The sequence below is a fragment of the Carassius carassius genome, chromosome 1 (assembly GCF_963082965.1).
Source record: "Carassius carassius chromosome 1, fCarCar2.1, whole genome shotgun sequence".
Taxonomy (NCBI): Eukaryota; Metazoa; Chordata; class Actinopteri; order Cypriniformes; family Cyprinidae; genus Carassius; species Carassius carassius.
This window is the reverse complement of record NC_081755.1, coordinates 34,517,074-34,661,252: the sequence shown is the minus strand read 5'-3', so window position 1 is coordinate 34,661,252 and position 144,179 is coordinate 34,517,074. Positions and strand designations below refer to the sequence as shown.

At 37.8% G+C, this 144,179-nt stretch overlaps 4 protein-coding genes across 9 annotated transcripts; 1 reads left to right on the top strand and 3 right to left on the bottom strand.

The window, feature by feature from the left end:
* Positions 1 to 54,989: 54,989 nt before the first annotated feature.
* On the top strand, positions 54,990 to 117,904 carry LOC132147446 (trinucleotide repeat-containing gene 6C protein-like). 4 transcript variants are annotated; one of them, XM_059557075.1, is made up of 23 exons: positions 54,990 to 55,569; positions 66,031 to 66,133; positions 66,588 to 66,609; positions 83,805 to 84,113; positions 97,593 to 99,968; positions 100,701 to 100,886; positions 101,208 to 101,371; positions 101,452 to 101,529; positions 101,734 to 101,791; positions 101,866 to 102,014; positions 102,129 to 102,260; positions 102,429 to 102,572; positions 102,707 to 102,826; positions 102,952 to 103,035; positions 103,186 to 103,441; positions 103,866 to 104,030; positions 104,127 to 104,315; positions 105,965 to 106,114; positions 106,424 to 106,525; positions 109,545 to 109,760; positions 110,832 to 110,902; positions 110,996 to 111,135; positions 111,227 to 117,904. In XM_059557075.1, the coding sequence occupies exons 2-23, from the start codon at positions 66,071 to 66,073 to the stop codon at positions 111,603 to 111,605; spliced, it is 5,553 nt and encodes a 1,850-aa protein (XP_059413058.1). In that variant the 5' UTR covers positions 54,990 to 55,569; positions 66,031 to 66,070; the 3' UTR covers positions 111,606 to 117,904. The 4 variants fall into 4 exon arrangements, with proteins under 4 accessions (XP_059413058.1, XP_059413061.1, XP_059413060.1 ...); XM_059557078.1 differs by lacking the exon at positions 106,424 to 106,525; XM_059557077.1 differs by lacking the exon at positions 106,424 to 106,525 and having other exon boundaries at positions 110,829 to 110,902.
* A 279-nt stretch (positions 117,905 to 118,183) lies between these two features.
* Positions 118,184 to 120,280, bottom strand: LOC132119642 (uncharacterized). The gene is made up of 4 exons (XM_059529827.1): positions 120,193 to 120,280; positions 119,380 to 119,700; positions 118,701 to 118,804; positions 118,184 to 118,612 (listed from the first exon to the last, which is right to left on the bottom strand). Exons 1-4 carry the CDS (start codon positions 120,266 to 120,268, stop codon positions 118,415 to 118,417), a joined length of 699 nt encoding a protein of 232 aa, XP_059385810.1. The 5' UTR covers positions 120,269 to 120,280; the 3' UTR covers positions 118,184 to 118,414.
* Positions 120,281 to 126,207: 5,927 nt separating this feature from the next.
* znf207a (zinc finger protein 207, a) lies at positions 126,208 to 133,543 on the bottom strand. Of its 3 annotated transcripts, XM_059557073.1 has the most exons (12): positions 133,392 to 133,543; positions 132,648 to 132,774; positions 131,845 to 131,983; positions 131,484 to 131,660; positions 131,324 to 131,399; positions 131,150 to 131,220; positions 130,904 to 131,049; positions 129,527 to 129,607; positions 128,543 to 128,764; positions 128,087 to 128,243; positions 126,721 to 126,905; positions 126,208 to 126,533 (listed from the first exon to the last, which is right to left on the bottom strand). In XM_059557073.1, exons 1-11 carry the CDS (start codon positions 133,430 to 133,432, stop codon positions 126,745 to 126,747), a joined length of 1,398 nt encoding a protein of 465 aa, XP_059413056.1. In that variant the 5' UTR covers positions 133,433 to 133,543; the 3' UTR covers positions 126,208 to 126,533; positions 126,721 to 126,744. The 3 variants fall into 3 exon arrangements, with proteins under 3 accessions (XP_059413056.1, XP_059413055.1, XP_059413057.1); XM_059557072.1 differs by having other exon boundaries at positions 126,208 to 126,905; XM_059557074.1 differs by lacking the exon at positions 129,527 to 129,607 and having other exon boundaries at positions 126,208 to 126,905.
* A 1,611-nt stretch (positions 133,544 to 135,154) lies between these two features.
* Positions 135,155 to 143,936, bottom strand: LOC132147393 (mitochondrial adenyl nucleotide antiporter SLC25A23-like). The gene is made up of 10 exons (XM_059557071.1): positions 143,397 to 143,936; positions 140,867 to 140,990; positions 140,077 to 140,164; positions 139,764 to 139,875; positions 139,498 to 139,656; positions 139,214 to 139,360; positions 139,004 to 139,117; positions 137,451 to 137,618; positions 136,268 to 136,418; positions 135,155 to 136,127 (listed from the first exon to the last, which is right to left on the bottom strand). The coding sequence occupies exons 1-10, from the start codon at positions 143,595 to 143,597 to the stop codon at positions 135,946 to 135,948; spliced, it is 1,446 nt and encodes a 481-aa protein (XP_059413054.1). The 5' UTR covers positions 143,598 to 143,936; the 3' UTR covers positions 135,155 to 135,945.
* Between the last annotated feature and the right edge of the window lie 243 nt (positions 143,937 to 144,179).

The window sequence follows — 144,179 nt, the reverse complement described above, 5'->3', positions numbered from 1 at the left end:
CAATTCATTTAGAAAATAATATTTTACCCAACAGCTAATTTTATCCTGTCTGAACCTATGTATTAAAATTGAATCAAAGTTCACAGTGCTTAAGCAGTGCCCCTAAACCACTCCGTATTACTTAATACAGTTTTACCTAAAAAAACAACAACAACTTCAAAAACAAGTTTTAAAAGTATGACACAAATTTTGAAGTACAGATGAATGTGACAGTTTTTTTAAGTAATGTTAACCAAAGATCTAAATGGGCTTATAGTTCAAAAAGCGTAATTCTAAAAACCAATAGCAATACCTCAGATTCTTTAGTTGTTAAGTTAAGTCACAATTATACACTGCATGAGGATAAGAAGTAATCCACAAATGTACATGTTTGGGCATCCCTGCCTTGTCGGGGACTTTTGCATCTGACTGCATTCCACATTTACAGCTTTGTCCTCTAGATGGCTCTCCAATCTCCATCTATGGACAAGACCCAGTGAGTGAAGCTCAGTGTGATGTAGTGTGAGCACTTCCTTCTATAATCAGACTGACTGTTTGCACTCAGGTGTAAATAGCACTCGCTGCACAGCAGATTTATTAGCTCTTCAGTAGTTTCACTAAATGAGAAAAAAAACTTCACTTCAACAAAATGCAAGTTTGATATCAGATGCACAGTAGTCAAAATGAATCATTGATAAGCATGTTGTTGAGTTATTAACAGAGCTCTCTCAGACCCCAAACAAACTTCAAGATGATGCAGTTAAATTTTGTAAGTGTTTTGTCTGAAAATCAATTAGGTATCACGGGAGAATATTTGCTTTTTGCATCAGCGGAGTCAGTGGCCTGTTTCCTTCTCGGCCAGGATGTTGTTGTCTGTGCTGTGCGCGTGCCCGCTGCTGCTCCGCCGGAGTTAATTATCTGCATTAATGAGAGCAGCTCACTCATTTATCATTGTCTCATTCACTCTGCAAGTGCCTGACTAGAGCTGCACTGCCCCCTATCAGTACCCTGAGATCTGTGTGTGTGTGTGTGGGGGGGGGGATGCCTCTGAATGATTTTGGTGTGCATTGCACTCATGCAGTGTTGATTTCCATGTAATTCTCAATTCAGCATTCATATTCTGGATAAATTGAAAATGTTAAATATACATGCGTTCATGCACACTTTTATGTATTCATGGTCTCCATGCACCACCTTGTTTTATTTATTTTGGACGTGTTATTTTCATCCGTCCAGGGCTAGATGAAGGCCTCTTTGACTCTCGGTTGAATCAGATTTCTCATATATCATCTGCTGTCCGGTCCGCCAGTGGCTATATATCTTTACATTTAAGAGGCAGCTGGCCAATCCTGGCCTCACAAGAGCTACTCCACATCAGGACCCATAAAAGCAGTGATTCGTCTTCTCGCTGGGGAGCGAGTGTATATTCCATCTGGGTGGCAAGTGGACGTTTGGGGTGTTAACACAATCAGGGCACCTCTTTAACCTCCACATTCCCTCTGTGGATCTTCATATTCCTCGTTTTTCCTTCAATCTGCTCCTTCTGTGTAAAATATGGAGGGACTGTAGAGATTGCTTGATGCATTCAATCAGATGCATTCAATGTGGGACAGGTGATGCGTGACCGCAGGATAGCTGGAGAATGAGTTTTGGGTGAAAAAAAAGAGTGGAGGCCGTAACGGAGGCGATGATGAGTGGTCTTACGGTTGTAAAGAAGCAGTAGAAGTAAAGTAGAAGTAAATCGCCCTTTACTAGCATATTGCAGAAGCCAGTCTTTATTTCATGCGGTCGGGGAGTCACGTCTGCAGCCATTACTGTCTCTGTGTCGTCCCGGATGGTGAAAGTGCTGATATGGGACATTGGATGGACACGTCGGAGCTAAGGCTAATATTATAATCAGGTACTAAGGAATTCATTTTCTCCTTGGCTGCACTCTGTGTGCGGTTGGGATGCAAAGAGGAGTCGAGAGAGATTCGCGGGTTAACCTGTGCTCCGTTAGCCCACGGTAACTCCCCCACTCAGCATTAAACTATAACCTCTACAACTCCCACAGCCCTCTGCCAAAGGTCAAAGGTCAAGAGCCAACCATTCATTTAATGCTCATGCCACTCATAGGGATGAGGAAGCTTTCTTTAGCTACTGTAAATAGCACCAAAAGACATATATTAATTGTGTAACAAACGATCAAGGAAAAGATCCTTGAATGCCGTTCCTGTTTATACACACAGATGCTGAGTGTGTTTTGCATAATGTGATATTTTAAGTCAGGTTTTTATTCTGCAGAATAATATATATATATATACACACTGTGTGTGTGTGTGTGTGTGTGTGTGTGTGTGTGTGTGTGTGTAAGGTATAATCAGTGGTTTGCCATGCATTAAAGGATTTTAAATGTGTTTGTGTGTGTGTGTGTGTGTGTGTGTGTGTGTGTGTGTGCATCAGTTAAAGCAGCACATTAATATGGAACGGTGATTAAACAGACTTGAAACTATCTGTGCATTAAACGGTTTTAATGCATACCTGCCTGCTAATCAGAATCCAGTATTCCAGGCAGAAAAAAATATGAAATAAATTTTGTTTGTTTTTATAAAGAAAACTAAACCTATTTTTGGCTTAGTGTAACCATATTTTCATGACAAACATTATTTCAAAAAGGTCATGCTTTTCTAATGCATATTATGTATGCATGTGTTCGATTATATATGTATTTGCTTATTTGTCATATACATTTCAAATAGAAAAAACTGAAAGGTCCTAAAATATGATACTTTTAGTTTTCTTTCTATCTTTTATTTATTTTTAATTAATGACATGTTTTGTGAGATGTTCTCATTGGTTAATGAATGGCATATTGCTCTTGTGTGTTGTGCCAGGGTGCGACCCCACAAACTGATCCTAAAGCAGCTTATTCTGTCAGCACAGGCCACTCATGTCTGTGCCGCCAGCCTTCTCCCACCCCCTCCAGTGTTATCTTCCTCTCCTGTTTACCACTGGCTCACTAATGGAAAAAAATTTGCAGCAATATGCAAAAAAGCCGCTAAGGCAAATGCAGGTTGCCCAGGCAACAAGGAGGTTATATTCCTGGGCGCTGATGGAAATCAGTGTAGCGCGCCTAGCTCTCGCATCCTGCTGAAAATTAGATAGGAGAGGAGCGAATACAAAGAAAGAGACGTGGAAGGAGCGAGAGTAGGAAGGGTCCCAGGGGCCAATTCTACTTCAAGCCATATTTAGTTTTCATCAGCGGCCCTGGCAGACATGCTGGCTCTCAGTACTTTATATGTGTTTCTGTGGAAATAGAAGAAGAAACACAGCAACAAATATAACTTCACTCTCAGACATAAAGCAATGCTGTTATATTGCATATTTTATATATATATATATTTAAAGTGTCCACATTCGGATGTAGCTACTTTACTTTTTCAGTATTAATATTACATTTGGGAAAACTGCTAAATGTACTAACAGCCATTTGTGGGTTTAACCTGCTCAGCTTTGAATGTAATATAAAAAAATCCAGTCTCCATATCTTGTTTCATTAGCAGGATATGGAATATGTCACCATGCATCTGCGGAGGCACGGTGGACCACGAGTATTTCATTGAAATATCTAGTCAAGTGAAGTCGTGGAAGCTAGTGAATGAGGAAGAGAGATAAATTCAAATGAGAAATGTCAAGAAGTCCATTTCTTCAACATTAAGAGATAAGGATTTCGCCTCCAGATATTCTTGAAATTTCCTTCCATGTGTATTTATTTGTATTTATTTTTAGCTATGTTCTCCTGGCACAGCTCCAGAAAGGTTCATATTTAACAAGCTTTTTGATTTAAAAATATAAAAATTATGTTCTTCAGTCTAGTTTTAAATTCCACTATTGAAACTGAATATTACAACCTTTAGCTATATGTCAGCTCCAGTGTAATAATATCTCCAAAATAATATCAATGTGTCTTATTATTTGCACATACTTAGAGAAATGTGCAACTACACCCACTGAAACGCAGTTCAAGGCGAAAGCATCTAGTGAAAGAAAATTATAATTACAATAATTCTTCTCATCTATGGCAGACAGCTTTCATTTACCTTCATTTATTACTCTTTGAGCAATTCAATATTTCATTACTTTTACTGTATGTCTGAGCCTTTAGCTTTCTTATGTAGTTATATTTACATTTTCATACAATCTAAAGTATTTAATTTTTTATATTCATTGTCCGTATTCATGTGCTCTTGTGGCGTTAATAATATCCTTAATATCTTTGAGAGCAGCCACTTCAACCAATGTCACTCTGCTCTTTATATCAAAAGATTTTTTGGATTAACTCTTAATATTTGATTTTCCTTTTTCTTATAGCTTAATCAAACCTAAAATAAAAAATTTCCAACAGCTCAGCTCTTTTTCTCAGCTGGAGTTTTCCTGCAGGAAAGGATGAGATTGCTAACCTTCAGTCTGCTTGGCTCTTGATATTGAACAGTAAAGAGAAACACTGCCTCTAGAAGTGAGGGGAATGAAGGCATATGGGCATCTGAACTGTGAATATGTTGCTTTATTTTCGTCTCGACTCCTTCCATTTATTTGTTGTTTTACCTTCTTTCCCTTCATAGTGCACTGTTTTGTGTTGGATTTCTGTTAACATGTTAAGGTAGTGACATTTTCTCTTTCTGAAATATAATGCTTTAATTAGCGGCTGATGTGTGCTGAGCTGCATGACTGAAATCTATTCATTAAGTGAATATTTATATTTCTGTTGACCACAGGAAAGATAGAAGCAGGCAGACACTGTAAACAAAGACATATGGGGGAAGTGTATTGCGAGCAGAGAGGAATCTAAACAGGTGATCTTAGAAACGGTGGGAGGTATAACTATCACTCTTCCACACCTTTGACATTTCTAATTATGTTTTTTGTATTCCTGGGCTGTTGTTCTTATACTTTCACCCCTCTCCCACTCATGACTTCTTTTTCCCTCTCGGTTTGCCATTTCCACAGTACTGTTTTAGATGTTTGCGAAGTACTGAATAAATCTGAATTGTCACAAATGGCAGTCTATAAAAATACTGGCAGATGCAAAGAGAGACTTCATAATTTTTTTTAGAATATCAGTTTTTCATTCTCGTCTATCTTCATTGCCCTCTTCCTGATCTTGTTGTTCCCTTTCCTCATCTCTTTCCTGTTTGTCTCCTGATGACTGTATTGTGATCATGATAGCAGTGATGATGCTTGACCAAGCACATCAATCTAACACACACTGTAATTGGATTTATTTTCCTTGAATGGCCAAATCTTTCCTTTCTGACATGGATTTAGAGCTCTTTCTTAGGCTTTTTCCAAACATAAACACACTGTTCATGCTCATGTAAATGTGTATATGTCTCTATATTAGAGCTGTATATATATATATATATATATATATATATATAATATTTATTTCTAAAGCTGCAGTTTGTAATGTCTACCTGATACTTTCTCATTTAACACAAAAATAGCTTTAAATCTTTTGTGGTTATTTTCACTGTCAAATTTATTTTGCGATAAATTAATCAAAATATTGTATAATTAATTAGATATTAAAATATAATACACACACACACATACTCAAATTGGGGTCTTAATTCTGAGTCTCTTCAGCTCACCAAGGCTGCATTACATTTATTTGATCATTAAAACTGTAATATAGTGAACTAATTTAAAATCACTGTTTTCTATTTTAATATATTTTAAAATGTACTGTATTCCTGTAATGGCAAAGCTAAATTTTTAGCAGTCATTACTCTAGTCTTCAGTGTCACATGATCCAGAAATCATTCTAATGCACTGATTTAAACATTTCTTATTATTATACATGTTGAAAGCCTTGATTATTATTATTATTTGTTTTATCAATCCTTGCTGAGTAATTTTTTTTTAAGAAATACTGATCCAACACTGACTGAAAATGACTGATAAAACTGTAGACCTGATGTGTGAGGCTTTAAAAATGTATCATAAGTAGTATTTGTTATAAAATGTGTAATTGCGAGGTAGAACAGCTCTTTGTCTCAATTAAGCTCTATTCAACCTTTTTGACACTGTGTCTCTTTATAATGTCTGAAGAAATCTTAAAATCAACCCAATGAAAGAGCTAAAATCATTCAGGATATGAAATAATCGTATTCTCCTTCAAATTAAAACTTTTAACTCCCTAAATGATGTCCTAAATGATCTGTGAAGTGGACGCAGCAGATAGGGGCAGACATTTTAATCAGAGTTGGACTTGACTACACTGAAACTGAATCATAGTGTCAGATAAGATTATTATCTTGAGGTATGATACGATCTCTGTCTTTATCTGATAGGCCTCATCAGTGTCAGGAGCGGAAATGTAAATGAAGGAGGGATGATAAATGGATAAGTGTAAAATCTTTGCTCTGTCCTTTGACTGCTCTGACAGCCCGTGTTCCTCTGTCTTGTGCCACACTCACTCCATTAGAGGAAATGAAAGCCCTTGGCTGGACTGAGCCACAATTACAGGCACAATTACTTCCTCTACAAATCGCCCCAGATCCCTATGCCTGATTATCAAATTAGAGCTATTAATAAGCTTCCCGCTGTGTGCGTGTGCGATGCCCTCTCTGCCACCGATACACGTCAGCATACATCCTATGGTCTTATAATTCTTATAATTCAGTTTCTCTTAATTCAAACCATAGCTAAACGTTGTTTTGGTCTTCATCAATGTGGTGTTACATATTTCTCTGTTCAAGCGGCACATGGAGAGCGCGCCTGAGCCAACCGCCCATCTCTTCCTCTGTAGTTATTGAATAAAAAAATCATTAAAAAAACAAGAATGAATGTCTGATGGTGTTGATAGATTTAGTACAGCTTACAGAACTGCATCATGTCTAGTTTAATCTCCCAATCGGTGTTTTATTCAAGAAAAATAGCAAATAAAACCGCTTTTGAATGCCTTTTCATATTGCCCATAATGCTTAAATTTGTGAATGTATTAATAAATACATGTATATGTATATGCACAATATTATGCAATCATTATATTTTACTTAACCTCTTATTGTTTTAATAGGCCTATAGCCTCCTGTTTGAATAAATGTCTAAATATATATATATATATATACATATATTTATTTATATTGTGCTTGTCTTTTTTTTTCTCTCTCATTTTTATTGAATCACGGTGTGTTATTAACATACTAAATGTGTCTCTCTTCATCTAAAACAGAAAGAGTAAGCCTAAAAGAATTTACCTCAGAGAAAATGGGAATAGATGTGGCAGAGGAGGGTGAGGGCCAAAACCTCTGAATTAAATCTGATATTAGGCAATGCTGGCTCGATTCAGGCCTCAAAGCAGGGAGAACTATCCATATCTCTAAATCAGTCTGTATATTGAAAGTGTCACCTAACTGAAAGTGATTTAGGGCCCTGCGTTGGCTGGCAGTGCATATATAAATTCACCCCTGACAGCCACTCGAAAGTCTCCCGTATCAACATTATGAGGTATTTGCATGGCAGCGCCTTGGAGATTACGCACCATGCAAATGATGTAGCTCGCTGGATGAGGTGATTTCAGTCCTCCCCACATCCGTCCTCACACTCACACCCCAGGGGATCAGAGCTCCGCCTTTGTTCGCATATTCATTTTTCCCCCCTTGCTTTGCATGTCCCTGGTTTTATATGCTCGCCTGCTTGGGCATCTAAAGGCATCAGCGCTCACCGGCTCCTGGGACACAGAAAGCCATTTTTCATTTAAGACGCGTGGCAGCCCAGCACTCAGACCAACCCCCCATTGTACCTTTTAATAATGCCCTCTTGGATATTTCGAATTTCTTTTTCTGGTTTTGTAGAAGATGCTGTAACAATGGCTGAATAGATCAACCATGGGATCATTCTAAAAAACAGCATCTTTATCTTGTGCTATTGTCCTACATTTCAACAGTCTGAAAACTATAATGAAAATGATGCATTTCCTAATATTGTCTATTTTACATACAGTGTCCCATAATTTGTAAAGATGTTCAATATGTCCAACTCAATATTGATGTCCTAGCAAAGTGATCATGACTTGAACATATTTCACTTACATTAGGCAATCAGAATGTGTTCAAATATGTTTCAGATTGTTTGCCTTAATTTTGAACAATATATCTGTTGTTTTCTCATTTGAAGCCTATTAAACCTTTTGCTAAAGCTTTTATATTTACACTTATGCTTGTGGCAGGAGCTTTCCTCCAAAGCCACATACAGTAGCTTCAGTATATACTTCATGAATCGACCGTTTGAACGACAGGGGCGCTTTTAAAAAATGCAGCGTGTGCTATTTTCTTTAAAAGAAATGCCACTTGGTTAGATATTTTGTTAAATAATGCAGAGATATTCTAAACGTGGAGTAAGCATCATACTATTTGCAGCTGCTATATTATGTTATACATTATATACACACTATATTATATACATTACTGTATGCTACACTTACAGAAAAAGGTACAGAAGCTGTCACTTGGGCAGTACCCCACATCTGTACCTAATTTAACCCTTTTTTCCCCATCTTTGTTTTTTCACAGAACATTATTTTTTATAATGCTCTAGGAGCTTTTATGGTCTTATGTGTCATGAACTTTGGCTGTGGGCTCAGTGAGTGACCGTTTCCTGGCCTGCCCCACGAGATGGTTCCTGACACCTGTGTATTTGTCTACAAGTGGCAGCGCTTCATTCACGGTGCATTAGTCTGTCGATAATCTATCTACTGCTGAAACAAGTGGATTAAGACTTATCATCCAGACAGGCAATAGCATCTGATGGATGACACCCTTCACTCGGCCCTGACAAGGGTTTCTCTCATCGCAACAGAAAATACAATCGGAAACAGCTCTCTTACTGTAATGACATTTTTCTCTCTGTGTAATAGGATTTTCAGCACAGTTCACAGCTATTCTTGTGTTGCGTGTTGTTTGCGTGTATTACTGATCTTGGTAGTTGCTCTCACCTTTGTAAGTTCAAGATTCATACCTGTCTAGACCTGAATATACTGGTTTGTTAGCATTGATCGAAGCATCTAATGGAGAACAGAAAACGACAGGATTTGACATTAACTTCAGGATAAAAAGATGAAAAAATACAGAACTATATACATCAGTGTTCAAAGCTTCGTATATGTTTTATACAATTTAATTCTACTACAATGTAAAATATTTGAATTGTATTGTACATAATAACTAAACTACTAATATTTATTCATATTAATAAAATACTAAAAACACCTCACATTCACTTTTTCAGAAATAATAACAACATCAACACGATCAGCTCATATTATTTTGAGTCAGCTCTTTCATTGCTTGTTTTGACCAGAGGGCTAGCTACAAGAAGCTATAGACAGATGCTTCTTTTTCCACTTTGTGTAAGCAAAGCTAATGGAGCTCAAAGTGTTCTTTAAGAGCAGATTCGCTGGTTACGCTTCGGGGTCATTACGAGCCAGGCCTGCTGTGTGTTTGATTAAACGGCTTGAGTTCACACAGAAACACCAGGATGCTAATCGCGGGAAAGAGATGGGAGATCGCCTCCATTTCCCTCAGCACCAGGACTTTGATGATAGACGGAGAGAGCAGAACATGGAGAGGAAAGAGAAAGTTGAAGGAAAAGAGATGAATCACAGAGAGCAAGATTAATTAAGCCTCCTACACTCATCAGGCTCCTCACATGGGTGAGTGCTTGTCCTGATCAGACGTGAATACCTCAGGTAGCTCAGACAGAGCAAGCTGGATTGAAAAGGATGAATATTAATGCTTGCCTAACACCCAGTTTACTCACAAATGGGCCATGTGTTTGTTCAGGCCAAACAGGACTGTTGACAAGACAGAAAATATGTACCTCGCTAATGCTAATCAAAATTCTGCATGCCGAATGCGCTGTGGATTCAGTGCAGCGGGGCATGCAATGACAGTCTTGGAGGAACAGAAGTGTTCACATGCTCTCGTAACACTCAGCTAATTATTTTGCATTTATTAATTTAGACAGCTTGATGAAAAATGGCAACTTGATGTACAGAGAAACAGTGAAGATAATTTCTATGCATTTAAGTGCATGCATTCCTTACTAAAATTATAATGTTATAGAGGGAATGCAGTGATTTTTTTTATGATAGGTGTTTTTTCAAAGACAGTTTCAATGCTATTGCCCCCCCCCCCCAAAAAAAAAAGAGATGGATCATTTATCACATCTCTGCTTTGTGACAAAAATGCCACAACAAATACATGCTGTCACACTGCATTAAGCTAAAAGCACTCTATGCACAATGTGAGTACCTGTTGATATGAATACAGAAATAATTATGCTGGAAACCAGTAATAGTGTAGGAAAATCAACAGGCAAAAGAAATGTGTTGTTTAAAAGAAGCATTTTAATGTAAATTGTGCATGTTAGAATTTAAATAAATAAATATATCATATTATAGTCTAAAATAAATACATATAGCATTTGATTTTTTCAGACTCTGCAGACTTTTAGATCTGACATCCACAGATAAGCTACGAGACAAGACCATGAAGGACTAATCAAATCTGTGAAAACAATAAATACTTCATGTTTGCCCAGGATCCTCAGTTAAAGGATAACCCCATCAAACTCCAAATTAGTGGCAGCCATAACTTTATTGCGGCCATAAATAATTGACTTGGGCCATCTGTAAAAGTGGCTGATTTAATTTCAGTGAATGCAGAGCCAGGCCAATGAGTCTGTGTGGTGTGGAGGGGAATCCAAGAAAGAGCCTGTTTAGACACTCATCACCGGTGAATATTCACTGCATAAAGCCCATCAGAGTACGCACAGGATCAGAGAGCTGCTGTTGAATCTTTCACAATTCATATTCTCACTAGCACTTTTGGATTCCTTGGAGAAATCATTTGAAATGCTTGGTCTGGTTCAAAATGAACAACAAACAAGCAAAATAAAATGTTATATACTCTGAAATGTACACTGCTGGTCTAAAGTTTGGGATTAGTAAGATTTTCAATGTTAATTTTTGAAAAATAAGTTTCTTGTGCTCATCATATCTGCTTTAATTTTATAAAAAAACCTAAAAAAATTACTTTGTGAACAATTATTACAATTTAAAATAATGGTTTTCTATTTACTTTAAAATATAATTTATTTCTAAAGCTGAATTTTCATGAACTATTCCTATTCTTCTAATCACTCTAATATGCTGATTTCTCATCAGTGCTAGAAAGAGTTGTGCTGCTGTTATACTGTCAATCTGTGACACTTTGATGAATCAAAAATGTAAAAAGAAAAGCATTTATTTAAAATGTATTTGAAATATTTTGTATTTACTATTACTACTATTTACTATTTACTTCGTAATTTATCATTTTATATTTGACCATTTATAACTTAATTCAAATTTGCATCAAGTTTATGAGGTTTTATTATTATTATTATTATTTCAAAAAGTATTTTAATAAAACAGAAACAATATATTGTTATATTAAGCTTCATTTCAATTATTGATATCTAACCCTAACAATTTGGTTAACCTTTAATTTAACCGAACTGAGTTTGCACTAAACCTCCCTCACATATCATTTCATTTTAATTTCAAGATGACTTTGGTTTGGACGTGACTGCACCAGCTTGACTCATTCACATGGATTTGCAGATTGTGGACTTGCATTGACACATTAATCAGCCAGTCACAGTAATCATATTTGTATCTTTGTGTTAATACAATAACCATTCTGAGTCCATAACGACCACGGACACTTATTTCAGTGTTATAAGCTTCAAAACCATCAGATGCTAGTCAGCTTGCTTTTTTCCACATCTTGCAATTCAGCAGCACTGTGCCTGTAGTGAGAGAAAGAATAATATCACTGCTTGTGATTTTGTGTCATAAACAATCAGGTTGTGTTAGTCTGGCTTTGAATATACATGCAGCAACAGCAGGAGATCTGTTGTTAGGCAGAACGGTGCTCCAGGGAGCGGCAGATCTGTTATTACACCTGAAGCCCTGCAGCTCCAATTATTTGCCCCCCTTCTCTGCCCTTACTCGCACTTTTCCAGCTCAAGTGGCCCTGAAGTGACAGGCCAATATAACCTGGCTTCAAATGAGATCAGTCCTCTGTCAGCACACACTGAATTCATTCTGGACACACAGAGCAGGTGCTCAGATGAGGCACACTGATAAATAGACTGGCTGAGAGAGAATGAGTCTGGATTGGATGTTATGGAAGATTATATACTTCTGTCTTGTGTTTAAATTGTACTCTATAAAGACACAGATAACGTGAGAAGAGGAGATATGCAAAGAAAACCAATAAAATCATCATGTTTTTGTCTGATAAATGGACAGGGACATGTTTTTTTTCCCAAAATTTTAAGTAAAAATTTATATACTGGCCAATAGGAAAGGAAAAGGCTTTAGATGCTATAATTGGCCATTTTTAAAGTTTATCACCTCTATTAATCAACTGTCAGATTTCATCTGCTTCACTTGCTTTCACAGTGTGACACGATTTTTGTTAAAGTAAAAAGATCAATAATTAGGGATGTAATGAAACACTCAACTCATGATATACTGATTTCAGTATACAATTTTCTATTATATCTTTTTTCTTTTTTTACAAAATGAGATTTAAGACAAATTATAAATGAAAATGTCTCCTTTCATGATTTCTCAGACAAAATGCTGCACAGTTCTATGTGAAATTGAAATATGTCAAATAACAAAACAAATGGCAAATCAAATATATAAATAATACAGATAAAACAAATCTATGCCTGTGCTCTTTCCTTTTAAAATGAGAGGTTACCACCTCATTTTATTTAAAATCCAAACAAAGATGCTGCACACATGTACCACGAATAGCTAGCTTTTATTTAAATTAGATTGTGTAGTTTTGAAATTTGAAGAATTTCAAAACATTAGCTTTGTGAAACTATAGGCCTATATTACCTAAAACATCTGTATTAATCAAAAACAGCAGACGGGCTGAATGAGATGCAAATTCACTCTCTGACAGCAGGTGGCGCTTATGGAACAGCAATGTTATCTTATAGTGTTTCCTTGGTTACCGCTGTAAACAAAGCATCTTTGAACACTGCACTGCATCCCAGTGTTCGTACTATCCATCCTAAATAGCATGTGAGATTAGAGTAAATGTGTCCCAAAGTACAGTTAAAAAGAGTATGTCAAAATCCCTGGATGGTCTGCTATTTCAGGTTGATTATTGGAGAAGGGATCGGTGCCAAAGCTACTAAAAGGCAACCCTTAGCCAAAAAAGCATTCAAAATTTACTTTATTTATTTAGCTAGTTTTGGTGTGAACAATTAATCTGTGCTGAACAAGTTAATCCACTGAAAAAAAATAGTTTGTCTTCTTGGTAATCTTTAGTCAAAATCTGATCATTTGCGTCCGCTCTGGAATGGCATTCGTTCTCTGATGACGTGAGTTTGACGGCTTGGACAGAATATCTTTAAACACACCTTTCCAACCGTTAGATTGCTATGAGTGAGAGACAGAGAGGAGGAGCGCAAACATAAAACCATGCCCTCTATTCAATATTCAGTTTCAGCTGGAAATACCTCACTACACTGAAATAAAGTCGGCAATAGCTTCCGGTTGACGCAGACTTTAACGGCAAATGCTAACGGAAAGGAGACCAGAGGCCATTTTTCTTTTCTTTTTAAATGGATATCTATGTAGAAGAGGCTTCACTACGCTGAATAAACAGCTTTTTAGAGGAAACAGCTCATCATTTAATTAATCGACAGCGTATCTGCTCATCTTCAACATGTTTTTCATTAAACAATACTTTTGGATTGAACTATTTTTAGAGTTTACACCTTTAAAAAAAATGATTTTTTTTTTTAAATAAGAAAAGTCACTGACGTTTTGCGAAAGGTGGGATCCAGCTCACGGCACTTCTCATTCATTCTTATGGCATCCATAAATGCCGAGTATCATACAACTCAAGGCTGTAATGTGATTGGTTATTAAGGCACATGTGATTCAAGTAATACAGACCCTGGCTGCATCTGAAAACTTAGGCAGGAGGTGACTTGCTGCCTCGCTGCTGTATCAGGCAATGACTTTGGAGGCAGCGTTTTTGCATGAAGGCACCTCACGAAACTGATTTTGGACAGGCTTCTCAGGCAGAGTAATGGTTTAATGATCTACAGCAAAACACAGAGAGCTTTGGTAATAGCTAAGTGGATATTCCATTACTGCAATATTAATTTCTCACTAGAAATGACATAAAAAGTGGAAAACGTTGTTCAGAACATACATTTACACAAACTGACCACCGACTGCAACTTTCAGACACCATCTTTATATTTTTTGGCTTAACTGTCACAGAATGGAACACACAGGATTGTGGGATATCAAAGGCAGCGAAGGTTACATCTATGCTGCCTTCAAAAATCGGCCAGATGAAGGCATCTCAGGAGACAGGAACTGAAGCTAACATGGAATCTGTCCTCCGAAAGCAGCATTTTTCAGTTTTCAGGTGCAGCCCCTCTCATCCCCCTATATTCAGCAATCTTGTGTCCTTGTGTTTTTGTTCTGTCATCATTAACCGTCGAAGTTTAATTGCAGATTTCTTAAGAACGCAAGTACATAGGACCCATGAAAGGTCTCGGATGTGTTTTTGATATCGAGGATGCATCGAGTGTCTATATATCTCTGTCTGTGCTCTGTCTGTGCACACTCTAATGGCTAATATTGCCCACAATCCATTGCGCTTTGGCAAAGGATTTGGTCCAGAACTACAAACTAAAATAAAAGGTGTTAAAACCGACAAACGTGGCAGATGTGCACAACCCAGAGAAGTTTAGATAAAGGGGTTTGAGTTGCTAATAATAAACATTTAACCTGGTAAAAAATATGTATTTAGTGCTATTTGTGTTATAGTTCATCCGCAACACTGATGTGAACTTTTGTAAATATCTGTTTGGAACATAATAGAAGAGTCTTTTAAAGACAATAGATACTTTTTTTTTTCTATTTACAAAAATACATTTCTCTCAAAATTTCATGATTGAATTGAACAATGCTAAAAACTGCAAATAAAAAATACAAATCTTTATCGTAACAGATAAACTAGCATTTTTAAATATTTTATTTTTGTGTTTTTGTCAGTAAAAACATGATATAAGAAATATCAGAACCTCTTGCTCAGTCGGAGGTAGAACGAAACTGTTGAACACATTTTTGCATGGTATGATGCTTTAATTAGCCTTCTACATTTCTTACGGGTTATCTTCATTTTGGAAATTACTCAAATGAGAAATACACATTTTAAGATTTTAATACTCTTAGATTTTCATGTGAAACCATGAATATATGCAAAATTACAGTGTGGTAGCGCTCTTTACACACGCACACTCATCAGCAGAGAACTCAGTGACTTAATTAGCAAAACCTCATTGGTATAATTAGTGATTAAATAGCACAGCCTCCCACACACTTTACTGTGTTTTGTTTAGAGCTGTGAGTTTTGCATGCGTTAACTTACTTTACTGTCCCTGAGCAAGCTGATTACAAGATGAGCAGAGAAAAATAAAAGAGAGGTCAAATTAGGCTGCTGGGGAATAAAGTATTAAAATATATATAGTGGTTCAGTTTGCAGCAGCTCTTAAAGAGTGGCCTTTTTTCACCCAGCATGCATTAGTGTGATGAGGCTAACATCTTAACCTCCAGCTGAAGATTATGTTTATTTTGTCTGAACAGTGCAGGGCTGGTCAATTAGAAAATAACTCAGCCCTGGAGCCTGTATGATGGAGACCCCTTTTCCTAGCAGAATCGGGCCATTAGGCCATAGAGGATAGAGTATAAGGTTAGGAGAGCATAATTCTCTCTTAAATGAATATTATTTGCACAGTTAAACCCACAGAAACCCCCTGCTGCTTCTGTAATGAAGCTGCTTGGTGCAGCTGAATCCACACACACACACACACACACACACACATTCTATTAGCTTCATCATCACATTCAGCAGTGCATCTGTCCATCCAAGAATATCATTTTATAATCAACTTATTACAGGTGCTGGTCATACAATTAGAATATCATCAAAAAATTTGATTTATTTAACTAATTCCATCCAAAAAGTGAAACTTGTATATTATATTCATTCATTACACACAGACTGATATATTTTGAGTTAATTAGCTGATTAGAGTGTGGCACCAGGTGTCTTCAATATTGAACCTTTTCACAATATTCTAATTTTCTGAGATAATGAATTTGGGATTTTCCTTAGTTGTCAGTTATAATCAACAAAATTAAAAGAAATAAACATTTGAACTATATCAGTCCGTGTGTAATGAATGAATATAATATAAAAGTTTCACTTTTTGAATGGAATTAGTGAAATGAATCAACTTTTTGATGATATTCTAATTATATGACCAGCACCTGTATGTTATCTTTCTCTCTCTATATATATAAATGTGTGTGTGTGTGTGTGTGTGTGTGTGTTTGCGTGCGTGTGTGCGTGTGTGTGTGTGTGTGTGTGTGAAGCAAATAATTAATGAATTAGTTAAATAAAAGTTAGTAAAATTCAAACTATTTTACTAAATTCAAACTGTAATAGTATAGCCTATAAATTACACTAAAATAACGCTTTTATATAGTTTTTTAAATGAACCAATTATTGGCACTTATTTTTCGATTTTTTTATTAATTATTTTTGGAAACATGTTGAGACTGTGCACTACGCTTCATCTCCTAAAGATATTTTTCATTTTATATTTTTAGTATTCCTCTGCAAACTAACCACACAGTCTAGTCGTCACACTAAATGTTTCTCTTAGCCAACAGTTGTTTAGTTCTAAAAAATAATCAGCATCAGGCTTTTCTGAGCCCTTGCCAATGACCCACTTATTATAAAGCGAGAGTGAGAGTGAGAGGGAGAGATAGGGAGCTAATTAAGCTGAATAAACATGAATTGTGGCACTGGGACTGAACACAAGTGAGATTTACAGATGACACGTCTGTCTTAGCAGCTGCTTTGACATCACAGGGAAATAGACGATCTGGAGGATAAACATCTCATTTTGGTATTTTTTTGTATTTCTCCAAGGAGGTCCATAAAAAAGCTAGCCATTAGCATTTCCATTCATCTCAATGGTAGTTTCTTAACTGCTGCAGGAACCTTCCTGTATGTGCACCTATGAATAGCACCTACCAAACTGCTCTGTTTTGTTAGATCCATTGATTTCATCTGGTTCTGCAACTGATTATTTTATTTTTCATTTAATTTAAAATGAAATAAAATATTTCCTTGTATAATTTTTTTCTAAATAAATAATTAAATGTGTATATTTTGTATTATTTTAAGTCATTATCAAAGACATTTGCATGCACATGGCACTAAACTAAAGTAGGCTACAATAAATTATATATAAATCCAATGGGGGCTAACACAGCCATATAAGGAATAGTTTAAAAAAAAAAAAAAGTGAAGTGACATTCAGCCAAGTATGGTGACCCATACTCAGAATTTGTGCTCTGCATTTAACCCATCCGAAATGCACACACACAGAGCAGTGAACACACACACACACTGTGAGCACACACCCGGAGCAGTGGGCAGCCATTTGTGCTGCGGCACCCGGGGAGCAGTTGGGGATTCAGTGCCTTGCTCAAGGGCACCTAAGTCGTGGTATTGAAGGTGGAGAGAGAACTGTACATGCACTCCCCCCACCCACAATTCCTGCCAGCCCGAGACTCGAACTCACAACCTTTCGATTGGGAGTCCGACTCTCTAACCATTAGGCCACGACTTCCCACTTTACCCCAAAAATAATAACTGCTCACCCTCAGACCATCCAATATGAAGACGACTTTGTTTCTTTGAAACAGATTTGGAGAAATCTATCATTACTTCACTTGAATGAATCCTCTGCAGTGAATGGGTGCCATCAGAATAAGAGTTTAAACATCTGATACAAACATCACAATAATCCAGTATATCAATGAATGTCTAGTGATGTGAAAAGCTGTGTGTTTGTAATAAACAAATCCATCATTAAGATGCTTTTTAACATTAAACGGTTACTTCTGGCTAAAATCAGGAAAGAAATGTGCTCAGATTAAGCAATGTTTACAAGTGAAAACAGTTTTTAACAAATATGTCGGTGGATTTGGATGTGAGAGGAAGACAGGGGATGGACTTTTTTACTGGAGGAAGTGGGGACTGTTTTGGCCAGAGGAAAAATGTCATAGTAATGAATATGTTAAATATAATCACGCATTTTTCACGTCACAAAATGATGGCCTAGAGTTGTGTGGATTGCATGTGGATAATTGTATCCAGGCTCTAAAACATTACACTTGGTGAACACCCATTGATTTTGACCTGACCATGACAGTGTTGAGGATCAGTGTCTGTTTACAATACTGTAAGCTCAATTTTTCATCCGAGCACTATGCCAAACCCCAGGGGCTACAGGACTGTGACACTCACCTAAATGCATCCAATAGACTTCAGTTCATCAAGTGACCCATCACTGTGCTGCACTGGTCAGCTGCTCGCCAGCCAGCATCTGCGGTGACTTTATTGTCCCCTGTGGAGGACTGGATCAGATGCAGTGTGTCTGATGAAGCGGTGCCCTGCGGTGAGCCCGTGTGTCATCCTGAGATCAGCACTGATGAGCAGCGTGCATGTGTGATAACAGTGGATCTTGCAGGAGCGGCTCCAGCACTTGTGTTAGGATTTATCCTTGTCAGTTGCTGGAGAGAGAGAAACTGAGATGCGGAAGAAGGAAATAACAATGAAGCTTGTGCTTGATGGTTGGGTTTTCATTATTTTGTGAAGCTAGAGTCAATTCAATTGGAGAAAAGTATAAGAAATGCATTTAACAAATGTTGCATTTTAATTGATTTATTTATCTGTAAGATACTTGTTTTTTTTATTAATGAGAATGAAACTTGCATTAGTACCTTTTTCTTATTTAGGCTGTCAGAGGTTGTCATGTGACTCTTTTTGCAGGTTACATCGATGCGCCAATAGGTGGAGACAGTTGAATCTTTCACACAATCGATTCGTTCAAACACACTGAATCATTCCAGAATGAATGTCAATGAACGAGTCATTGAATCGTTAGGCAATTGTTTCATTTAAAACATTAAAGGGTTAGTTCACCGAAAAATTTAAATTATGTCATTAATAACTCACCCTCATGTCGTTCCAATCCAAACCCATGAGACTCTGTGAGATCTTCGGAACACAGTTTAAGATATTTTAGATTTAGTCCGAGAGGTCTCAGTCCCTCCATTGAAGCTGTGTGTACGGTATACTGTCCATGTCCAGAAAGGTAAGAAAAACATCATTAAAGTAGTCCATGTTACATCAGAGGTTCAGTTAGAATTTTTATAGCATCGAAAATACATTTTGGTCCAAAAATAGCTAAAACTACGACTTTATTCAACATTGTCTTCTCTTCCGTGTCTGTTGTAAGACAGTTCAAAACAAAGCAGTTTGTCATATCCGGTTCGCAAACGAATCATTCGATGTAACCGGATCTTTTTGAACAAGTTCACCAAATCAAACTGAATCGTTTTAAACGGTTCCTGTTTCAATACGCATTAATCCACAAATGACTTAAAGGAGCTATGTGGAGGTTTTTACTTAAAAAAAATCTTTAAGATAGAGTTTTCATTTGTACATGTATGAGCCAACAATGATGTAAAAAAAAGAATGACACCTCGACTGTCCACCACGGTTGCCTCTATCAGCCTGTAGGCTCAATTGTGTGTGGAGGAGTCGGCCCGAATTGGCGCGAAAATTCACAAAATGTGACGTCATGCGCGTTCTCGTCTACTTGGGCTTACAACCGTACGACACGCCAGCCATTATAGTAAGCAGCGGCAATAGTGTTTTCAAATGGACTCTGCGGATGGAAAGAAGCGACCAGCCTCAATTCAGACACCCACGGGCACTCCTCGTAAGTTAAAAAAAAAAAAAAGAGCGTGCGCACTGAGAACGAGCATGAGACTGGCTGCAGTTCCTCTAACGGCCACTGGTGTCAGTAACGGTTAGAAATTTCAGAACCTATGCAATGCTCCTTTAAACTGTGCTTATACAAATGATAATCAATATGCAAAAAAATAAATAAAAACGGCTTCTACAATAAAACCATAGTAAATTTTATAAGTGATAATGCAGCCAAAGATGTATGAGGAACATAAATGATTAACCTTCCGATTCTGCTTTGGCGATTGGAGATGCAAAAATACACAAAATAACTGCCAACATCATGCCTAAAATGTAAGTTACTATATGAACGTACTGTTTATTGAAAAATATCTTAATTGTAATCGTATTGTTGTTCTGTGATTACCTGCGGCCTTATGACTACAGAAGAATTGGAGTAACGTTAGTATCCTCCTGTTGCTATCTATCTATCTATCTATCTATCTATCTATCTATCTATCTATCTATCTATCTCTCTATCTCTCTATCTATCTATCTATCTATCTATCTATCTATCTATCTATCTATCTATCTATCTATCTATCTATCTATCTATCTATCTATCTATCTATATGTTGATGTAGTGCTTTGTTGTCAGGCATAAGTAAAGTATATGTAAGCTAGTGCACAGTTGTTGAGTTTGTCACAGTAAGCAGAGACTTGCCCCGTGAATGATGTAGGTTGCCAAGGAAACAGCCTCATTTTTAGGTAAATTACTCTACTTGGCACTCGACAAAAGTGCAATTAGCTCACCAGTGGCCTGAGCTGAAGCACAATTAAAACCCAGAGGAGATTTGAAGGAGCAAAGAGGATCATGGGTATCTGACAGCTTGCTTGTTGCTAATCTCCTTGTTGCAGGGGGGTCCCTCTTTGTGTAGTTCCCTGCGAACACACGCAGCGAGGAGGAGATGGCTTTAATTATGAGGTTTGATCCAGAATATTCTGCTAAGAACCATTTGGGACTTACTTTTTTAAATAATGGCCCTTTTCTCTAATCCTGCCGCTTTTCAGCATGTTTGCAATTATCTTGTCATCCTCTCTTCCTTTCTCTTTAGTGTGCCCTTTTTCACGTCCCATCACTGCTTTCGGTTTTCTGTTCTTGCAACTTTATGATGTAAAGCTATGTGTTGATTTTTATTTTTTTTTTGGCTGTGTTGCATTAATTGTTTTTTTTTTCACACTTTAAACAAGATTTTGATAGCAACATTGGCTAGTGGGACTGAGGATCATATAGCATAATGGATCAGTATTGATGTGTTTATATATTATTGCCTATTCATAGATGATATTTTAGTGTTTCTAGCATGTATTAAGGAGAGAATGTACAGTAAACCCAAATGTGATGAAGAGTGATGGTGTAGTATTTAATCATTCGGGTGTCAAAAGCAGCAGTAAACAGACGGAGGGAGATTCATCCTGCATGGAATTGCCATCTCAGCAAGATTGCACTGGTGTCGGTTTTCTCAGTGTTTTTTTTTTTTTTCATGTGGTTTTTTTTTTCTGTGAAGGCAAAGAAAACAAAGCCAGAAAAAAATACCTGTAAGAAATCTCTGGAGTTCTGATTATAAAGAGCTCGCAGACAATCCTGTTACCACTGAAGACACGTCTGCTAACTCACATATGCTACAAAACCAGTTCTTATATTAATACACCTCTAAATGTTTGTAATACACAGCTTTTTTTTTATTATTATTATAATTGTCTGATGTTTTTCAGACCCTACTGTGAAGTAATCAGTTATTGCTCCAGGTTTTGTGGGGTCTCTTGAGAACGGAAGCATAATACTGTACAATGTCATTTTCATGGAGGACATTCGAATCATATTATTAAGGTCATATTTTCCTAATATACAGTTCCTATAAAATTATGTGATTTTTCAAGCAAAAAATAAAATGCCACTCCTCTTATATCAATGGCTCACAAATGAAAACCAAAATATCAAAAGCAAACTATAATTTGACAGTATTTGAAAAAAAATAATAATCTTTGATTCAATTTTTCGGTTTTAGGAAGGTTAATATTTGCGGATTCAAAAACTGACAGGGTCCGTATGTGAATAATGTCAAGTTCCAGTATTTTGGATCATAGCCCGAACAGTGTTGTTTTGTTAGTTGAAATAGCTGAAATAAAATGTAAATATTAGATAAAAACTTTAAAATTGCCTGTAAAAAATGACTGAACTAAAATAAGTTAAAGTACTAAAATGACTAAAAACAAAGATAAATAGATTAGATTACATAAACTTTATTGTCAGACTGTTAGTACAACATTTCACAATAGACTCTGCTGGAAGGTAAATGCAGCTATAGGATTGAAATAAGTTGGACAATAATTAGTTTACAGCCGAAGTGTTGCATTCAGATGCCAGTGACATTATACAGCTATTTCAATAGGAAAAAAGTGCAAATTCCATCCAGAAAGTGTATTCAGTCACAGTGTTGTACTGTATGATTAACACTGTCAACTGTAGAGATGAAAATGTCTATGAAAGTTAGTTAAGCAGTGACTGCTGGGCTAGTGGCATGGATTCTGTAGTGACACACATTCTGTGAGGGCTTATCTGTAGTTCAACATGGCTATTTACCATTTGAGAAACCTTAATGTATGTTTTCTGACTCTTTCAGTGAGTTTTCAGTGAATAACAGCTTAAATTTTGTTCTGCTCCTCACACAAATCTATCTTACGACTTCAGAAGCCTTTGATTGTAGTGCATGAGCTTAGTTTTAGTTCATTTAGTTCTTAGTTCATGAGCAATGTTTAAGAGAGCATAGCATATTCCTTTGCCTACTGCATCTGTATATTGGTAACTGCAATGCAGTCTAAAGAAAGTTCTTTCTCTGCCTAAGTTTTCTTACGGATGTGGGTTTGTGTCTTTGCACCCGGTTCATGCTTGTGTGTATGTGAGAAAAAGCCTCTACTCATTTGAAAGGCTGAAGTAGGTTTGTGTGTCTGTGTGCTAGAGCAGTGAGATCTCATTAACGGAGAGAGTAAGGCAGACTGGTCGAGGCAGTCATCCAAACAGTCTCAGAGCAATCATCCTCCCACGGCTGCCTGCAGAAGCTCACAGCAAATTAAAACTCTAATGGATATCGATCTAGATCCCTTCTAATAAACCCACTGCTATCATCCTATCGCAGCCTTCTTTTGCCTTTCTCACACATGCAAGTGTTTTTGTGGCTTCCAGACGTACAGTACAGTGTTGCTTTACCGTAAATGTTTTGGAGAAAAAGAACAGCAAAAGCAGAAATCTCTGCTGTCAGCTCAAATAACAGTTGTATCGTTTCCTTTCCCGTCTGCAGGCTTGATGTCAGTTTGAGTGACTGTTTTGTTTTGTTTCTTCGTTTTTTATCTCGTCTACCATTGTATCGACCATTATATGCAGAGATTTAACAACAATCTTCGAGAAAAATAGAGAGAGAAAATGCTGGGAGAGAAAAAGGTATAAAGAGCTATTTTTTTCTGAACAAAGGTGGAGCGGTTTTTATAAAAGTCTGGTAAGTTTCTAAAGGTCTCCATCAGGTATTCACAATAGGAGTTTCAGTTTGAATGGGGGATTCAGGTTTCCTCATTTTCCATTCAATCAGCCGAGCGTACAGCCGCTAATGATTTTTAGAAGCGAGATGAGTCATGAATTTTCTGTCTGCGCTCATTATTCCTCTGAGAGCTTTGAAGGGCGCTTTGATCAGATAACGATCGGAGAGCCGTTAACCGGGTAAGAGGGCTGCGTTGGGTCAACTTGGTCAGCCAGCCTTGACGTTTGACCTCTGGCTTATAGGAGTTCCCTGAGGAGTCTGGAGTACCAGCCGAGCATGAATCCCACACATCAGTGTGTCTAGCCAGAGAGATCAGTAGGTCAGGATGCTTTGACCTGTTCTGTCCCATCAGGACACGCAGATGACATGCAGCTGTGTACACCGAAAGGTCATTATTGAGAGATTAGAAGAGATTTTGTGATGTATAAATCAGGTAGAAGTCAGTGAACTTAAGGGAGGCTGTGATATAATCCAAAGGTCAGGAGAAAGAAACAGACAGACGGGTGAAGTTCACTGTTCCTTGCAACGTAATGAGTATGTGCATTCACTGTTGGTGGATACTTGTCATTCTTACATTACTTTGTGTGCAATTGCTCAAAAAGACGTGAAGGGGCTTTCAAATGGAGCAGCATTTACTACACAGGGTCGTTGTTCACTGACAAGCTGCACAAAAACACAATCATGGTTAGCTGGGCCAGTGTGTGCTGTGATTGGTTATCTGGGCCAGTGTGTGCTGTGATTGGTTATCTGGGTCAGTGTGTGCTGTGATTGGTTAGCTGGGCCAGTGTGTGCTGTGATTGGTTATCTGGGCCAGTGTGTGCTGTGATTGGTTATCTGGGTCAGTGTGTGCTGTGATTGGTTAGCTGGGTCAGTGTGTGCTGTGATTGGTTAGCTGGGCCAGTGTGTGCTGTGATTGGTTAGCTGGGTCAGTGTGTGCTGTGATTGGTTAGCTGGGCCAGTGTGTGCTGTGATTAGTTATCTGGGTCAGTGTGTGCTGTGATTGGTTATCTGGGTCAGTGTGTGCTGTGATTGGTTATCTGGGTCAGTGTGTGCTGTGATTGGTTAGCTGGGCCAGTGTGTGCTGTGATTGGTTATCTGGGCCAGTGTGTGCTGTGATTGGTTGTCTGGGTCAGTGTGTGCTGTGATTGGTTAGCTGGGCCAGTGTGTGCTGTGATTGGTTATCTGGGCCAGTGTGTGCTGTGATTGGTTATCTGGGTCAGTGTGTGCTGTGATTGGTTAGCTGGGTCAGTGTGTGCTGTGATTGGTTAGCTGGGCCAGTGTGTGCTGTGATTGGTTAGCTGGGCCAGTGTGTGCTGTGATTGGTTAGTTGGGCCAGTGTGTGCTGTGATTGGTTAGCTGGGCCAGTGTGTGCTGTGATTGGTTAGCTGGGCCAGTGTGTGCTGTGATTGGTTATCTGGGTCAGTGTGTGCTGTGATTGGTTAGCTGGGCCAGTGTGTGCTGTGATTGGTTATCTGGGTCAGTGTGTGCTGTGATTGGTTAGCTGGGCCAGTGTGTGCTGTGATTGGTTATCTGGGTCAGTGTGTGCTGTGATTAGTTATCTGGGTCAGTGTGTGCTGTGATTGGTTATTTGGGTCAGTGTGTGCTGTGATTGGTTAGCTGGGCCAGTGTGTGCTGTGATTGGTTAGCTGGGTCAGTGTCAAATCAATCTGAGTGTGATTTGGCATCACCGGATGATTGTAATCACTCTAAGTTCGTCTGCCTTGGGAAAGCTAGCAGGTCTTCCACATAGTAATAACACTCGTTGTCTTCTCTAGTGCAGCTCAACCAGGTCTCATCCCATTGGTCGATATTAATGATGTCACAAATCCTGGAAAATATGCATTGTAGTTCAACCGAGTAGTTCATTGTAGTTTTTGAAAAGTGATTTCTGTTAAATAAAACAGAATAAAACAAAATAAACAAAATAAAACTTCCTTTTGAAGTAGACTTTGAGAGTATTTGAGACTTTGCAGATCTTTTTTAATGCTCAAACAGCAACAGTACAGACTAACTAATAAAGTTGAAAAAGTGAAAATAATAGCACCCCTATAAAATGGTTACGTTAATCATAATGTAAATGGTTACATTCACATAATCATGTTTGTTGTATGTTTTTTTAATCAGTTGACTAAATAATGTAAATGTAACTGACTGCTTCACTTCCACTTTTGGCATCCAAAGTGTAACCACTTTATTTTTTGTCTTGAGTACAAATAAAAAAGTGAGTATGTGTGTAACAAATATTGGCAATATTATCGTATCATGACCCAGATATTGATATTATATTTTATCACCAGGTCCCTGTTGATTTTTTACTACCTGGTGTTTTCAAATCCAAGTGGCTCATGTATATGGTTAACACAAAGTGAAAATGTTGCTCAGCACAAGCCTGTGTTGGAGAATAAAATTGTTTAGTGAGAGGCCAATAAACAATCAGATTTAGTGTTGCAATCAGTCAAAACCTCATAAAAACTGACATGTTTTGAGATGGAGATTTCTAATCGGCTCTGCCCATGTGTTCTAAATAAAACCTACGGGGATGATTACTGTAGTAAGTGTTCACTGATATTAAATAGAAACCTTAATGGGTTTATTTTTCAGCTGTATGGGGATTGAAATAATGAGAGATTAGCATGTCTGCCGGTGCCGCTGCCTGCCATCTCTTCAGCTTTAAAGAAGACTTCCTGCCAGGCTGGAATAAGGCTCTTTGATTGGCATCTCTGAAAATACAGCTACATCTGACTTGATTTGATGGCTGCAAGTTTGTTCAGGCATCAATTGCCAATCAGGGCTTTGATGCTTGATGTGCTGCAACCAGAGAGTTGTGCTCCTTACCCTCACGGGTCACACTCGAGACGGATAGAGAGAGAAATTACAAGTGTTCCCCTTTGCCTCTCCCTCCTTTAGAAGCTCTTTAAAGCTATGTGTTGATGATGGATAGTCACTTCAGATGTGGACGACAGCCAATTCACAAATGTGTTATTGTTTAAGCTCCAGCTAATGAGCCCTGGCAAGCGTTCTTAGTTAAAGGGGTCCGTAAAAGTGCAATTTAGATTGTCTTTAAACGAACAGTTAGTAGGCCATGAAAATGTTAGCCCGCTTGAAAATTGCTCTGCATTTGCACCTAACATTTTTGCAAGTCGTGGCTCATTATTCAGATTGACATAGCTTTCAGAGGAATCATTTATCATCAGTGTTTTAGTTTGTTGTGGTTCCCTAGCCACTAAAATGGTGCAGCACTTAGATTCTAATGTCACAGCTACACAAGGCTTTTGTGGGGCAAAAATGGCAAAATAATAAAAGAACTATTCATACTGTAGGTAACTCCAATTTCATCCAAAATCCTGCTTCAAAAATGTAGTTTTAGGATTACAACTGCATGAAATGAAGGGATATTACATTTCTGTTGATGAAATGCACATGCTTTCTGTGTACAAAAGTAGGCCTATAACTGCATTTTGTGATCAAATACTCAATTTCATGTCACATATTTCATTCAGTCCATAAATTTAGTTTGGTTACACCTGAGATATGCTCACAGCTTCTCAGTGGTCTTGACTCTGTAGCAGACTGCTTTTGGTTCAGAGTATCTCCTGGAGGCCTGTCGCTGTTTTGTGTTAATTGGATTATCTGAGACAGGTGCCCTGTGCCAGGGTTTACATGGAGCAGCTAATAAAACTGTGTGCAGGAATTAGGCATATCATTTGGGAAGGGAAGATATTATGTCATGTCTTAATGAAGTAAGCACTGCCCCAAGAGCACTAATAAAGGTATTTTCTGTGCCTCATATCAGTTATGTCAGCTGCCCCACACTTAAGCAGTGGCTTATGTGCGAAACTCCAATGTTTTCCACACCAAATACTGAAATATATGGGTTTTAACCACTATTGGGGAGTACCTAGCTAAAAGCAATGTTGCTACTTATCTACTTTTTCAGTAGCTGACTACAGTAGTGGTTCAGTTGTGTTTAAAATTCTGTAGCTTTTCCAGAAGCAAATAACTTTTTCTACTATATAAGTATGTGGCATAACACCGTTTTTATAACAACTTTTTTATAGTGATGCAAGCCACTGTTATTATCTTTTATCATTTTATTAGCTATTATAATTTTGCTTATTTGCACCACCATGCAAATGTTTGGGGTCAGTAACATTTTTCTATGATTTTGACCATTTTAAATAACTGTTTTCAGTTGTAATACATTTTCAGATGTAATTTATTTACATGATGTCAAAACTGAATTTTCAGCATCATAACTCCAGTCTTCAGTGTCACATGATCCTTCAGAAATCATTTTAAGATGCTGATTTGCTGATTAAGAAACATTTTTTTTATTTATTGTTATCATGTATAATATTTGCTTAATTTTCTTTGATAAATAGAATTTCGGAAGAGTAGCATCTATTTGAAATATTATAAAAGTTTAGCTGTCACCTTTGATCAATTTACTTCATTCTTTGCCTAATTAAGGAATTCAGTTTTTTTTTTCAAAACTTACTGACCTCTAACCATTTAATGTCGTTTATGCAAATTATGTTAACTTATTTATATAGGCCTAAATTATACATTTACTAATGCATTTGTTTATTTTGAATAGTTTCACCCCAATTAATATTTTTGATTAACTTTTGTGCCAGAAAAACATGGCTCTCATTAAATTATATCATAAATATATTAAATAAAAACATATTTAAAAACATATTTTAAATATTTTTTTCCCCCATATATAGTTAGTATGTTTTAATTAGTATCTTTTAATGGATTGTAACTAAATACATTTTTTCAAATGTTTGTAGCTTGTAGTTAAAAACAAATGTAACAGGAGGCACAATTTGTACCTTAGTAGTGACATTTTACCACTGAAAATGGTCTGAAAATGAAAATAAAGTGAGAATTATGGATTAATTTTCAGATCAGCCAATCACAATACTCTGATGCATGTTGACTACTTGCACTTTAACTGTTACTCAACAAAAAATCTTAAGCATCCTGATTTTTGATGCTGGTTTTAGTCACCCTAAAGCCTTGGCAGTCATTCTGTGGCCAACTGTGTGCATTTGAGGTATGAAACACTAGCTGCGTGAAGCATTTATTTTTTTATGCCAGGAGGGCATTTTGCATAATAGCAGTCAGCAGTAGGTCATCAGTTGCAGAAATGCCTTGCTGCAGATACGTTAAATCACCCCCACTGTTCTGTGTGCGGTGTGATAGAGCTTTAATTATACACTCACACTGCCTGAAGGGGGTGGATGTCACTCCTGGAAAACACACCCTGATGCCTGGAGAGGCAGGTGTCACGAGCATAAGAACACACAAACCCAAACACAGTCACATAAGCTAGGGTGCTCCTCTAGTTTACACCGCACTGGTGAACGTGTCTTCCACACATTCCTTGCCGTTCTCCTTGACCTTTTCTTTTTGTCTTTGGCAGAGCTGCAGTTGGACTGGGCGCCACGGCTGCGGCACACTCTCGCTATCGTTCAATGATTTATTCACCAGCCTGCCTCTGTCTGCACAGCCCCCAACCTCACACACACTCTAGTGCATGCTGTCCCCAAGGGCCTCACGTACACACAAACACAAATGGACAAACACCGCGCAACATCTCTCCCCTCCTCTTCTCTCAGCAGCAGAGCATAGATCACGTCACTGCTGCTCTCAAGCTTGGGTTGTTTGCATTTCATTAGCTCTGCCGAGGAGCAAGCGCCACATACACCATATTCAATCACACACGCACAGGTTAAATCTATGCAAACCACCGAGAGTAAACACAGGCATATGCGAGGAGGACACATGATTTAACATTCAAAGCAATACTGTTACTGTGTTTGTCTTATTTGACATGCTTTAAAGAGATATTGTTATCATTTTCTCACCTTTATGTCATTACAAACCTTAATGATTTTCTTTAGAAACACTAAAGATATTTTGATACGGTGAAAGTCAGCGGGATTCACTGTGTTGGTGTGAACAGCATTGGCTTTAATTACATAGGTAAAAAAATGTTTTAAAACTAACAAACAAACAGATACCTCTTTTAAAATATCTTAAACAACTGTACATTTTAAAAGGATCGTGTCATATGGCGTTATCCGTCATTTGGTCTTGAAAAAAAAAAAGATCAAAATTTTGCCAGTGAATTTATGCTTAAAACAAGGAAAGAAAAATCTGTCAATGGGGTAAGAAATAAATATTTATAAAAAAAATTGTAGTTTTAAGCATGAACAAAAAGTTATATATTTTTCTTAAAACTTATAATTTTGCTTTTTAAATTAATGTATCTCAATCTAAGAATGTTTAGAAATGTGTACTTTAAAACAAGACAAAAATACACAGGGAAAAAAAATCTAAGAACATGTTTTTGCTTCTAGAAATGTGATAAGCAGGGCAATGACATGGAAAAAAGCAAGGAAACGCAAAAATTTAACAAACAATTAAAATTAAAAATAAATAAAAAATTAGTTTGAACCATCCCTACCCTTGTGAAGGATTAATATACTAAAATGCATTGGAAATACATTTATTTCATGCTCAGTATACTACAAATACACCATTTACATATAAAATACCCTGAAACTGTACTTTCAGCATACTAAACTGGTGTACTTAAAGTCTGCTAAATTGGAACAACTAATTGTGTACTTAATGCACTTTAATTGTGTGGAAGTAGTGCTGACTAAAGATATACTGAAGTATATTTGATAGTTTCATTGTGAAATGTGGAACTATTACAAGTATACTTCAGGTACACTTTAAATGTCTTTCATTAAAGACTGATATCATTCAAAGATCATACAATCCTCATTAATAGTGACATTAAAACACATTTTAAGCTTAATATTAAGAAATGCGCATTGTGCACAAGTAGTACTTCAAATAAAGTTTAACTCTAATTTTTGTATCAGTAAGTCTCGAATATGTCAGTAAATATGTTTGGTTTTTTTTTTCCAAAAAGATTTGAACTTTATGAAATAAATCTATTTTAAATATACTGCTTTTTTACTAAGGTAAGATGAACACTTTTGTAATATTTGCATCATGCACCTGGTTGTATGAGTTCAGTTTCTGGACCCAAACAATCCTGTCAGCTCCCATGAAGCTTTGGTTTGTCTACGGCATCATCACAGCCATCAGCTGTGTGACCTTACCACACAACCTGCAGTCATAATGAAAAACCCTGAGTCTTACTGGATAAGACAGAAGGCAGTGAGCCAGCAGGATCTTACTGTTATGCTTCTGAGAAATGTATTTGCTGATGGTCAAACATTAATTAATTAACTGTAGAGGGCAATACCTCTTTTGTAACATCACTGTGTGCTTTGTGACTTTAGTCTCTCCGTTGGGCTGATCCTCTCCTCATCAGGTCATTTAAATCAATCACCCAAAACTCTGTTTCAAAGAATTTCACTGGCTATTAAGATTTTATTAAGCAAAATACAAGTTAATAGAACTATCGTGGCTACAGAAATACAGTCATATACTGTATTACAAACATACAAAGTCAAATGTTACTCCTTATAATGGTTGAGATGATTGAGGTGCTTGAGGTTAGACTGGGTCTTATGAAGACATCTAGCTGAGTAGATGGCCTGGATATTTTGTAGTTCAAAGCCAATAATGAGCTTCTCTAAATTCGACAGCCTCTGTGGTGAATCATCTCATCACATTGAGCTCCGGGGAAGAGCGGCTCCTTTACCAGTCTGTGATAGCGTTCATGTGGAAGTTGGCCAGGTTGTGTGATTGCAGTCAGGATCTGTGGCTATCCATTCTGATGGCAGTGCTGGTGTGATGTTAACTGCTTGACGACCTCCTCAGTTTAAGTCCCATTGATGTTTGTGACACTTCCTGTAGTCTTGATCTCTTCTTATAATATAAAAAAATAGCAACTGTGCAAATGTATAACCCACCCAAACCCTGGTAGATTTAAAATAACAACAATAATAATATTAACAACAACAACCAAATATTTTAATAAAAACATTTGAGAAAAGCTGAGAAAAGCTGAATGCCATAAATTTACAGAATAGAAATAGATTTCTATAGAAAATGTGAGCAGTCGCCAGTGTCAAGGTGTTGTTATTGTTCACCAAGGTGCTCCTATGTAGCTATTAGCTGTTGAAGGGATAGTTCACCCAAAAATGAAAATTATGTCATTTACTCAACCGCAAATTGTTCCAAACCTCTCAGTTTCTTTATTCTGTTGAACACAAAAGAAGATATTTTGAAGAATGTTGGTAACCAAACATTTCTTTGGTAGCCATTGATTTTCATAACATAAAAAATAACTATGAAAGCCAATGGCAACCAGCAACATTTTTGGATCAATTTTCCCTTCAAAGGATTAGTTCACTTCCGAAATAAAATAATAAACTTTTCCTAATCATTTACTCACCCCTATGTCATCCAAGAAGTTTATGTCTTTCTTTCTTCAGTCAAAAATAAATTAAGGGTTTTAAGGAAAACTTACCAGGACTTTCCTCCATATAGCCTATTAAACCCTTTACAAAAAAAAAAAAAAAAGGTGGAACGATGATGTTGGATTATTTTGAAGTTTAAAAAAAAAATTATTAAAAAAAAGACCCTCATACCTCAGCTGGGATCGTGTTGATCCCTTTGAAGATGTATTGAAACTGCAATTTGGACCTTTAACCCATTGGCTCCAATTGAAGTTCACTATATGGAGAAAAATCCTGTAATGTTTTCTCCAAAAACCATGATAACTTTTTGACTGACTAAAAAGACATGAACATCTTGAATGATATGGGGGTAAATAAACCACCACTTTTGACCATCCAGGTGAGAAGTTCTAATAAAAGCGTTAAATGCTTTATCATTTAAAAAATTTATAGCATATCCCTACATTATCATCAATAATGTCTGTAAAGGGTACAGTCTAACAAATATAGTACAGGATATGGTGTGGCACATTGATGCAGTTACTTTAGTGACATTTAGGTGAAATTTAGCCGGCAAAGATGCTTTGATTGTTGTGGGAAATCTTTACCCTGCTACAGAAATCCCAATTGCATGGATTCATATTGACTGGATTTCAGCTGTGGAAATTCTCGAAACAATAGTAAATGTGACCATACTGTATTCGTGTTAGATGTTTGTTCAGATTCATTAGCATTGGCAAGCACAACTAATGATGCAAAAAAAATTAGAGCCTGCTAAACAGTTGTCTTCCTTGAAGGCTCTCTTTTTCAGAAAGGAAGGATTCTGTAAAGATTTTACATGTCTGTAAACAGTCCCTTCCACCAGCACAAACACTCTGAGACTTCAGTGTCTTACAGGAAACACCCTGTCAATCTAACGTCTGCTGCTGACACTGATGTTTCCCAGAGCTCAGTGTGTTCAGATAGATGAGAGTAATGAACAGAGACGCCTATCTCTGTCACTGCAGGCTACAGAAGGCCTGATGAAAGGTGAACGCATTTAAACACAAATTACACTTCACTGCTCCACATATTATTCCTTTGAGAATGTCAGTCAGGGCGAGCCAAGCGACTCCACTGATTGGAATTATGATATACTGAGCCAATGATTGAAATGTTTGAGATATACCTTCAAAGATGCTGTAACATATGTGAAATCACATCTCTAAATTAAAGAGCTGTGACACTGTTTGAATTCTAATATTGATTTTGTTGCTCAACGGTGTGCGTGCTTATGTCACAAGCTTCAAATTAGATTTAATCTTTTGAAATGCACACACTGCATAAATATACAGAGTTTTCTGCTGTTTTTGCATACGGATCATCCATCTTTTCTTTGTTTTAAAAAAGCAAACTTAATATTTATCTATTTAGGGGCCTAAATTAGCAGACGACAAGCACGTGAATCTTTGTGCAATGATGCTTATACTTGTAATGTTATCCTAGTAATGTTTTTCTGCACCACTTCACAAATGATGACTGGAAAGAGAATTTAAGCCCTACACAATCATTTATTATATACAACAACAACATCAGCTCGTTCTGTGCGTCATGCGTCATTACGCCATTTCTATCCCATTGCATATTGTAAAACAGTTTCAGTTTACAATCTGATCAAGTATTAACATGTCCTATTGAAAGTATTAGAAATGCTATATCCCACATCTCAACCAGATTCAGATGGAAATTTTAATCACTTTGGGCATTTTTATTATGACTGAGTTGTTTTTTATTTATTTTTAATTTCGATTGAGACCCACGAATATGTGAATGCCCACATCACCTCTGTAAACAAATAAAGATTTATCAAGTTCATCTCAACTACTTTTTAGTTTTTTGAAGAAGACGCTGTGTGAGAAATAAGCCTTGATTTTCCCTCAGAAGAAGAATGCTTAATCCTCATTCGGAGGATCTCATTCTGATGAGTCATTTATTTTGACCTAAATTAGTGTTACTGTGACATAAGCTTTTACACTTTCACTTATGTCTAAAATATGTGAAATTGAGTGCAACATTTTGAAATATGATGCAAACTTTTATTGCATCTAAATTTTGTAGGACTCATCTGCATTTTAGTTTGCAATTTCCATTTATTAAAGGGCATAAAGATGAGCAAAACATGCTTTTTACTTCCTATTTTTAACAATGCATTATAATATTGTTAATTATAATTAACATTATAAGTTATACATAATAACTTAAGTACTGTAACATAATAATTAGTAACTGTAATCAAATTATATGAATGTAAACTGTAACGCATTAGATTACTGCGTTACCTGGAAAAGTAATTAGAATAACAACTCTGATAACGACTTTATTCAACCATTTCTTCTCTTACTGGTCAGAATTTTCATTTTTGGGTGAACTATATGTTGTCATTTACATCTTCTTTCAGTTTGGGGAAACAGATAAGAAGAACCTACTGTTGTTATATAGCTATAAAAAAGCCTTTGATGATGATCTTCACCATGTGTTTCACCACAGATCGTTGCCTGTGAGACAGAGAAGCCCAATCGTCTGGTTTTGGTGATGAATGTTAAGGTTTCCAGACAGCCATTGATGTGCAAAATGTGGGGATGTGCAGTGAAGCCCTCAGCTCTGTATCCCCTCTTGGGCAATTAAACATGTGTCTGTGAGTGCGTGGTATCTGGTGCTGCTCTATATTTGTGTAATGTCTCCTTTGAGATCATATCCAGGCCGTAAACACTCTGCTGCGTCCCTCAGAGTCCCATTCAAGTCCCTAGATGGTTTGTAGGAGAGGGCCGGGTATATTGTACATCATCTCTCCTCTCAAGTCTCCCGAGAGGTTAAAGCCTGTATCTCATTGTCTGCATTGATTTACGGACTGCACAAGGATGATGATCAATATCTGGATTAGTGGAGGCAGGTGTATCTTTGTGTGTCTCTTCTTGGCTTCAGCTTTATTGCCAAAACGCCAATCCGGTCACAAGCTGCAGAGGAGAGGACTGAATGCATACTGATGTCTCGCTGGGAGACAAGGCAAGCAGTCCTTCGCTCTGTCTGTCACTGCTGAATGCTATATTCACTTGTTTGCTCTCGTCTACTGCCGGGACATTAACAGAACCTACTTCAATGTGTCTCTGCTCACAGCCACTACACTTTATCTACATGTCTGTGTTAACTGACGTCCGCCAGGTTCTGGAGCTCCTACCTGCCGTTGCCATGGCAGCAGTCACAGGGCCTCAGCTGGCGAGTTAGTGCTGCCCCGTAGGCTGTCTGTCTCTGCGCACGCTTCTTCAGACTTGACAGACGCCTTTTAAGAGCTATTTAATAAAGCATATAGTAATCCTACATGTGTTACTGAAACGTTCTTAATTGTAAACATTAATAAACATTAAAAAGGACTAATCATTCCCTAAAAATCATAAATTTATTGTGTTTTATTTTTTATTTTGGGAATGTTCCAACATTAATGATTTTCTTTTGGCATTTTGGGCATAATGATTTTTTTTATATATATTTTATTCATATTATATTTATTTTAATAATTCGTTTTTTATTTAATTTAAATTGAAGTATTTTAGGCATTTCTTTATTTTATTTTATTTATTTTATCTTATTTTGTTTTAATTTACTTTTTTTAAAATAATTATTTATTTAATTTAAATTGAAGCATTTTAGGCATTCTCTTATTTTATTTTATTATTTAAATTGAACAATTTTAGTTATTCCCTTAATTCATTTATTTTATTTTTTATTTTATTCCATTTTATTTTTAAATAGTTTCTTGTTTAATTTAAATGTAAGCATTTTCAGGCATTTCCTTTTTCCTTTTTTTCACATTTTATTTCATTTTACTTTTAAATAGTTTTTATTTGATTTAAATCAAAGCATTTTAGGCATTCCCTTATTTTATTTTATTTTGAGGGATGTTAAAGTCTTGTCTTCATGAAGTCTTTATTTATTTTAAGCAATGAGGGCTTCCAGGTTGCTCTCTTTGACAGGGGAACAACACAGTACTGCTACTATCACTAAACCTAGCCATGCTTTCCTCTCTGTTAAGCATCTACTTCTTTCTCTCTCTCTCTCTCTCTCTCTCTCTCTCTCTCTCTCTCTCAGAGACTAATGTACTGTCACCTTCCTAGCTGATGGGTTCAGGGTGCAATCACACAAGGTGACAACCATTAATACCATATTCGGGTAATAGGTGTTTTTGTGAAGAGGTTGTGAAAATGTGATATGTGAAGGTCAAATCATTGTTCATTTATGAAAGATGAAGTTGCATACTTCAGATGAAAATGTGCAAGGAATTTTTCGTATCATGCTATAAAAAAGAAAGTTTGCTGTGACTCTTTGCAGCTGTCATATGTATGAGTTTTGAATGGACATTAGATTAACTGAAAATACTGTAGCATACAGTTTGGTTAGTGTTTACAAATACAAAGATATTCTAGGTATTAAAGTTTGTTTAAAGATTTTACTGTGTTTAGGTGGTTATAAACACACACACACACACACACAGTCACACACAATGCCCATAAGCCTCATTTGCCATCTGATTCTCCAGTAGGGAGATCTGTTCAAGCGGGGTCCCACACAGAGAGAGCCTGAGGCGTGGGAGGGGCAGAGGCGGCCTCATCTCTCTCAGCATATGGCCGGCTAAACGCTCCTGTGACCTGAACTGACCTCGGATTAGAAACACAGACTCAAACCTCCAGCCTCCAGCCTCCTGACTGCTAATGCAATAATTACCACAGCCTCTCTGCATCTAATGAAGGAGACCGGTAACAGACTGATAATGTAGAACAATGTCATCATCATGTACACAGACATTTCTGAAAGTGGTATTTGCTACAATTTTTTGTATATTTCACTTTTATCCCCCCTCAAAACTGACTCAAAAATTTCTGTATTTCTGTACACATTTTTCTTCTAATGTGTGTGTTTTATTTTATTGCAGCTTTATTTAAATGAAAATTACTGTAACTTATTTTTGTAATAGTTTTAGTTTAGCAACCGTCGCCCGCATCTACTATATGAATACAGAAATAGATCATTTTGTCATTGCAAATGATACAGTTCTTTTACTACAGAAATGTACTTGGTAAACATAACGAGTAACATTTGAAGCTTGATGGGAAGAGGAGAGACAAGCAAATTGAAATGCTTTACAGGCGACTTGTGGCGAAAGAGACTCCTTATTAGCCCAGTGCTTTCTTGGAGTTTGAGCTTGCCTTTTCTTTCTCTGTCTCTGTGTAGAAAACACTCAGAGGGAGGCCCTCGTCCTCCTCTGTGCTGATGTGCAATAACGAGCAGGAGCGCTTGTCAAACACACACACACACACATCCGCTGACGTGAATGTTTTGGGCCGAGCAGTCTAGCTTAAGGGAGAGGGTTCCCGTGAGTACTTAAAGAGATAGTTCACCCAAAAAATCTCAGCTTTGATTGGATAAACCAAAAACAGTTTAAATAATCTATCTTTTTTGGTGCTTTGCAGAAGAAAGAAATTCATACAGGTTTGAAACAATATGAGGTTGAGTAATTTTCTTTCTCATTTTTTTGAGTGAACTATCCCTTTAAGTTCATTCTCTTCTCCCATGTTAAAATGGGTGCTTGGATGTTTGGGATCACTTTATCTTCAACTTTAGTAGAGAACTCTGTCCAGTAACCACCAGTTAAAGGATTCACCAAATCATATTGGAAGTCTGTGGTTTGTTGTTGATGTTTGTTTGCTTTCAAATGATTTTGTGATATCTTTAATCAATAATCAGAATCAATAATTAGATTTTGCAACTTAGTTCCCACAAGAGTAGATAAATACTGAAGAGACATTACCTTTTTAAACCTTTGCTCTGCTTGTTTGTTGGGCTGCAGAATTTTATATAATAATAATTCATGTTGTTGTGATTATTATTACTACTAAGTACAAATATTAAAGGAAATAAGTAATATAACTAATTAACTATAACTATTACTAATATTTCACTTTAAAAGAAAAAAAGACTATAATAATTTGGTAATGCTTTAAATGAAGTAATACACATTCCCATCCCCATGTTGTTCCCAAAGAGTTAACCCTCAATAAACTCCTAATTTGCTGCTTATTGATAGTTAGTAAGCTAGTTGTTTGTAGGTGGTAAGTTTAGGTATGTTGTAGAGTTAAGAAATATAGAATATGGTTATTCATAGCAAGGCATTGATATGTGCTTTATAAGTAATAATAAACCACCAATATGCTAGTAAACTGCATGCTAATACACAACTAGTTAATAGTGAATATGTGTTCCCTAATCTAAAGCATTACCAATAATTGTATATTATTAGATTACAACAGCTGTAAAATATTTATGGCTGTCTTAGAAATTCTTTTTTTTTCAAACATTAAACCATAAAGCTTTTATTTTGACAGAAAACCGCATGGAGCATGGAAGATGATTGTTGTGTTCTCAAATACACATTATAAGTGGCCCAAACTCAGAGCAGAAGCATAGATTGAGATTGTTTGGAGCAGCAGTTACTGTGAATCGAGCTGCGATGAGACACAAAAAGCATCACAACAGAAGCTGCTTGCATGTAAATGAACACAGTGCCTCGCTTCCCTCAAAAACAAGCGAGCATATATTTTATTCTGACTGCTCATGCAGCCCTATGCATATTTTGCCCTTCATTTATAGTCATAGTGATTTCTGCATATTACCCCTGTATGTAAAAGAGCGCAGAGGAAGACAATGGCTCCACAATCTCTGGACCTCCGCCCCCTGTAAACTCCCATGCTAATTAGACGCACATTAAATCAAAGCAGCATGCCACTGAAGTTAATTGATTTTTATCCAGTGCTTCTGTAATTACATTGTTGTTTTTAAGTGGTTAAACCTCCCTTGTGTCACTGCGCAGTGTACAGACCCCAGTATCACAGAGCCAGACCAGAATCCTGTGCTTCAAGAGTGTTATTAACTGAACGGGGGTTAGGGGGAGACTGTGTCGCCACGCCACTGTAATCAAACTCGTAGATGCCTTCATTAAAGAATAACTGCTTTGTCAAAGGGCTGCTATTCATATTGTGTTTTTCATAACAAACCAATGAAATTGAAAGATATGAATCATTTGAGCAGAGGAACTGCACTCACGCACGCTCTCCTCCTGCCCATCCACCTTTCCACATCCAGCAAGAACTCACGGGTTTGTTAAAGCACCACTCAATGTCATATATTCACCTGCAATTATAACACACTCACATCGTTTATGCTCAGAGGTGAAGTATGAAATTTCCTACCACTAACAGTACCAAGCACAAAAGCAGAAGTATTTGTATGCAGTAATAATTGATGAATTAAAATTATTAAAGAATATATATATATATATATATATATATATATATATATATATATATATATATATATATTAGTGGTGGGCATAGATTAATTTTTAATCTAGATTAATCTCACTGTGATCTTGAAATTAATCTTGATTAATCTTGATTAATCTAGATTAAAATGGCTCATTCGAATTCTGCTGAAGGCATTCAGAATATATGTGTTACCCAAATAAAATTGACAAACAGTAAGTCTTTGAGAAGGGGTTTATCAAGCTAGGTGGTGCATTAGAAAAGGGGCTCATCTCCTGTTTCCAAAATGCATCACAAAGTGCTTGAAAAAGCTGTAAACTAATTCCCCATTGCACAAGGTGCAAATAACCTTACGCCTGTTTCACACATACTCTGTCTGCAGTGCGTATGCATTGCATATTTTTTTACGCACCCATGTTAATGGATTCCAGTTGCATTCCAGGAGCGTTGCGTCTGCAGCAGTGCAGCGATCGTTTACGTACCGAGTAGCGAACTGCAAACGTGTCCTGTGTGAAAGCACATCGAGAAAGCACACGGACTGCATACGCACTGCAGACAGAGTATGTGTGAAACAGGCGTGAGCAGGGCCGTAGCTGGGGTCAGCGGGGACCTGGTGAAGGTTGTACCAGTGGGCCCTGTTTGAAATTGTTTAATTTGTATGTTCGTTTATTTTTATTTATTTGTGCTATTTACACAATGTTTAAGTTTTTTTCAAGTTTGTAGGTGTCAAGGTACAGAAACCAAATAATTAAATGTAAAATAGCACTGGACAGTCTTCAATGTAAAAATTAAATATACAATCAAACCTACATTTATTAAGACACCTTCAACATTTCTCACATTATTACAGTTTTGCTATATATATCAAAAATTATATCTGGTGTCTGAATAATTTTTGGTTTGACTGTTAAAACTTCAAAGTAATTCAGTCAAGAGCAGTGAGTGATTTTCATTTTCATTTTCTTGGATTAACATTACAGCAGCCAGTAGCTAAATTAGGCGCGGTCACTTTAAGAGACGATGAACGCATCCAATACAATACACATCCCATTTTTTTCCTCAACTGTTTACTTTCACTTAAGAAATAACTGACAGTTTTTCCGAGCATAATTTCCAAGGTGGATATTTTGACATATTTTGTATGTATTTGTCGGCACAAGAGCAAAAATAAGCAGGTTCGGTGTTCAAGTGTTTCTGTCTGCTTGAGCAACTGGTTAAAAGGAGAGTTGACGTATGATTGATTGACATAAGGAATGTAGCACAGATTCACACTGTTTGAAGTGAATCTTTAACCAATAATATAGAGACTGTTCACTATGTCTCTTAAGACATTGTTCCATTTCCAAAATAGGCCTGCTTTTTGTTGCAGTCATTTGAGGTGATGTTACCATCCAGACATTTTACAATAAAGCAATTTGTCACTACGTGTAGACATGACATTGTAACAGTTGCCTGCTAAATATGTCTGTAGTTCATATGGATGCTTCAACAAATTGTTATTAAACATTTGTTCTATAAACATTTGTTCTATAAATGTTAATTTTTGATCAAACCAAAACTGAAGAATCGGTTTCCTTAAACCAGATTGCCATGGATGCTTCAACAAATTTTATTGAACATTTGTTCTGTAAATGTGAATGTTTGATAACAATAAAGAATCTGTTTCCTTAAACCAGATTGCCATGCATATTTCAACACTGCATGTTTACAAGTCATTTTGCGATTAATCATGATTAATCACAGGCTATGATTGTGATTAACTTGATTAATTTTTTTAATCGATTGACAGCACTAATATATATATATATATATATATATATATATATATATATATGATGTGAGTGTGTTATAATTGCAGGTGAATATATGACATTGAGTGGTGCTTTAACAAACCCGTGAGTTCTTGCTGGATGTGGAGAGGTGGATGGGGAGGAGGAGAGCGTGCGTGAGTGCAGTTCCTCTGCTCAAATGATTCATATCTACAGGCACTGTGAAGGTGGAGGACAAGAGCAATGGCCAGCACTCCAGCCCAGTAATTGTGAGGAGTGGCCGCTTTTTCCTTCTCTCTCTCTCTCTTTCTGACATACACCTTTTTTTCCTCTCTACCAACACACACACACTTTTCTTCTTGATCATACACTGACTGCAGCTATACTGTTCTCACTTTATGCACATTTTATTTTTCTCATAGGGAGTATGATATAGAGTATCAGTATATAGAGTACAGTGGAGGAATTGGTTACCTGACACCCTACAATTGATTTGAATTTAATGTTGTAAAGGGAAAGGTAGAGGAATTAAGTGAGGGAAGACAGTAGACATTAAAATGAATAACTATCAGACTGTAGTCCAAATACAGGAAAGTATTAAAGTGAGTGAGAGAGAGGGGGGAATATAAAGGGGAAGGGGAAGTAAATTCTGATAAAATGACTAATCCTTCCACTTGCAATGTATTATTAGCTCAGATAAAGGCCAACGGGGAGCTCAGAGATTAAGATTCATCTGCCGCTGATCTCTGAACTATGCCACTTCACCGTTTCAGTCTCCTCCTTCCCTACCTTCACCTCCATCACCTCGTTGCTAGAAAACTGGACTCTTTAGGAAAAGCAGGAACAGCTACTATTACTGAAACTGGTTTTATTTTAAACCTTACAAACACACATCAAACATAAATTTACCAAAAATGTAGTGTCGCCTTTGTCTATTACATAAACGCCACAGTCCGAAAGCCATCACACATTAACATTCTGTCCTGTTCCTGCAATGCAATTTGAATTTTGTAGTCATTGAATGCTCATTAGAGGAAATGCACAGCTCCATGCTTGACATTTTCATCTGAACTGCATTTAATATGGAAAAATGAATATAAGCGAAGATGTAATCGTGTTTGCTAATTGTTAGACTTAAAGTGTCCCCTTTTAATGGCAGAACAGCACATACACACAAAGAGTCGTGACCTGGCATTTTGTCACATAATTCCTCTCTCACCAAATAAAAAAGCTCAAAGTTTAGGTCTATTGGACATGTCTGGTTAAACATAACAAATTTGTGTTTTATTATATCAAGACACCAATGACATGTAACAGTTCAGCCGCAGGGAATGGAGTGGAAAGTACCTGACTCACAAAGGGTGTATTTCATTACGCAAAGACAACAAAGGACAGGACAATGCTGCAGAATTTACCGAAAATTCACATTATACCTCAGACTGCTTACTTATAGATATTGGCTCTGTTGCTAAATCTGGACACAAAACTACATTTGAACTTTTTTACTCACCCTCATGTTGTTCCCAAACTGTATGACTTATTTCTTATGTAGAAAATATATATATAAAAAACTGTTTGTGTGCATGCAATGACAGTCTCACAAAATTTGATCCCATTGACTTCTATTGTATGGAAACACACACACACACACACACACACACACAAACACCAGTGTCTGAAAACACTTACTGTCTAGTAGGTACTAATTTTGAAACTAACTTCATGACTATTACAAAAGTATGTACTATATTATGAAAATGGGTAGTATGTACTATATCTGCCATTTTGTAACAATTTGTAAAAGTTGCCAGGAATTTACAAAATTAAAGAGTATTATTTTACAATATATTACTGTAGTCAGAAATGTACTACAGCATGCATTGAAATCAATGTATGCTGGGTCATTTTCTTACTGTGAATGAACAGCAGAATTATGCTAGTATCACAATAATTACCTGCTCTTCCTTTAATGTGAATTCATTATGAAGTTGTTTATAACTGTGCCAGTGTGAGAAATGTAGTTGTCACCATAATGGTGGTTAGCTCTTTGACCTTGCATTTTCATATTAAATTCTGATCTAGTTATGTCAGAAGTGTGACAAATGAAAAAATGTCAAATATATTCTGTATACAAAATATTCTGAACATTGATATTTTATTTAAGCAGTATTTAAGCAAGAAAATGTATCTATTAAATAAACTTATTTCATATTCATAACTGTCTGTGAATGGATCGATCACAATAGTGAAGCAATTGCTATATCTTTGAAATATGTTGCATCAATATTCAACATGAACCAATATTACAAAATAAACCAACAACACAAACTGCTAAAAGATAACTAAAAATAAGTTCAATAGCACAAAAAAAAAAAAACCTCTACAGCATGATCTATTAATGCTGCATTGCATGCTGGGTGCCTAGACATACAGTATGATGCAGTTTGTTCACAAGCGTTTCTGAGAGTGCAGTTAGATACAAGTGAAGTCCCACTGTGAAATTACTGTGAAAATAATGCAATTATTAACCTGGCTGGAATATACAGTAATTTCACACTCAAAACATAAACAGTCTAGCTGTGTCACTTCACTGCCATTTATAAATCCCCTCCGGTGGCCTAATGGGACAGTAAAGAGTCCATCGAATGTGCTCTTCAGAATCTTGGCAAAAGTAGTAGGTCATTCTCTGTACCTTTCTCCTACTTTTGAAATGTGGAAGCAGGCACATTCGGACGCAATCTTCTTTTGTGTTCCACAGGAAAAATTTCAGTCAAACAGGTTTGGAAATGATATGAGGGTGAGTAAATGGTGACACATATTAGATTTTTGAATGAACTATCTTTATTAACCAGAACCGATTTAGATTCACTGGAAGTCCATGTTGGGTGCCAAAACCACGGATCACCTCATGTTAGGTCACCACAGCTGGAAGTCATTTGTTTTTGTTCTGTCGACAACATCTTCTCAAATGCAGGCTGTGCTATGACTTGAAACCGATCTACAAAATGACAGTTCTCAAACTCCACGAGACGTTCGTTAATTAGAAGGAAGGAAATGATGCGGCTGGTGTGAGAATGAGTCTGTAGCAGTAATGGTTAGTAGAAGAGTTGCTGCAGTGGTGTTTCTGCATGTGTGTGTGTGCAACTGGAGGTTGGTAGTCAGTTTTGTGAGGAAGACTGCAGCCGTGAGCTGTTATGCCTCATGTTTGACTAACTCTATGTAACAGCTCATTTGGAGGAGGCTGAAAAACAAGAGAGTTTGTCAGAGGCGGCAGAACTCTGCAGAACTTGGCAGAACTCTGCAGGTCAACACAGCAAGCACACACACACACACAAAGACACACAGGATATTGATTCGTTTAGGGTCTCTGTCTCATGTAATTCATGGAAAATCTCTTTTCAATATTTGGTAACTGGCAATAGCAACCCTTGTCATTAGTGGTGTTCACTAAGGTGCTAATGACAGTGCTAAATGGTTCACTACCCCACAACTGATGTCTCAAATCACTGGGTTTCTTAAGGAAAAGTGTGCTGTTACTTTAGTAAAGCATTAGACTTTAGATTTTTTGTTGTTGTTTCCTGGCAGTCAATAAAACAAGTGAAAATCTCAGACTTGTATTTTAAAAAAGGAGTCATTTATAGAAAAAACCAGGTAGGACCTTTCATTCTTGCCAGAAAGCTAATCCACCAAACAAACACATAGAAATGCCGAACACCCTAGCATAAGGGCAGTGAGCTCTGCACTGGCAATTTCTTGCTGATGACTACTGAGACTAGATAAGGCACTTGGGCAGTGTTTTGGAGGATAAATACAGTTTGACTGAACACATTTTAATGATCAAAATGTGCCACGGGTTACAAATGTTTAAATAAATATAGCATTTAATCTGTTGCTTTATACCATTACTGCAAAGCCCAAAAGTCTGAGACCCCATTAGAAAACTGTAATTCAATTCAATTCAATTCAATTAAAGTCATTAAGTTAAGATAGGAAAAAGTAGGATTTGGGAATTTTGAAATGTATATTTCAAGGTTTATGTGAATTTGTGACATTAATCATGTGGCTTAATACTATAATTATTTATAGTAAATACTATAGTTCTTTTGAACCATACTATAGTAAAGTGTATTATACTGTATATATTAAAGTATTTACAAAACTTATTTTAATGAATGCTACAGCATACTGTAGTATTAACTATAGTGAACTGATAAACTGTAATAAATACTGTAGTATACTTCAGTTTTTATTTCAGTGTATTGTATATAATATACCCTATGGTTGTAGTTGTAGAAAACTTAGTACAGTATTGGGTAATGTAATTTGTTTACTATAGTTGTTATATTACCACAGCAACAAATTAATTCAAGTACTTTAGTATAGTTCAAAAACACCATAGCCTAGTATTTCCCGTACAATAAATTAGCCTAGTATTTATTACTTATTTAATTACTATATTATTTTTTCATGTGGTTTTTATACAGACACTTAGATTTTCTTATTTTCAGTGAAGCACACGATGCTCTGGATCTCAAATCATGCACAGTAATGCCAAAATGCTTCAGCATTGTATTTATTTTAATTTGTCTGTTGGTCTTTTTTTTTTACCTACAATTTATTTTCTCTATATTCAATCACCCTTACTTTTTTATTGTCTGTCTTTGTTTCTACAGCCTCAGGACCATCTGAATGTTGGTTCTCTCTCTATATGTGGTTTAAGGTGGCAGAGGTCTGGTGATTATCTGGACCACATTAAATTATTCATTGCTCTCTGTAGAATGTATGTCCTGACTAGAAAAGGGGAGAAGGGTAAGAATCAGTGATAGCAAGTGAAAAATAAAGACCTGTACACTATAAATACATTGTGTACTCTGTAGAGGTGAACTCAATAAACAGGTCTGTCACTTTGGTGTGGTGGTGGCGGCAAAAACCTTATTTATTAAGCACCAACGATCCTGTTTAAGCAGGCACTGGTTTAGCACTGCACCAGGCACATTTAAATTAAGTCACTTTCACGCCTGTCATTGCAAAAATGCCTACTTTATATCCTAATTAGGCTCATTATACTGCATATACAGCTTCCTCATAGAACTCACCTCTAAGTTCAACTTTCTCTTACGGATGTAAACCTATCTGCAAACAGTTCCATCTGCTCATGAGCTCCTTTTTCTTCACAGTTCTGTAGTCTCATGTTCACCTTCTTATTACTGTCTACACTTTAAATGCAGACCGTTTAAAATGGCCTGAAGACATAAATGATGACATGATTGTCCCCAGCTGAACTGAGCAAAAAATAAAAACTGCTCATGTGAGTCTGAATGTTAATCTGAACTCTTATATCCCTGCTGAATCAGTGTCCATCAAAGTATAAACTTTTGCCTGTGACTCTAGGCAGCTGACCAAAGATACATGGTTATTATTTTCACACAATTATGAGGTAGCTGGATATATTGCAATTCACTAGGAACAATAGCATTTACTGATAGCATTGTGGAGGATGCAGCAGACTACCACAATCTGGCAGACTTCACTGGGCCTTCTACTGCGATTTAGACAACTGATTTAGCACTTTAATACCCAGAAAGCAGCAGATACATTAATATTATGATATATAATGTTTAAATTGTTTACTTTTTCATATATTTTAAAATGCCATTAATTACTGTCATGGCAAAGCTGAATTTTCAGCATCATTACTCTAGTGTTCAGTGTCATAAGATTCTTCAGAAATCACATTATGCTGATTTGGTGCTAAAGAAATATTTCTGATTATTATCCATGTTGAAAACGGTTGCATCATATTTTTTTTGAAGCCTCGATACATTTTCTCTCAGAATTCTTTGATCAAAATAAAGAGAAATATAACAGCATTTACTTGAATCTTTTTTAACATGTTTGCTGTCACTTCAGTCAATTTAATGAGTCCTTAATTTATTTATTTTCTTTTAATCTTACTGACCTAAAAATTTTTTACAATAGTGTAAATACAACATTATTTCACCACATTTGGTGCCTGTTAAACTGAATTTCATGACAGATAAGTAATAAAACTGATTTTCACTCTGAAATACTGCACATTAAGTGCTACAACTGTTTGAAACCTCTTCTTTTGTAATTTATGAAGTTCTCAAGTCCATGTTCTCAGTAATACTAGGCTCCTACAACTGTGCTTTCTTCAGTTTCTGTATCAGACAGCTAATTATGGAACTGATGATGAACAGGATGTAACATCAGTCAGAAGCATTTAGGAAAAGGATACAGCAGGACAAAGAAAAATGACTTTGATAGAGCTGCTACCGACAGGATTGTTGTTTGTGACAATCACGCATCGTCAGGTTTATGACAAGCATCTACAATCCTCCAGAGCAGATCCACTCAAATTGCAATGTTGCAGTTCACGCTGCTGAGAATGAATGTGAATTCTTGCGAACACGGTTGTGGGAGCATATAGGACCAGAGTAGCATCAACCATTGTTTCCTGCCTGGCCTATTTTCTTCCCATCATGGTCAGTCATGCTATTGTGCTCCTGTTGTCAGCTCATTAATACACGCTCCTGTTCTCCTGCCAGCCTTCCCCTTTCTCCCCCTATCCCTCCCTCCCTCCTCCACTTCCATAAGTCAAGTTCAGACAATTTAACCTCTGATTTTTCAAAATCGAAAACAAATTCAAATCACCCTTCCTCCCAATTCCATTTCCCCGGCCATTGGTACTGAGTTTGCGTGTGTGTCGTCTTGAGTGCCCAGTGGAGAAGTTTAATAAATGTGGTGTCACTCTGCAGTGTGACATGTGAGATTGCTTGGCCTGCAGTCTGAACACACGGGAATGCCTTTGAATGGCAGACCTCTGTGATACAGCTGCAGATGGTCTGAGAACAATACAGCATGACATATGCAAACTGCTAATGACATTGCCTGAAAAGCTTGTTTCATTTAAATTGCTGTCAGATTGCATTAGTGAGATATTTTTTCCACTGCTCTCATTTATGATCAAATTTGTTCTTTTTTTTCACATTTTCACTAATGTGTTCATGTGTCTTTGAGTGTGTTTTGAGTAATTGAAATCTTCAATGGCCAATGCAGTTGTGGTAACATGCAATTGTTACCTTTATGAGCTCACCCCTTAAATTTAATTATGTTTCATTATGTAGGTGTAACCTAACGTATTTATGTTGATTCAGTAATGGAATAGGCTAATATTTTGTAACTTAAAATAAATCATGTTACCACATGAAACACATTTTTAAAGTTATCATTTTAATGTGACATTGGCGCTACATGCATGATACAAATGAATGATGATAAAAAAGTTTATATAATTGTATTATTGTATTGTATAATTTTTTTGTTGCCAAATATGACTTATATTTAATAATTCTTTTGTACAAATCAGATTATCAGTGTGGCGAGTGGGGTGGGGCCGAGAGCCGTGGGAACGGAGCGAGGCCGGTGGAGTGATTGGAAATGAGCGACACCTGCTCGACCCACCGGTCTCGAGTCCCACGAAGGAGATGGAAGGATATAAAACAGGAGCGATGACAGTGACGGACGAGAGAGGACCAGGCCTGGACTTTATTTTGTGTTTTGGTTTTGTTTGTGTGCGACAGTCGTCCGCGAGGGGCTGCCGCGCTGTTTTGTGTTTATTTTGTTATTAAAGTCATTGTGATTGTCTGCCGGTTCCCGCCTCCTTCTTCCCGATGATTATGAAGTTTGTACTGCGTTACAATCAGATTCACTAAACTTATTTCACTAAGGTCGAAATAAAAAATATCCCAGATATTCAATGTAATTTCAGATATTTCAGTCTACTCTATATGTGAACTGTAAATGTCCTTCGGTCTTCAAAACACACTCCAGCTTGAGAACACTGCATTAAAGCCAGTTTGATTACATTTGAGATTAGAGCAAGGTGGGAGGTGTGAGCCTGATGTCTGGCTGTAAGAATGAGTTATGCTGCTGTTACCTGAGTGGGTTGGGAACTTGTCGAATGGTACAGAGGCTGTACTCTACTCTGTTCCTGTGACCTTGAGGGTCATTGAGCAGAGGGATGCATTCATCACTGTGATGCTGAGGATGGGGGAAGGGGAAAAGGGGAGCTGTAGGCATGCAACTGTGGCATGCTCATTACTAGTCTCAGCCTCAGACGTCACGCCTACCGACCGTTGGCTAAACGTCTGATGCATATGGTACACAAAAGTGGATACAGTTCAGCAGTGTCGAAGTCGTCATCAGATTGGTTGAATTCTACAGGATTTCCAGGAGACGTGTGTGTCAAGCACTTTAACATTACACCTGAAAACAAAGATGACGTGCTGCCAAAAGACCCTCACAAAAGAAAAAAGCCATTTACAACTGTAACGACGAGCGCTTATCAGGATCAACTAAACTCTAGGTTTTCAAAAGTATGTGAAATATTTAAATTTGGTGGCATATAATCTTTAAAATACTTCAGAGAGTTTTACACATCGGTCTGTTATTGTGGCGACATTTGCACATCCCGAAATGTGTTGCTGAATGAAACAAACTGTGATTGGTTGTTTGACGTGTCAGTCAAACGGCCTCATGGGTGGGTCTTGGCCAAAGAAAACTGCCATGAATTCCAGACCTTCAGTCTGAAGGTCTGGCTACGCAAGACTAGCTCATTACTAACCTACACCCAGCCCTCTGCTTCTTTCTGTTAGAAACTATGTAATAATGTGTGTTTCCATTTGAATGGGGTGAGTTGTTTGAGTGTATCCTTTGTTACTGGTTATAGTGTTTTAATGGATTAATTTATTTATTAACCACAATAATTACACAAGTTTACTTTGCCCCCACAAACAAGATCAATTTACAATATTTTAGGTCACTTTAGATCAGTTAAAGTGGGGTTCATGAAATGCATGAAAATGTATCATATGCTTAATAAAGGTTACTTGAAAACAGCAAAGGTCCTAAAACAAAACCCTGTGGGTCTCCTCTATAAATTGTATTTATTTTACTTTTCACATAAATGAAAACACTGTTCTTTATCAGAAACACAAATTTTGCTGTTCTAAATTAAAATGTAACTATTATAAACATATATGGTCGAAAAGTTGAAAATCTTTAAGTGATCTAAACATGAACATTTTAAATAAAAATAATAGACCTTAAAATAAACCGTTCATTTTAACATTTGACAATGATTATGTGGCTCTAGATTACTGTGACTTGAAATTATGTTTTTGATCCCATTGAAGCACAAAATGTTTTGTGGGTCATTCTCAAATCTCAATTGAAAACAATATTATCATCAGTTAGTAAATCAAAAGAGGGACAGACCAAATACTAAGGCATTATGAAATTCATGAAAACATTTAAGTTAAGCTTCTTACTCTAATTGTTAGGCTAAATATTGTATCATTTGTAATGGCATGTTGCATGTAATTAGAAAAAATTGGGCCCCCACTGTATATCCCAGGATGTCTGTCTATGCATCACGTTACAATATACACACTATCCTATCCATCTCCATCAATAAAGTGTAATGAATACGAAATGGCGAAAAGGATGCCCCCCTCCACTTTTACTATGTGAGAGTATTGAACAGAAAGAGCTAAGGTCATGCTCTTTCTCTGTGTATCATCTGCCTTTCGAGCTCAAAGAACTCATCTTCTGTTGTGCATAAAAACAACTGAATAATGAGATAATGGTGAAAAAAGGCTGAGGAATTATGCGGTCAAAATAACAAATTGTTCCCATTGCTGAACAAAGGCTCCATCAACATTTCAAGTATGACAGTGCATACTTCAGCAACTGAATTCAAAGATTTAATTTCGACTCTGATTCTTGGTATGTTTGAAAAGCTGTTGTGATTAGTCTCTGCTCTCTTTGTACACTGTTTCCATGCTGAAAGCCTGAAAGCTTGTGCTGATTTCAGACAACTTGCTCTTATGGCAGACTCCAGTCTCATGGAAACATAGCATCAAGCTACATGTATCTGAATGAAGCTTCCCTTGACACATGTATGTTTTATAAACACAGCATGACAGCTGTCACTGCAGCTCATGTCAATGCAAGACTGAGGTGTTTTCTCTATCATGTGCTATTGGCAGGGCTCTTCATCATTATATTGATGAATGTGACTGGAGGGTTTGCTTCTGTCGTTTATGAACTAGGACCAAATTAGATTTGGTTAATATGAACAGATTTGTTTTGAGTGCTGATGGTTCTACCTTTTAAAGAAACTAAATGCATCCTAGAATCTGATTTTAAAGCCTATATTGATCTGCTTTGCCACTTCACTGCAGAGAAAGATTAAAAATTCACAGTGTATGAGTATAAATAGTCTAATAGCATATTCTTTGTTTTAAGGAATAGTATAGTCAGTCAGGCATTAATGCAAAATAAAATGATCTTAAACATTTTAACATTTTACATTATTCAAAACAATCAGCCGAGAAATAAAATGAACACTTTTGCAATATTACAGTAATATTAATGCTGAAGTCCTCTGAGGTCATTGTTATTACAGCTAATAACTAAAGTGATGTATAAAATGAGACCAGATTGAGGTTTTTTACTAGAGACATGAAAGTAGGGCCAGTTTCAGTTACTACAATGACTGGTCTAATATAGCACTGCTATTGTCATGAATCCATGGTGAATTAAAAAAATATCTGAGATTGCTGAATGCCACAATGGACCAATCAGAATTAAGTATTCTAAAGATCTGTAGGTAAGTCTGTTCAGAGGTTTTAGAGGAAGCTCTGAATGCCTCTATGGTCTTCTCAAAACTATTCCAGCAGCACATTCATAGGTTTTCAAAGAAAGTGCAACACAGACTGCTTTTAGTTAATTGCTCATTTGAATTTATAAAGGCAGCCAATTATGGTTATGTGTGCTGTAAATCTGATTAACCTCTCTACACTGCTCCCCTAATGCCATGGAGACCACAGAGGTCTAATGCTTGTTCAACAAGCGTGTGTGATTATAACACAAGTAAAGCCCAACCAGTGCGGTGGGCCTAAAATAAACATTCACATATAAGCTGAAGAACTGAGATGGATAATTTGTTAGCTGAACTGTTTAGGACAGGTACAAATGGAATTTGTGGAGTTTTTTTAATTTTATTTTTTTACCCTTTCTATGGTGATTTAGGAGAACAGCCTGTATTTTTTTATATATAATAATTAGTATTTTATCTGTGTAATAACACAAAATGAATGTAAACATGGTAAAATATGCTAAACGGAGCTGAAAGTACTAAACGTTTACTGTATAGCATATTTAAATTATAAAAAAATATAATCAACAAACACACAAGGTTTAGGGAATGTGCAGAACTTAATCTCTAAAACTATAAAAAATAATTTTCATTAATTGAAATATGAGATCAAATCAAATAAACCTTAATGAAAATTAGAAATGTTGCATTCATTGGCAACTAATTGAAATACACATTGAAAATACTAAAATTACTAAAACTGAAATGAAAAAGAAAACAAAAAATATAAAAAGGCTGTGAACATTAATTATTATAGCTAAAATTAAATATAGAAGATCATTCAAAATAAATGCCAAAACACTATAAATGGTACTAAAATAACACAAATTCCATGCATATTGCATGTTGACTTGATTATGGTTAATAAATTTATAAATGACTTGTCACCATTGTTTTGTATCGTTTATGTGGCTTCTTTGGACATGATTTACCAATATTACTCTTGAATGTGACCGTTATGTCAGAGAATGTACTAATTTCTACATTTCACTTTGACATTGTGATTTGTGATGCTGCCTAAGATGCCTGGTCCGGCTCCATCTCCTGGCCTTATCCATTACAAAGGTCTCAAGGGAAATTAATCCAGTCTAGAGTTGTCTTGCCCATAATTTTGGCACCCATGTCATCGGACTGTAAATCAACACACATTCCCAATACATGCACACACTAAAGTTTATTATATTATTGTCTTAACTTGCTCACGAAGACGAGACTCGATACACTTTTCATTGTCTGGGTGAGTCTGGGTTGCCCATTTTGCAACTCTGTGATGCTGCTTCTACACTGAAAAGGTGACGTGGAGAATAATGGATCTAAATTATTACGACAAGCAAGATTAATTGCCATGAGCTGTGATTAGCTCTCCCTGCCAAGCTGAGCTTTTATGCCCTTTATACATACTTCATCATTAAATGCACTCAGTAATCACGTTTCTCTACTGCCTCTGCATTACATATCTCAGCAGTAATCCATATGCTGATGACATTAGGGTGGATTGTTATTTAATTGGCCGCTTGAAGGCCTGTCAGCATGTCTTTATCGGCAAGCCCTTGTCTTTTAACTACCTAAAGTGATGCAGCCATCCCCCCATATTCATCTGGCCAACAGAAGCGCTCTGGCTGTCACTGGGTGGATGAATGCTAATGAGAGCGAGAGAGATGAGTCTTTAGTGAGGTCGGATTTTGGCTTATTGCTCAGTGAAATGTTTGGCCAGCTCTCTGATCATATTTGTCTTCCTCGATACATGCTGTGATGAAGCTATAAGGAGCGGGACAAAGGGAGACCAGCATTGCATTGTTAAAAATGCACTCATAAATTTGGGTGGAGACCATACTTGCATAGCAAAAAAATTTAAATGAATATTGCGGCATAAAATAGACTGAAAAGTTACACTATAAAAGTCATACTTGATAACACTTTGTGATGTGTCCCAAATTGTGGAATCATACAGCTCTATGAACAGCTTCTTTAAAGGGATAGTTCACCCAAAAATTTAAATTACCCCATGATTCACACTCAAATCAACCAAGATGTATATGACTTTCTTTAAATGTACATTTGGAGTTCTATTAAAATGTCTTGGCTCTTCCAAGCTTTAAAATGGCTCTACCCAGAATATTTTAAAGCTCAAAAAAGTGCATCCATCCATCATAAAAAGTTCTCCACACAGCTCCAGGTTAATGAAGGTCTTCTGAAGTGAATTGATGCATTTGTGTAAGAAACGTATCCTCATTTAAAACTTTATAAAAGAAAGGATAAATTAGTAGAGAAGACCAGTGTTGGGGTAAGTTAACACATTTGTGTAAAAACATAAGGATTTATGAAAAAAAAAAAAACTATAACCAATTGTGTGTACACAATGGTTATGGTTACAACAGCTTTTTGGGAAAATAAAAAATTCTAAACCATTAATTTTCAGCAGACAATATATCAGTCTTTCCGAGATGTAAAGACAGCTGGGTTGCAGATAAACTGTTAAAATAGTCCATGTTTTCACTTACTTATTTATGATAATATATATATATATATATATATATATATATATATATATATATATATATATATATATATATATATATATATTTATATATACATAAAGTGGTGTTTAAATACACATTCTCATACAGAGAATTACATATAAAATAGTGTAAGTACATAGTAAAAAGCTTTTTAAATACTAAAATCTGTGAGTGCCTGGATGTGAAATTATGTGATATGATCCATCTACAATCGTTTGCACAATATTTTGTGCAATATATGTAACAATGATCAAACTCTGCAAATAACTATGTTTAAAGCAGCAATTGATTTTTGATCTGTAAGAGAAAAAATGTGCTTGCAATGCAAATAAACGCTTGTTTGCTTCTAGCTGTGCCTTTAACATGGAGCTGGTGAGCCATGGAGAATATAACTCAAGTCAAGATGTGTCTAGCAGCCCAATAAACCAAGAACAAGAGAACAAAGCTGTAAGTCTCTGCCACTTTCCATGTCTGCGAGGGGTAAATAAATTGGGAATGCAATAAATGATTGTCTATTCATTTGCTTTTACGCGTAGGCTACGTCAGAGTGCGTCGTCGCGGGGAGGGAGGGGGGTTTCTCGACCCTCGTTGTCATAGCAACAACAAAGGTGGAGCGATATTTTAACAGAGGGGTTGCATTGTTTGTTAGTTGAAGTCACGTGGCGTGCCGCTGGGGAATGAGGGAACTTCCTGTTTTACTCCACTTGAGGCTTGAGACGCTGTTGTCAGTTTCAACAAAATGGCTGCGCGAGCGCCACAAACGAGAACCCAGTGACCGCTTCACGTCAGTGCAGAATCACTTTAAATGGATGGTTCCTTACTGAGCGTCGGGACATTTACTCGTGTGGACTCGTTTACATACGTATTAACGAACTAAAGGCATGCTGAAATACTCCCTTTACGCACTTTATGTACACCCAAAAGCATCCAGAAGCTCAAACTGCCAGTGCGCGCGCGTCTGTGTGGGTGTCTATGCGCGTGTGTAGCGTCTCCTAAGGATCGCCGAGATGTTACAGCAGCTGATCAACCTTAGGCTTGCTTGCTGACGTGCACAACTGTGGTTTAATGTCCCTTTCACTATTTGCATTGGAGTTTTAGACCCCCCCCCTCTCTGGATAAATTCCGCTGCAGATTGAGAGGCGAATTCCTCAACTGGAAAGTCGGGCTCGCCATTGCAGCTCAGTGTCTGACTGCGACTGAGTAATATCTGCTCTGTATCAGGACGGGGATCGACTACATCCTCCGTCACCGTGCAGCCTATGCGTCGCATCTGAACAGCAGACCGCGGGTGCTACGTGTGCGAAATAAAGGTAAGAGGATGCATTTTTAAGAACAGTTATAATGTTTCAGAGGGCAGGGTGTGATCATTTTAGTATAGGGTGACAATGCGTCATTTTAGTATTTTCTTTTGTGCTATTTTGTTTGTGACGACCAGCGACATTGCGAAGGATTATTTCAGTCACCAGGCATAAACTGTTTAAACGCTCGCAGGTTGATTTAATAACATGTGCTTTCTGTTTTGTTTTGATGGCTTGGAATAGCTTACGTGTGCAAATGTTTACTCCCCCAAACATAAACATTGGCCCATTTTCTAAACAGACGAGAGATAAGCTTTCTTATCGGAGTCCAGTCGTATTTAAGAGTCATACAGTGTGAGAAAATAGTGATTTGAAGCGTTTAGTTAACGCCGGAGTTTGTCGCCCGAATGGTGTGTTGTGTACATAAATCCTGTGTGTTTGTTGGGAGTCCCGTCACGTCGTTTTAATGCTCAAAAATGTGGTCTCCCATTGAGACACCTCACCTGTTTTTGAAATATTGTTATGTTACAGCTTCGACTCTAACCCTGGGCGATGAACCATACAGAAACAACCTCTGTGGTTGTTTATATTTGATTATCTGTGTTTATATTTCCATGGGGGTTGAATTAGAGATATTGCGCCATGGTTTGCTTTTATTTTTGGTTACTTTCATGCACTGTGTGCTCTATGCTCTGTTATTTACCCTTGAATAAGACATTCAGATCCCTCAAAACAATTTTACTTTAGTTTTGACAAAATACTGTTTACATGATTTCTCATATATATATATTTGTTTATAGCAATTGAGAGTAACTGTATGTTGACTAAAATTGGTAATAGTTTTCAGATCAGATGTCAGTTATTATCTTTGTATTACTGTGAAATTGTAGTTAATTCATAAAAAGTATGATTCCAACCACGTAAGCTGTCAGAATGATTCTGTCAGTGTTTATTTTCTTATGAACAGTGTTTGGCAATGCCAAATTACTACAGTTTTGTTGTAGTAACGGTAACTGATATTTAGATGCACACCATTGTTACCGTTGCACATTTTCGTAAGGGCGTTGAATAGGTCTTCTTGGTAGTGCAGGATAATGCTTACATGCTTGGTGTCTGAGGACAGCACCGATGTCAAACGTCCCCTTGGCTGTTCATGCGGTGCAGTTGCTAATTTGGCAGGGAGAGTTTGGGCTCCCCTCACAGGGTCAGGGGCCCTCCTGTCAGAGCCAGACCTTTGAAAAGAGCTGTGTGTTCTCCAAGAGTGAAAAGGGTCAGACAAAACGAGGCCACTTAATGCTCAGATTACCATAAAGCTTAGGTCACACTGCCCCTCTCAGCTTGTTCTTATGAAGCCTAACCAGCATTACTGTGGCTTGGTATTTGCACCATGTGGCTTCATGTTTGGTCGTGTGTGTAGCTGTTGGTTATTGAAGTGGAATCATTGTTGCTGTGTCTGGTTTGTGATTCCCTTATGAAACTCGTTTCCTGTATAGTAACTGTGGCATTTTGAGCAAGACCATAGTTGCCACAGATAAACCCATGGATTGCTTCTCATTTCAATGGTTAGACCTGTTAACTGGTTTCTGTAAAAAAAAAAAATAATAATTTGAATTAACGTACTGTCGTAAATGTTATAAACAATTTCACCATCAAGTTAGGCACATCAACCATAACTCCTTCAAAAACAGCTAGAAGCCTTGGAGTTATGATTGATGATCAGCTGACTTTCTCAGACCACATTGCTAAAACTGTCCAATCCTGCAGATTTGCTTTATTCAACATCAAGAAGATCAAGCCCTTTCTTTCGGAACGTGCTGCACAACTCCTTGTTCAAGCTCTTGTTCTGTCCAAGCTCAAGCTGGACTATTGCAATGCCCTCTTGGCAGGTCTTCCAGCCAATTCTATCAAACCTTTACAATTAATTCAGAACGCGGCAGCAAGATTAATTTTTAATGAGCCAAAAAGAATACACGTCACACCTCTGTTTATCAATTTGCACTGGCTTCCAATAGCTGCTCGTATAAATTCAAGGCATTGATGTTTGCCTACAAAACTACCACTGGCTCTGCACCTATTTACCTAAATTTGTTACTTCAGACTTATGTGCCCTCTAGAAGCTTGCGTTCTGCAAGTGAACGTCGCTTGATTGTGCCATCCCAAAGAAGCACAAAGTCACTTTTACGGACTTTTAAATTTAATGTTCCCTCCTGGTGGAATGACCTCCCCAACTCAATCCGAGCAGCTGAGTCCTTAGCCATCTTCAAGAATCGGCTTAAAACCCATCTCTTCCATCTTTATTTTACCCTCTAACTTTAACACTCACTATTCTAAATCTCTTCTTTAAAAAAATCTAACTACCTTTCTAATCTTTTTATATTCTATTTTCTTTTCATTAATTATGCAGTTGTATGTGTGTGTCTGTATGTGTAAAGACCTCTAACACTAGCTTGCTCTATTCTTTTTTTATTCTATCTGTTTTCTTTATTTTATATTATTTAAAATCCCATGCTAGGTGCACTGTGTTAACCTGACTGAGACTTGTTATAGCACTTATATATCATTGCTCTTTTTTTTGTTTTTGATTGCTTCCACTGTCCTCATCTGTAAGTCGCTTTGGATAAAAGCGTCTGCTAAATGAATAAATGTAATGTAAATGTAAATGTTTTGCTAAAATAAAAACATGGCAAGTTCTTCAAACAAATAAACTCAAGATTCTGTGAAAATTCTGCGAGCAGCTGTCGTTTTCTTCTTCTCTTTCTTCAATCACTGTGTGTGCTACATTTCCCAGTGTACACATATTACATTTCCAAGTTTGTTGCTATTTGCTATTGCTATTTTCTACACTTGGTGGTGATATGCCACATTTCTCTGTTGGCACATGTTTCCCGTTTAGCATTTCTCTTCAAATTCAGAATAAAGACTCCCATCTGAGCTACTCACAGTCACTGGTATGAAACTAGTAATGCTTAAGGAATCACTGCAGTTTATGGCTGAATGATTATGTCCTGTTAATTCCCACATTTCCTTCTGAGCCATCTTGAAACTATTTTTAAGCATTATTGAACCTGAGGTCTTTTGTCTGTTATGCTAAGTACTTTTTGGTTTTTACTGTCTTTGAGACATCTTGGTGTCTTGTCAAGCTTTGACTTTAAAGTGGTCCTATTATGCTTTTTTACCAAAGTTTTTGTTTTGAGGGTGTACTAGAACATGCTCTCATGCTTGGTGGTTCGAAAAACGCATTATTTTTCCACGTAATTTACATTATTACAATACCTTTCTCCCCAGCCTGGCACAAACAGCTCGATCAGTTCCAGGTTTGATGAAAGCTCGCCTTCTGAAAAACTAAATGTGATGTGATTGGTTAGCTGTCCCAGTGCGCTATGATTGGCTAACAGTTTAGGCAGTGTTTCAGTACTGCCCTGCCCCTTGCCGAACCAGGAAGTTCTGTCTGCTCTGGTAAAGTTAAGGATGTCATATCAATTCAGACAACGTGAATATTGAACAAGGAGATTGCGCAGAACCTGTTTTAGAAGTAGTAGGGAGATTGTGACTGGATCTGTGTCCCGCTGACCTTCATTGGACTTGCTCATAGATACCCTAACACTGATGCAAATATCTGCCTTTGATACCTTTATCACATAAGCCTGTAGAATTCAGATTACTAAGTCTCTTGAGGCTTTATTTACACATGAAAAGCAATAGGATTTTTAAAATAGTGTTTTGTGTGCTTTTTCTCTATTTATGCAGGTCTGATTTAAGGAGGTTGAGTTTTTGAACCTTCAGGATGTGTTTTTGGCATGAGTTTCACTGATTGGTTGAAAACTGCAGGCCAAAAGGCCGTTCAGATGAGTCTTTCAAAGGCGAGTTTGCCTCTCTGGGACTGACTGTAGCAGTTCTCTGAATTCATTAACCTTTTAGAGTGGCATGTTTTATACGTAGATTACCACTTTTCACCTGCTTTGTTACATGCAAAATGGCAGCCCTCAGTTACTGTAAAGGTGTATAGCCCTTCCTGCCCATCAAGCCTTTCAGTAGGTCTTAAAGAGATATGAAAATTCAGTCATTTACTCACCCTCATGTTATTCTAAGCCCAAAATGACGTTGATTAATTTTGAATGTTTATACCAAATTCTAAAATTTAAATAAAACCTGAGAGGTTTTAGTCCCTCCAGAAACTCCAGGAAAGTCCACATTCATCTGTATTCAGTTTTTCAGTATTTGTGGCTTATTCAGATCAAGAAACGCCTACTTAGACAGGAAGAGACCCTCTGACCGACATGAAAAGCGACCCACAGTTTGTGGTGTCTTGGGGTGGGTAATTCTGAAAGGGATGGAAACCACAATAATAGCTCAGCTCAGATAAATCTTATTCAGAATAAGTCATGATAAAAGTCTCCCTGAACTGTTCAAATGTCTTTAGACTTGGCGATAAGTGCCCCCCCCCCCCCCCAAAAAAAGTGGTTAATATTGATTATTTCACAGGCAGAAAATAAAGCTAGATATGGTTGCTTGCCTTAAAATATATTGTGCTTACAAAAACTTACCAAGGTTGCAATTATTTGATTAGAAATACAGTAAAAACAGTAATATTGTGAAATATTTTTTATAATTTTAAAATAACTGTTTTGTATGTTCATATATTTAAAATTGTAATTTATTCTTGTGATTAGGCCTAATTTTCAGCAGCAATTACTCCAGTTTGAGTGTCATTTCATTCTAAGCTGATTTGATGCTCAAGAAATAGTTCTTAATTATCAAGGCTGAAAACAGTTGTGCTGCTTAATATATTTGTGCAAACTGTTTTTTTTTTTGTGCAAAATAATTTTTTTTTTCTTATTTGAAATAAAAATTAAACAATGCAAAAGCCTTTACTGCTGATATAAAAATTATAATTAAACTTTATTTGTAGTACTATTTGTGCACAATGCATATTTCTTAATATTAAGCCTAAAATGTGTTTTAATGTCACTATTGAAGATTGTATGATCTTTGAATAATATCAGTTTTTAAATGCAATGGTTAAAGTGTACCGAAGTATACTTGCAATTTAACACAATCAAATATACTTCAGTAGCCATATCTTTAGTTGGACTTCAGCTCAGCTTCTGCTCAATTAAAGTGTTTTAAGCACAACATTATTTGTTCCAATTTAGCAGACTTTAGCTACAGTTGCAGGGATTTTTTATTTAGTACATATATATGTACATGTATTTGTAGTATAGCGTGACATTTGTTTTAATATATTTATTTTCTACTAGGAGATGCTTTTTTGATGAATGAAATTTTTGTGTGCAGTATGCATCATATGGTCAGTGAATGTATTGTGGGCGGTCAGTTGGCAAGTCTGAGGCTGAGACTATTTCTGAGTGGTAGTTAACATTTTGTTTAGGTATTTTGTAGAAAGTCGCATTGATTTTCATTGAATACTTTTTTTTTGTCTTCCAAAAACCTTAAAAAAAAAAAAAGTCATACAGGTTTGGAAGGACATGAGGGGTGAGTAATTTTGGGTGAGCTGTAATGTTTCAAGCTCAAGCTCTCCGGAGACTGAAAGAATGAAGGATATATATATATATATATATATAATATTTTTGTAAATTTTACATGACAATTTTCCCCCCTTAAAATTCACTTGAAATCCCCCCACCCCCCCATGCATCACTAATAACTTCAGAACTGATCACTCTGAATTTAGCCTCCATTAAATGAGTTGCCTCTTATGCTAAGTCCATATGCGTGCTGAACTGTTGGAAGTTTTGCATTTTATTGAGACAAATGTGCAATCGCTTTAAAGACCTACGTGATTTGAGTATAATGACAAGGGTCTTTATGGCAGGCATTTGTGTGATCTATTAGGGCAATAAATTGTCAGCAGAGCTTGTGAAAGTGTTTTCACTAGTGACTTTGCAGGAAGATGAAAGTCATCGGACTGCTATGACGGCGAGTCAGTCCAGCGAAAAGCTATTTTTAGCGGCTGTTTGCCCGCCAGGAACTGAACATATGAAAAATCACCTTTCGCTGTTTTTCATTGGCATGCAGGCTGGTAAGTTTTCTTCTCCTGAATTAAAACGGTGCCGGCCTATGGTCTGGAATTTATAAAACAGGATTTCACGCCACATTTTCACCGCTGTTTAGTCGCCTGCGGAAATAAAATCAGACTCTAAAGGTTCTATCACCTCATCTTTTGTCTGTTATTTGTTGAGTGTGGCTGGGTGACTAAAGGAGATTTTCGTGTTATCCAGAGGTTTACGGGCATGTCAAGTCTGGTCTTCTCAAATGGCTTGGAAGTTATGGGTTTCTAATGCGTGATTGTGTCGGATGGAGGGACTGAAGATTTCTGCCTCTGTAGGCTGCTGTTGCTAGCCAGTGGGTTCCCGAGGGCTCACGGCTCTCTTGTTTGTCTTGCAGCGTTGACATTTTTTGGCTCTGTGCCCAGAGAGCGTCTAGTACCCCCACCCCCTACCACCGCATCTCCACTGTCTCTTCAACTCGCTCATCCCCCTCCCTTCCTCCACCCACCGCTCTTTCCTACAGTACGTCACACTGACTGTGACTTGGACTGCATTACTTATAAATACATATTTGGCCAACAACGAAGACAGTTATGTTGTGGGATGTGTACTTAACGCATTTATTATTCCCCTGGTCATCAACGGTTATTCACACAAAGGTAAAGCAAAGGTCAGTATAGACTGAGACATGATAATTATGTACTGATAATGAGAATAATTTTATATACATGTTCAAAAAATGGCCAGTAATAAATTTTGTACTATTGTGTTTGAATAAACATTAATGAAATTGTCACATAGTTTAATCGTTATTAATGATACAAGTAAATTTATGCGTCACAAAATCGTATGACAAAATCGGTATGTAAATCATATTTCTTTTACAGTGTTGCGCGTTATAACCAATCACACACGATTCTGTTGAGTTAATGAATGCAATGGCCAATCAGAGGCGCTCAGACGAGTCATCGCTAAAGTTCTGTCATTCGGTGCATGCTCGCTGACTGACAATTGTTTCTATAAAATTGTTAATGTTAAATGCAAATTCTGTCATATTAAAAATATTAGGCTTATTTTAGCCTTAAGCTGGAGTTGGTTCACTTTCCAGCCATGAACTATGTAAATAAATACTAGTATGAAAAAGTATGAAAAATTTATATGTGACCCTGGAACACAAACCCAGTCTCAAGTGTCAGTTTTTCTTAAAAGAAAAAAAAAATTCAAATTTCTTCAAAATGTATATGTATACGTCATCTGAAAAATTTATAAATACGCTTTCCATTGATGTAAGGTTTATTTGGATCAGACAATATGTGGCCGAGATACAACAATTTGAAAATTTGGAATCTGAGGGTGCAAAAAAATCTAAATACTAAGAAAATCAGCTTTGAAGTCGTCCAAATGAATTATTGGCAATGCATATTCCTAATGATTTTTGGCATAAAAGAAAAATTGCTGACAAAAATTTTGACTAGAGATTGACCGATATGGGTTTTTCTATAGCAGATGCCGGTGTTTAGAGGTCAGGTCAGCCGATGGCCAATATGTGCTGCCAATTTTTAGGGCCAATATCTTGAAGTTTTCCCCATCATTTGCATGCTAAAATGTCACACTAATAATAAGTGGATGCATAACATTTCTAAACATATCATCATTTATTGAGCACTGACTTGAACCATCTCTTGAATCTTAATTTTGTGCACTGCACGGTATTAAAATACAAAATTTATCCAAAGTTAACCAAACAAATCAATAAACTGACCAAGTATTAAATATATAAAACAGGTAATATATATATATATATATATATATCAAGTCAATCATTTACATAAAAGTTTTAGAGCTTTTTTTTCAGAGCATTCAAGTTTGTTGGAACATAAATGTAAACTTAAATATACATTTAAATGAAATAAATAAAATTGTATAAATAAAAATCAATTAAACTGAAAAATATAAAAAATAAAATATATAAAAAATAAATAACAGTAGTGCTGCAAACACACTAGCAACCAGCAACATTTGTGTTTGGTATAAATGACACAGAAAATCTAAAGTGCATTCTGATTTCAAACTTCCATCACAGTCTGTTCATTATTAAAATAAAGTACAGTCAACCAAACATATAAAAGGTTATACTGGTCAGTTTAAATAGACCGTAGTATACCGGTCAACTCTGCTGTTATGCCATGGACGTTTTTGCTCATGTGAAGAGGATGATGTTTTCCATCTAGTTTACATTAAAAAAAAAAAAAAAAAAAATATATATATATATATATATATATATATATATATTATAGTTTAACATTCAGATACATTGCGAATATGGAAACATTTGGATATGTGCAGAACGAGACGTGAGCAATAACCTACAAAAATGGCAATTTATAATGGCAATGGCAAAAAAAAAAAATGGCAATTTTTTAATGGCAATAAATACAAAAAAATCCCTTTTATATAAATGCAATTTTTAAAAACTTTGTTCATCAAGGAATCCTAATCAGTGCAAATCACCACGCTCTCACAGTGAATTAGGTGCCAAGACCCTCTACAATGCAACTAAATGATGTCTAATATTAGCTTCTTCAAACATTACAAAGGTTTGTCTGCACTCATTAAGTCTTTTATTAATAACAAAGCAGGAGATAAAATTTACAAACATTTTGGTTATCTGCCTTCATGTCATCAAGGAATCCTGAAAAAAGTATTAGCACACACACATTAAGCAGCACAACAGTTAAAAAAATTGATATTAATAATAAGAAATGTTTCTTGAGCACTAAATCAACACATTAGAATGATTTCTTAAGGATCATGTGACACTGAAGACTGGATAAATGTTCTTAAAACTAATAATATTATTATTTTTACTGAATTCTGATCAAATAAATGCAGCTTTTGTGAGTGTAAGAGGCTTTTTTCAAAAACATGACAACGCTTTAATGTCCCTGAATGTTTGAGTGTTAGTTTATCGGCCTGACCATTGGTATTGCACTGACATAATGTGCATCACTAGTTTAAAATGTTTATTAATGATTATCCGGGTAGAAGAGGTGGTCTCTGTACATAGGTTTCCATCAGTCTTGCCTTGGTGCATCTGGTTCATGTCATGTTTGTTTATCTCTGATTCATCCACTCAGAGTTTACTGAAAACAGGTGGTATACAATAAACAAAGTTCTTGTTCCTAAAATGAGGGTTCCTCTGAATCCCAAGCACATCCCTTTTTTCCTGTGAATTTCTTGTTAAGACTCTGGATATTGTTAACAGTTTCAGACCAGCTCTTATACAGTTTATCTCTGTTCACAAATGGATTTTGTTTTAAATAGAACTTTTAACTCAATGCTTTTTTCATTTATATTGCAAGCCTAGTGATTGGATTCTGCTTTTTTCATTATTATCTTAAAGCAGGTTGGTTTGTATTATCAAATGAATAGGGAGAGAATGTTTTCTATTTTGAGCTGTTAGGTGTTTCTCCACAATATTAGAAAACCTTGAAGAAGAAGAAGCTTGTCTTTTGTGGTTTTATTGGTAGTAAACCAGACTTTGTTGATCACATTTTTAGTTTCCCTTTCTACATGAGCAAGCTTGTTTTTTCAGCCAGTTTTATTTTTCTTTCAGCTACGCCAGTGTTTCCCACAGGATTTTGCGAGACTGTGGTGGGTGGACCCCGGTCCCTCTCTGGGGGTCCGGGGGCATACCATCCCCCCTCCTCCCCGTTTGACACTTTAAATTCATCTATCTGGTGTACTTTGAGAGTTTCAAATTAAGAGCTCCAACCCATGATCAGTGTGCAAACTAAAAGAAAAAAGCTGGTAAATTGACTTGAAAATTTTAAAGGGGACTCGACTCTTTAGGTTTTGATATAGTGTCTCACCATAGAGCCGCCACAGTCTGGTTAATAAATGGGAAACACTGTACGGTATTAAGCAAATATGTATACTTGCACTACTGTTTAAAAGTTTGGCTTCAGTAAGTTTTTATTTCTTCTGTTTGTTTTTTCTTAAATTTTATTAAATTTTTGAATACTTTTTTTTTATTTGGCATTAAACTGGTCAAAAGTGACATTTTTAGTGTAACAAAAGATTTCTATAATAAATAAAGGTTGTTTTTAACATGTTTATAATAAGACATGTTATTAGAATGATCATGTGACACTGAATACGTTTCATTTGAGGAATCTGACATGTTATCAGGTTTATGGTTACTAGATCCGTTTGTTATAATTAATTATCTCTCTACGTTTATGTTTTGTTACATTAATGAGAATTTAGTTCCCTGTTACCTTGAATTGTCCTTGGCTGTGAAAGACATGAATCAGCAATTTTTTTGCTAAACATTTTTGTCCTGAAATCATTTTTCAAGAGTAGAGCATGCGTTTATAATGTGTTTAAGAATTACTTTGTCAGTTGTCTGTATTTATTTTAAAGACTGGGACTAAATAACTCAGAGCTGATCTATTTTCCACAGCCTTGGCACAAAACACGTCACACAAGAGGAGAACCATTTGATGGAAGAAAAGAAAAAGAAAAAGCAAGAGGAAAAGAAAAAGAAGGAAGCTGCTCAGAAAAAGGTCAGTTTCTTTCGCGTGACCCACAAGCTTTCACGTAGAATCTTTTGCTTGCATCCTTCTTATAAAAGCCAATGTAAACCACAGGTACCAAACTGGACACATAGAGCTCACAAGCTCTGTTCAGACACAGATACTTAATATGGTGCTCACTTCTTAGACATTGTCGTGAAGTTATCTTGGTTTTTACTAATGCGACATTCACTGAGGTTACACAGGCCACATCCTGCTGCTCTTTGTATTGATTAAGCACCAGATATTCAGCTAGATCTCTATTTAGCATAATACTTCTAAAGAGAAAATCAATCGGTTACGATCAGTCTGTTTTCCAAGATTTATGTTCCACTAGTCACTTTTACTCGGTTCTGTTCTTCCAGAAGAGAGGCTTTCTTTGTTACAAAGCTTTTGTATGTTGGAAAGTGTTCATCTCTGTCTACCTTTTGTGTTTCTTTTACAGGCTGCTGAACAGAAAACCAAAGGTCAGTTATGATTCTCTTTGCAATGCTGCTCTAAGCATTAAGTTTTCAAATCTTTTTAAGGATCTTCTCCATACATGTGTTCGTACCACGTGCATCTCAAAAACTCCTGGAATGGCAAAACAAAATTTCTAAATGCTAACTGGCTATTGTGTCTTCATCCCTTGAGAGTAGAGAAGAGGTGAAGAGTAGGTTCTGTGCAGTTATTTAGTGTATGTGGGCGAACTGAATGACTGGCACAAGACAGCGCAACAGTTGGTAGAGACAAATCGGCCATGTTTGGTAACTGCTAAAGGATTTTGTGCATTTTAAACATTTAAAAGCAGTTGTATTGAGCAGTTGTAACTGGCCATGCAGTAAATCAGGATTATATTCCTTAGGGATAGGTATAGCTCACCCAAAAATGAAAATTCTGTTATTAATTACTCATTCTCTTGTTGTTCCACACTCTTAAGACCCTCGTTCATCTTCTGAACACAAATTAATATTTTTTTGATGAAATCTGAGAGTTCTCTGACCCTGCATAGACAGCAACACAACTGACACAATCAAGGCCCAGAAAGACAGTAAGGACATTGTTAAAAAAGTCCATGTTGTGAATGCAGAAAAGAAGAAATTTTTGAATAAAGTAATCACCTTATAACTATCCCTTAGCTAACTACTTTGTCTTACAAAGACTGGTTTCACAGCTCGTGTTTTATTCATCATGAATGCATAACTTTTTTTTTGTTTGTTTTGTTTTTAAACTTTTTATTTATCATTAATATTTTTTTAATGGACATAACATTTCCTAACATTACATTTTATATATATATTTTTATATTTGTATTGCTCCTTTAGTAGATTATCATAGTTTTAAACAGGTAATAAAGTTATGAAGTTTTAGAATAAAATCTGTGTTTGGGAAAAGTGCAAAACTATCAAATCTATGACACGAGAGCAAGAGAGGAAAGTATGTGCTGAGCTGACGTATTTGGTTGAGGACTCCTCGCCCCATTGGACAGGTCACGCCCCCTTCATTGAGAGGGGTGCGGTATGAGGCAGTCAGTTTTAGACACCAGAAAGGGCTTTTTGAGGGCTGTCGTGGGGCAGATGGGAGAGGGGCTTATGTCATGTTAAAGACAGACAGTCATAAATCTCATTAGAGCATTTGCTAATGCTGGAACTCTCAAACATCAGACTTGACGCAGGAAGAAGTGCTGGTTAATGCTCACAGGGACCTTCTATTGCAAAATACTCGGGAGAGCTGAGTCGTCTTTGTCCCTCTTTCACACGTTCATCCTCCGAATCTCTGTATCACCGCATGAGTCAACGCTAATAATCTCTCTTTTCTTTAATCGGGCTGCACTAGGGGCATTCGCAGAGTTCTGCTAATTAGATGTAATCTAGTTTTGCTTTGTTTCACATCTTTCTTTATCCCCTCTTGGGCCACGGTTCTTAAGGACACACATTATCTTCAGTTGATAAGGATATGTCTCTTTCCTTCCGCCTGTTAGATCTTGAATTTGGTAGAGAAGTAGCTGGGTGGCTCGACGTGTGTTAGATTTCTTGTGCGTTAAGAAAAGTAGGATAGACCAAAGCACTTGTTTGTTGAGAAGGATTTGTCGAAGGTGATAGTATAGCATAACCCTCCTGGATCGATGTTGACCTTTCTATGTCTAAGCCTTCTAAATCCTTTACTCAGGATACCGTCTGTGTGCCGGTTCTCTTATAATCTGACAAATGTCCTACAAACAATTAGATAAAATGATGCTAGAACTGCGCCAAATGGGTTTCCTTGTTAATATAGGTTTTGCTGATTAAAGTTTTAAAGTTAGTGGGCTGTTTGAACAATTAGTTGGTCTTAAAGGGATAGTGCACACACAAAATTTATATTGTGTCGTCATTATGGAGTTTTTTTCTTCTTCTGTAGACATTAAAGATTGTTTTTTTTTTCTATCCATACAGTGGAAATAAATAATTTGGCATCCAACATTCTTCAAAATATCAGTTCAAAATAATGACAATTTTGGGTTAACTATCCCTTTAAGGAAGCTCTGTATATCTAGACTGGTTGAGGGCATGTCTATCAGATGCCAGATGTGTTTTCAAAGATGTATAAATGCTAATCTCAGTTGTTCAGTGGGGTAACTGACAGGTATTCACCAAACAAAAATGACTGAATTATGCAACCTTTTAGCAAACAAAATCATCAGTCATTATAAATACAGAGACCTACGCGTTAATAACAGCAAGTGATTTGAAGACTGACAATCACTGTCGTGAAATGTGTTCAAGTTTGAAGGCTCGAGACTCAACTTCTTTTAGTCTTTCAGAATGTACAAACACTCTCTGTGAAGTTGTGTTCCCCTTAAAGCACTGCCACTAAAAATATTAAAGCCACGTAAAAAGAAAATATAGTAGTTGACCTCACTTTTCGCCTACTAGTAGACCATTTTGACTGCACTTCCTTCTCGTCACAAGTATACATGTGATGTTATATTCAGCTTGGTGTCACCTAAGGAGCGTTTGTGTCATTAGAGAAAGTTGAAGGTGAGCTCTTGAAGCGTGAAGCTCTGGAGAGGCTTTGGTACAGAATGAGCAGTAGATGACTGCCAAACCATCTTTTTCTTTTCAAGAGAGGCCCAGGAGGCCCCACACAGGGGCACATGCACACACACAGAACCTGGAGAAATTCACAGGGAAGTGCTCTTGCCAAGCCGACCGAGTATTCTTGTGGAATGAAGACAGAGAGGGAGGGAAAGAAAAGAAAAGAAGAAAAAGGCTGACTGAAAGCTGCTGTAGGTGTCTGTGTCAGTGGAGGAAGAGAGCGATGGAACTGTGTGAAAGAAAGAGTGAAAACCTGCTTAAGTTTCCTGTCAGCTCAAGTCTCTTTGTTTTGGCCGCAGAGAAACTCAAAGGCCTCGGCAGATATTGAAGCAACTGAAAAAAACAACAACAGCCACCCCCCTTTCACCTCTCATTTTTTCTCCCAAAGCTATTTCTTTCTCTTTCACTTTCTAACTAATCGTCTTAACTCAATCTCATACACACAAACCTCATGGACTAATCAGGTTTGCGTCTGGGTTTTAATGATTTTTCTGTTGTTTCTGCTCTTTTTGTTTTTTGTTTTTTGGGGCACCACTTCATCCACAGGTACTTTCTGTCTTGCACACTTATTATATACTTTTGGTTGACTTTAACAAGCCCCACTTTTCAGTAATAAAGGTGGTTGTCTAAATAAGCGTAAACTCTGAGATGCTTGACATGTCCGTTTTGGTTTGAATCGAGTTGTGATACTGTGAAATGTATTGAATTTTGACATATGTATTATATCTTGAAAAATGTGATTGAGTGGGTACTGTTTATCTTCTCAGAGTTTGGATCAGACTTTTAGAAAATAATAGTTTGTGTTCACTAATTGGTGGATTTGCGATGGTTTGCGCTCTTCATGTCATCAAATCTTGAAAGCTTCTAAAAAGAGTTTTGTTGGAATCACACAGCAGCAAAAAAACAGCTCAGTCTCAATCGCGAGTCTATACTATACTTTTCAGCAGAGCCATATCATTAACATTGTTAAATATTTATTTTAGTGTCGACTGTAAGATGTGTATGTACCTCTAATTGTTTCTCAACTAGTGTGGCATTGTGGTAGAAACACTTGGGTACTTCTCAGGAAACTCACATACTGATAAACAATATCTTGTAGTTAGTTACTGAGAGTAGCGGAATATTTTAATTTTGTCAGTAATTGTTTACATTATTTTGCTGAGACTGTTGTGCCACTATTTTAATGTAATTTTATTGATTTTAGATCGACTTGCTCCTAAACATCAGGAAAGCTTCAGACAGCTGTGTTTGTATTGCAACCCATTCACATCGTTAACTGTTACGATAACTGTAAAGTTTTCTTAATGACGCAGAGGAATGCTATAGTTGGGATCACTTTCGAATGATTTTTTTCTCCATCTAATGAATGCTAAAAACATTGACAGCCAATCAGAATCACATGATTTTAAACGGCTCATGCATTTGAAGTGGCAGACGACAGGCCTGCAGCATCGCTGTATGGTAAATAGAACTTTGTTTTCTGTGTGGATGCTAATATCGCAGTAGTTATCGTGCTTTGTGTAAACATCATTTAGTCTGTTTGATATGGCAGTCAGGGGCTGTTCTAGCAGGGTCCATTACCCAGCATGCCTACGTCAGGCTGAACAGCTCACACAGGTTGTTTGTCAGTTAACACCTGCTCTACTTTAAGGACCTGCTCATTACTGCACTTTCCTATGCCATATTTGCGGAGTTAGGGCACAGTTAATTACTGCTAATGACTCAGTCTGGCTGTTCGTCCTTGAGTTCGATCCCCTGAGACCTTGGCATCCACTGTTCGAGCAGAGTACCCTCTTGCAGTCCTTACCCAGACAGCCCATCTGAGAGGCCAGCCGCTGCCCACTGTGTGCATGCAGGCCAGTGAGCAGAGGGATGACTCATGGCCTAGCGAAGCATGCTTTTTGGATGGTTTTTTTCAAGCTCTGAACTTGCTTTTTAGAAATTAAATTTGTTGTTACTAAAATGTCTCTTGGTAGTAACATAGGCACCAAATAAAGTGCCACTTTTCACACAGCAGTGGGCTGGTGCAAGATCTGACGTCCCATTTCAGTTTTGTGCCTTTGTTATTGACAAAGCATTGGGATTCATTTTAAATGTTGTATGTTTAAATAAAATTATACTTAGTTTATATATTTCTATTTGTTTGTTTGTTTGTAACTAATGTAACTGGTTGAATCAAGTCGCTGAGTCAAATGACTTAGGATATACGTTCTTAAATCTTGATATTTAAACAAAGACCTTGATGTAATGTTTGTGTTGTACATGTAGTAACAATGTTGTTTATCTGCATCTAGTGATTTTATTTTTCAGCGTCCTCTTTGAGCAACACATCTACATAAAGGGATTTTTTTCATTGCTCTGTGAGTCATTTTAATAACAGATTATTTAGCTTTTTCTCATTGAGTTAATTATACCAACACTGCGTTATATGATAAATTATAGCATAATAATAGGTAGAGATGCACCGAAATCAAAATTCTTGGCTGAAGCTGAACAAAATGATACACTGGGCCAAAGGCCGAAAACCAAACACACTTTTGAATTCTGGAAAATTTGAACATCTGCATGACATCTAGTTTTCTGTGGTTTGCTTTGACGCCCTCTTCACATTTTAGCTTTCCATAGCAAGAGTTTTTGATTGTGTGTTTGTTGTCTTGTACAAATCAATTGCAACAACATTTTTAACACAAATAAAGTGGTTATAATTTGAATATAGTTTTTTTTTAAACGTATACTTTTATTAAATTGTTTTAAAAAATGCATATTTTGTTAGATTTAAGAAAAAAGTTGTCCCCCAAATTCCAGTCTGTGGTGTTACCACAATGGATTTTGCCCCTTTAAGAAAAGGGGGAAATCTATTAAGAGTACTTCCTGTGTGTAAAGGTCACTGCAGGTCCTGTTTGATCTGAGGGGTGCATGGTGAATACATTCATTCTTATTAGTTTTCTTAAAGTTAGCTAAATGCATGTGTCACACTTTATTAGTGTCTGTGATATTATGTTGACAACTTTCAGATTTTTACATATTTTAATCAAAGATTTCCATAATGTCCCCTGATCTTGAAAACATCATGATGGCAGCCTCCATTTAAAAAAAAAAAGTCTGGATTTAGGCTGATTTGTATGTTGTGTTTCTGTCTTTCCTGGTAACACCACAGAGCCTATAGTACCTTGCAATATAAAGTCTGTGGTGTTATAATTACATCTGTGGTGTTACTTCAAAATGACATGGCTGTGGCTCTGTCACCACTCACCAGTGTTTGATTTGAAATGATTTAAAAATCTAAATGTTCTTAAGCTTTCATTTTTTGTTATTATATTAGTTTAATATAATTGATATATCAAATTAAACTAATTTGAAATATATAGCAATTCATTTTTTTAGAAAAAAAAACAAACAAGCGTTTTTACAAATACTGCCTCTCATTTGCCACGCCAACTGAAGAATGACCCCTGTAAAGTGTCGTTCAACTCAAAGTCTCTTCTATGTAACAACAGACAGTTTGAATTTCAAAAAGAAAGATTGCAGACCCTCCGTGTTCACATGTAAGTCAGCTGCGTCACAGGAGAGTCAGTCTTTTTCTGAGAAGCATCGGCTCTCAAAAAAAGCTCTGTTGATTTGCATAAAGAACCAAAGCCACTGGTTGAATCGATACGCTTTTACATAGGTAACTATTTTTAACAACATCCCACAAATGGTTGATGTAAATCCTCACCGATACGCTGATGCCCTCCTGCTTTCTTTTCTTTTCAAGTCTTTGCACTGCTGCATGTATGTGTGCATGAATGGATAGCACAGTTTACTCAACCTGATTGCATTTTTTCTTTTATTGAAAATTGACATTTACTTCAAGTAGAGTACCAGATCAATCAGCTTATCTAACAAATTGAGGCCTTTTGTTTCATCTGTCCATCAAAATGTAATTGTATTTTCAGGAGCATGTCTTTTTTGTCAAATGTCAGTTTAACTTTGACTGTGGGCGGGGCTACCAAGTGTGACAGGACAGATATGGAAACCTGTGATCAACAAAATACCACGCTGCTTGTTGCGCATAGGTTAACACAGAAGAGAACATTTTATCATATTGTGACTGGTCAGGACACAAGTGTGAGACAGGCTGCCATTGCTGAATTTCTTGCATGGTCGAAAGAGGTTTTGGTGGTTTTCTGATTCGGTGTGTGTGTATGTATGTGTTTGAACTGCTGGAGGTGGTGTGTGTTTGTGTGTGGAGAGACAGAGACGTTCTCTGACTGGGTCAGTATTTATAGCCTGTCTCAGGCAGTGCAGCCTACCGCCATCTTGTCTTTTTGCCTGCCGTCTATGTGTGTGTGTGTTCACCCGAGCTTGATCTCCCTTTAAAAATGCCTCCTCTATAAGCATACTGTCCTTGAGTGTGTGTTTTGAAATGTGGCTGATTACGTTGTGTAAAAGCCACACTATAGCAGTAATAGAAGAACAAAGGGATTGTGGGAAAAGCATGGAATGGCTTATAACAGAGCTGTCTGTCTTCATAGCATTCCTGTCTGAATATCAAACCGTTTGGTGGAATGCGGAGTGAAAGAACGCAGACACGTTTACCGGTGAGCCAAGCTGCAGTATCTGCTCCACAGGCTGTACCTGCTCGTCTTCACGCACGTTCCTTTGATCATAAAGCTGGACTAATTCCAGCCTAGGGTGTCAGACGCGGCAGGTTCCTCACTGTTTAGCAGTTAGTGGTGCTTCATCCCAGATTAGAAACCTGAGCAAATTGCTTTGGTTTAAGAAGTGGCCTCAGTCCAGAGACAGCACATTCCCTAGTGAAATTTGTGGCCTCATTGTCATGACGCAATGTTGGGAAAGTTACTTTGCGGCGAGGCTAGTCATAATGTAAAGTATTTAAACTACAGTCTTTATGAGCCTCTCTATAAAGTAGCAAGCTACAATTGCAAACTACTAAATGTGTTTTTGCTTTTGACCAGCTACATGTAAGAGGACACTGTTATATAATATTTTTATAACTCTCAGAGAAAATAAGAGCAGTATTTATCAGTCATGAAAACAATAAGGATCTTAAATACCATCAATGAAATAAACTATGTAGGGCATTCATATTTGTATCTACTATAAATCATAATTCTATGATTTTTCTACTTTAATATGCCATTACCATTGACTGTTTTCAGCAGGCGAATCATTTTAATATGCAGATTTTGTAGAAACTATTATACATTTTTACAGGATTCTTTGCATTTATTTAAATTTCTTTCAAAACTGACCAGATATTAAGATTCTGAGTCTCTATGTAGTGCGATGACTCTAACCAATAAAAACTAACCAATTAATCTGAATAAACTATTTCACTAAAATGAATTGGACTTCCCATTGTTTCTTTATCAAGATGAGGGGCATTGTAAAGCACCTTGAGACTTGTGTGCAATGCTATAATATTTGTCACAATGCACTGCTGCTTTTTACTGCAACAACGACAACATTTTGAAATCAGATGAGCTGTTATCATAGTAGTAAAGAAAGTTGCATAACACAAATTGAATCCTATTGTTATTGGAAAAACAATTTTTGGAACGATTCAGTTGATTTAGACAACTTTAATGCATTTGTACAGTGTCAGTGATATGACAATCTGCTCATGTTCACTATTACTCTGTTTAACTGCATGTGCCAGGCGAGGGGGGGGGGGGTGTCAATATGAAGTGCGGTTAATTGAGGGTGACTATGGTAAGGATTTCTCTCTGCTATGTGCTCGTCCCATGAGGCACATCCCCAGTCGCTCCAGTTTTCATGTAGAACAGCTCCCAGTCTTCCCCTAATGCTGGTCTTTTTATCTCTCTGTGAGAAACCGCAGGACTTAAATACAGCTGCATATTTAAACGCCGCTAATTAAGATCTCCAGACTCTTCTCGTTCCTGCAAGGTTAAACATGGAAAACGACGAGATTAGCATGATAGGCGAGCGTTGTGATGATTTCCATGCAGTGGCATCCACTGATTCCTGATCTTATGCGTGAAGCCTATGAAACGTGTCTGATGGCAGGGTCGGCTCACACGTCACTCTCGCTTGTGTAGATCGTATTAGAGCTAATCTCACTGCTGCAGGGTATTGAACTCACTGACCACGAGCTGCCTATTTTGTTTGACATCTAGGGTTTGATACTGCAAAAACAAAAGATTATTCGCTTGTGCTAACGCAGTGCTAGTCGACACGCAGACCACATGCAGACCTCAAGCCATTTTCATGTGGCCCGCTTGTTGATATTCTGTTATATCGTGGCATATCTGACACACAAGCAGAGAACTCATGCAGGCTATTTTATAATAGCTTAAGTTGTGCCTTATCTAGTCATGCTAACAATCTATTAATGTTTTGAGTCCTTTGATTTTAACATGATACATACATATTATGAAGCTGTTTTTAAACTAAAACTACAAGAAAAAAAATCCCAAACTTTTGAATGGTAGTGTTCATATAATTTGTAAAGTATTTAATTAGCTTAATTAGCTTATAAAAAGGCTATGTTGTGTGGTTAATATTGCTTTAAATATATTATTTAAAAAACTTTATATTGTAAGCCGATCACTGATCCATTTAATTGAGTTATTTATTCCATTTTTAAAAAAATTTATTGTTGCTGTATATAATCATTCAGAATGATGAGTTTGGTTATTGCATCGTCTCTCGCTGACAAAGTAAAAAATACTATGTCCCCATAGCCTTTCAAATTACATAGCTCCATACATAGCAGTTATCATGAAGAGCATTACCCTTCATTTCCTTTGCCAACTTCCTTGTTAACTGCACATAAAGCTGCCTCCTTTAAAACTGTATTATCTGTTAACATCAGCTCACTCATACCTGTGTTTTGACCTGTCAGTTTATTAGGTTTTGTGAATCCTGCAGCAGCCTAAGGGAGGTCTGTTTGTGTTGTGATGAAGTGACAGATGCTCTGCTGTGATGAGATCTGGGAGAGGCGGAGAGAAAAAACAACTGCAAGGTGTGTATCTCCATAGCAACAAGCATAGTCTGAGACCTGGGGATGCACTCGGCGTTACAAGGTGTCTGTGTAATAAGTGCCACCCATGTGTCGCTCGTGTGTCTGGCTCCAGAGGATATGCACAGATATACCCTCTGTGCACTGAAGAAAATGAGCCCTCATTTACTGAACTTAAAAAAACCTTGAAAGAGAATCCAAAACGCTTACTGTCATTTTGACAGATGAAAAAAATAAGATAACTGATACTAGGACTGTCACTTTTGAGAAAAATTAAATTCGAACGGATATCGAATATCATGCAATGTATTCGAATATATTCGAATAGCTACGTCCCCGCGCAAAAAAAAAAAAAAAAACGTAGCCTAATGGAGATTCAATCACAAATGTATTAACAGTAAGTCATAAACAGGACTATCTGGATTATTATATTTTTTACTTAATGTTTGAAACACCAGGTTATCAACTTAGAATATCAACTTATATGAAGTGCCACTATGCATATCCCACAACATTAGGCTAAATGAAAAAAGAAAAAACGATTCAGAACAGGCACAAACAATAACGTGACAACTTAAACAGCAGCAGGAGTAAGGCATATAGCCAAGCCTAATTCATTTCTTAATATTGTTTGCAAGAAACACCAGTCTATCAACTTGATCTGGATTAAGTGCGGCTCTGTTTTTATTTACAATGTTCCCCGCGGTGGAGAACACACGTTCGGAGAGCACAGACGTGAATGGCTACTAGCTCTTATTCGCTTGATTTGGTCATGGGCCTACGCTACAATATGCCTAGAGTGCCCTCTACTGGATAAGATGGCAAAGAATAAAATAAAAAACAAACGGTCTAATCATAGACTGTAAAAAATGCGCTACACATAGCATTTTAAAAAACGGATATTTTATTTATAGTTCGATTACGGATATCTCACGTCATGTTCGAATGCATATTCGAATATCGAATAAAAAGTGACAGCCCTAACTGATACCTCTGTACTTAAGAAGGAACGACTGTTTATATGAAAATTGACTTGAAGAAATATAGAAGAATTGATACGTAAGAGTAAGAATTATTTTTTTTATTTTTTTAGTCAAAATTTTGAGAACTGCTTTTAATTATTATTATAATTTATTATTATGATGATGATGATGATTTTAAGGTACACTATAAATATTTTCTTGGCTAGAAATTGCTGTTATCAGGAACACTAGCAAAAATAATATATTTTAAATACATTTATTTCATACTTAACTTGAAATACTATTTATTTCAAGTATAATTCAAATCTATTAACATATTTTCTGACATATTGCTGATATAAAAATTATAATTAAACTTTTTATTTACTACTTGTGCACAATGCACATTCCTGTACATAAGTACATTTCATGTATGGTTTAGTTTATTTATTTTTTTTACTAGGGGAACCATGGTCAGAAAGTCTGGGAACCATAACAGGTGATATTGTCGTCCCATTAAAAATACTAAAAAATTTTCGTAATGTTGTTGAAACTGGAGTTTAATGACTGAATGAATAGAACTTTGCTTCCTCCAAACTCATGCTTACCAGTTGTACGTGGTTTTAGTTCCTTAGCTTTCAGTGTAGCCTATGTTTTATAAACACTATATAATTTTCTGGAAAACAATGATGGTTTAAAATAGATTGTACCGAAACATTTACAAGCGAGTCTGTCAAAGTGACAATGATTTGGTAGTACAAACTCTGCCTGTGCTCCCCTCCACAGATGGCCATTAACATGCTTTTGAGAGCAAGTGACGTTCAGTTAGATTGACCTCAAAAACCTGTTCTCTGTGAGGTCTGATTCACATCTCCACATCACAATGCCTTTGTCTTGTCTCGTAACTCACTCACAGTCTGAAAACAGGGCCGGAAAGGGTTTTTGATCAAAATAAAACCCACTCAGCGTTTTCTGGCCTCCGTTTGAAGTCACGGCTCGTCTTGGAAAGCCTGTCATCATGCTATAGCAGCATGTGCGGAGAGCGTGTCTGTAGTAGGAGGAGCAGTCAGTGTGCTGTAATTACATTCGAGGTGTCTCCTCTGTACTTAGACTGGGGCTCAGGTCCTGTAATTTCAGCCTACCATGACGTGTTACACCATTCTCAAACCTTTAGTGCTTTCATCTGTCCTGTGTAGTCGCAGAATTGAACGTTTAATGCAGGATTTAATTTCCCATCAGTCAGTAAATGAAGATGTCTTTGTGAAAGTGAGAAAGATCTGTGGCACACCGTGAGATGGAAAATACTCCCTCGGGCTGATGTATAATATGCTTTTTTTTTTCTTTTTCTATTTGTAATGAAGTGCTTCTTAATTCACTGGGAATGCAGTGTGCGTTTGAGCTGTTTCGCAAACAGACGAGTTTAATATCTAATGCGGCCTCCATAAAAAGCTGATGTTTGCTTTGTTCCAGTCAGTCTTTTCTTCCCGCTCTAGAACAGTGCCTGGGTTTTTGTTGAGACAGCATCCCATGAACGTTTTTTTTTTTTTTTATGATTTATCGAAGTGCCTGTTTGTTTGATAAAACAATGTTAGTGGATGAGCTTTTGCATGTCGGATCAAGTTGCATTGGCTCTCTGTTGCAGTTGTATACTGTAGAAGAATGGTGATTAAAAGAATTTTCCAGGATCAATAAGTTAATGTATATATCGACAGCATTAATGGAATATTGTCCATTACCACAGACAATCATTTCTTTTTTCTTCTTTAGTAACAGTAAAGTGGAAGTACATAGGGTCATGCACTTGCGCAATGGGGGTGTCAAAGCAGATATGTTGAACACATGAATTATGCAGTCATAAAAATACATTTATTTTTTAGTTGAAAACCTTTAGTTAAAAACCTCCTAATCATTACTCTTGTTATTCATCACTGCAATTCATGTAAAAGATTGTCTTGTATACATATCATGTGAAAGATTTTTTGCAGTTTATTGTGAATATGTGTGCAAAAACCTAAAAATGAAAAGAACATTCAAATAATAAAATACAAAAATAAAAAGTACTCTAATTTTTTTTAACAAAGTATTGTTATTATTACTATTATTATTATTTTTTTTTTTTTTGTAGTATATTTTCTTATTATTATTAAATCACATTCTGTGGTAATCAGCATTATGCCACAAATACCATTTGCTAGAGCTTACCTTGTACTGAACCATAACTTTGCTTTAACAGATCCTGTGTAGTGTCTCTCTATCAGAGCTCTGGCGAGTGGCTTCAGTGCGTTTACACGTGAGAGTGTATATCAGAGCAACAAAGCTTTAAAATAAGCCTTAGTAAACTGGTTAGCAATTAAAGCGTTTCAGTTCACATGGATCTCATAACCGCATAATTAGTTGAGGATTTGCGTTGTGTATCTGTGTCCAGTGCTCAGAGAGCTGGATTTAGATGCACTCTTTTTTTTTCATTTTCTCCTTGTCTCTCATTCGAGAGCTGATTGCATCTCCCTCCCCCTTCATCTCTCGAACCTCCCCTCGCCAGTGCTGTGCTGTGATTGGATGGGCGCTGACAGTTTCCACAGAAGCTTCTAGAATAGCTTTCATCAAAAGGCCCTGACTGCAGTCATTTTTCATGGCTCCGGGGCAAAAGTGTGAAAGACAGAATATGCAGGTACTTCCAGCATAATCAAGAAAAATTAGCCATGTCCATATGCTTCCTGTAACACGTTCATAATTGGCTATTACAGTGGGCCGACTGATGCGAGGAAAGCGGAGGAGGTCGGGGAAACTGGCGATGTGTCTGCCCAGCTCGTGGAAGGCAGGCTGAGCTGGACTTAATCAGGGATTGGTGTCACTGATTCCAGCTTAGCACTGCGACTGCGCCACTGGAGAGCGTCTGTGCTGCAAACATGGCATGAAAGAGAGCAAGGGGCCACGACTGGGGGAGGGACGTGCGGGTGAGGGAGAGAGAAAGGGAGAAATTGAAAAGACATGTTAACCCTAGTTCAGTATTCATGTCGTCATGTAGTGTTAAGGCTGCATCACATTGGGCCTCTCCAGTATATAATCTCTAGTGTATATGAGCCTCTTTTTTAGCCAATAGGAATGAAGCAGTACATTCCGGAAGCTGTAGTTCACCTGAGTGATTTAAAAGATGTCTGGGGTAACAATTACACATACTAACAAGCTAAATATAACTTTAAACATATGACGTTAGGTGTTGCCAGCCAAAAGCTTGAACTGGTTGTATTTGTTGCATTCCTATAGTTACTGCTTTTTTATTAAAGTTACTTAAATTCTTGTTAGCAGATCCTCAACCCAAGCACATGCACTACACTTCACCACAATGGTAATCTCCCCTTTTCTAATTTAGCTAAAACTGCATAAAATAACACTATTTCAGAATGTACTCTACCTATCCAGTCCCACGCAAAGCATGATTGTGGAAATCCTGTTCCCAGTTCTTACAATGCTACATTAACGCAGCTAACATCATTCATATATTGTAGTCCCAAATTAATGTTTGGGAAAAAATCTATTTGTTGAATATGATTAAAAAGAAAAGATGAAATCTTTAAAATAATTTTTTTATATAAAGAAATGAAGCAGAAAAAATTATTTCAATCTTCTAATTCAGTATTTTTTTTTCCCAATCTTCTGTTGGTTCAATGATCAACACCAAACGTAGATAAGTGTAACTTCTTATTATACAGACCAAGTGCCAGTACCAAGTGATGAACACATCGTTGAATCAGTCTCCCCATCCTCTCAAATGACTTGTTCATTTGAATATACATTAATATTTCGCAGTCATTTCGCATTTTTTTTGTGTAACTAATGTATAATGACTGTTAATCAGTAGCTGTTTGTATTACTGTTGTATAATATGCTCCATAGTACTATTGTCAACCTGTGAAACTTAAGTAGACTCCTTACTTAGTTTAAATAGCTGGAGAGTGAACTGATTGCAGGGTTTGGCTAAAAGCAGCCTAATGTTAGTGTAATCTACTAACTACACATTATATCCTTTTATTCATGTAGCATATTAATGTCATGTTAAAATTTTTGTTATATAACTGAATTTGTATTTAACATGATCATAATTGAATAAAAACATTGTAAGTTACTGATTTTAATGCTTAACCCTCTGAGGTCTTAGGGTATTTTTGGGGCCTAGAGAAGTTTTGTCATGCCCTGAACATTTGTGCTTTTTCAGTTGCTTATAAACATCTAAATGGCAAAAGTCTAATCTCACTGTAATCAGTACAAACTGGGCTATAATAATATGTAAGCAGCATGTATGTACATAAGGGGTGTGCAGCAAAGCCAGTATTTGTATCTGTATCAATCACAAAATTTTTCCGATCTGTATCTGTATTCGGATAAAACCGGAAATAGGCAGAGCTTGAACCAGAACTTCGTAAAGTATTTGATTTATGATTTTACAACCTATCTTTTTTCATAGTTATCACTGAACAAATATGCAGTGTTTAACTAAAATATTTTTTTTATGATTATAACATTTAACCTATTTAAACATCTTCTAACAGTCAGCGCCGATTTCACTGTATATAGGCAATGCTTCGAGATGTAGTGCGGTTGTGCTTCGAGCAACGTGAGTTTGAGTCCCAGTTTGGGGACCTTTCATGATCCAATAAATAGATATTTAAGTATCTAAATTAAAACAGTATTGGTTCCTACACAATTTAGAAATATGGAAATTGATTTAAGTAATTTCCAGGAAATGCATACTCATTTAGCTTCTTTGCACACTTGTTACTGCGTTGTAATTTTAGAGGATTATATAAAACAACATGAATTCCTTTGGCTCCTTTGGTTCCTGCAAAGTTAAAAAAGTACTTCACGTAAGTAATTTGCAGGTCTGAAAAAAACTAATTTGCAGGCAGGAAAAACTGCCATATTCAGTGTTCTAAAATATAAAATTAATCATTTCTAAAAATAAATTTATCATGCAAGTAGGAAGATTTCATGACAAACATTTAGTGAATGAATTAATTCAAGGCTAACATTTCATTATGCAGAACTATTTAAACGAGTTGTTTTTGAACTTCACTAAACAAAACCAGCAAAAGTTAGGGAAGCAAACATGTAGGCCTAGTAGTAAATGTATCTGTATTTAAGTTGATTATTAGCCTATACTCTTGACAGAGAGCTCGTTTGGTTTTTCAGAGACGGCAACGTGGCTATTTGAATGGCAACCGTGCTGTGCTTATTCATTCTGTATCATACCATAGCCTATGAGGTTTAAATAGTAGAACGTGTATGATGTAATATTTTAGGTAATATTAGCCCCTATTCTTGCCAAGCTCTGATTTCTGAGAGATGTACTGCGTGGCAACAGCAATGTGGTGTTTGATTTGTGCTCTTTTCATTCATAAAGTTTACGCTCATTCACTTCACACACTCATTTCACTCCGAATCGAGTGAATTCAGAGGTTTGGGTAAAATATTGTGCTGATCCCCTGGCTCACCTGTGAATCTAGTAAACACCAGACTGTGCTGCAGCCTCAGCCGAATATTCGGGCAGAATTATTCGTTATCCGTTATTCATTTTTGAAGCCATTATTCATGCCTTTCCGAATAAAGTATTCGGCTTCGGGCACACTCCTAATGTACATGATTGTGTTCTTGAGAAAAGAAAATATTATGCGTGGTTAGTGAAAAACTAAAAATGTTAAATCACTTGAATAAGGCCATAAAACACATACAGAACATTGGTTCCCGGGATTTTTGAGAACTGGAGCTTGTAGCATAGAATTTTTTAGAATTGGACACAGGCGATATCTCTGACTATCATCTATCGGCACAACCTTAATTTGTATATACCATCATTTGATTTATATCAGTCGCAAAGCTTTATTGGATGAGTAGTTCATTCCCTCATAAAGTCATTAAGTACACAGTCTTGTACCCTTGTCTGTTTCCTTATTTTTATATATTTAAACTTTCACATACTTCAAAGCAAAGATTGTAATGTTGTAATTAATCTTGAAGTTTGTTGGTTTGATTCATAGCAGTTTTGTGGTCTGTTCGATGAGGACCTCCTGTGAATAATATCAGTGCATCAGCGCTACCTTTGTATGCATTTTGATATTTCACCCGCTGTAAATTCTGAAGCTACTGAAATCAATAAAAGCCTAGAAAAAGTTTTTATTTTTTTTCTGCTCCACCATCAGATAGTGTTTTTTCCCCCTGCAGAATAAGCATCTCCCCTGTCTGAGTTACATAAGTCCGGCACTCATTCACGCAGATGTTTGCACTCCCTCTGCTTCATCTTTGCCTCTGCCTCAGGCGGAGATCTGCCTGGATCAGGCTCTCTGATGGCTAATTGTGTAACAGTTTCTGCCTCCTCCACAACACGGAAACGTTAAGATAAATGGCACTTTCGTTTCCTTTCGTCTCCCTCCCCGAGAGACCCTGTGTGTCTAGACCGGCTGTGATAGGTAGAGACAGGCGAACGACATCCTCGATGGTCTCGCCACCCACTCATCCCTCCCGAATCCTCTCATAGTCTTCCCTCTAAAGACACTTCCTGTTTGCTGTCATTTATGGCATGTGCTAAAATTAACTTTATCCTTCCCTCTCCCCCTTCTCTCTCTGTCTCTCTCTCTCTTTCTCTCATTCTTTAATCTCTGTGTCCACAGTGCCAGACTCTGCCAAGCCCAGCCCCACCCCTCCTCCCCCCACCAACCCCAGCACCGCCACCAACCCGTCTGTGCCCTCAGCCAGCAGCAGCACTGGTGGCAATGGCAAGCGCACACCCTCCGGCAACCAACAGCAGCAGCCGGCAGCCCCTCGCTACCCGCCCCGAGAGGTGCCCCCTCGTTTCCGTCAACACGAACACAAGCAGCTACTGAAGCGGGGCCAACCTCTGCCCGCCGGAAGTACAGCTCTCGTGGAGCCAGTGTCCACCAACCCTACGTCTCAGCCCTTCTCCTGCCAGACCCACCCAGGTCAGCCTCGCTTCCATGATGTACACAGGGCGGCCTGCTGAGTCAGGGTGCAGCCCAGAAAACACTTAACGCAGCCCAGAAAACACTTAACGCCCATGGCTGGTGGTCTGTTTTGTGTTTTTTTTATGTAATTTTGCAGTAAGGTAGAAGAGCTTGTTGTGACGAGGTGTATTTGATGGATTGTATAGACTATCAGTCCGTTCTCATGTGGTACAAAATGTATAGCTGGTTTATTTGTTTGCTGGGGTTGACAACCATCTGCACAATTGATAAGAGCAAGACAGATTAATATTCAAGTCTCTATTAAATATTGCCGTATTTATTGATTTATCTGTGCACATCTTTTTGTGTGTGTGTGTGCTCTTGTCATTTTTGCTCTCCCAAAACGTAACAAGGACATCAGTAATGTGACATCAGGGGTTTGAACGTAATTTTACAAAGCTATAAGAATATTATTTGTTCACAAAGAAAACAATAATAACAATTTAGTCAGCAATTCTTCTCCCCAAGTTCCCGTCTTCCACTATTTTGAAGAGTACTCCAGGACGTAATTAATGTAATGAGCCCTCTTTACATTCAGCATACGCGCGCTGTCTACTGAACGTAAACAACGCTAATTACGTTAAATTTTTATTGATGCTACATGTAGCCAAAAATATATCCCAAGAACCAAATCAGAATGGTATTGAAATTGTGAATTGAAATTTGAATCGTACTGGGAAATCTTAATTTAGCCCTAATAAAGAGATTTTTATAAAATAATTTATTAACTTGCAAGTTCTAAGAAAATTTATTAGAAAAAGTAAAAAAAAAATTGGTCTTAAAGGGTTACTCCACCCCAAAATGAAAATTTTGTCATTAATCACTTACCCCCATGTCGTTCCAAACCCATAAAAGCTTTGTTCATCTTCGCAACACAAATTTAACTGTCAAGGTCCAGAAAATATTAAAAGCATCGTCAGAATAGTCCATCTGCCATCAGTGGTTCAACCATAATGTTATGAAGTGACAAGAATACTTTTTGTACGCGAAGAAAACAAAAATAATAACTTTATTCAACAGTTCATCTCCTCTGTGTCTCCACATCATGTACCGTCATTTTAGAGAATATCTGCTGAACGCAAGCAGCGTACACTCTCCTGTGTTAGCCGCACAGATGTGCTGTTTTCGTTCAAATCAAAGCGTAAATACACAGAAAACATATCTTTGTATCACGGCTGACACAGAACCATTCCTTCCTCAATTCCAACTGCCTGCGCCAAGCTGTGTTTAAAGCTGAATTTTTGTATAAAGGAAAAAAATTAAATGCAATTTTTTGTGAAGTTTAACTTATTTAAAATTAAGCATTGAATTTTAGAATGGTGTGTCAAAATGCAGACCTAGGGCTGTCATGATAACAAATTTTGCTGGATGATAAATTGTCCAAGAAATTATCGCGATAAACGATAATATTGTCATTCTAAGACCAGTTTCAACTAATACAATGATAATGGCATAATAACGCAGGAACACCTTTTCAAAGATCAATAAACTTTTATTTTATTTTATGGAAGATTCAGAGCAAGAAATACCAAAATGTTGACTTTGTTGGGCTTAAAATTAATTAATTTTGTATGTAATATTATGTTTATATGCCAGTTAGGGATGCTCATATTGACCGTTTAACCGTTAATCGAAAGTAAACATTTTGACCGATGAAGGGGTCATTCACATATCAGGTTATTTTTTTTTGGCTCAAGTTCGTTATTTCAAATGCGGTATGTACGCTCATAATGGAAACGACGCGCTCGTTTTTTCCAGGCGCGTTAAAAACAACAGCTTTTCAGAATGACGCAAGCGCACCAGGTCATGTGAAAAGAACCAAATCAATCAGCTTCCTTCGGGGTTAAACACTGCAGAGTTTTTTACTTTTCTTCAAAAATAAATCTTGTAGCAGAGTTACAGCAAGGGTTTTCGGTGGTGGAAATCCATTACTGAAATGTCCTTGTTGTAATGGAGATCGCAGCTGGTTGATGCATAGCAATGACAGACGCCTCAGGAGCGCAACTGCCCGAGCGATTTGGAAAGAAGGAGAAAACGACACGCGCAGTGTGTGTGTGTGTGTGTGTGAACTCACTGGGTGCGTTGACGCACGCAACCACACGCCTACAGACATATTTAGCTGAGCAAGCCAAATGAAGCGAGCAAAAAGTAGGCCCATTTCGACAGAAAGGGCAACGAAGTTACTTGCAAAATATGCTACGCGGTATTAAAATAAAGCAGTAGTGCAAGTACAATGCTGTATCACTTGAGACGCACGCAAATGAAAGGCGCTTCCCAAAGCTGGCCACTCTAGCGAAACGTTATCTCTTTATTCCCGGGACATCTGTGCCATCGGAAAGGGTGTTTTCTACTGCGGGCTGTCCACAGGTTGCGCTCCAGACTAACCCCACATTATTACATGCTACATTTTTTAAATAATTTTTTTTTTTAATTATCGCGGCCGAAAATATTAGCAAGCTCATTTTTTATATCGTGCGATTAATTGATTTATCGACTATCGTGGCAGGCCTACGCAGACCACAATGTCAAAGACGTTGGTCTCACACTTATTTACATAGAAAAACACTGGAAAACTAGTGAAATGTAAAATGACATTTTATGTGAACAGCCCCTTATTAATGTGCTGCAATAGATGTGGTTCAGTAGGTAGTAAATGGCCTAATTTGTTCATCACAGACAGTGTCTTGTTGAAATCTCCTGTTGACATTTAATCAGGGTCTGTTTGTTATGTTTGCTGTTTGAGCTTATTCATGTGTGCATGTGCAGTAGGTAGTTGTGGATGCGTTTTTTCTTTTTTCTTTTTTATTTGCTGTCTGTGTTTTGCAGGCAAAGAAGGCTAGATGGAGAGAAACGGTCTTGCTGAGTTGTGCTTTGCTACTTCCTGTGTTTGGAGGCGTGTGCCAAGATTGCTGTAGTTTGTACGTGGACTTGGCAATCTTCTGCTGTGTGCCTGTGGCTGCTTTGTTGCAGTGGCAGAGCGAAAGAACGAGTTAGAAAGGAAAAGGGAGAGATGGCAGATGATCAGCTCTGTGGGCAGGGGTGATTCACAGCTTACAGTAAATGTGCGTGATTCAGAAGGAGTCTCCTTTGATTGGCATGGCACAAAAATGGGCTGGCTCATGGACTGTTCTTCTCCCCTCCCAGAGTACTGATTGGCTCTTATTTGTGGTCTGAAGGAATCATGTGTTGTTCTCTGCTCAAGATCAGAGCCCTGTTCCTTATTTCTGTCAAACTGTCTTCCTAGATCATATTTTTAGGAATCATAGGCACTTAGGGCTGCACAATTAATTGCATTTCTAATCGCGATTACAATTATGGATGCCACAATTTCATAATCGTTCAAGGCGGCAATTAATTGTTCAAATACATTTGTTATTCTGCACACTTAAGATATGTTTTTTTTCTATGTTTTCTTAAGGGTTTTTTCATTGTTTACATATTAGTATAACGTTATAATACCATTTATATGTTTACTTTTTTATATAATTTAAAGAAGAACCCAATCCGATGTATATTTGACATTTGAGGCTTAATACTATAGAAAAGCACTAAAGGTTTTTCAGTTTTTTGGATTATTTTCATATAAAAATACGGCATGCAGTTGAATCAACTGTAATATAAACGTCATTCAATGTAAATTGTGATATTCGTAATTAATAATTGCAATTACAATTTCAAGGGAATAATCAACAATTATGATTTTTGTCATAATTGTGAAGCCCTAATAGGCACTCAGTGAAGACGACTCTTTGTAGTGAAGCAAAACCACACAATCGCAATCACTGTAGTCTGATTCCGAACAAATGACTTGTATGGGCTCCTTTTTTTAGTGAATCAGAACAATACCATGTGACTAGTGTAGTCCAATTCCTAAATGAGTGAATCTGTTGAGTCTTTTCTTTTTATTGAATCAACCATGTACAGCTTTTATCGTACTGAGAGACTTAAACCAGTATAGTTACTGTCTAGCTGCTCACATAGCAGTATTTATGAAAATAATTGAATAAATGGTCTACTTTTTTGTTTAGTGTTGTTAATGCATAACCTCATGATAAACTAAAGTCATCAAAAAGTCTTTTAAATAAAGACAACTTTTGCAAGAATTATTTTATTTATTTTTGGAATTTCCTCATTATTTAGTAATGCAGTGGCATTTCTTTTCACCAAATAATTATTATTCAAAGAACTACTAGCTGATAATGGAGCCGTTAAGGAAGAAGAAATGTTGGGCGTAATGGTAACTGGAACAGGAATCTTTAAAATCCTTGTGATTCGCACCCCTAAGGGTTAAGAAGCAATAATAGCATTATTATTTAAGATGGCTTATTTATGTTAAAACTGCATTGCATGGATGGCAGTCCCCAAAATGCATTATGATGCTTTTTAAAAATTCACATACACTTGCATTTATTTTCATTCTTCTCTCTCTCTCTCTCTCTCTCTCTCTCTCTCTCTCTCTCTCTCTCTCTCTCTCTCTCTCTCTCTCTCTTCTCTCTTTCTCCTGGTTGAGTTTGCTTTTTGGAATGTTTTACCCAAAAGTGCCGGCACGTGCACTGAGCTGTGGTTCCGCTGGATGTTATTTAACGCACATTGGGAGCCCAACGAGTAATAAGATCTCCCAGCTTTCTGTATGAGTGTGTGTTTTTACAGGAAGCCGCTGGAATGCAGTCGATTGACCCACAGCTCTGCTCCAAGCCAGCAGCAGCAACAGCACAGAGGCTGTATTCATTTTGCTCGTATCTTTTGTGTGATTATTTTCTATATACTATTTTGTGTCCTTCTTCTATGTACTTCTTCTAAATATTGGTGAATTCTAGAACAGCTATACATACTAAACTTCAGAAGTTTGGGGTCAGTTAGTGCTGGGCGGTTTACTGGTTCATACCGAAAACCGGTGTTTATTTTTCTTATGATATGAATTTTTAAAATACTGCAATACCAGTGTTGTTTAATGTTCGTGACGTGTCTGAGAGGACATGGCTGTATGTGTTACTCAGCGTAAAAGTTCTGAAACTGAAGCTGAAGAACTATATACATATACTGTATATCTAGTCTATTTTTATTTAGATATATAGATAAAATTTATGTAGTGTATGTGTGTGTGTGTGTATGTGTATATATATATATAATATATTTATTTCATCAGCCTTTACTCCAGTCTTCAGTGTCACATAATCCTTCAGAAATCATTCCAATATGTTGATTTACTATAAATGATGTTCTTTTTAGCTTTCTATTCATCTAATAATCCTTAACAAAATGTCACGTTCAAAAAAATATTAAGCTGCAAAACTGTTTCCAGCACTGGTAATAAATCAATATATTAGAATTATTTTTTGAAGGATCATGACTGGAGCAACAGCTGATGAAAGTTTTGATTTGCATCACTGAAATAAATTATGTTTTAAAGTAGACTTGTGCCGGTATTCGGTAATGTGATATATTGAGGTGATTAATATGCATGATATTGTTATCGTGGTCACTTCTAAATACCGTGAATAAATATACATTACAAATTATTCAGAATTTGGAATGCATTTTAAGAATATTATTCCCATCAGCTGCTTAAGATGCACAACATCGCTGTATGCTGCTTGAAAGAGCTAGTGCGCTCTGATGTAAACAAGCACGTATGAGAAGCACATGGAGGAACACGTGAGAGACACGCTGAATGGAAGCACATTCACTCTCTGACAGCAGATGGCGCTAAATGCAGGCCTTACCCTGTAAACATAAAAATAATCTTAAATAACCATTCCGATTTGTGTTTTCCCTATGGTGTTTATTACAGTGCCAACTACTGAAATATTTAGACTTAATAGGCTATTTATCTTCAAACATTCATTTTTTTTTTTAAATCTGGACTACAAATGCCCTAGATATTGTTTGAAAGTGTTTTGATCTTTTATTGTTCATTCACACTTTACATTATGGCTTCATTAGTTAACATAAACTGCCAATAAAAAAATTATTCTGAACATTCATTAATCTTAGGTATTCCAATATTTAATAACACATTGTTAAAATTGAAAGTTGCAACTGTGTTATTTAATGAGCTAACATGAACTAAGACTTGTATTTTTTAACAAAGATTAATAACTTCTATATCAAATGTAGCTATTGCTCATTGTTTAGCTGTGCATTTATTGAATGAGCACTATGCGATGTCCGAACTGATTACACTATATTTTATGTATTGCACTGTATTTTATGTAAAATCATTTTCTATTTTTAAACTGTCTTAAATTCATTTTAAGTCTATTTTTAAATCATTTTCATTTTCAAGTTCTTAAATTGCTTGTTTTATTTTTGTCATTATTTTTCGTCATGACTTTTTTTTTTTTTTTTTACTTTTCGAATAACCATTGTGTATGAAATGTGCTATAAATAAACTTGCCTTGCCTTGAATGTTAATGCATTAACTAAGGTTAACTAATGAGGTCTTACTGTAAAGTGATACCTATTGGTTTTATAGTTCTTTTGCACTTTAATGTGTAAAACATTTAACTTTTATATATTTTTCTGTATTGCTTTATTGTTTTAAATGTTTAGTTATTTTTGTTATAAGAAAAAAAAGTAATTTAACCTGTTCTACTGTATTATGACCACTTTTTAAAACAATTTCAATACCGTGATAATACCGTATACCGTGATAAAAGCATTATCAATGAACCGCAACAGGAAAATTTGATACCGGCATATCCCTATTTGAAAGTATATTAGTTATGTATTATATATGTATAAATAACCTCTGACACAGAGAAGAGTGAAAACTCTTCACATGACGACTAAGTTACCGAACATCTGAACATAATGAACCAAATGCACTGACGGATCTTCTTCTGTCTGTTTTGCAAAATGTTAACAAATAAATAACTTAATGCAAGCCTAAATATTGTGGAAATATGAATATTAATTGTGTCTAGGCAAAGGCATTCCTCCTGGAACAGAGCTAACGCAGGTTTGGAGGGTATTTATTTCATACTCTGTGATAGCTTGTTTAATGTAAAAATAATATTGTATTTAATGTAGAAGTTACACGTACAACAAACTTATATCATAGTGGTATCATGTACTGTAATCGAATGTAGCCTATCTACACCTGAACCATAGACATCACACGTGGTGTTCATCTAATAAAGATCTTCAATGCTAGCAAACAATAGCCTTTGCAGATTTGCTTTCAGTTGAGTGTAGATGCAAAGCCACGTCTTCAACGCTCTTTCTGTTACATCTCTGAGTGAGAACCGCTTCAGACTGCTCAGCAGGGAACTGAACGAATCATTCAAACTGATTCGTGAACCAATTCAATGCTGGTTTGCCAACTGGTTTGATCAAGCCTTTGAACAGAATTAACTCAAAAGAATGAATCATTCATGAATGGGCATTGCTCATTGCCCAGCGAAAAGTAGACGGCACTTTTGGAATAAACTGAAGCAATTATAACTTGTATTGCATTAAGATAAAGTAACGAGAGAAGCGTCGCCCACAGTAACGAAGTAAAAGTACGAGTTTTTTCACTAAAAATGTACTTTAAGTAAGAGTAGAAGTATCTTTAAATATACTCCAAAAGTATTAGTTACCCAAAAAATGTACTCAAGTAAATGTAACAAAGTAAATGTAACTTGTTACTACCCACCTCTGGCCCTACCGCAGCCGACTTGTCAATTAATAAGTACAAAACTGCGTTTCCAAGCACCTGTTTCTAACTGACTGTTTGGAATTATAAATAGGATTATAGTTTCTCTGTTAATATTATGCACTCTTTTTGTTTGTAGTATTATAATTTTTTTTTTTGTTACTCAGATTCAGGCAGTGCGCTGCATGAGACAAAAAAAGTAATAAAAGACCACCGCATAGCTGTTCAACATGCATCTACTGTACATGCATGCTGGTTTTATCAGACGATGTTGTGATTATTAGTGAGAATGACTCTTGGTTAACATGTATTAATGGGTCGTATTTCGTCACTATTTAGAGTGGATTTTTCTACAATATTCCCTCATCATGACAGTATAAAATAGGCATTCCAAGTCAACTGTAGTAGCCTCTTTCCTCTCTCAATTAGTAGAAAATGTGGTTTACACTCGGTCATGCATAGAAAAAAGAAATAAACACCGTCATGTACCGTGAAACGGATATAATTTAGAAAAATACCGTAATATGCATTTTTGGCCATACCGCCCACCACTAGGGTCAGTAAGAATTTTCATGAAAAGTATTGTTTATTTAGAAAGTATGCATTAAATTGATCAAAAGTGATAGTAAAACATTTATAATTTATATGTTACAAATGTTTTTTTCTTCTTTTTTTTATAATGCAGTTCCATTTATTTTATTTTTTTAGTATCCTGAAAAAAGTTGTTTTCCACAAAAACTTTAGGCAGCACAAGCAGAACTGTTTTCAACATTAATAATAAATGTTACTTGATCACCTAAATCAGCATTTTAGAGTAGTTAGATGATTATTTTTAGAATGTCTAAACATTTTTGGTTACAATTAAAGTGAAGTTGATTGAAGCCAGTCAGTTTCCTCAGTGGCCATATTTATAAGCACAAGCACGTAAGCTTTTGCCATGCAAGTAAATGTGTATTCTAAATCTAAACAAACTGTAACATCGAACATCGTCATATTGAGTGGTGTGATTTCTTTCATTCATAAATGTATCAGTGGAGCATCTCGGCGTTATAAAGTCTCTTATCACATCATTTCTGTCCTTGTGGTGTGATTGAGCAGACAGCAGTTTGCGTCAGCAGTATTCACTGTCTTTCAGGCCAGGGCAGAGATCAGTATGCTGGATTGGTATATTAGAGGGTTTGGGGGCATCATTTCAAACAGCTAGCCTATCTGAATACAGTTGTTGTTTTGCATTAGTGTTTGTTGATGCAAGAGGCACATGCATTGCACACTTCACCTTTAAGGTCTAGTGTATTTGTTTCTGCATGTCGTTTCGAGGTTTACATTGCTCAGTATGGCCAGCTGCTCTGTGGAGTGCATTACAACTTCCAGGCCTGCTGTTGTAGGGGAATTAACAGCTCATTATGGGCCTGTTTGCCTCAGTGAGTCCTGTATTCTCTTGCCCCAAGCCACCAAACAGACCTGAGTGCTGGCACTGGTCCCAGCCACAAAAACTTTCGCTCTTTCTCATTTCCTGTCACACCCACACACACTTACATGCATCCTATCAACACCAACACTGTTGTGACTAGGAAGTAAAGTTGACCGGACTGAGAGGGCCCAGTTCAGGGAATAATAATGAGGACTTCCCCAAGTACAATGGCATGAAGCCTCTCTCTTTTCCCAGAGTAAGAAAAAATATTCTGGCAGACTAGTTTGCTTTTATGCCAAAATGGCTAGCTCCCATTTTCTTTGGTTTGCAGATGCAGGCATTGGGATCCAGAAAATAGGATTTGTCAGCAAACTATAACAATAAAATGCTCTATTTATGCCATTTTTTGGCCTCTTCTTGATTAGCTGTTGGGTTCTTATGCCTGTTTTAGTTATGCTATCATCTGTTGAAGTCGCCCCCTGCTGTCCAGTGCAGGTGGTTGCCCAGTGTCTGCCTGTTCCTGATGTCACATCCTGCCGTGAATGAGCGGGAGCGTGGTGTAGTACATCAAGACTGATGGTTGTTGCATAAGGCCCTTATTTATGCTAGCTCCTCCCCGCATTCTCCCACCAAGTGTCTTTGCAACTGACAAATGGCAACGTCAGCAAAGCCCCTTGTTCTTCGCCCCACGGTACCACTGCTGGTTATTTGTACATGAATGCATACAAACGTGTGCAGTATATGGTGCTGTTTTCTTGGCTATAGTTTATGCTTCGATTCATACAGTATACATATTTTTAGTTAAAACAGTGAGGCAGATTGCAGTGGTATGAAATAGAAAGCAGGGGTTGAGAGACTTAAGATTTATCTCTGAAAAACTAGTAAAATGCATTGTAATATTTAATTCTGTTATGCTTTGTTGTCATAACTAAATGTCTCCTATTGTTATTAAATCGTTTGAGAAATATATAATTAAAAGTTATTCTAAAAGATAAAGAGATGCAGATCTAAACATTCCAATGTATTAGCTGTGTCTATCTTAAGAGTGTCTAAAAAAGGCTTTTGTTAATTGAAATTCAGCTGAGATGAAATAAATGTTATATAGCCTAAACGTAAAAAAAAAAATAATAATTAGAAATGTTGCCTTGGCAACTAACTAAAAGTTTCTAAATAACTGAAAGAAGTACTTACATTACCAAGTAAAATAAAAAGAAAACTCTAAAGATGAATCGCGATTAGTCAGAAGTTGAGATTGTTATGCATATCTTTCCGTGAAGCACGGTTCTATGATCAGCAGTAAATATCCATCTAAAGGCCAGAGGGCGATCTCTCGCTGAAACTCCAAATATGCCTCGCAGAAGAAACACAGGAAATGTCTATAACGGTTGCTGAATAAACTGAATATTTAACTGCTTTTGTCAATTCAACGTGACTAATAAACACACGACTACGGCAATATATAGTTTATCAGTAAAAAATTGTAAAAACATTATTAAATGTGGTATTTTTACCTGCTTTCAAATGGAGCAGAATTTACTACACAGAGCTGTAGTTCACTGATAAGCTACACAAACCGCTTTCATAATCGCAGAACGATTTCTTCTATTTTATAATCCCACAATTAAATCATCTGCGATTATGAACGCGGTTTTGCATAGCTTGTCAGTGAACTACGGCTCTGTGTAATAAATGCTACTCCGTTTGAAAGCACGTGCTAGAGATTTACTACTAATCACAGAACCGGCTTAACTGACAAGATACAAATGACAATCACATTTGATTAATCGTGCAGTCCTATAACAAACTATTTAATTAATTAGAGGATAAACTATCTTCATCATCTTTCGTATAATGATTGTAAAGGCTGTTCTTCAGTGTTTCTAAGCAGGTTCTGCTGTTTTAGAAAGAAATCTGAGTATAGTTGGTGTTGCTATGTCCTTGGATGTTTGTAGTGCTCAATATTCACTGGGGAGAAATTGGTCCAGCAATTGTCTGGACTAATTTGTCTCCAACAAGGGATGGTAAACTCCTTCTTGCTGCCTGTTCGGTACTCTGGCACTCTGACTCTTAGGCTGATGAGCCTTATTAAGAGTTACTACATAGAGACACAAACAAAACCAATCAATAACTGTTTAGGTAGTGAAACCCAAAGCCAGCATTTAGATTTACTTGTTTGAGGTTTCCATAAAAGGGTAATTTGCAGGCAAGGGAATAATTAATAATGAGGCTTTGATTACATCATTGCATATTTGGCTGGAAAACCTGGCTTTGAGTTGGAGTATAATAAGAGTCTGTTCTCTTTGGACTTTGGCATATTGTGTGTATAGGAGGTGCTGGGATCATTTGTAAACAATGCCTTCCTTGATGCCAAGAGCTAGTGTGCTTTTGTAAGTGTTCATCTCGTTTCCAGTGTTTCTATCTCTCCAATACTGGGGCCATCCCTTCTTTCCTCCCAGCATGCATGCTTTCCAGTCGTTTTTCTCTCTCCTCTGCATCATTAAAGCATGGGCACAATCTGCGCAGAAATTTGGCCACCTGCCCACCTCCATGTGAGCCTCATTTGGTGTGTTTATCCTGTTTCCCATTCAGCCATTCAAGTGTTGTTTTCCTCTAAACTTGGGACCGCACCTATGAAATGCAGAGCTTCAACTTCACACACCCACTGTACTTTAAGTATTACAAAAAAAACTATCTTTGAAATCAGCCAGTATGACAGGGAGCTGTGCGTGTGTGTGTTTCTGTGTTTGCACAGTCCTTGCATTGCAGCCTATGCTCTGAGGCTGGCTTGCTTTTGTGCATCTATTCAGCTTGCTCTATTGTGAGCAGCGGTGCTAATTGCAGTCTGAATGGTCTCGGCTAAATGTTTTGTGACAGTTTGAAAGCATAAAAGAGAAGAGGGGCACACAAGAAAAGGAAACCCTTTTTTTGTTTTGTTTTTCCTCCTTCCTAATGGCACAACGGAATGCTCTTGGCTTTAACCTTCAACTCCCATGCAACCCCATTTTCCCCTCCCTCACGAGAGAGTCTCCTCTCCAAATCAGGAATAGAGGTAGATATAAATAAAGCCCGCTTGAGGGAACAGAGATCGGATCCTGCCGAAGCCGTGTAGGACGAACGGGGCGGTCGCTCGCGTACTAAGCTGCAGCTCCTTGGCAGCATTTCAAATATGAACCTCAGAAGCCTCGCGAGCAGCAGACATATTGTAACAGGGATGGCCAGCGCTCTGCACGCAGCATTGCACTTCTCTCAGGATGGTCGGGCGACATCTCTCTTCAGGTACTTTTCCACTTCTCTGCAAACCTGCCCCCTCCAACCTCATAGTACGATCCTCCATGCTCTGATAACAGGCTTTTCCCTTGCTTTGCTCTCTGCTGTACTGCTGCTGTTTGAGCTGGAAGCGTAGCATTCATATAACTGCAAATAAAACGCAAATCCCTGAAGCTATTGCATTGCATGTTAGAGATTAATGCAGGGCAGAGGTTTGCTGCGCTCATCTGATAAGCTTTCTTCAGCGAGACACTGTAAGATGTTGATGGCAGCTTTTTTGGCTTCAGTTCAGATTTGATAAAATGGCGTCCTTTACTACGCAGTGGCTCTACAGAAGGACAGCATTTGTGTTAGAAATACTTTCATTAGACTCCTTTTTTCTTATCTTTAGTTAAAAGTGCTTTTTTCCATGGATGGTGACAGAAAGCCTGGTGTGCACAGGCACTGCCACTTTGCGCAGATCTGACACAGAATGAGCAGTGTCTGCGCATGTAAACCCACACAAAAACAACAACAACAGAGTTGAGCGAGTGCCAATGGGCTGGGCAGTGTTGCCAACTAATTAACACAACAGGATCCTGGTGTCCATCTGTAGGCATTTGTGCCGTTTCAGTGTTGTTATCAATGTGTCATATTTAGAATGAACATATTTCTTTGAAAGCAAAGTCTGTGGTTGTAATCTGTCAGTCCAGCAGAGGGAGATGGTTGTGGTTGTGAGAAGCAAGGCTTTGCGGTGACAGCAGTGAAAAATGACTCCAGGCAAGCATATACATGTAAACCAACATGCTGTTACTGCTGCATTTTTATTAAGCTATATTATACATTTTTATTTACGTAAGTTATGACAATAGCTACCATGCTGATGTAAAGCATAATTTTTCTTAAAGCAAGCCAAGAAAAAATATGTTTTGATCGATCTAGCCAAATCTGGCAGTAAATGGTCATTTAGATGAATGTTTCAAATAGATTTTTCATCTAATTGCATTTATACATATAATGTATTTTATCATAACATGTAAACTAAATTGTGTTGAGTGGTCATATGAGTGAATGATATTAATATAGGTCATATGCACATTATTTCAATAGTTTCTCTTTTTCCTTCTCTTTTTTTCTGTAGAGCTGCCCCCACAGAGTGGCCTGGCAGCCCAGTATGAGAATATATCCCCCAATCGCAGAGCCACTACAGCCCCTACCAACAGTTGCAGCGGCTGGGATCCACTGATTATTGACAAGCACGATACGGAGGCGTGGCCTTCCATTTCAAGCAAAGAAAGCCACGCCCTTGCAGGATGCCCCTTAGACACTGAAAGTATCAGTGACATCAGCAGAATGAGCATGGCCACAGGAGCTGGCCAGCAAGGCCATTTCTCCGCCAATCATCCCAGCAAAGCCAATGCCAGCCACTCAGGAGGTCTACTCTCTAGTCAGAGTGGGGCCAGCAGAGGCTGGGGCTCTGGTCCGTCTCCTGCCACTGGAGGAGAAGTGAAGAATGAAGTCTCCAGCACATCAGTGGGAACCAGGAGTTGGGGCTCCTCTAACTTTAACTTGAACTTAAACCCCAACGCCAACCCCTCTGCCTGGCCAGTTCTGGGACATAAAGGGACCGGTATGGGTGGTGGCAGCTCTGGAGAAAGCAACCTTCCTCCTCCTAATCTCTGTAGCCCACCGGGCACTCTGCCCAGTCAGTGCCCTAGCAGCAGTGGCAGTATAGGTGGTGCCAATGGAAATTCTGCAGGTAGTGGTGGCAGTGGCAACACCACGTGGGGTAGCATTGTGCCCAGTGACTCCTCAGAGCCACACTCCACCCCATCCACGAATGTGTCTTTCAGCTCTGAACCTCAGAACCTTAACACTGATGGACCAAATCACACTAAGCAAGAGCCCAGAAGCCCTGGCCATAGCCTGCCTAGCTGGGGAGTTGGACCTCCAGGCATGTGCTCGTTTGTTCAAAATTCAGGAGGAGCCTCACAGGTCAACGGGGATGAAGAACCTGTTTGGGGTAATGGAGATGCCAAGTCTGGTGGTGGCTCAAAAGACTCTGGTTGGGACTCAGGGAGCAGCTGGGGACAAGGAGGGGCCTCGGGCACTTCTGGATGGGGACAAACTGCCTCAACTGGAGACTGGGGTAAGCATTCCAACACTGAGGCCAAAGGATGGGATTCCACAAGCTCTACCACCCAAGAACAGCCGCTAAACTCTTGGGTCCGTGGGGCCAATGCCCCAGCCAGTGACGGAAGCAGTGACAGCATGGAATGTCATCCTCGCAGGAGGGTCCGCTCATCAACAGATGAGGCCCCCCCTATTCTGCCTGCCCAGGATATGGACCCTCGGGTTCTGTGTAACACAGGCTGGGGACAAACACCAGTGCGTCAGCACACCGCTTGGGAGACCGAAGAAGCTGCACGTTCCAACTGTAAGAATGACATTGGAACTGAAGCCTGGGGCTCATCCTCAAATGCAGCCAATGTAGGACCACCACCAACTTCTGGAAGTGCCAACCCAAACTCTGGCACTACATCCAGACCTGACTCTGGGGGCAAGAATGAGGGTCCCTGCCCCAGTGGAGCTGCACCTGGATGGGGCACAGCCATGCCATCACCCCAGGCTAGCTCTGGTTGGGCAGATCCTACCAGCAACAAGAAACCTTCCAGTGGTCCTGGAAGTTGGGGCAGTAACCCAGCTGGAGGTTCAGGTGGCAACCTGCAGAAAAGTGGTCAGACTTGGGGTTCAGAGGAAAAGTCTCCTACATGGGAAGACAGTCACGCGAAAACCAAACCACAGGGCTGGACTGATGTGCCCAAAACTTCTCAAGGATGGGGCAATGGACCTAGTGGAGTAAGCAGGCCTGGAGGAGAATGGGGTGAATCTGGAGATGGAAAGAAAAATGGTCCCACCAGCTCTACCTGGGAGGGAGAGGGTACCAGCTGGAATGAGAGCTCCAGAGGATGGGGAAAGCCTACTCCAGGAATAGGAGGAAACTGGGGAGACGCACAACACTCCAATGTGCCATCACAAGGATGGAATAACAAGCCCCAGGAGGGCACCAGTGGCAATAGTGGTAGTGGAAACATGGGTTCTTGGGGAGGTCCTAACTCTGTAAAGCAGAGTGGCTCTGGATGGGCAGGAGGAAATGGTGGAGGTGCTAAACCTGACCACACTGGAGAGCCCACTGGATGGGAGGAGCCCTCTCCACACTCCATCCGACGTAAGATGGAGATCGATGACGGTACCTCAGCTTGGGGTGACCCAAGCAGTTACAACAAGACAGTCAATCTCTGGGACAGGAATAACCCTGGAATGCAAGGCAAACCAGGACCTGGCAATGCCAACAGTGTACCCAACAACCATCATCATCATCCCCACCATAACCAGCCTCCCATGCAGACCCACAGCCATGGAGGGCCAAGTTCAAACAATAATCACATTTCCCCTGATAACGCTGTCCCACATCAAACAGGGCCAACTCACAATAGAACAACCCTTATGAATCCAGGTAAGAAACAATACTTTTTACTTTAACATACACTGTTAATGACCTTTAACTGGTTAAAATGTATCACTCTATTTTTGTTTATTTCGGCATACAAGTGAAGAAAAAAACTGACAGATCATGCTAAAAGAACACGCTAGCAGAACAAATAGAAATGTTCACGTAAATCAAGTCAACAGAATAGTGTTTACATTTTGTCTGCAAGTGTAGTTCAGCATAGTGTTTGAGCCAGGAGGAAGTATGTAATTAGAGTTGGGTCGCCATCTGTGGGGAGCATCACTAGGCCCCAGCAAGATACTTGGAACAAACTCAACGCCCTCTGCTGTTTGTGTGTAGCTTTGCAGTCCCTTTGCCAAAGCTGTATTTTACATGGCATCCTCGCATCTCCCTTGTGCCAACAACTAAACAGACATTTAATATTACTGCTTATTATTTCATTTTAAGACGGAGGATCCCACAAAGTGACTTGTTTTTGTAGAAAAACTTCATTAAAATAAAAGTTTCAAAATGAATAAATTGTGAAATTCATCTTAATTTTTTAATTAACTTTGTACTCCCAATTGTTATGCTAATAATATTATTTGTAGAAGGAAAAACGCAAAATAGAAAAATAAACTTTTAGACCAGACTGTATATACTACATGTTGCCAGCCTCAAGGGCATGTAGTATATGGCGTATTATGCAGTGAAAACTAAAAGCTCACTTGTCCTGATTTTTGCTGTATTCTTTTGCAGGATGGGGCGAGACGACAAATGTCCATTCAAAACCTGAGCCCTCATGGGGAGAGCCAGCCACCCCTGCAGCAAGTGTGGACAATGGCACTTCAGCATGGGGTAAACCCCAAGGTGGCTGGGGTGATAATGGCCCTGAGGTCTATGGTCGAGGCAACGGACCTCCTGGATCTGCCCCCTGCAAACCTGGTTAGTTTTATGAATGTACATTTATTTATTAATTTCAGTAAAAATATTTTTAGTTGCATGATTTTGTGAATTAAAATCTAATGCAGTTTTTCGGCTGCAGTAGAATTGTGTTGGAAATCAATGATGGTCCATATCAGAGCTTTGAAATGTGTAACAACAGGGCCCCCTGTTGTTGTAAATAATGCACTACAGGATTATGCGTTTTGGTATCTCAGTAAGAACAAATTAGTTATTTCTGTTGTTTGTGAACATAACAAATTGCAAATGTTTATCTGTGCTTCTACTATGGACACTTTTAATAATGTGTTTTTGTTCATACAGCCCCCAAATCTATGCAAGATGGCTGGGGTGGTGGAGAGGACATGGGCCTGTCTGCAGGGCAGTGGGAGCAGGATGAGGGTGACATGTGGAACAGCACTGCATCTCAAGAGAGCAACTCCTCCTGCAACTCCTGGGGCAACCCACCCAAAAAGGGCCCACCAAAGGTTAAAAAAGGAAAAAGAAACTACTTAAGTTTAATGTAGGTGTCATGCAGCAACTCACCTGTCTGTGTTTTTCTTTAAAGGGAAAAGTCCCAAACAAACCGGATGATACTTGGATAATGAATCGTCTTATTAAGCAGCTGACTGACATGGGCTTCCCTGTGAGTACTGCTTATCTTTTATAAAAGAGCATTTCTTCCTCTGTATATTTGACTCGTCCCTGGGGTTAGTTTTACGCTACTGACTGCCTGATTGTACATTATCCATTATCCAATTGCTCAAAATAATTAAATTATTAAAAGCAATCTTTGTAATAAGGATTAATACAAATGGTGGTTACTGTGTGTTTTTGTTTGCCTTTGCAGAGAGACCCTGCAGAAGAAGCTCTCAAGAGCAACAACATGAACTTGGATCAGGCCATGAGTAGGTGTTACACCTTCAGTTCTTTCAGAGCTTCTTTGCTAGAATATTATATTAAAATATTATTTGTGTTGTAGGTGCCCTGTTGGAGAAGAAGACCGAACTTGATAAACGGGGGATGGGAATCTCTGACTACAACAACGGCCTAGTCAATAAACCAATGGGCTGCAGGCCTTCAGTCATCTCCAAAGAATCCTCCTCAGATCGTCCCCCCTACTTGGACAAGGTATGTGCTTCTCACAATTACAAGTCAGTACATTTTAGTTATTGCATCTAGAAGATTTCACATTGTGCTGGATTTCTTTTGTCTCATTTATTAATTCACTTATCTGCTTCTTAGGATGCTGGGCTAGCAGATGATGCCCAAACCTCACCGTTTATGCCTTCTCCGAGCCTGAAGCTCCCATTGGGTAGTGCTGCACTCCCTGGCCAGAGCCTAGGAGTTGCGATGCAAAACTTGAACAACAGACAGGTGGGTCTATTTGGATCTATGTGTATTTTGTATTTCAGGATTGTTAATAATCAACCACCTGGCTGTCTGATATCTTGATTGTTAAACTGGCAGTATGAGGGGATGGCAGATTTGATCATGTCCTCAAAGTCCAATTCTGAATGAGTTGTTTTGTGTGTGTTTGTGTAGATGCAGAGTGGAGTGTTTGGTAGTAGCGGAGCAGCACAAGCCCGGGCCCTGCAGCAGCAGCCACCTCCCCAGCCGTCAGTGCCACCTCTCAACTCGTCCCAGCCTAGTCTACGCGCTCAAGTGCCTCAGTTTTTCAGCCCTCAGGTGTGCAAACAGACGCAGTCGTTTGTGGTCTAGCGACTTATTGTGACACTGACTGCATTTGGTGACACACAGTTTTTCACCACTTGAGAGTATATGTGTGAGTGATGAAATCTGACAATTTTATCTACTGACAGGTTCAAGCACAGCTTTTACAGTTTGCAGCAAAAAACATTGGTCTCAACCCTGCACTTTTAACCTCACCAATAAACCCTCAGCATATGACCCTGTTGAACCAACTTTATCAGCTGCAACTGGTAAGTGCCAGTCTTTTGACATCTTATTTGATCTGTAATTAAAGAATGTGTTTTATTTGTCAGAGAGCTAAAATTTCACTTCAAAATTTTCATTGTAATGACAACTTGTGACTTGGATCTTGCAGGCGTACCAGCGTTTACAAATTCAGCAGCAGATGTTGCAGGCACAGCGCAGTGTTTCTGGCCCCATCCGACAGCAAGAGCAGCAAGTGAGCAGTTCCTTCCCACAGCTTAGGGTCACCCTTATGCCATTAAAATCTCACAATTCTCAATACTGATTTGTTTGTGTGTTTGCTTTTAAGTTCTAACATCACACTACTAAAAAGGTGTTCTATGCTCACAAGCATGTCTTCTCACAGGTTGCACGTACAATCAATAACATGCAGCAACAGATCCAGCAGCACCAGCGGCAGCTGGCTCAGGCTCTGCTGATGAAACACCAACAGCAGCAGCAGCAGCAGCCACCCGCCTCACACCCGGGCCTGCATCCCAGCGCAGGCAAATCAGCTCTGGACTCATTTCCAGCCCATCACCAAGCCTCCAGCCTCTCTGTTTCCGACCTTCAGACCAAAGAGCCGCAGTCTTCTCCAAACTACTCCTCACCCTACCCTATTTGTGAGTTACCAACACTTTTTGCTTCGACTAGTGAAGATCCAAATATTCTTCTATACAGTGTTCCCACAGTCCTAGTAAATCTGGAATTGCCACAGTATTTTTAAAGTCTTGCACATGCATATGCACATAACTATAGTGAATACATTTTTTCTAGTTGGCTCTAAAATTTATCATCAGCTAGATACTGATGTAGAAGAATTGGTTTGTGAGCAAATCTTATATAAATCAAATCAAGTGTGTGTGTGTGTGTGTGTGTGTGTGTGTATATATATATATATATATATATATATATATATATACTTTCCAATAAGTCTGTCAAACCGGTTCACAAATCAAACCAAATGTTTTATGGGAAAATAGGTCGTAAAAAAAAAAAAGTTGTTTTCTCAACCCCAGTGATTCTTGCAAATGTGCTTCTCTGTAGCTGGATTGAACCCTAACATGAATGTAAACTGCATGGAGGTGGGTGGCCTGTCCATGAAGGACTCTCCTCAGCCTCAGTCACGCCTGTCACAGTGGACACACCCAAACTCCATGGAGAACCTCTCTGGCAACTCCTCTCCAATGGAGACTAACTTTAGCAAGCATGGTACACATAACTTTTATAGTCATCAGGGAACATGTGGCATAGTAGTTAATATCAGGCCTGATAATGATGATTTTCCATGTCAACAATATTATACAGGTGCCATCTCTGCAGGCCCTAGTCTGGGTCCCCCAAGTAAGCCCCCACTGGATGACTCCTACAGTCCCTACAATCTGATTGCCAGCTCCGAGTCTCCTGCCAGCCCCCTGGCACCTCATGATAGCTGGGGTCAGGGGAAGAACACCAATGACAAGATCTCCAATGGGACCAATGTCACCTGGCCTCCAGGTGACTAACTGACATCTCTAAAATCTCTTTGGACTAGTAGGCTTATGAAAGCTTTAAGCAGATTTAAAATAGATTTAAAAAAAATATATAAAGATTATTTAAACAACGGAATGTCATTGTACTAGATTAAAACAACATCAAACCAAGTAGCATCTGCACTTTAATGTTCACCACATTATATATGGAAGTAATCCACTGTTTGACAAAATAATATTTTCTTTTTGAAATGTAATAATGTTAAAATAATCCAATATTTTATATTTTTCTGTTATTTTATATAATTCTTTTTAATAAATTAATTTGGTTCAAGGTTTCCAAAACTGTGGTTTTGCAGCATTCAAAAACATTTTCGTATGATACAAATAACAAAATTAATATTCATTAGGGATGTTGCGGTGACTGATTTTTTTCCACCGGTTAATCGACGTGTAAAAAAACCGGTAATCCCGGTGTCACCGGGGTTGCGTGTCGGGGATTTCGGGAGGCCGAAAATGCGGTCGTGCAGACGTGCACACGTCTCAATTTACTTTCACTTTAATTAGCGGCAATTCAGTAGCATTTGTTTGAATTAATCATGGGTTAATTTATTTTATTCTTAATAAAAATACACAAAACAATAAGACACTCGCTTGTATTACACACATCTTTATTGCAAAATGAATAATAACTTAACACACCATGCAAAAACTAAACGAAAGCACTTATGAAACACCTTTAAAGTGCATTTATTAACAAAACGAACCACTGCACACATCGTGCAAGTATCAAACAAGACTCGTTAAATAATTATAAATATTCGTTAAATAAAGTGCCTGCCTTTTTCAGCAAAAAAAAACACCGCACAACCATCGAATATGAAACGAACGAACATCAAAAACTTCGTTAAATAAGGTAGCCTACCCGAATAATCACTGGACACTTACTAATATAAAAATTAAACTCACGTTAAGCTGTTAAAAAAAAGAGGTAGGCCTATTAACTGCATACACCGTACAAAAAAAATTATAAATAGGCTAAATGAGAAACAATAAACGAAAAACCTTCATTTTAAATTGCAACAGTTCGCTTTGAAACCACATCTTCTGCCATCCTTTGCCAGTTAGCTCGCCTCACTCTCCTCAAATGATAAATGAAATCGGACACCTGCTGCTTTACTGCGGCGCTCGTTCCGCTTACGCTAAATTACGAAGGCACGTAGTCACTAACTGAATTAAGTGCTTTATCGCTATAGGCTAAAACTTCAACACGATGGGGACGGTGCCGGTGGTCAAGTGCTATGACCGGTAGGTGGGTTAAACACCGTGTATCACCGGTAACACCGACTATCGCAACAAGCCTAATATTCATTTTTACAAATTTAACAATATAAATACAATCAAAATGAAAAAAAAGGTCAAATATTTTATTAGTTTACCTGCATGTCATATGATCATTAGCCGACATCATAGAACTGTGAACATACAAATATGTTGTTAAATTATTAAAATATTAACTTTTATAATAATAATAATTTTTTAGGGCAAACCGTTTCAGCTGATGAAGTCAGTCTCTAGATTGAATAAATGTTAAAACGCAAAGACAATCTCACATTTTGAATGTGTGTATCAGACAATGTCTCAAAATGATCTGATTTGTATGAAATCCCCCAGAGTTCTGTCCAGGAGTGCCCTGGAAAGGACTGCAGAATATTGACCCTGAAACTGACCCCAATGTGACCCCAGGGAGTGTTCCCAGTGGGCCCACCATCAATACCAACATTCAGGATGTGAACCGCTACCTGCTGAGAGACAGGAGTGGAGGTAAGAGGACAGATCTCTTTCTCCCCTCAAAGAAAAGATCTGTCAGATGACAACTGAAGCATAAAGCCTGAATAAATCCCATAACACCATGCCTAGTTAAATATTTGTATATATTCTGAATAAAAGGTGTTGCATATTGCAGTACTGTTTTTATTTAGAATGTCTTAATGTTTTTCACATAATACAACCACTAAGAATGCAGTAGGTTTTTTTTTCTTTCGGTTTCTTTTTTGGGGGGATTTTCTATGTACGTTATTTTTCTGATTTCCACTTTGAATTCTTGCCTGCTTTGTTCGGGACACATCGTAGGTTCCACCCCAACTTCCTCACAGGGTGAGGCTCTGCCTCCCTCTGGTGATTGGCCAGTCACTAGCTCTTTCAGTCTGTCCTCCCCCGAGGCAGACAGCACAGGTACAACTCCCAGAAACCCCTTTCTGCCCTCAGTCCTGCTCATTACACTTACTACTTACTGTTCAACCTAGCATGGGGCCCCAAACGGTGGTCGCATTCCTGTATATCTAGTGCATCCAACTCAAAGGCCCTGTATACACCTGGTATTAACATGCTATTTCATCGACAAAGTGGACAAAGGAGACACATTACCATTTACACCTGGCGTTTAAATGCATTTTTTTTGTCAGTTTTTGATCACTTCTGTCCTGATTCAATCGAGGGGAGGGTCTATGGGCAGGTTCCTCTGCTTTCGTCGGAACTACAGTGGGAAGGTTAAATGCCAGTCCAGTTGTTTGTGATGTTATGATGTGTTATGATTGTGATGGCTTTTTCATTTATTTCAATCCAGCGAATGAAAAAAGCTCACACAACTGTTGTATCCTCACAAAATAAGACACTAGAAAAAGACGAGAAGAGCAGCTGCTCTGCTTTGTTTCTACACTGTTAGCCACAAGACCTCGCAGAACGATGTGGACTTGCGCCAGAAGTCAGGATGACACACATTTTATGTTCTGTGCGAGAAATTGCAGCCGCTATTGTACTGAAGACAAAGTCATTTACGTCAAACTGTTTTTAAAGAGCTGAAGATTGCAGTTACTCTGTGGTATCTTGCAACTGGCATAGATTTCCAAACTTTGGCCGAGTTGTTTCGCTTAGGCAAAGCCACTGTGCACCACATTGTCTGGGAGGTGTGTGTAGCTACACGCAAAATGCAAAGACAGTTTATTAATTTGCCTAAAGGAGAGAAGCTCCATGCAATCGTTGAAGGCTTTAAGGACAGGTGGGATTTTCCTCTCTGCAGGAGTAATTGATGGATCTCATATACCCATCACCCCTCCTTTTGAAGATGCTAAGGACTATTTCAACAGAAAAGGGAGCTATTTCATCATATTACAGGCTGTCGTGGATCACAATTCACAGTGCACGCATGACTGTGGAATGTGCATTTGGGCAGCTGAAGGGGATGCTTGGATGCAGGATGTGGAGGAGACTTGAACGGAATGCGCCTGACTTTCCAATGCCACATGAGAGAGCAGATTGCATGTTAGACAGGCACTTTCACGTTATTTCTCCAGACTGAGTTGTAAATACTGAGTTTTTTGAACACTACAGTTAAATAAGAAATTAAATTTTACTTTTTGTCTTGTGTTATGTTACCCATGACAAAAAAGTTGCATAAAAGGATGTTTCATTAGATTTTTCAAGACCCCCATTTATTTATTTATGTCTATTGTACTTGTTTGACACATCTTGTTTGTCAATATCTTGTTTATATTGTCATATCCAAATGAGAGGTATGATTCACTTAATGTGTATGTTCTGGCTATGCAGTGCTTTTAATGTGTAATTTACACCATGCAAGGGTCCATATCAGTGGTGGTGAATGTCGGTCCTGGAGAGCCACAGCCCTGCAGAGTTTTACCTCAACCCTAATCAAACACACCTGAACAAGCTAACTAGGTCTGAAGGGTTACTAGAAAGCTACAGGCAGGTGACTTTTAACAGATCCCTTTTAACTGATTATTACTTTTAAGATAGTTTATATATATATATATATATATATATATATATATATATATATATATATATATATATATATAATATCGACATATTAAGAATTTAGAAGTTAAGATATGAAAATCAACATATCTGTATCAGTGCACAATGTAAGCAAACAAATAAATCACAAATATGTATAGAAAAAATTTAAAATAAAGTTAACATTTAAAAATAAAAAAATCAGCCTATATTTATCACTGCACACGTTTAGCAAAACAAAAATATTTTGTGTCTTATTAAGTAGTGCTTTTCTTTTCTTCTTGGTTTTATCTGTTGTCCGGTTGAGGAGATCCGAAAACAGCTGTGCTGCAGCGTGGCATGTCTGAAGTGGTGTGAGCCGGTTCTCTTGTAAATGCTGGGTGGTGAAATGATGTGCTAGGGTGGGATGGGTACCAGGGATAAGGTGCTGAGACCAGTGATGTGATGGACTGCATCATCATCCCAAAAAGTTTTTCCTTGAGGGCATGCTGTCTCTCCTGCATCCTGATCAACATCTCATCGTTAATTTCCTTTGATGTCTTTTGCCCTCCTGTAAGCGTGCTTTAAGTACTTTATTTTTCACTGACACCGCTACCATGATCAGTTGTAACTGCTTTCTGACCTGACTTTTTTTTTTGTAATCATCTCAAAAACTGCATGGTTACGATACGAGTCGCCAAATTTTCTTTGTACCACCTCTTCAGCCCAGACTGAGCTGAGGCACCTGGTCTCACTGGATGTCCAACCACGAGGATCCATTGTGTATCTCTAGTGCTTCGAAATAAACGTCATAGTTCAACCCAGCGTTTAAATCTCATTTGACAAGCGCGCCTCCCAGCAACACGTCCCACAATGATTGTGTTTGGCTAGTAGGCGGTCTTTAGCAGCTGCTCGAAACGCATTCGACCACATGCGCGTCTACACTACAACAGCAATCCGATCAAATGCGAAGTTTTCGACCAACACTGGATGTGGTGGAAAGTGGACAAGCACAAACCGTTTTACACCCCGTTTACACTTGTACTTAGCGTTGTTCCATTTGCTATTCAGATCAACAAAAAACACATGTTAATACCAGGTGTACCTGTCCACCGTAGAGAGCTCTGTCCCACCTACGTTCATCTGTACATCCCCTCAGTGGTGTTAGTCACACACTGTCCCTTTGTGCAGCATGGTCACCGCCTATCTGTGACTTTTGTGAGGTGGAAGTGGTGAGAAGGCTTTCTTTTATTTGTGAGACATAAACTCTTACAGTGTAAGACATGGCCCTAGACCCTCTCTTTCCTGTTTGTGACTGCAGTGAGAACACCCTTCACCACTCGTTTGTCTAATTCTGGTGCGCACAGAATTAGAAAGAGGAGAAAAGATGTCAGTTGGCATATTCTTTTAGTGTTTCCTCCTCTGCCCTTTTTCACACATTTATATCTCTGATCTACAGGAAAGCTGTCTGACATGAAGTCCACTTGGTCTTCGGGGCCCATCTCGCACACCCAGGCTTCTCTCTCTCACGAGCTTTGGAAAGTCCCACAAGGACCCCGAAACACGACGGCTCCCACACGGCCACCTCCAGGCCTGACCAACACCAAGCCCTCTTCCACGTGGGGCGGAAACACCCTGGGCCTGGTAGCTGGCTGGAGCAGCTCCTACTCTGCAGGTTTGTGTGTGTAAAAGGTGCAGTTTAATCCCAGGCGGATGTGTGTGTTTGTGTTGCTATTCTTAGGTACAGGTGTGGGTGTTTCGAAACGGCAGTTGAATTGTCAGTTGAGTCTTTGATGTGGGTGTAAACGCTAGTCAAAATGTGGGGGTCAGGTGAGGTAAGGATTGGGCTTTGGTAGCATAGCGAGCGAGCTGTTTTGTGGTCTCGCATATGTTGTGTGTTATTCGACATACCCATGCTGTTGCTTGATAACACTTTCATGACATTTAACTGTAGCGCAGTTGTTTCCCAGATTTTTATTTTTATAAAAATGTGATGTTGAAATATAATGTTTTTTTTTTTATACAATCTTAGTGAAGGATCTATAAACGGATGAACCAGAAGTAAAATTCTGGTCAATACTGATAAGCTGTTCAGGTTTAGGTTGATATTGATGGCAATGCTATTTCGTCTAAATAAATAGAGGGCATTTTAATAAAAAGAAATGTTTAAAGAGGTGACCTTCCACATAAGAAACAATGTTTTTGAGTCTCTCATGCTCATTAAGACATTATAAATGTATTTACTGTCACTTTTAATCAATATCATGCAGTCTTCCTGAATAAAAGGGTTATACTTTATTTTAAGGTTTCCTTGTTACAGTGTAACTATACATTTAAGTACTGAGGAATGTTAATTAACTAAATTAACTTACTCTATGCTTATGATTAGGATTTGACTCAGGCAAGTGCATGTAATTATGCTGGATTTAGTGTTATTATAATAGTAAGTACATGTAATGTGTAACAAGGACATCTTAAAATATAATGTTACCAATAAAACTATTAATTTCTTTTTTTTTCCTCAATGTACTTTAATGCTTATACTAAATTTTAATATTTTGCATCATTACAAATGTCTTTATTGTCACTTTTAATCAGTTTCATGCAATCTTGCTGAACAAAAGTATTATTTTCTTTTTTAAACAACAGTGTACATGGTACTTTAATGCGTAGACTGTGTTGTAATAGTGGACTGTGTTATAAAAGTTAATCGAAGCATTAAAGAATTCTTTATCTCTCTAAGTAGGTACCACGTGGAGTACAGACAGCTCCAGCAGGAGCACTAGCTGGTTGGTTCTGAGAAACCTTACACCACAGGTATCATTGTGCTACTGTTATGTTCATTGACTGAATTTCTTGGTTAATCATGTGCAGTGTTATATGACCCTCTTTGTTTTCTGTGACGTTTAGATTGATGGTTCAACACTGCGGACACTGTGCATGCAACACGGCCCGCTCATCACATTCCATCTCAACCTGACGCAGGGCAATGCAGTGGTGCGCTACAGTTCTAAAGAGGAGGCTGCCAAAGCCCAAAAGTCCCTACACATGTACGTAAATGTTTCACCGATGCCTTCTTTTTAAAGAACCAACCTCAGCTATATCATCACAGTTCTCTGTCTCTGAATACCTGCTTTCCAGGTGTGTTCTGGGAAACACCACTATACTGGCAGAGTTTGCTGGAGAAGAGGAGGTAAACCGCTTCTTTGCACAGGGTCAGTCCCTCACGCCCACGACCAGCTGGCAGGCCAACCCCGGCACCAATCAAACACGGCTGGGGGGCGGAGGGACGGTGGCCACACACCCCATCGGCCACTGGAACAGCAGCGGTCTGGGAGGAGGAGGAGTGGGCGGGACGGGGTCCGGCGGGAAGGCGAGCAACGAGCTGCTGTGGGGGGGTGTACCGCAGTACTCCAGCCTGTGGGGGCCGCCCAGTGCTGAGGACGGCCGAGTGGTGGGCAGCCCCACCCCAATCAATACGCTGCTTCCTGGAGACCTGCTGAGCGGAGAGTCCATGTGAGAGCGCCAAGTGCTCGAACCCCCGAACCGCAGCAAAATATGAAACTGAATGAGCAAAAACCAAGCAAATCAATTGGCGATAATCAACGTCAGTGGAACTGTGAAAAACCAAGAGACAGGAGGCTGAGGCCACACTTGCATAAAGGCTGCTGACCTTCTTCCTCTACTTTTTTGTTTTGTTTTGCGTCTCTGTGTTATTTTGATCATTAGGCTTGGGTTACAGTATTCTATAGACTTCTTATGAAGAACTGGGACTAAAAGAGAAGTGAACCTTTACCAAGACTTTTTCTCTAATAACTGAAAACGGTGTAAAAGTGTATTTTACAACAAACCGACAAGACATGCTGCCATTTTTTTTAAATTCCTCTGGCACGAGCACATCCTGTCAGCCCAATCACAGCATATCGTCCTATCCCCGAAGAAACGTGCGTCATTCCAAACCGACTTCCCTACTCCCTGTCTTTTAGACTGGATCCATGGCTTTTCTCAGTTGTCCTTTGGATCGTTTGGATTAATTAACAGCACTAAACTTTAGCCTTAACTGCTGATCAGTCCCACTCCATTTGAGGTCTGAAGAAACTCATCTTGAGAATTGCACATTTTCTCATTTCTGAGCCAGGACTGTCGATCTCAGCCGCAGCAGTACGCGCATTCGTCCTTCCTTGTTTCCCTCGGTTGCCACCTGTCCTCGTAACTCTCGAAAGGATGAACAGGTATTTGATGCCTCTGCACATTTGAGGCATTTATTCTTAAGCTGAGAGGACACATGGACAGCTGAGGAATATATTAACCACTGCTTACGAAAAATGTACAGGAAAGACTTTTTCAGATGGACTACTTTTTCTCTTTCATTTTCCTAAACGACCTCGGTCTCTCCCTCAAAAAAAACTAAAACTAAAACATAAGCCCTCATTGTTGTTCGTCTGAAGTACAATATATGCCACAGACTCTTCTGTCCATCTTTACGCAGTGCTTGTGAAATGGTAGGAGCTCGCATGGGGACATGGGGGGGCGTCAAAGACTTGTCTCCTGCCGTGTCCACCAAGCGTGGGACTGAACAGAAGAGTACTCTCTCAGTGTGTAAGCCCATGGTGATGAAACATTCACAAGCACTTCCTCTACACACTCAAGGACAAGTGTGACTACAGGGGCAACAGGGGCTTCAAACCAAATAAGAGGTGTTTCTTGTAACCAGTAGAAGAAGTGCATTTTTTTTCATTGTTGTTGTATTTGGTACAAAAGTATGGAACAAAGATGGCGTGGTTTCTACATAGCACTTAGCAAGAGCCAATGCGCTTTAATGCCAACAAATTACACATGGACGTGAAACTGACAAAAAGCAACGATGAAAAGCAATCTACCGAACTTACGCTAAACGGATTTTGCCGTTTCTTATCTTCTTCGTCTTCGTCTTTCCACAGTCTTTTCAACTTTCTAGTCAGACATTTAAAAAATGGTAGCAAATTGAAAGGATGTCTGATGAGGAGAAAAAAAACACCACAACAAGACTGAAGCATTCACGTGTTTTTTGTTTTTTCTTTAAGATGATATATATCAAAGTAAATATCACTGTTACAGTACTCCAAAATCATTAGCCTTTTGTCTGGAGATGCTAGACGTGTTGTAATGTTTCTAATGGATTCTGCGGGGCCCCTTGCCCTGGCGGCCCCGTGTACCTGTATGATAAGTGTGGCCATTGAGTGCCTATCTGCTGTGGCGCCTCAGGTGCCCACACTCTGACTTTTGACCCGCTGTGCCAGGCCGGCGCACCAGATGCCAGAACAGACCCGCCTGGGGCCGGAGCAGTGGCTCCTTCAGACCTGGCCAATCAGTACGTACTACTACTGCGCCAGCACTCGACCTCGTCTCAACTTCACTCTCATAGACTCTCTTTCTCCCTCTCATGCAAAGATCACTTTAGCTGGAAGTGGACAGGTTCGTTTTATGTACTTTTTACGATCGATTGGGGTTTTCCCTTCTGGAATTGCCAGTGTTGTTGTTTTTTTTTTTTGGTCAACATTGCTGTTGTTATCGTCGTTGCTGTTGTTGATGTTATATGGTTAATTTGCGCTATTTCGGTTTATGTGTGTGTCAATGCAGTGGTCTCTATGGTAGCTGCTCTCACCAGCCCCTCTTGCTGCGCATATGCAGAAACACTCTGATTAAGAGGCACACCTCAGCGTAAACGGCGGCGCCGATTGATCCAGAATCACTCGTAGTGACGGAAAAGGGTTGTTTTGAGGACGGAGCGCACGTAGTGGCAAAAGGAAGAGTAGGTCGATGGTGCTCAGTTTGTCTTCTGCCTCTCCTCTGCACGTTCCTCCGCTCTGGTGTCACAGCCCTGCCAGGCCACACACTCACACTGGTGCTTATGACAAAGGGCAGGCAGAGTACACTACTTTACCTGGTCGCCTCTTCTCACAGTAATAAAAGCAAATGATAACGGAGACTCGGTTCTCCACTTCTATGCAAAGACCGACTGAGAGGTGCAGTTCACGGCCTTCAATCTGTAGTTCTCTCCAAGCCCACTCTTCAGCTCACCAGGTGATTGTGAGAAGGCAGCTTCCTTACAGTGTGGCCTAAAGTAAGAAACCGGCCCGATGACCAGGCCCTCACTGTTTACTCTCTGAATGATCTCTTACATTATGTACATGCAGTCTCAGGGCAGCCTCAGAGAACCCCAAACTGTTTTATCGTTACGAGGAGGGCGCGATTGCATTATCCGATGTGGCTTTAAAGATGCTAAATGGGTGGGCGAGTGGACTCGGAGAAGGATTGGCACAAAGTCCCTCAGTTTTTTTTGTTTTTTTTTCTAATGTTCCTATTCTCGATCGTAGACCTAACCTAGATACAAGTCTATCAGAGTGGAACTACTACTTTCTTGAAATTTGTTTTGGTGTTTGGTTGTGTAAGGAGCACTTGGAGATGGAGAGGTAGAATGCAGGTTGGCACCAAGACAGACGGGTAGCACCCTGTCCCGGGTCTCAAATATATACGTCTGGGAGGACTGCTGACAATTAAACGGGGAATCCAGAATGTTTAGGTGCACTGTAGATGGTTCACATTTGGGTACATCTTTTCTTTCTTTTTTTAAACCAAAAAAGGTTTTTGTCTGATTATTGTTATTAACATTGTTGAAAAAGGAAACTTTAATTCTGTACACTCTTGACTGAAGTGCTTCTCTCTGCAAGCCTTTGACGCCCTGAAGTGGCGGACAGATGACTCTGGGGTTGCTGTATTGATGGTATTAAATTCTGTCCTGACCCGATATTAGGGGAACGGTGCAGATTATTTTTTATTTTATTTTATTTTAAACAGGTCCAGGTCCATGTGGACCTATTGTATCAGGATGCCTGGGGCACATGCCAGCTGATATCAAGTCTTAAAAGGGGGAAATACCTTTCTGGAAGAATTATTTTCCCCTTTTTCCCCCCACACTCGAGTGACACTAGCAACAATCACGATTGCCTGTTTTTGAATATATATATATTTTTAACTGCCTTTCTCTAAGCTGTTTTCAAGACCACGAAAAACAAACGTCCAAAACGTGTTTAAAATCCAGAGGATTGCCTGGCAGACAAGCTAGCTAGCCAACGAGTGCCCACTGTGTCCTCCACTGTGGGCTTAAACTGGGTCTTATTGATAGGACTAATGTACTCTAGCTCCACGGCTCAGATGCAACTATGTTTAGATAAAAATCACAGGGCCTGGGTGGAGATGAGCTCTAAGAAACACAAATCCTCATTCTTAGGGTCCTGGCTAGAATATGCACATGCTGGTTTATATACATGTACATCTGAAATCCTGTGTATGTATATAACTGGTTATCTTTTTTTGTTTATTTACCTTTACTTTGGTTTTCAGGCCCGAGTAACCCCCTGTTTCCGTCTCTCCATAAATTAACCTAGATGATAAAAAGCATAAACATATCAAAATTATACAAATTAAAAAACACAAATACTTGAATCATAATAAGCGCCAATAATGTAATGTGAATTATTTTTTTTATTTTATTTTTTGTAATTTTGTCATTCATACACTTCCAAGCTTTTTGATAACATCAGTTCAAACTGAACAAAAAAAAAAAAAAGTAGTTAAAAAAAAAAATGCAAAGTGACATCGGTTGTGAGTGTTTGCACAAGATTGCGTGTACTGTATGACGGATGAATGCGTTCATTTGCCTGTGTGAGTGGGTTCAAACCAGTGTATGCTAGTGATTACTGTGGGTTTGTCTGCGCCTTTGTTTCATTTTAAGCATCTTAGAGGTTTTTTTTGTTCTTTTTTTTTTTTTTTGGCTAGTCAAAATATATTCGTATGTGTATTGTTATAGTATTTGTTATTAGCTTTGTTATTAGAGTTGCACTGAGTGTCTGCTTCCCCTCATTCAGCTAATCGTACAACATGATATTAAAGTACTAAGGGGACAAGGTGACAATTCATGTGTTAATGTTTACTCAAGGACTTATTGAGAAAAATAACAAGTGTGTTTTTTTTTTTTAAATCTATAATACGATTATCTACCTTATAGTGGCTTTTATTGTGGAATAATCCATGATAAAGAAATAGATTATGTTGAGTATTGCACCATTTTGTTTTTTATATACAAAAAAAAAAAAATGCAAAATACAATGAAAGAAAAAAAAAAGTATATATAAGATGTGGGGATTTTTTTTCTCTCTCGAAGAACTGTGGCCATAGATCGATGTAGAGGAACTTGTAACTCCCCGCGTTACACCACGTTGAGCCGGATAGACATCTGGAGAAGAGTTTCTTACAAGACTCATTTCAGAGGTGCCTACCTTTTGTTTTGTTTTTTTGTTTTTTTAATGTTCATACCTGTTCTAGTTTTTGTTCACTATCTTCTTTGTGCAAGGCCACCAACAGTTTACACACATTACATGTTTTTCTGAAGTTCAAGGAAAAGAAATTTTGCGATGGGATTGTCATGAGAAGAGAAAAATCCTAAAGGACATATACTTCCATCAAATGAATAACAAAAACACTTTACGGAATGAAGATTATCGTGCTACTTGCAGAACTCTGGGATTGATCAGTGTTGTCATGTTTTTGTTTTATTTTTTATTTATGTTTACTTTCATAGATTATCAAAGCCTGTATTTTTCTTTTCGAAGCAAAAAAAAAAAAAACATTTCCTTCGTTGAAAAAAAAAAGAGAAAAGAAGACATAAATGTTCACTATCTTGCACACACAAAAAGTGGATCATGTCTCAGGAAGGCAAGGGTTCCAGAGTACCAACTCCACGCCATTTAATGTTCGTTCTTAGAGAAAGACGATAACGGAAGAAAAAAAAAAACATAAGCACTGAAGGGTTATGGATTTCAGAAGAAGAAAATACCTTTGTTTCTAAATCCGTAGCAGTTACATATTTACCAAATAATGAACTCTTAATGAACTTAAAAAAATGGAGTGCTTTATATATATGAATCTATATACTGAAATTGCTTTACATTTTAAACAAAATGATCAATGATTTTGATTGTTCAAAAGACGGTGAAAGAACATACAAATGCTGTATGTTTGAATCTTTATTGTATTTTCTTAACATGAGGTCCCTTCCTGTTGAAATCAGGACCATTGTGCATTACTATTTCTTTCCTCTGTCATTTTGTCTCTTGTGGCGGGTATTACATAATGAGAAATTGAAAAGAGGAGTGGGGGGGGGCAGGGGTTCTATATCAAATTGATCAATTTTAAAGAGAAAAAAGTCTGGTTTATACGGATCATGATCTATGCACAAGGGGGTGGGCTTCTTAAAGCCCCTGTGACTCATCTCTCATTGGGATTAGAGGGGTTCTTTCTGTCTTTTATTGTGCTCATTTGCTCTTGTCTCCCTCCCCCACCAACCCCATTTTATTTCCCATTTTTTATGTTTCATGTTTCTTACATATAGTACATCGCCATGCTGTGTATTCCTAAACCAATGAACGTCTCATTCTGAAGCACTGTGGGGTTTTTTTGTAGCCCATGACTTTCAAGGTTGTCTGTGTTCTGCGTGCATGTGTGTGTGTGTGTGTGTGTGTGTGTGTGTGAGACTGCGTGTGTGTTACTGGGATGAGTATGGATGGAGATACTGGGTTGATACTTTCGTCTTTTGATTTTAAATGTTAAGGAATATGTCTGTACTGAGATTTTAAGAAGTCAGTGGCTTTTAATGTTTTGGTTTTCTCTCTCTTTTTCTCCTCATAGAATGTGATTGTTGACATGCACCGAAAAAAATGTTTTGAACTATGGAGCTTCTTTCAGACAATTAATAAATTGCATTTTTGTTCTTGGCTGTAATGAATTTGGTTTGGTCATTTCTTAGTAGTAGACATCAGTAACCTGCAGTGTTATGGGCTATCGCTAGAGGATGAAGACAGGTGGGAGTCTTAATAACCTGACATTGTTTTTTCTGATAGAATGAAAAATAGTGTGAGATGATATGCAGCAATTTGGATCACATGAAAAAAAATAAAAATAAGAAATTGCCCATGACAAATTATCAGCTTGTATTCACCCTGCTTTATCTAAAATTATTCTTCTAAAACAAAAGGGTTAAAGAAAGATTGGAAAATGCAGTTTTAAGGAAGAACAACAACTATTTATTGTTATAATTATAGCAATTATGTTATTTATTATGGCATTTATTAACTGAGGCAACAGAACATTTATTTTTTTAAATATATTTGCCATTTATCCAAAAAAGGGAAAAGGAAAGATCAAATGAATATATATATATATGTTATAGATTTTATCATGCCCGTGGAAATGTATATATTTCAGTAACATATTTCACAGTTAAGCTGATTTTTATGACTCTTTTTCCTGATGCTGTTCCACATTTGTCCGTTTGGGGGATCTGTAGAGGTCCTCCAGCATGGCTGATGTTTCTGGGGCTGGTGGACAGATCCAGTGACTGTTTGCTCTGCTTCTTTTTCCTTTCACACTTGACATGTCTTCGTAAATTGGAGCTGTGGTGTGACTCTCTGGCTCAGCATATGGCTTTTTCTGCGGATGAGTATTTTCACATTAGGAATGACACAGCATTGCTTGCATGTTAAATGAAGTATTCAGCTGTGTTGTTGGGGAACCTTACATAATGTGTCACAAAGAGAGCGATGGCCGAGAGTAGGAGCAGACTCACTCCTACGGTGATGGAATAGATGAGCAGAGAATACCTCCTACAGGAACACAACTCACCTGAAACAAACAGAACATCAGGTCAGATGTGGGCTTATTGTTCCATTGCTACTGCCAAAAATATATAAGGGGTCATAAGAAGGCATGTTGTCATCATTTACTCATTCTCATTTTGTTCCAAACCTGTGTGAGATTCTTCCTTACATTGAATATAAAAGAAGATATTTTGAAAATGCAGGTAATACCCATTGACCTCCAATAGTAGTTTATTTTATTTGTTCAGTCAATGGGGACCAACAACTGTTTGGGTCTTCAAAATATCTTTTGTTGTGTTCAACGTGAGAAAGAAACTCACACAGATTCGGAATGACATGAGGGCGAGTAAATGATGACGGTTTTCATTTTTGGCTGAACTATTCCTTTGAATGTTGTTTCACCTGATGGTGTCAACGTGATATCGATAATATCACTGAAAGTGTAGGCTATTTACTACACCATCTATTCTGCCTCCGCCTCACAGTCAGAGTGTGGTGAATCAGACATAACTGAAGATCTAGAAGGTGTATACATTGTGACACTGCATTTATTTTACTGTTATCTGAATGTACCCCTACTGTATCAACGCATTGACCAACCTGCCGCTTTCACCAGCAGAAAGAGAGTTGTGTTCACCGAGAGCGGATTTGATGGATCTCCCGAGAAATCGCAGACATAAAGCCCCGTGTCTGTGGCTCTTAAATGTGAAAGAGTCAGAGTAACTGTGCGTAAATTCAGCTGTCCGGGGATATTGATTCGTCCCTCAGCCTCAGCTCTCACGACTTCTTCATCTTCAGAGTAGTTGAGCACACTTTCTGAAGGAGCGATCCTTCGCCTCAGAGGTTCACTGGCTTCTGCGACACAATCCATGTCCAGCGGTTCACCCTCCAGCCTTCGGGCGTTATGAACAGCTTCAGACGCTGTCGTTAAGAATAAAATAAAGAGATCACGTATCGTCGCATGAAATATGTTGAACTGGTTTTCCTTAATTTGTGCATTGTTGGCCTTATATAATGTCTTTATTATTCAGTTCAATACAGGGAAAATACATGGGTTCACTGATGGACTGAAATGGCATTTTGTTAACACGTGTCATGAGAATAACTTGAAATGGTCACATGCTATTAAGTATTTAATCTTATTGTAGGCCTACTTTTCTCCTATCTAACACTGTAAACGCTGCTTTGACCAACTGTATTGTATAAAGAACTAGCCTATAAATAAAAATGACGTCGTTTATTTAGCTATGAATTCTTCAGGTCTGTTCAAATAAAATTGAATTGAGACACCAGAGACAATGACTTGGATTGTTCAGATTCTGGCTTATTTTTTCCCCCCTTAGTAAATTGATCTGATATTAATACAGCATAAACACAAAACATTCCCACAGCGTCCACTTCAGTGTGACTTACCTAAAGTCTGCTCCAATAAAACCCAGAGGAATAAGCAGGCTCTCATGGTGCGCTTATTTTTAAATAGCCAAGACATGGCCACATCTCTCCTCAAATCGTTGCTTGTGCTGCACTTTCCATCATAAGCCTTTTCATCTCCACACAGACCTCCACCCAATCCACAGGAAGTTCAGCAGACATGTCCGTTTTTGTGTCTAGCGCTTAGTAATAAAATAGAAAGTCTCTCTCTCTATATATATATAACGTTACAGTTGCAATCAAAATTATTCAACCCCTCAGAGACTGTAGTACTTTACAAATACAAGCTTTTCTGAAGATCCAGGATAAAATAAAAATTGCATCTATAACAGTTCACTGGCATATTAAAAGTGATATTGTCAATATATAATGTCATATTTTTGAGTTATAAGATTTTTTTATAATACTGCTATGTCATAATTATTCAACCCCTAATCAACATTGCTGTTTTTAAATCACTTATTTGCATGGTGGGGAATAAAACGGTCTCAAAACACAATTCTTTAGAAACTCTATTAAAAACAGAATTAGCTTGAGCTGTTACATATACATACAGTTAGCCTATGCATGTGTTGAAGTTGAGTAGCAAAAATGTCAACAGAGATCTCACAAAAGCTAAAGAGAATAAATATTGTATTACTTTAGAAAGGCTAAAGGCTATATGAAGATTTCCAAGACATTAAAAGTTCCTAGAGACACAGCTCTCAGCCTTATTCCTTAGCTTAAAGTGTGTTTTACCAGAAAACCTTTGAGGGTGTTGAAGAGAAAGCACAATATCATAAAATGTTTAATCAAAGCAACTGAGAAAAACCTCCAATATACAGCTAAAGACTTGCAAGATGACCCGATGAAAGGAGGAAAACCATTTCAATGCAGTGTAAGAAGAACACTAGACAAACATGGCCTTCATGTTGAGACATCATGCAGAATACTGTAGAGGGAAGTGGAAATCATGACTGTATGAAGGATATCATGGATTCTTTGAAGTATCAGGCCAATTTTACAAGTATTGTGATGCCTTTGGTGCAAAGACTGAAGCTGATGATCAATGGACTTTCCTGCAGGTTCAGTCATCCCAAAGTACACATCCAAATCTACAACTGCTTGGTTCAGGGATCAGTCAAAGAATGTACTGGAGTGACCTGTTCAGTCTCCAGGCTTAATTCTCATTTCAAATATCTGGTTGAATTTAAAGAAGATAATGACGTTCAGCATAAATGTTTCCGAATTTGTGTGTGTGTGTGATTTATCACCAAATATACAATATATACAAAGAATACAGGGGTCATTTGGATTTATCTCCGCTTTTATTATTTTTAAACAGGTCAAAAAGGAAAGGTAACTTAGTGCTGCACTATACTGCAATGAAAAAAAAACACTTAAAACAATAGACAGATCTTCGGTCACTTCAAATTCTGAACCAACTCAAAGAGAACAGGGACTACTGATTCACATACAAGCCGTAACTTACCAGGGGCCTGTTTCACAAAGGAGGTTAAGTGAAAACTCTGAGTATGTTAACCCTGAAATGAGGGAAACTAGGTTTTCCGTTTCAGAATGGGAGGTTTTTCAAACTCGAGAAAGCGGGTAAGTCAAGCCCATTTCTGAAAGAGAGCTAACTTATACTCGGAGTCAGTTACCATAGTAACTTACTCTATAAACCTGGTCAGGAGCACTTTTTCTTCCATAAACCCAGAGTTTCTTTTGGTCTCCTCACCCTTTTTAAACACTTCATTGATGCACGCTGGAAAAATTATCTTCTTACTAAGTGTCCCCCCAAAACTAGCTTGTAACGTGATTGATTGGGTTAGAGTCCGGCTTTTGCCGACCTCGTTCTTCTCACTTTTTCCATCACGTCACATTAGAATTTATTTTCAATAAAAATTAACAAAATGTTCTAAAAGTGGAAGTGCCTAACGAGTGTTTAATAATTATGCAACTATTTATAATTGTAATAAATATAATAATTTACAATCTGTTATTATTGCATCTTGTTAATGTATAACTATAGTGAGGTGCAAATGGGCCTAGTATGTATCTGCCAGTATAAAGGATAACTAGCATCTAATTATTATTTACACTTAGCCTGTTGCAAAGAACTGCTACTTTTACATGGTAAATAGAATATATCACAATTTTCACTGTACATTTTTTTCTGTAAATAGCATCTAGAGCTACTTGCACTTAGCCTACCGTAAAAAGGATCTATCGCGAAGTATGTTAATTCCCCTAAGTGTAAAATGCACTTAAAATATTATTAATAATATTATTTTATTAATTTTTTTTGCCCATGAGATACCGTAAAATGATTAGTTATTAGTTCATTAATCTAACGTTCTGCCAGTTTTCACCTTTGATATAATAACATTGATAAGAATTACATTTGTATCAAGTCTGAAGTATGCAGACGGCTTTTTGGTGGGAGCTGTTGCCATGGTGAATCGTAATATCAGCGCTCCATTGATAATGGCTTTTTATAGATGTGGTGCACACGCTTAACTCAGAGTCAGTCAATGTAGATTTGATTAAACCAACTCATTTTAGCTGTTCTGTAACCAAAAACTCAAGAGTTTCCCATCTCAGGGTAAGTCAACTCAGAGTTCAAGTTTAAACTCAGAGTTGGTTGAACCTCCTTAGTGAAAGGGGCCCCAGGCAAAGAACTAATGCCTCCTATCTCTACCCAGCAACAGCAGGTAAATACAGATTTACAAATCCAGAATACTTATACTTGCTCAGTCTCACCTGTAAACGGGGTCCTGGATTACATTTTCATTTAAAATCAAGAGTGAATGAATAGTAGCAGTTGGGCAGATTAAAGAAACGGAACCACAAACTATTCACAGAAAGTACTTTACCAAACACAAACCATCCGATTCATATGGTCAGCTAGATGCTAAATTACACCTTGGAGCAGTTCTATGGATTGATATCCATGCCAAACTGTGAACAGAAATCCATCAAATACACCATTAACGTCAATAAACATGCAAACCTTCTCCAACACCAGTCGAAGAGCTTATTAAACAAAATCACACATTGCTCCCCAGTGCTACTGCGTCATTTCTTCTTATGAAGCTTTTATAATGTATCAAAAGCACACTATATACACACACACATATAATATCTTAAAGGTCCTGTTTTTCGCGCTTTTTTGAAGCTTTGATTGTGTTTACAGTGTGCAATATAACATGTTCATGTTTCGCGTGTATAAAAAAAAAAAAAAGAAAAAAACCCGGTATTTTTCTGTATTTTATCTGTATACCGCTGTTTTCACTGTCATAAAACGGGCTGATGACTTCCTTGTTCTATAAAGTCCCTCCTTCAGAAATACGTAACGAGTTGTGATTGTGCCAGCGGTTCCTGTGTTGTGATTCGACAGCAGCGGAGCGCACGCAGCCCTCCTGGAAATGCAATTTGGACAAGTTTTGAGAGGCAAGTGGGCAGGAGCATGTGCTGGAGATGTACTTATAATCACAGGTGCGTTTTTACTGACAAGATGCGCATGAAAATCGCATTTGATTTTTTTTTTGCACAGCCCTAACTTCTAGTTAATAAAGCATTGCCCTTTGTGTAATAAGTTACAGAAACTGTTAAACGCACCAACTTAAATAATAAAATACACTTACCGGTTGTGGTCCATTAACAACGCCTTCTCCAGACAAAGAGGGAACTGCTCCATCTTTCAAGAATAATCTTTGTGTTAATCCGGCATTAAACTGATTGAGATTGAGGAAGCTGTCCTCCGCAAATGTGCTGCACATAGTTTTACATGTGGATTATAATTTTCGGGAACCGAGTTAAACATAAATTGTAACCATTAATCTCCAAGTACAGCGTCCCTGGGAAGCCCAAACAAAGATGACTGGACTCCGAGATGAAAATAACAGCGTTTCGACGATTTGGTGACAAACACAAACGCTGCTCTTCCTCTTCTCCGTCGGAGCACAACAAGACCACGCCCCCTTTTTGTGTATTCATGTGGGCGGAGGTTAGTCAAAAAACTATTTTTGTGACGTCATTACTGCAGGAACTAGAGGGATGTAATTCAAACGGGTCGGTTTTTTTTAGGCGAATTCTGTGAAATAAAATATCTCGCTTGGCATTGAACTTTGAGCTTTAGAATTTTACAGATATTATTTATACTCTAACAACAACATTACACACTAACTAAAGTTTAAAACATGGGATCACGAAGAACGGGACCTTTAATACATTAATACTCTGGATTTTCAACAATGCGCATGGAAAGAATCTGAGGCACACTAAACAATTTCATCTCATCTTTCAGTTTGTAAATAAATATGACTATTTGAATGTGATTCTTGTGGGAGAGTTTAAAACCTCAGCTCCGTGTAACTGCACAAATACAGCTGGTTAGCACACAAATAAATATATATATATACATATACACACACACACATACACATATGTGCTATAGCACGTTTATGAGCAAGGTCATTTTCTAATTTGCATAACTGCTTTCATTGTAATTACTGCATGTGCATTTCCCCTGGGTTTCTTACAAACTGAGAGAGGAGACAGAATCCTAGTCTGTGCTAATCAACAGCATGCCATAAATGTGGTTGAAAACAACTCAACAGATCACTTTAATAAACACTTCTGTTCAAAAGATTGAGGCTGGTAAGATTTTTTTAATCATACTGAAAGTCGTCTCATACTCACTAAGACTGTATTTACTTCCTAATACAGTAATAACAGCAATACTGTCAAATATCATTATCATTATCAATTTAAAACAACTTTTCTATATGCACACGTTAAAATGTCATTTATTCCTGTGATGCAAAGCTGAATGTTTAGCATCACTACTCCAGTCTTCACTGTCACACAATCAGAAATCATTCTAATACTCTGATTTGATGCTCAATTACTATTATGTATATTGAAAACAGTAATGCTGCTTAATAACTGTGAAAATGGTAAGTTTTTGTCCAGGATTCCTTGAACAGGCAAAAAAAAAAAAAAGCATTTTTATACAGAAATCTTGTAACAATTTGATTTACGGTCACTTTTGATCAATTCAGTGCAACATTACAAACCTTACTGACCTCAAACTTTTGAAGCATGTGTATCTATTTTTAACATGTTAGCTAAAAATATGAGTTAGTTAAGAGAACTCTCCTGATATTAATAAACCCGGGGGGCATCACCAAACTTGCTCCAAGTTTGGGGACATTTGTATCCAACAGCCAATCGGCTGTGAGGCCCCCTGAATACAGAGAGGAAAGAGAGAAAATATGAGACTTGCCTCAGCCTGTGCAGAGCAACACTGAGACTCTGCCTCAGCCAGTCCCATGGCATTGCTACAAGGAGAAGAGAAATCCTCAGTTTAGGACAACAACCACAGTGAACTACAGTCACCTTCTTACCTGCCTCTTCCTGAAAACCACAAGTAATGAGCCGAGCCTGGACATAAAGGATTCTCAGGTTCCCAAGGGTTATTTCACTCTCTCAAGACTGTGATTTTCAGGAAACTGCTATCTCAATGGTTGTTTTTCTTTTCGTCTAACAGCCATATGTCCTTGCATAAGCAGCTGAAAATTTAAAGGGGTCTTATACATGTCCACTATGTTATTTTTTTTTGTTTATTCCATGATCATTTATTATCGTCTCACTTTCGGTTGCAGCACAAACTCTTATTTTCTTAGTTTATCTGTTGTTCAATGACATCAGAAGTTGTGAGATGTTATGACGGTCTTTTTGGACTGAGGAGGATGTTTTGCGTTGTAACAGTAACATCGAGTTGACATGATGGTACTAGACTCATTTATCTCAAAAGATGGAGGAAAACTTGATTCCGCATGATTTGACCCCTTTAAATCCAAACTTTAATATGAAAGGAAATGCAAATGCTTCAGTTTCCCTCTCACCCACAAACACTGCAATCACACAGCTTTCATACAAATAAACATTTCTAGCATTTGTAGTACAAACCTTGTGAGGTTGTCCTTTACTTGCTAATGAAAAAAACAGCCGTTAGATTTCAATAGTTTATTACAATGAACAGTGGAACAGTACAGATAGCATTCACAGGAGTCTTTTTTTATTGGCCCTACAGAGAGGACACTGTAAATGTGGACAGGCAGACACAGAAAACTCAATCCAACAGTGACAGCTATCTGAAGCCCTCACCAAGCAACGCTGGGGACGGGACGTCCAACAGCACCTATGGGTGCTGCGAAGGCTTCACACTTTTAGTACAGTAATAGTATATTTACAGTGACTTGCCTTGTTAAAGGTGCTGTACGAAACTCCAGCCGCTTCAAATTAATACGAACCATATTTACTACACTTCTAAAAACCTAAACAAAACATGAGAGAAAAGCCAGACTGTATGATCTGCAACAAAGGGTAGGTCTAAATAATAATCAAATGTCCCATGCGCTACACAGTTTGATTACTCCATCTCCTCATTGCAAGAGGGCTTACGGTTACTGATCTGGATTGTAAAGCACGCCACTAGATGGCAAAATGGTTGAATCAGCAAACCTAATGAGGACCAGTGGTGACGCTTCAGTATCGGCCTCCAGGAGACATTACAGGAGGTCTCATGCCTAAGGCGGGCCGGGGGGGAGCGGCCTGGTAGGAAGGGACCATGGGTGGGGCTTGCCCATAAGGAGGCATTCCTCCTGGGACGTACCCAGGCACCCCCTGCGGCGGAGCACCATACGGCCCTACATGAGAGGAAATAGATTAGCTGCATTTGAAACTGATGTTTTTATCTTACGCTGCTATTCTTCATTAATATACACTACTGTTCAAAAGTTGGTTGGTAAGACAGTTTCATTATCTTTGAAAGACAGGAGTCTCTTCTGCTCATCAAAGCTGCGTTATTTGATCAAAAATATAGCAACAACAGTAATACTGTGAAATATTAGTGTATTTTAGTATATTTTAAAATGTAATTTATTTCTGTGATGCAGAGCTGAATTTTCAGCTTTATTAATCCAGTCTTCAGTGTCACATGATCCTTCAGAAACAGTGTTCAATTTGACAGCAAAATGACATTTAGATTTACTCATTTTAGCCATCTGAATTGTTTTAGCTTTGGTGTAGTTTTGATCGGTATAATACAATTTAAGTCGACTAAATGTAAAGGGCTTAGTTAAACTGTAATGCATTATACATTTTTTTATTTCTGTTTTGGTTATTGTAGTACATCAGGCTAAGCTAAAGCTCAAACTAAATTAAATAAGCTTTAAATACTCTTTTTTTTAATGTTTACACAGTGGAGTGTACAGTAGTAGGCTGCTCATTCAAGTTCAGATGAGGGAAATAAAACATGTATTCAACTAACAATCATCTTCACTCACTTCACTCACTTTCACTCACATCTAAAATATTACCATATAAACATCATATAGCAAACATTGTCATAATTCATCAATATTAGTTCATAAGCAATTGCTAGGCATAAATGTGCGCTATTCATTGATTACAACCTGCACTGAAGCAGTCTGAAGCATTGCTTACTTATGACAAAAATAATTTGGCAAACAAAATTAACACTGTTACGAAATCATTATGCTATTCTGATTTGCTGCTCAAGAAACATTTATGTTGAAAACAGTTGTGCTGTTTAATGTTTGAATGGAAACAGTCTTTTTTCAGGATTCTTTGATGAATAGAAAGTTCAATCGAACAGCATTTATTTGAAATGAAAATCCTTTCTAATGTCAGTGCATTTACTCTCACCTTTGTTATTGCATCAATATAATTGCTTCCTTGCGCAAGGAAATTGTTAAAAATCTCACTGCCCCCAAATATGTAAACAGTAGCGTAATAAGACTTTTCCTCTCTTATTTGAAACACAGGGGGCATTCCAAAAGTCTGAAAGCCCTCAAATGCACCTTACCTTGCATGGGATGCCTAACACCTGGCTGCTGTGCAGGAATGCCCTGCTGATGGGGCAACACGCCCCCCATCGGTGCAACCGGTGGGGAAGTCACATGGGCCTGTCCTGCGCTGGGGACTTTACACTGGTAGTGAGGCAGCTGTGCTCGCAACTCCTCCTGTAAAACACACAACGCAAATCACACAAGCTGGTAAGACATAAATACGGGCTTTTTTTCCTTGCTTTATTTGTACTGTGGATCAAAAGATTTTGTGTCGTCAGTGTGATCTAGTGTTGTTTTAGTGGCACTGACTTTCAATATATGGAAAAAAGCATTATTCAAATTTATGTTCCGCAAAAGAAAAGTCACAGCTTTGGAACAAGACAGTCTGGAATAATCAAATAGGTGTTTTATCAAACGAAAGCAGTTATTTTTGCAAAGGGTAAAGATCCAAGAACAGAAACATGTTGACTTACCAGTGATATATCTTCATCAGGGTGGATCAACTTACTGGTTGCACTGGTGGTGGTGAGGGTGGCAGGCTTACTTGTGACTGGGGTGCCCGGTTTGGCCACAGTGCTGCTGGAGTTGGCCGCAGCAGTGGCGGAGGACTGGGTGTAAGCTGGGAATGTGGGTTTGGGAGCAGCAGAAGGTGGTGCAGAGGAGCTCACCGCTACACCAGAACCAGCCTGCTGGACCTGCAGAGACAGACCCATTAGACACACTCAGTGATTCAACTCAATCTGGCCAGTGTACCACTTGATTGATGTTTTGTTATTTACTTTATATACAAATAAAGAACAGACAAGTTTTCAGGCAAAAATTTGAAATGCACTACCATATATATATACGGTAGGACTCAGTTACTGACCAATATTAAATATTGAATCATGCATACTTATTATTACCAGTGCTGTCCAATACTTAAAGTCAACATTTAAAAACACTAATACTTTCATAACACTATATTACATAGAGTACATTCTAATACAGTTCTGTAAATTCACATGTAGCATTACAAACTATTGATTTCAGTTATTAGCTTTTTTTTTTTTTTTTACAGCTTGGAATCAGCCATAACGTTCAGTCTGGTCAGAATTATAATTTTAACATCAGTGCATCCCCAACAAAGCTAGATTTGTTAGGCTTTAGGTGGATCATGATAAAGTGTCCAAATACTTTTTTTGGGGTCTACATACATAGACAACGTGATTATGAAGGTAGATTTTACACTACTACAAACCAGAAGAGAGAGAAACAGACGTTTACTTTTAATAAGATAACGGAGCAGTCTGTCATTTCTCAGCCTCAAATGAAATCAATCTCTTTTGAAGCATTACAAACGTCCTCTAGAAAAAAGTCAAATATTCTAAGAGGCAGTCTGAGGTCTGTCTGCTGTTACATGCCATCAATAGTTTTATGAAGCAGCTCTTTCACCGAGTCAGCAAGCTACTGCATACTTGGGACAGCGGTTTAGAGGATGCTGACAAACTGTCCAGACTGGAGGAGCCTGAGCTTGTGCTTGGAGCTCGAGTCCCCATCTGCAGTATGAAGAGAGAGCACATAATAAAGACCCTGGACAGGACTGCTGCCCACCAAAACTATCAACAACACACTTTACACTCAGTTTGTTTAAAACTGTTTAAAAAAGGTTTTTTTTTAATGGATCCTCGAGTGTTAAAAGTTCATCCATTAATACAGCCCACAATTCAGTTTTCACAAGCTGGTTTCACTGGTCTCATAGGTCTTCAGAGGTTTTGAACTACTGGTCCAGTCAGGATAGTAGTTCAATTTTGATTTATTCTGCCAACATTTTCATTGGTCCAACATAAACAATCAATTTTATTTTTAAAATATAAATAAAGTAACACTTCATATATGCATCAGAAATTCAATTTTTTTTAAATGAATACACTTATGAGAAACCAAAGGCTAATCTCTGGTGAGAACACAGCACTTCACTAGCAGCTCTCAGATCATTTGAACTTAAAATCTCTGTATTAAGAGCACATCTGCAAACCTGAAAGCATCACTGTCAGTGGCATGACGTGACAACAATGGGTTTCTTTACATGCATTAATTATCATCAATCTAATTTCTGATTCTGAATGTTCTTTTTATTTGAACACTAACGTTTTCAATCTGCTACTTACATTTCCATTCACATGTGCATTTATGCATCAAAAGACAAAACTTGCTTTGCTATAATGTCACCACTGTGAGTATGCTTTTTACACTGAGTAAAAGCTGATAAATATGTCAGTAGAGCTTAGCTTTAGCAGATATTTAGTAAATATTCTCCTCTATTGACGAGTTCATAATACATAAATTTACACATTCATAACAGAGATCTTATTATGCAAGGGTTCTGGTGAACATACACATAATGGCACTTATGCATTCAGGTATTTTGAATCTGTGTGAGGACACGGTCTTATTCAAACATTTACACACAATTTTTTTTTAGATTTCAGGTCTTCACTGGACTTCACTACTCTCTACTCTCTCTTCCTAACCAAATAATTAAAGTTTAGAGAACAAAAATCTTATAACAAAGAAAAATACTGTTTGGCAAGAGTCTAATCAGTCCCTGAATATGATGTAATAAGAAATATAAACCATTTAAATTTACTTCTGTTGCCTTTCAAAATATATATTTTATGAAGTTGTAAATCCAACAACAAATATACATTTCAGTCTTTCTATTTCACAGTGTAACATTGAACTCAATGTGATGCTTGCCATTTCTTTGTTATCTGTGATATTTACTAGCAAATTCTTAGTGGCAAAAAGTTAATATACCAAGTATACCAATGTGCAGACAAGGGGCTTCATACCTGTCCTGCGCTGGGAAACAGTGGCTTGGAGACACTTGGCTGTGGCATGGGCACTGTTGTGGCAGGCACAGCCGGCCGGGTGCTGGAAGGAGGGGCCTGAGCCATGTGGGGTATGCCAGGGTGATGTCCCATGGGAGGAGGTATTCCTGAGCAAAACAATGACACAATTATGATCCAATATTAAAGAAAGATAAGTAAATAAATATGGGTCTCATATACATGTAATGAGAAGGAAGGTTCCTGTACCTGGTGGCATGCCTGGCATCATTGGGGGCATTCCATGGGCAGGTGGCATCATTCCTCTCATTTGCATCATGCTATTAGTTCAAAACAACAGGAAGGACATTTTTAAATGCAAAAAGCGTGGATTAATCACAAAACATTAATAGATAAAACTATTCCAATTCTATTAACTTTTACCCTGGAGGCATCCCGGGCATGACAGGAGGCATCCCTGGCATCATAGGGGGGATCCCAGGCATCATTGGGGGCATTCCTTTAAGAGAAACCATTTAAGAGACACATAATAAATATACTATGCATCTTAATTGGGGTGGTTTTGTATTATTAGAAAGCACACCTGAGTAACTTCCAGGTGGCATCCCTGGCGCTGGGACAGGGGTCATTCCTGGCTGGGTCATAGGGGCATAGGCTGCCTGAGGCTGTACGGGTGTTGCTGGCTGCTGGAAAGATGGACCAGCCTCTTCTTCATCATCATCTTCATCGGACTCATCTTGCTGTTTTTTCTTCTGATTATCTGTTTCCAAAAAAAGGAGAATATAGTAACTATGGGTTTACCTGGGCTAAAAAAAGAACAGGGCTGCATTTCCCAAAAGCATCGTAAGTTGATCGTAGTTTGAATGGGTCTACGATATACTTAAACTTACGATGCTTTTGGGAAACGCAGCCCAGATGAGTAAATAAGAATTTAAATGTTCTACCCTGTGTTTTTTGTTCAAGCACACGTCTCCTCTCCTCCATGTCTTTCTCTGGAATACCCTCCATTCCATAAATCTCCAGCTCTATGTCAATCCTTCCCGGTATTGCATTAGGAACACCATCAATGGTTTCTTTGTGAACCTTAAATAAATCAAACAAAAACATATTTGAACATATACACATACATACATTATATATCTATCCTGCTTTGTCTCAACTGTTCAAGCTGCTGGTGGTGTAATGGTGTGGGGGATATTTTCTTGGCACAATTTGGGCCCTTAGTACCAAACTGAGCATCGTTTAAACACCACAGCCTTCCTGAGTTTTGTTGCTGACCATGACTACAGTGTACCCATCTTCTGATGGCTACTTCCAGCAGGATAATGCACCATGTCACAAAGCTCAGATCATCTCAGACTGGTTTCTTGAACATGACAATGAGTTCACTTTACTCAAATGGCCTCCACAGTCATCAGATCTCAATCCAATAGAGCAGCTTTGAGAGAGAGATTCACATCATGGATGTGCAGCCGACAAATCTGAGGCAACTGCATGATGCTGTCATGTCAATATGGACCAAAATCTCTGAGGAATGTTTCCAACACCAGGTTGAATCAATGCCATGGAGAATTAAGGCAGTTCTGAAGGCAAAAGGGGGTCTAACCCGGTAATAGCAAGGTGTACCTAATAAAGTGGCCAGTGAGTATGCGTGTGTGTATATATATATATATATATACATACATAAATACATACATGCATGCATGTGCGTGCACACACACACACAGTACATAAAATAACTACATACCTGCATACAGTGGATCGCAAGACCAGGACCAGTATATAACTTCTTGTGACATATATGACACTTAAAGTGCTTGGCCTTCTGATGTTGAATGAGAATCTTCTCATCATCAAAATCCCTGTTGCAGTACCTGAGTTTGCAGTTAAAGTCATATAAACAAGAAAAAAATCATAACAAAACACCAAGAACAGCAGAAGGGATAGAAATCAACAACACTGTCAGCATAAAGATGCGTAAACCTTAAAACTAGTTTTTACACATTTCTTGCACTATTATACCCTAGTTAGGTGGTTCTCAACGCCCCGTAGTTTTACAATTATTATTCTGTATTCAAAAACGACATTGGGAATCCTGGTTCTGCAAAGAAAAAGAAACCGTTGTTAAGGAGGTGAATTATTGAGTGAAAACTTTATTTTTAGTATTTTTTTTTACTGGATATTTCAATGTTAAATGCTATTTTGTTAGTGGATGCGTGAAGCTAATCCACATATATAGAGAAACAATAAAATAATTTTCACTTAAATCGGATTCATTAAGTAGGTCTGGTCTTCGCGAGCGTTCTAACAGAACACACTTTCGAATGCTTCTATGACGTACAGAGAGGCAGCTCAGTGTGTTGAGACACGCGGCCTTCATATCACAGAAACAATACGTTAGCTATTCGAAAACAGGAAGTGGGCCAATCCCTACTAATAAACTATTCGAAAAATATTAAACAACGCTACAATCGCTTTTAAAGAAGGATACCAACACCAGGGCTTCAACTGCTTCTTCTTTTTTCTCCCCATGATTTATTTACCAGCCTTTTCCGCGCACACCACACGGACGTCTACCAAAACATTAGCAGAACTAAAATGGAGTAAAAAGGACATGACGACGGCTTTTTCCACGCACTGACAGCGCATCACAAGGAATACCGCCACCAACTGGACAGGAGGTGCACAACTTGGAATCTGGATGGTGTTTAAACAATAGCAATAGTCAAAAAAAAAAAATAATAATAATATTATATATATATATATATATATATATATATATATATATATATATATATATATATATATATATATATATATATATACATCCTTATTTCAGTCATTCTTCATTTAAAATTCTGCATAACTGCACACTACCCTTATTTCACTTTCCTCCTAATCACATCACCCTTTAACAAAATAGGATATAAAACATGAATATATAGTTATGAGTTGACCTCACCATTGTTTATTGCATTATTTCATCAGTGTTATCTGATTTAATAGCTATTTGATTGTATTGACATCATCTGAAAACAAATATTGATTCAGATAATCAGTCAAATATGAGTAAACTTTTATTTTATTTTGTGAGACCTACATTTTAACTTTAAAGCTCATAATGTTTAATGCTTTATTAAAAACAAGCCTGATTTGAGAAAAACAGTAAGATAAATGGAACATATATATTGGCAACCCAAGATTTAAAGAATTCAGTTTTTATCATTAATAACCTTAAATTTATTTATTCTCTGTCATACTTAAAGAAAGCATTGCCTCAATAAAAACAGCATGCACATCTTATAAAGTGAATACAGCATGTCAAGGCACACTACTCTCAATGCAATGCATTCAAGCAAAAAAATAAAATAAAATAAAAAGTAAATGCAGTTCCAAAATAAAATTTTCAGAGGTAATTATTTTTCTAAGATAAATGCATATCTCAAATAACAACATTCAAACAGTATTTATACCTAAAATCATATTTCATATTTAAAATTATGTTTTAAAAAAACATAATCTGCATTAGATGCAACTAACCAGTTCAATTACTTGAAAAAAAAAAGAAAACAAAAGTATAATTTGTTTCTAATAAACAGAGGCAGGTAACATCAGTCAATTTATGTTACACACATAATTCTTGTCAGCTTTAAATATAACCATGCTTTGCATATTTCTTATATGGATTAGAGCTTTCGAAACACATAAAACATGCAAATTGCGAAAGCACTTTAATCACTGACATCATGCACTACCTGTGGCTCAAAAGCCCTTTGTGTATAGATTCAGAAAGCATTCACCACAGCACATTCCTTAATAAACACAAAGTATCTGAATTTAATATAATAAACTCCCCTTTTGATCTAATACCCATTTGCAAGTTGTTCAAGGCAGTTATTTTTACCATTTACTTCAGTTTAACACTAAATCCAGTATTTCACTCTACACTTTAACAATGAAGACTGAAACATCCGAAAATTAGTAATTAAATGGTAAATGGACTGCATTTATATAGCGCTTTCTACAGACCACCCAAGGCGCTTTACTATTTGCCTCACATTCACTCACTCATTCACACACCGACTGCGGTGTCAGCCATTCAAGGCGCCATCCAGCTCGTCGGGAGCAGCTGGGGTTAGGTGTCTTGCTCAAGGACACCTCGACACTTGGTCAGGTGGAGCCGGGGATTGAACCACCAACCTTCCGGTTTAGTAGACAACCTACATGAACCACTGAGCCACTGCCGCCTAATTAAGTAGCAAAGCAGCAGAGATGTCATAAAAGAGCATCACAAGTCAGTTTAAGATATGAATTCAACAATCACTTGAAGAGTGCAAATCCTTTGATCAATAAAGTGTAGCAAATAACATGCTTACCTCTCACTGACCTTTACAAAAATATATGAGCAGTACAACAGTGTAAATCCCTGCTGAAACATGCTTTGTAAATCATTCGGAAATTTTATGAAACATCAGTCAGAAGAGGCTATTTTAAATATCCCATTCCCATGTGTACATTAACACACCTTCTTCAACATTTTGGTCAGTTTTAGGAGGGAAACTTTGGTTTTCATTAAAAAAGACAAGAAAAAAACCCATTGTTAATCCTCCTACAAATACAAACATGTAACCATCACTCCCTGTCTTTAGAGATCTTTCTTTACTCAATTAGCCCACATTTATCACCACAGAAATAACATTTCATTCCTTGTAAAATGAAGGTGTTCACCGTTGCAGATAAGAAGATGTGTATGTGAAACTGCAGGTAAATGGATGTAATGCAGTAAACCAGAAATCTCCAAGCTGCCAGAACACAACCTCGGCCCAAAATGATCTTTCCATCCTATTAAAGAATAAATTGCCATGGGAATGTGATTGCGTACAATGTAGAGGTTTTTAGGTCATTCATTGACTATGTCTTCTTTATTCTGTTCTCTAGGGGTCATCTGTGCCTCCCTAAGGCTCTTTTTACGCAGTTCAGAAATTTCATCGTCCTCTTTTTAAAACAGGTTCTCTCTTTCTTTTTCACTCTGATTCTGTCTTAGTTTAAGATCCCACTCCAAGTGCTTTCTTCATATGCTCATAAACCACGTAAGAGATGCTAACAGCAGGAATGACTTTGAGGAAATTGGGGGCAATGCCACGGTAAAGTCCAGGAACCCCTTCATGGGACACAATGTGCTTGAACTGGCCAACCATTGACAGCTGAGGAGTGCCATCTGCTGAGGCTTTCAGGAAGAAAGGAAGGAGGAGTGAGGTTATAATTTCATCTTGTGTGTGTGTTTTCATTGTTGTAAACTTAAAGAATCACAAAATAAGCAGAATGATGCGTAATAAGAATTCTGTGGATCTGTTTGGCCTCGCTCACCCTGAGCCTGCATGCGTGTGCGGATCAAAGCCAGCGGGTAACTAGCCAGCTGCCCACATGTGCTGGACACCGTGCCACATCCAAGAAGCACCAGGACGCCAGGATCAGCCGAGCCCATGCAGTACCGCTGGAGCCAGGCGTTCTTAAGAGTCTGTCAAAAAAACAAAAACAGACAGAAAAGAGCAAGATTTTAGATAGATTTTTAAATATTTTTCCAAATATACAAAAATATATTTTTAATATAGATTTTACAGTATATTTGCATACATTTATTTTCTGTACATTTTAGTTTATTATATTTCCTTATATTTTTGGTAATTCTTAAGAAAATATGTTCAATCTAAAATTATTTATATTGTCACACACACACACACACCACACACACACACTGAATCTGTAAGATATCTTTCCTTTTAAAAATGCATTTTCTATTTACTTAAAATGTATTTTAAAATTGGAAATGTATTCATATATATATATATATTCTGGAATTTGAAACGAAGATATATACAAATATATATTCAATTTGACAGAAGTCATGCTGTGTATATACCATCTTTCAAAAGGGGTCAGTAATATTTTTCGGTGTTTACAAAAGAAGTCTCTTATGCTCACCAAGGCTCTATTAATTTGATAAAAAAAATACAAATAATAAATAAACAATATTGTGAACTATTATTATTATTGTATATTATTACATTTTCCTTTTTTTGTATATTTTACCGAAATGTACTTAAGTATATTTAGTAAAATAATTTAGTATAATTTAATTTATTTAATTTTATTGAATTCATTATAATTTGCTGCCTTGTGCTGCTTAATATTTTTGTGGAAACCATGGTACTTTTTTGCAGGATTTTATAATGAACAGAGTGTCATTTATTTAAAATGTAAATATATTGTAACATTATAACTGTATTTATGTTCTTTTAATTAATTCAATTCATCCCTTGCCAAATAAAATGATTGTTTTGTTTTTTGCCATATGGGAAAGAATAAAAAATGGGGTTAACAGATTTGTCAAGACCATCACCTGAAAAGATCTGTGAGTTGAAGGAGGAGACCATAGAACACAACAACGTAATTACATAACATCTACCGACCATAACAACTGAGAATGATGGATTCCCAGAGCTTGACAGTGGCAGCAAGGATTCACGAACATTTAAAAGTGTTAAAATACCTCATACACAGCCAGATCAATGCCAGCATACGGGATGATGCCAAGTGTGTTGGGCACATAGCCTTTGTAGAACGTGCGCACACCTTCTTTACGCAGTATCTGTTTGGCACAGTCTGCCACGCCAGAATATTGTCCTGTCTTCCGCAGGGTCAGACGTGTCTTCAACACCTGAGAAGCAAAGAGGAATAAAGTAACAATATAAAGATTAAGAGCAGAAGAGCAATAAACGTTTGGAGGTCACTGGAAACTTCAAGCTGCAGCAGCTCCTTCCAGCATAAATAAACGGAGGACTTGGCTTACAAAATGTGATGCAGGTCTGCCTCATTAAATACAGCATTAGAAGCCAGAAAAAAAGCTTTCTGCATATAAACCTAGAATAGAAAGACTATTTGTATGTGTATTTGTCAACCAGGCCCAGTTCGTTTTGACTTTTTGTGTGTGTGTGTGTGTTTGTGTGAATTTAGAACAATGTGTGTTAACAGGCAAACAGCAAATAGGAACAACTTTTGCCAGACAACTTCCCCTGTTACATGACTCTCTGCTGTTTGTACTTTACGTTAGCAGCTACGAGTATTACTTGAGATAACAGATACTTTTAAAGCCAGGCATTATATGAGCAAGATGTTCCAGGTCCAATACAGGATTTCATTTGATAATCCAAATCATCTTTCTAGACATCAATATTACTGCATTATGCATATCATAATTTAAGTATTGTAGTTATAGTTTTATTATTATTGTTGTTGTTATTATTATTATTTATTACCTTGCCGTTGCGATTGTCTTACTTTACCTATTTTTTACCCATAAAATTGCAAAACACATTTTTTATTTATTTATTTTTAATGAAGTCTCTTGTGCTCACCAAGGCTGCATTTATTAGATCAAAAATAAAGTAAAAAAATTAATATTGTGAAATAATATTACTATGTTTTAAAAATGTCATTTATTCCTGTAATACAAAGCTGAATTCTCAGCAGTCATTACTTCAATTTTCAGTGTCACGTGATCCTTCAGAAGTTTTTCATATTATCAATGTAAAAAAAGTTGGGTTGTTTAATATTTTTGTCAACACCATGATTTATTAATGTATTTTTTATTTTATACTTTGATGAACAGAAATGGCAAAAGAACAGTATTTATTTAAAATAGAAACCTTTGTTACATTATAAATATCTAGTTTACTGCACTAATGCCAATCTATAATTGTAATTAAAATGATCATTTAAAGACATCAGCTTGACAGCTTATTCTGAAATTTTCCATCTCCATTTTCTAACAATAGCACAGATCTCTGTTTATATCCACTTACTTTATAAAATATCCGTAGAAGTGCTTATGATAAAAAGGACGATAAGTACAAAAGTTATGCAACTGAATTCTTCAGGTCTTATCTTTATAGAGCTATTTAGAAATGACGTCAATTTGCAGGCCAACCCAGAAGGCTAATTTGCCTAATGGGCTTTTAGAAAGCCAGTTTTGGATTTACAGTATGAATGCAATAAGGTCTGTGGTTATATTATACAGAGCTGAAAAGTCTCTCACTCTCTCACCTCCATGGGGTAGATGATAGTCTGAGCTGTAGCTCCTGCCAGTGATCCGGCAATGAAGCGTTCCTGAACTCTTAGAGAGCCACCATCCTTACTGCCTCTGATCAGCCATTTGATCTACACAAGACATTTATTATAGTTAACTTGCATTAGACAGTCTGCCACTCAGCGCTAGTTTAAAACAGAGTGGCTACTGGATTCTGGTTTGTTTACCTGCTCATAGGCCATGAATTTGATAGCTGACTCCGGTGCAATCTTGAGGACATTGATGCCGTTGCCTCTCCAAAGAGACCTCAGTCCTCCTTCCTGCACCATTCCCCGCAAGCCACCAAACAAACCAATACCACTGGAGCCATGGACCTGTTGAAAATCCACTTTCATTATGAGTATTGTACTTTTCGAAACATAACTGCAAATGTAAGATTTATGCATTTCTGTTGAGTGTATTTGATACAACAATAAGGTTTCAATCAAATACTTTTAAGAGTTGACCGAACCTGAAGGATAACTTTAAGACGGTCGAGAGGAGCAGTTCCCGTTCGCGATACGGCTCCTGCCATTGCCCCGGCCACTAGCTGTCTCCACACCACACCTGAACGCCGCTCTTTCTCTGAGAACTCATCCGGCACAGTCAGCTGCTCCCCAATGTCCAACATCTGAAACGCATACATTTTAGACCCAAAGGACAGTTAAAGTTTACATTCCTAAATTTCTGTGAATATCAGGCCTACAATCTAATTTCTGAAAAGAGCTGGAAGTAGACCAGTGAGTGTTTCCAGTAGTGCGCGATGTCCTCCATGTTGTGCAAGGGGTTAAACAGGAAGTGGTCCCGCCACTCGTTCCAGTCAATGGTCATCGTGCCATCACTGTCTATGCTGACACACAAAGGGAATATAAAACAGTTAAAACAAGTGCTTTCTATGCCTATTGAAACTATATGTGTGACTCAACATGTGGGTGCTTCACAGCAACATCTCAAACTCCTTTGAAAGCACAGCCAGAGTGGGAGGTAAGTGTGTACATGACATTGATTAAGCACTAAAAAAACTTTTTTGGAAAAACTGAAGTGCTCGAACCTCTGCAGGATTCTGGAGGCTTGCTCTGTGGATACATTCACTCCAAGGCTGCGCAAGGAGAGCTGAATTTCTCCAACATCTATGTGACCTATAAAATCAGAAAATACTCCAATGCTTATTCCTTACATGGGCAGCAAAGACACAAAAGTTTAGGGTCACTAAGTTTTTGAATGTTTTTGACAGTTGTCTCTTATGCTTACCATGGTTGCATTTAATGAATGTAAAAATTGCAAAATATTATTACTATTTAAAACAACTGTTTTCTACTTTAATATAATTTGAATGTAAATTATTCCTGTTATGCAAAGCTGAATTTCAGCATCATTACTCCAGTCCTCATTCATGTCACATTATCCTTTAGAAATCTTTCTAATATGCTGACTGGCCGATAAAGAGACATTTCTTATCACTATCAATGTTAAAAACAGTTGTGCTGCTTAATAATTTTGTGGGAAACATTTTACAGTTTTGGGTGTTTCAATGATTAATAAAAAAGTTCAAAACAACAGCGTTCATTTTCAAACAGAAGTATTCTGTAACTTTATAAAATTATATATGTCTCTACATTCTTCTTTATCACTTCAATGCATCCTTTCTCCGTAAAAATTTCTCCAACAAAAGAAAACTGCCTGACCCCAAACTGAATGATAGTATAACATACATACTAAAATGTTCTGATAATTCTCACAAACACTTTAAAAATCAAGTGGAAATATGCATTTTTCTAGGAACTATTGTGAGGTTGCAGTTACAGTGGTAAGATTCTAATTTGTGAAAAGATCATCCAGACCGTCGTTGTTGCGGTCCAGGCTGCGGAACATGAGTCTGAGCTCTTTCTCGTGCGTGCGCAGATACTGCGTGAACTCCTCAAAGTCCAGCTGGCCGTCATGATTGGTGTCACTCACACGTACAATCTAAGGGGTGGAGGAAGTTAAAGTGCACGTTTAAGGGCATGAATGTGAGGGTTGGAAGAGTTATACGTGCACTTTATTTAACTGTAGCCATGCCTATGTAGAATGAAGAACAAAGAGAAACTAACAGAAAACAGAAAGGAGAGAGAGAGAGAGAAGGCATTGCTCTAAGCTTACAGATGCAAGGTTTCTGTTTGTGTGCAAAACCCTGCCAGCAGTCTGATGAATCCAGTCGCAAACACATTGTGAACTAGAGCTAATCTCTCCTATTGCATCACAGCACATGACTAACAGTCACACAACCCAACAGCACAGACATACCACTGGCACACAGTGTTGCTCTCCCCAAGGAAACTTGGAGTCTCCAAGTTATGTTCATAACGGCACGTTCATGGTTTCACCCTTAGCTACCTGCTGAGGTAATCTTCACAACACCACATATACACTGTCTTTTAAGTCGCTTCAGCAGGAAGGAGAATGTTTACATTTTTTTCATGTGATAACATGCTTCAAGTTAAACAAAAATGTCAGTTAAATTTAATTATAGAATAATGCAAATAATTAGATAAGGTCTCAATCATCATACTGTATGAGGCCTTACTGCAGATTTGTACAGATGGTTTATTGGAACCAGTACAACTATACAGACTATACAACAATCTGCAGATCAAGAAGACTTGCAATTCCTCAGTAGCACTTACAGTCCTCCACTCAAGCAGTTTAAACCAGTGATGCAAATTTATTTCTGCAGTTTATTATTATTACTCTTTATTTCAGACTCATGGTCCATATGAAAAGAAGAAAGAATGAAGAGGAAAATACACACACAGAATTTAAAAGACATACAAGCTTGCATTCCAATGCTTCCGCAAACTGGAAAAATACCTTGTATCACATAATATAACATAATTTAAGACCATTATGATACCATTTTTTGAATCATTCAACCGACATATGAAATTATACATACACTTCCTTAAGACAGCATGCAAAGTACATTATGATTGCAGCACCTGTGACATCACTTTCTAAAACAGTGGGGGAATTCAGTAATCAGATTTAATATGTGGATCAAATTTACAACCACAAATAATTGTTGTAATTTATATGCTAATAATCGCTAAAAACACAACAGACAGTGTGCTTGTTTTATTTTGTGCAATGTTCAATGCAGTCCAGTAGAGCTACAAGTGTAACAACTGCAACTCTCTGCATCTGGACAGCTATAGCGTAATACTTGAACTTAAACATGTATATAAACATTACTGGTAACACTTGACCAATTCTAACTATTAAATAGTTGTTTATTAGTGTGGCAATTATTAAGATATTGACTGTATATTTTAAAACACATATACTGCAAGACCAGATTCTACATCCCTGATCCGACCCAACTATCTTACTTACTATTAATATTAGCAAATTATAGCAAATTAGGAGTTTACCGAGGAAAAAGTCGTAGTTAATGGTTTGTTAATAGCGAGAATTGGACCTTAAAATAAAGTGTGACCGCATTATTTTATCAAATTAACAAAAGAATCTGCTTATTTAACTTTAACATGCTCACAAAGTAAGTTACAAAAGCAGATGTAAAATAATTACACATGTACTGTATAGTGAAGGATGGAGTTCATATGATTAACTCATTGACTAAACCAGTGGATCTCAAACTTCTTGACTCAAAGGCCCCGGAGTCCAACACAATTTCTGAAGTGAAGCCCCTTATAATAATAATGCCAAAGCAGGTTTTTTGTTTGTTTGTTTTTTGATATATTGAAGTAATGTGATTAATTAGTTTAATAAACTGATGATATATACAATGATATATTTTGTGATGTCAGAAGTTATGTCCAGTTTTCAGTTCAAACCACTGGGTCCCAAGCAACGAAACTGGCCTCTTTAGTCTGGAGCTTTGTCAATATTGCAGAGTGGAAAGAGAGGTCTAACTCTTAAATAAATTACACAGGATCATTTGTCCTTGGTCACAGACACCACAGTATTCTACTGGGTAAGTTTCAACTTATTGAGAGTAAGCATGACAAAAACCACACAGTTTATAAGTTCATGGTGTGAAAATTAACCACGTTTTTAATATAATAAAAGTTTAGTAATCATGTTTTTTGGCTCATTTATTTAAAACAATCATTTTACTACGAATACCATGGTTAAACTATGGTTAGTGTTGCAAGACCATGTGGTTACCAATAATAACCATGTTTTTTTCTGTTTTTATTTGTAGTAAAACCATGGTTAATTTTCGTAAGGGGTGGTCTTACCACAACTTGGACCTAATATGTTGGGGTTTCATATGGTTGCAATTCACCGCACCTTTGAGCTCATCTCCCAGGTTGAACATGTTTATGGTGAACAGCTATAAACGTCCCAAAGTAAGTGACCCACCTCGTCCACCTCGTCCACCTCGGTGCGCACGACCCCCCAGGCGGTCAGTCCGATGCGCAGCTCGGACACATCGATCCTCCCGTCTTTATTTAGATCCAGCTGATCGAACAGCTCGGCCCATCGCTTCTCCCGCTCTGGATCGGACTCCCCGTTATCTTGACAGCGAGCCCGTGTCCTACACGAAGGGGAGCGCCTCCTCGCTTCGCCCATATGAAACAGTCCTCGGTGAACACGGGGCAGATCTGTCCTCGAGAGTCAGAGGTAGAAGAACTGCATCCTGCCTCCCAAAATACAGCTAGACTAGCTACTTCATCAGCAAAGACCACTTTGAGGATTTATGGATTGGGGTAAATAAAAAGCGTATAGGTCTAGATCTACTGTATGTCCTCGTTCACCTGTCGGTGTCCCGCCGCAGTCACCGGCGCTGCTGCACTGAAGCGCGTGCCGATCACGACAGACTTAATCCGGGAAGTATTAAACCTCTGCCCCTCTGGCTAGAAGGATAATCCCCGCGTCTGTTCCACCGGTTCTCTCAACCCCAGCTCCATCAGCTCATTCCTGTAACACCGGTTACCGCATCGCAGCGCGACGGAGATCTCCGGATCCACACGCGCAGCTGTCGCTCGCACTAGGCTTACGAGTAAGTTAGCGTGTTTTGCTCATTTTATGCACAGATCTTCAGGGAAGGGCTGGGTGTCCCAACTCTATTAAAGCGCCCCGAGGAGCGACATCGTGTCACGGATTGAATATTCACGAGCGGTGTGCTCACTATTCACTGTTTCTATTCGTCTT

What these genes read in the sequence shown, in the direction of transcription:
- LOC132147446 (XM_059557075.1), top strand. Translation starts at nt 66,071, where the DNA reads ATGGAAGAAAAGAAAAAGAAAAAGCAAGAGGAAAAGAAAAAGAAGGAA. An exon ending in CAATGTCACCTGGCCTCCAG is followed by an intron (nt 104,316 to 105,964) that starts GTGACTAACTGA and finishes GAAATCCCCCAG; the next exon opens with AGTTCTGTCCAGGAGTGCCC. An exon ending in CCCCGAGGCAGACAGCACAG is followed by an intron (nt 106,526 to 109,544) that starts GTACAACTCCCA and finishes TCTGATCTACAG; the next exon opens with GAAAGCTGTCTGACATGAAG.
- LOC132119642 (XM_059529827.1), bottom strand. Translation starts at nt 120,268, where the DNA reads ATGTCTTGGCTATTTAAAAATAAGCGCACCATGAGAGCCTGCTTATTC. An exon ending in TCTGCTGGTGAAAGCGGCAG is followed by an intron (nt 118,805 to 119,379) that starts GTTGGTCAATGC and finishes TGTTTGTTTCAG; the next exon opens with GTGAGTTGTGTTCCTGTAGG. An exon ending in CTCTCTTTGTGACACATTAT is followed by an intron (nt 118,613 to 118,700) that starts GTAAGGTTCCCC and finishes ACTCATCCGCAG; the next exon opens with AAAAAGCCATATGCTGAGCC.
- znf207a (XM_059557072.1), bottom strand. Translation starts at nt 133,432, where the DNA reads ATGGGGAGAAAAAAGAAGAAGCAGTTGAAGCCCTGGTGTTG. An exon ending in CCTCTAAACCGCTGTCCCAA is followed by an intron (nt 128,765 to 129,526) that starts GTATGCAGTAGC and finishes CTGTCTCTGCAG; the next exon opens with GTCCAGCAGGCTGGTTCTGG. An exon ending in TGTTAGGCATCCCATGCAAG is followed by an intron (nt 126,906 to 128,086) that starts GTAAGGTGCATT and finishes CCTCTCATGTAG; the next exon opens with GGCCGTATGGTGCTCCGCCG.
- LOC132147393 (XM_059557071.1), bottom strand. Translation starts at nt 143,597, where the DNA reads ATGGGCGAAGCGAGGAGGCGCTCCCCTTCGTGTAGGACACGGGCTCGC. An exon ending in TGCGCACCGAGGTGGACGAG is followed by an intron (nt 140,991 to 143,396) that starts GTGGACGAGGTG and finishes TCCACCCCTTAG; the next exon opens with ATTGTACGTGTGAGTGACAC. An exon ending in TTGATCTGGCTGTGTATGAG is followed by an intron (nt 136,419 to 137,450) that starts GTATTTTAACAC and finishes TTTTTTTGACAG; the next exon opens with ACTCTTAAGAACGCCTGGCT.